Below are 138558 nucleotides of genomic sequence, written 5' to 3'. Positions count from 1 at the left end.
AAATCCAATTCTAGTGAAGTTTCACAGGCTGTAACTATGTGGCAGGAAAAGTTCAGGGGTTTGCATCTCTTAAACAACATCTCCTACATTAGGGCCATTCAACAGAGGGAGCGTGGGATCAAATACTCCTCTGTGGGAAGATGGAGTCCCTGTTCATTGCAGGGAGGTGGACTAGATGAGCTGTAAGGGTCCCTTCCTTCCAACTCAAACGATTCTGTGATTTCCAGGAAAGGTTTAGACCTGGGGGCTTGTAACCAGCAAAGACTGAGAATGAATGGCACCACGAGTTGGAAAATAAAAGATTGAACCCTCAGAGTCATGAGCACGGGAATAACGTCCACAATTAAAGATATGAATGGGAATTCACAAGAAAGAGGCCCAGTCTGAACGGGGAAGAAAAGAGACTGTCCGAGGAGATGTCCTTTGGGCCTGCATCAGACAGAACACAGAAAATTAGCAGCGGGCACTTAAAAGCAAGAATCAAACGGAGCTCTTTTGTTTTGTTGCTGTGAACTGAAGCGATGAAGCATTTTGCTTTACTAATATCTCCTATCAAAGCTGATGAGGTGAAGTGGCTCTTTGGAACGATTTGGGAGCCCATTAATCCCCGCCTGTGGCTACGGGTGAGCAGCACGCACCGCGCTGCGGGCTCACACGCATTTTTCCGCTCTCCCACAACGACGGGCAAACGATCCCAACCAGGAGAACCCGCACCAAGCAAACGCCTGCCTGGCTTCGAAGAGGAAAACTTCCTCAGAAGCAGTCACCAATTTGGAAGTTAATGTAAAGCTCGGAACGACGAGGGAAATAACTCGTCGTTTGGAGGTGTAAACAAAACCCACTTTTCAGATGCAAAGGCTACGCTGGGTGTCAGCAGCGGTGCTCGCGGTGCACGCGGCCGGGACGCTGAGCCGCAGGCTCGCACCCAGCTGATCACCGCTGTTCTCCGAAGGAATCCCTCGCACGATTTGCATTGCAAATGCCCCGCGCTGCAGACGGAACACGGGATGTTGTTCGCCGCCGACGGGCGCTGCGCGGGCACCGCTCCCCAATACCCGCCCCGCGGTCTCCATCGCGGTGCTGTGCGCGCCGGGAAGGGCGGGAGGGGAAACGGGGGGAGGGGGGGGAATGAAGGTGTGTGAGGGGAAAGGAGGGAGGCTGAGGGGGCGTGGAGGTGGGAGAGAGGGGCGCTGAGGGAAAGAGGAGGTGTGTGAGGAGAAATGGGGGAGGAAGAGGGGAAAGGCTGAGGGAAAATGGGGGAGAAAGAAGAAGGTGTGCGAGGGGAAAATGGGGGAGAGGCTGAGGGAAAAATGGAAGAGACTGAGGGGAAATAGAGAAACTGAGGGGAAAACGGGGGAGAAAGGAGAGGGACAGGGAAAATGAGAGAAATTGAGAGGAAGATGGAGGATTCTGAGGGAAAATAGAGAAACTGAGGGAAAATGGGGGAAAGAGAGTAAGGTGTGTGAGGGGAAAATGGGGAAAGGGAGGCGCTGAGGGAAAGTTAGAGAAACGGGGAAGTGGGGGAGAAAGGAGAGGGACGTGGAAGGAAAATGGGAGGCGTTGAGGGAAAATAAGAGAAATTGAAGGGGAAACTGGGAGAAAGAGAAGGATAAGGTGTGTGAGGGGAAAATGGGGGAGAGAGGGGAACACTGAGGGAAAAAGAGAGAAACTGAGGGGAAAATGGTGGAGAAAGATGTGCGAGAGGAGAATGGGGGAGGATGCTGAGGAGAAAATGAGAGAAATGGGGGAAACTGAGGGAAAATGGAGAGAAAGAAGGATAAGAATCAAGGGGAAAATAAAGGAGAAAGAGAAATGTTGAGGGAAAATAGGAGATACTGAGGGAAAATTAGAAACTGAGAGGAAAATGGGGGAGAAAGAGGAGGAGTGTGAGAGGAAAATGGGGAGGATGTCGAGGTGGAAATGAGAGAAGATGGGGGGAAAAGGAGAAGGATAAGGTGTGTGAGGGGAAATGAGGGAGAAAGGGAGGGGAAAATGGGGGATGCTGAAGGAAAATAGGGAAAGGGAAATGGGAGATGCAGGAGAAATAGAGAAACTGGGGAAAATGAGAGGAAGGAGAAGGTGTGTGAGGGGAAAATGGAGAAAAACAGAAGGTGGGGGGGAAATGAGGGAGGAAAATGAGGGGCATTGAGGGAAAATGGGGGAGAACAAGGGCAAAAAAAGATGAAAGAAACCAAGGAGAAATTGAGGGAGAAAGAGGTAAAGTGCAGGTGTGTGATGGGAAAATGAGGGAGAAAGGGAAGGTGGGGGGAATGCAGGGGGGACACTGAGGGGAAATGAGTTGAGAAGGGGAATGTGAGAGAAAGGGGAGGAAATGAGGGATATTGAGGTGAAATGAAAGAAACTGAGAGGAAGCCAAAGAAAATGAGGGAAAATGGGGGGATAACCAGGAAAATCAATGGTGTATGAGGAGAAGGAGAGCCTGAGAGAAAAATAAGGGACATTGAGGGGAACGGAGAGAAACCTGAACGAAAATGAGGGAGAAGGGGTGGAAAATAAGGGACACTGCAGGAAAATTGGGGTATTGAGGGGAGAAGTGGAAGAACAAGGGGAAACGAGGGAGAAGGCAGAAAAATTGAGAATACTGGGGGGGCAAAGGGGAGAATGCAGAAGATCAAGGGAAAATTGGGGATAAAGAGGGAAAATGAGGGAAAACCAGAGAAAAGAAGGGTGAGGGAAAATTGGGAACAATGAGGGTATACAGGGGAGAGAAAGGGGAAGAAAATGGAGGGGGAAATAAGAAAGAGGATAAGTGAAGGTTTGCGAAAGGAAAATGAAAGGAAATGAGGGCCAGCAAGGCAAGAAAAAGGCAAACTGAGATAAAAGGGAGGAAAACGAGACAGGATTAAATTAGGGAGATTGGGGGAAAAGTGAGGGAGATGTGGCAATTGAGAAGAAATGAGAGAAAAAGAAGAGGGAGCAAGGGAAATGAGCAAGAAAGAGGGAAATGAAGGCACATGAGGGGAAAAATGGAGGAAATGGAGAAAAGGGGAGATTGAAGGTTGTATGGGAGTATGAAGGGTGACAAAGAGGGAAACTGAAGAGCAGTGAGGAAAAAATGATGGAGACTGAGGGAGAATATAGGAGTGTGAAGGTGCCGCTGGGAAAAATAATGGAGATGGAGGAAAAAAGAGGGAGACTAAAGGAGCACAGTGCCGCTTCCTCCCAGCCACGGCTTAGCCCTGCCCAACCATTCTGAACAGCGGCATCCGCTGTACTGGGAACTGTGGTTTCCCTTGTTCTCAGCTCATTTGTGTGTGAAATTAACAAACGGGTGAAATTCGCAGCCACCGATGGCGGCGGGAAAGCGTAGGCCGAGGGAGAGAAAGGGGCAGCGCGCAATGAACCCCAAACTCTGGTCTCGGTGCCAAGCTACGCGATACTGTGTGACTGCGAGGGGCTTCAACGGGGCGCGGGGCCGACCACGCCGCAACACCGGAGCGCGCTTCAGCGCAGCACCGCGCCCACTGCTAAGTGGGGGAGGGGAGGGAAGGGGGCACGGGAGGCGGTGAAGCCCCGCCCACTTCTCGTCCCGCCCACCACTCCCCGCTTGACCCACTGGAGGCTCCGCCCCTTCCCCCGCCCACTCGGCGTACCGCCCGCCTTCCGTTGGACAGAACAGCCGCCCGTTATGCGGAGGCGGGGAATACCGGCGGAGCTAAGGCGGAAGCCCCGCCTCCCGGCATGAAGCCGAGCTGCTGTTGGTGGAGAGTGTGTGCCTCTCTGGTGGCGTCGGTTTCCGGTTCCGTGGGGCGGGCGTCGGGGGGTGGCGGGGCTGCTGCCTGTGAGTGACACACAATGAGGCGAGCGGCGGCGGCGGGGCCGTGAGGGGCCGCGACCGTGCAGGCGGCGGCGGCGGCCGAGGCGGCGGCAGTTGGGGAGGGGGGTGGGGGGAAACGGAGCGGAGAGCGGCTTCGCTTGTAAGGCGGGGGAGAAAGTGGGGGCGGAAAAAGAGGACCCCCCCCCCCCCCGCCCCCCGCCCGGCCGCCCCCCCCCCGCGGCGGCCGGGGGGGGGGCGGGGGGGGGGGGGCCCCGGGGGGGGGAAAAAAAACCGCCCCCCCCCCCCCCCCGTCGACCGTCCAGAAGAACCGCCGCGGCGGCAGCGAGCGAGCGAGCGAGTGAGCGGGGCCCGCGGCGCTGCACTCAGCCATGGACAATCAGGTGAGGGGAGCGGGACCCCACGCCGCCCTCAGTGCCGCCACCCCGCATGACCCCCCTCCCCCAATAGAATAGGGGGGCGGGGCCCCTTTAATGAGGAGAGACTGAGATCCCCCCTCCCCTGGCTGAGGTAGCTCCCCCATTTCCCCTCCATCTTCTTTTGTGGGTGGGGGGGCCGAGCTCTCGCCCCTTCCTGGGCGGCCGCGCCGCAGCCTCGCCCTCGGCGGGGGGTGGCAGCCGCGCTTCCCGCACATTCCTGCCCGGGCTCACTGGGGGGGTGGTGCCGGCCCTGCTCCCCTCACCCTTTCCCAATGCCGTGAAGGCATTTGGGAGGGGGGTTCACGCCGCCCCAGTAGCTCTGCAGGGCCTCAGCGGTAGGAGCGGGGGCTGGAAGTTCACCTGGGCGCCCTGCAAAGGCCTTTTGTGTGCGAGGCTGCAGGCAGGTCGGCCCGGCCCGAGGTAGGGCCCGCTATACTGCGAATAATAACCCCGAGGAGGCCGGATGGAGCCTGGTCATGGCTTTCAGGCAATTAGCGCATCAAACAAATAGCAGAGCGCGCTACAGAGCGTTTATTAAGTGGAAAAGCAGACTCCTTTTGTATTATTACAAATCGTTTAATGGGATCCTGGTTTCCCTTTGTCGAGAGACATGCTTGGGGGGAAAAGAAAAAATAAAAGATATGCGCTGTTTTTAGCAGAGAGACTTCGGGTGTTTGTTATGAGAGGTGTTATTTTCAAATGTGTTTCAACTTCTGGCTTAATTCAGAAGGGTTGTTAATTGGACCGATATGTGAGGAGTATCGCGAGTACAACTTTCACTCTCTGCTAAGCAGTTCTTTCATGTTTAATTTTTTTCTCTTCCACATAGTCCCATCTGTTTCTCAGCTAAAATTTCTCAGCCGTTTCAGCTAGGAAGGCAAATAGTGTGGAGTGACAGCCATTTGCACTGCGCTGGAGGGGGGTAGGAACTGGCAGCAGTCACAGAATTTAAAGGGGAATTACAGATTCCATAAGGTGAAGCTGCAAAACAGAGTAGATCACTTGATGCCCGAACAGCGCGACGTGCCCCAGGTATAGGGCGTGCCTGTGGGCACCTTCCCCAGTGGGCCAGGGCTTTAGGGCACCTCTCCATATAGTGCTCATCCATGAGGGGAAAGATCACCGTGGTTTGAGTGAAGCACCTTGCCTTCATCTCATTCCTTAACATGGCACAGGGGAGCAGACAGCCACGCAGCATCATTTTAGCGCGGGAGTGAGATGGAGCCAGCGTAGATAAGCCCTAAAGCACAAAAGAGGAAAATGGCTTGCCAGGAGAGCTTGCAGAGGACAGCAATCTGAAGGAATGTGTTAGTAAAGCAGGTGAAGCAATTAATTACATGAGTTTGCCTCTGAGTCTTTGGATTGATGGCAGCCGAAGCTGTTTTACTGTGAGGATAATTGCCTGAAAGACTGTGTTAAGGTTTATAGTTGAAATTAGAACTGAACTGTGATTTGGGAGATGGAGCTTTGATGCCCGGTGCTCTGTAGGCTTCCCGTGTGATCTTTGTACAAAGGAACAGAAAACACTGAGATGAAGTGACTGAAAGGCTTTTTCAGAAAGTATTAACGATGCTCTGAAAATTACTTTCTGATAAAATGTCAGGTTAGGTTGGACACGCAAAATGGTCTTTGAGCATTTATCATGGTTGTGTTTTCTGCTGCAGTTCCTCGGTAGGAAAACGTGGGTAATACTTTTGCCGAGCGTTTGTCTGGAGCTCGGGAAGCTTTTCCTTTTTGCTGCTCAGCATTTGACATCATGCCCTCAGGTTGGGTCTGTGTTTGCTTGTAGTGACAAATTTGGTTGCCTTTCCTCACTGAGAGCTGGCAGTGCATTTATTTTCAAGTCTTAGGTGAAGAATGGCATAAGGACTGAAAAGCAGCCCGCTTATTTTTCATAAACTTCCAGTTGTTGAATATGGTAGTGGTTAATTTGAGATGGCTGTGCTGCTGGTTTGGTTTGGATAACATACACATAAAATTAGCCTAATAAGCAGTCAGGTACCGTGGGTGTGATTCCATCTCTAGCAATCGTGCCCTAAGATGTGCTTCCTTTAACTTGTGTCTGAATCACATTGGCTTTTCCCTATTATATCTTTTTAATTCATTGCTTTCTTCTGACCACGAGGTCTGAAAGAAGATGTGGATCTTTGTAATGTCTAAATCTGTTTTTTAGGATGTTTAAGGAGATTTTTAATTTTTATTTATTTTGTTACTTTGTGATACTGAATACACCTCTGTTATTCTATGATTAGAATTCAGGACTACACATCAGAATTAGGTCATTTTAGCGTTGGGTATTGTGCAGGCATGGTACATGTTGACTTTGAAAGTCAGTTAATACAATTATTTAAAAGAACCCAGGATCATAGCTGTGTTCCAATGAATTACAGAGTCTTGAAAATACCATCAGGCACCAATTTGTGACCTGATTTTTCCCATTATGGCTTTGTTAGTGCTGTGAACATCAGTTTCTATCTCTGACTTTCTAGAAATAAACGCAGTTCTGCAGTGAGGACTTTGCTGACACTGTAGTTGATAAGTGAGGCAGATAAACCTACCCCTCCTCTAAAGCCCTTTTCTCTGCAATGCTAATATTAGGGAAAAAATTAGGTACAAAGAGATGCTTGGAGCTATTTTTATAAAACCTTTTCTGGTTGATAACTGTAGTTGTCAGAATGAGACTAATCTCCCTGTGGAGGCTGTTGTGCAGTTGTTATCCAGCATCTTCAGTCTGGGGGCTCAGCATTGATGTGTGGTTTGCTTACGTTCTGACCTCTGTCCTCAAACAGTGCACGGTTCAAGTCAAATTGGAGCTGGGGCACCGAGCCCAGCTGCGGAAGAAGCCCACAACGGAGGGGTTCACCCATGACTGGATGGTGTTTGTGCGCGGCCCGGAGCAGTGTGACATCCAGCACTTCGTGGAGAAGGTGGTCTTCAGGCTGCATGAGAGCTTCCCGAAACCCAAGCGAGGTGAGTCGCGTTTTGAAGATGGGATTTCAGGTCTTCTGTGTGAAATAGCACTGTGCAGTTTAGACTGTCCTGTACTGTCATATTGCTGTAAAATCTCCTCTTGAAGAGGAACAAAGTATGTCTTCCTTGCACTTGAGTCTTAACTTCACCTTAACCATCTTTATTTGAGGAAGGTGAGGGAGAAAGAATGAGACCTTTCTCATGATGGAAGGTTTGGAGGTGAGGTGCTTTCTCCTCCCAGGCAGCAGTGTGTGACAGCAGAAGGTGATCCGTGTTACCAAATGGGAAAGGCGGGTTTGGTTTGTTAATATCAGCCAACAAAAGCTGGAAGTGTGTGATGGGTGAGAGGCCCTCAGATAGGGGACTGGTGTATGTGCTGCAGCAGGGAGACTTCTGTGCTGGTCCCAGGGTTTGTTCAGCCCAGAGCAGAGAGGGGAGGGGAAGCACTGATCTCCGTGACAGCAACAGGGCATGAGGGAACGGCATGGAGCTGTGTTGGGTGGGAGGGGGTTCCAGTGGGGGTTAGGGAAAGGTTCTGCACCAGAGGATGGTGGTGATGGAACAGGCTGCCCAGGGGCAGTGGGCATGGCCCCAAGCTGCCAGAGCCTGGGTGGTGGTTGTGCAGCACTGCGTCAGTCATAGAGGATGGATTTGGGTTGGTCCTGTGTGGAGCCAGGGGTTGGATTTACCTGGGGATCCTTTCCAGCTCAGGATATTCAGTAATGTATTTTCTGTAAGCGCTGGTGCAGTCTGCAAGGTTGGGAAGCTGCACGACGGAATAACACTACAAAAATTGCAGTGCTGTTTTCTGCTGGATCATTTCTTTGCTCTGAGTGTGCAGCAACATGAACCTTATTGTCGTGGGGCAGCTGGAATGCGTGGTGGAGGAGCAGGAATTGCCCTTCTTGGCAGCAGCAGGGCCTTAGATCTATTTGAGATTGTGTAACTGCATGCTGTTATTATGTAGTGTTACCAGGAGTGCTGACTGCTTAGCAGTACTGCTATAAATTACTTTGTAATGCACATTCTCTCAGATACTTTTTTGGAAGACTGCTGGTCATGCAGGATGTGTTGGGGCTGCCCCCTGCACCATTTATTTGTGAGAGTCCACAACAGAAAGCAACCGCGAGGTTTTCAGCTCCCAGGGATGTGAATTTAGTGTGGATGTTAATAATATCTCCTTCAAACTGACGTAGTAAAACTGATGTATGATAAGGCAGTGCAATACTGAGCTGGGAGCTAATTTGTAGAACAGAAATTACAATCTGCTGTGCTACAGTTCTTGTCATCCAGTGTAATTACATTATTACAAACAACTGTACTGGGATGGCACATTGTCTTTGCTCAGCGGGTTGCTGTGTCATCTACCTTTAAAGAGAGTTTTTCTCTTCTCTTAGGGTTTAAGTGCTTTCTTAAGCTTGCTTACGTAGATTGGAGAGGTTTCTTCTGGTGGCTCTCCCTTACTTGAAGCAAAATCTGGTGGTGAGGGTGGGCTTGTGCTAGGGGCAGATTGCTGCTGTGTCAGGTTTAATTTCTTAGGATAGGGTGGAAAAGGAACGAAGGCTGCTTGGTAAATGGTCTTAAGATTCCTGACTCCGTGCTGACACTGTGTTTGGATTTTGTGCTTTTTTTCCACGAGTGGTAGGGCTCCTATGCAGAAATTCAAGTGGTTCTAGGTTGAGTATTTCTAGATAGGTTCTATTTTCCCTGCAGTTGAATTTTCAGTACTGCTTACTGGCACCTTTATGATGGTTCTTAGAGCTGGGAATAACGTATCTGTGCTACAAGAAAATTGCTGTGCTTTTTAGGTTTGAGGTACTGCTTCCTAATCATACTACTTGCAGTTCTTTAGAGAAAGTCAGAAGACTCACACCAAACTCCCCTAATTACTTTATTGACTTGATTTACACGTATTGTAGTGCATGAATTGTGTGCAAGTGCATCCGGTTCCTGAGAGGGAGAATTTCTGTGTCGGTCTCATGTTTCTGCTGGCAGTTGCTATGTATAGCTGTGCCGTGGCCAAGTGATCCTAGAAGCCTTTAAGCTGCCTCTCACTAAGCACAAATACAGCAGTAGGTGATAGGGAGGATTTAGTGACATGAAAACACAACAGGTAGTGGAACGAGGAGCAGGAAGCACCTAGATTAATTTCTTAAAGTGATTAACTTCTGCCATCTGTATTCCTGCAGCAGGCAGCAGCAAACTGTTTCACCTCCCTCTGTTTCCACACATACGAAATTACACAGCAGTGTTTGTGTGCCCTTCAGGTTTGTTACAGGGCTTGGATGAAGCAGCTCCAAGTGTGGCTGTTACGTAATTATGAAGATGAAGCACTGCAGGAGAGCACTCCAAAGGGAAGAACCAGCAACCCTGGTTGCACGTTATCCTGTCTTGAGGAATAAATGTTGGCATCCAAGTAAATTTTCCTTTCTGTGCTGTTCACCTTTTGAAGCACTGCACTTTTTTCACGGTGGCTCTGATGGAGCAGCACAGGGATGTAATTGTATCACGGCAAAGAGGAGGGGGGAGAGCCTTACTGAGACTCTGGCACAGTGTGTTTTATATTTCCTTTCTATGGGGGGAGCTAATCACAGATTTTCATGCCCTTCACTGAGCCCGTGGGCAGCATCTCATTGCGGTGGTGCTTTTTCCTCCACAAAGATCACTGTTTTAACGAAGCCATCGGTTGTCAGAGCCACGTTTCTCATCTTACAACTTGTTTTTGGCTCAGATGAAGAGGCATTGTATTCCGAGTTAACGTTTGTGTATTCTCTTTTCAGTGTGCAAGGAGCCCCCGTACAAAGTGGAGGAGTCTGGCTACGCAGGCTTCATTATGCCCATTGAAGTGTACTTCAGAAATAAGGTAGAATCTGATTTCTGGTCTTGTAATTGTTTTGAGCTGTGCCAGAGACTGAAACTGCCTGACAGAAAGACTCTAAATTATGTGACTGTTTTATGTGTGTGTTTTTTATTACTCTAATAAATAGAATTTAACTGGGAGTTGGAACCTCCTGCCAGACTTCAAAAGAAAGCTTTTGGCAGAAATGGGATTGTATAGAAAGGTGATATCAGGACAGCGTGATGGCCCAGGAGATTCTGCACAGATATTGTGGCACTTGTGGCAGCCTTCTCTCCCATGGATAACATTAAACTCATTTAAAATATGTTTTGCAAATGTGTAAGTAAATCAGTGTAAAACACTGACTCTTAAACGTTTGGAATTGCTGTGTTGGCTGGCAGTATATTTCAAAATTAATTAATTTTTTGCAGGGTTTATTTTAATAGCTGCATAGGTATAAAATTTACGTGGGCTTGAGTCAAAGACTTGCATTTGTGGAACAGGTATTTAAAGCTGTGTTAAAAATGCTGTCATTTTGATCCAGTGCTCTTCCAAAAAAGAAAACACAAAACGGTTTAAATCTTAAGATGCGCTGCCAACAAATGAGTGTTAAAATTTGGGATTTATTACTTGCTTTAAGTCTTACCACAGAGGTCACGTGCGACATGACTTGAAGAAGGTTATGAAAACAGAGATTTGGACACTTGCATTTGTATTAACTCAGTTTCAGTTGAATTGTTTTGTTAAGCAGGGATACAGAATCTTTCTGGTTTTGATTACTACTTCAAAAAAAGAAAAGGGGGGAGGGAAAACGTTCTGCTTATTATTCCTGGGAGGGCACTTCGATAAGTGAAACGTTAAAGCTTGAAGGTACCTCAGTAATGTGTGCTGTCCCCCCACCCCTTCAGCACTAAGCACATGACCCCAGGTTGGCTGTGCAGAGGACCATTTGTTATGACCTAATTCTATTGAGCTTCAGCATCTTTTCCACTGCACCTCCCACAAACGTGGCTGTTTTTCCCTTCTTACCCTAACTGAGCACACTGTTCTCCTGGTGGTATCATTTTTGAATCATCAGCAGTTTAGGGTTGGTTTTTTTTTTTTTTTCACTTGCCACATTGATTTGCCTTACTTTCAATGTGATTTTAGTAATATGCCAAATAATGAGACTGAGGAACTGGGACAAGAATTCTTTGCTTACAGCTTGGTTTTGGGTGGGTGGATGGGGCAGTGCAAGGATAGGGGATGAAAGCTGTTGGTAGAACAGCTCTATTGCTAAGCACTGAAAACTGACTTGAATGCTCAAAACCAAAAAGCAAACAAAAAAGAACACCAAAAAAACGCCCTCACCTGGAAAGCTTAGAAGCAGTTTGATTTCTGTTGGCATCTCTGAGGTTTTGGTTGGCAATCAGGAAACTCTTTGCCTCTCTGTGTTTGACTTTGCCTCACTTCAGGTTCAAAATCTGCCTTTACATTCCTGACCAAAACATCTGAGCTTCCCTGTGCTAATTGCTGTACCCATTGCATTGTAATCCCTGTTACCCATTGCTATGGGTGAGATATTTTGTTCTGCCTTTTTCTCTTCCTTTCTTCACCCAGTCTGTTCTCATGCCTGTCTCCTGTGGCTTTCTTTCACTTCTCAGATCCTCCTCTCTCATTTCTGCCTCTCCTGTATCTCCTTGTAGCTGCCCTTGTTTGCATTGTCTCCATCTGTATGCTTTCTTTCTCTCCATTCCTTACATGCTCCTCACAGAACACAGAGCTGGCAGCTTATTTGAGCATAGCTTGGTTTTGCACCCACCAGGATCATCACTTCTCATTGCTCCTGTTAACACATCACCTCATAGTTGTTCTTTGTAGCATCAGGGACGTGATGGCTTTTATACATAAGGGTAAGAGCAGCGTCTGTCCTTGGTGGAAACAATGGAAGTAGCATTTAATTTGGGAGAAGGTGGTTGGCTTTTGGCAGTTCAGTCTTCAGAAGCACGAGAAATAAGTAGAAAAACTGTTAGTTGTGAAATGCTCATCAGAAACACTGCGAAGGTGCGTGTGTTGTGGAGAAGTTCTTGTTCACTGTAAGTTGTTTCATTGACTGATGGAGGGTTCTGTCAGCAGTGTTTGAGGAAGAACGTGGGAGCTGCAGTCTTCCAGTGCTTTATTTGAGCAGAGACCTGTTTCCAGGCTCAGCTGCAAGCTTGAGACGTGTGAGCTATGCTGAAGTCATTTTAAATTTGCTTTTATTGCTTAGCAGTGATTTTTCCATCTTTATGTTGTATTTTCTGCCCATTTGGAGGCCAAGTTTGGCCCGTATGGGTGCTGGAAATTCAGAAGCTGCCCACTGAGGAGATTCGGGCTTGTTGGGTGTTCAGTGCTGAGACTGTCCCAAATATGAAGAGTTCTGTGGTTATTTCCAAGGAAATGTAAGAGGTGAAAGACAGAAATGCAAAGGCTGGGATGCAGTAGAAGTTGAAACATGTGGGTAAGAAGAGAAGGATGAATGGTGAAGGCTTAGAACGCAGTCTGATTTTCTCCTTCGTTGAAGAATGTGACATTCAAGCACCAAACAAATAAGTATTTATACTGAACGACCATATGTTCACTCTGATCTCTGTAAACCTGTTGACACTGGCGGGGATCAGCTGTTACGTGGGGAGCACATATTGTTCTGAATTGATGGCAGCACTTTGCAGCGTTTGGGACTCATCCTTGAGTCAGTCTCTGCACGGGGGTATTATGGATTAATTTGGGGATGGGATAAAAGGGGAGTTTTGGAGCTGGCTGCCCGGGATGAGCGGGGTGGCTCTTTGTGGCCATATGCTCCCTACATTCTAGCACTTGTTGATTGAAGTGTATCCTCTCTGTTGAAACAAGAGCTGTTAAAGGCTTTGGGATTTGTTTATCGATGCATGTTTTGGCTTTGTAAAGGTGAGAGGGAAAAGGATTTGAAGCGGGAGTGGAGTAATCTTGGAAGGCTGATCTCTGCCATGGTTGGCTGGAACTTTTTTCCCCAGTTGAAGCCTCCTTTCTTAGCAGTTTCCTTTCTGCGTTCTAATTTGTTACTGGGATGATAAATAGTGGCTGTCAGAGCCAGCGTGCTCTTTGCTTTGGCTGATGAAAATGGGCCTGCTCACTGCTAAGGAGCTGGTTTACGAAGAATGGCTTCAGTGTGTTTTTAATGAATCTCATCAGGGATTTTTCTAGGCATGGCTGCATGAAGCTGCCCACCAGTTCCTCTGGGCAGAGACCTTTCTGTGCCTGCCCGGAGTTCTTTGGAGCTCAGTGGTGCTCTTGGTCCCACTGGGGCTTTTGATTCCTCCCCATCAGACAGAGAAGTGCCAACAGAGCATTAAGAAATCCTCGGGAGCCAGCTCTTGTCCTGCATAAACACAGTTATGCCTTTGCCTTGTTGGCGTGCCCTTGTTCTGTGCTGTCATGTAGCTCTTCATGAGGAGTTCTCTCAGTCGTGTCCTCCGAATCACAGAATATGCATATTTTGAATATTGCTATAAACATGAAGGGCTCGTGTTGGCTTTTGGAGAGCCCAGGAGCCGATGCTGGGAGCTCTGCAGTCCCACTCGGTGCTGCTGGCAGCTGAAGCCCCGCAGCTGAACCTGAACAATAAATGTCAGGAGCTCAGCAGGTTAAATAATAAAGCTTCTGGAAATGCTGTTGACTAATGATACTGGATCATCTGGGAACTTTGGGACTGAAACTGTTAGTGTGTTATTTCTATTTTTAAGTCCTTTGTGTTCCTTCCTGTAACGAGGGCTGCTGCAAGTGGCTTCTGGTGCTTGAATCAATACAAACTGGGTACAACGAATGTGGGCTGTTTTTCTAATAATCTTCCCCTCCCCGTTTCAGCAGTGATTCTTCTTTCTTGGCATCTTTGTCTCCAGATCCGTGTCTTGCAGTGGCACACACTTTAATCTGGAGGCTGTAGTAGTGCAGGTATGACTTCAGCTTCAGTTACATTTTTGATCCTAATGAAATAGGTCAGTTCTGTACCTTCATGTTATTCTGATGTAAGGCAGGCTGTCCTAATGCAGCGTGGACATGGTGTTGTATTAAGACAGTGCCTCCCAATTTCATTATAAGAGATAAAAGGCTTCCAGTATTTACAGAGCGCAGTACACATGATGTAGGTGAAAAGGGAGGGATGTGAAGAAGGCATCAGTTTGAATCTTCCAGTGAGGTTCAAAATAAAAACGTACGTTTTGCCCCTTTCTGCAGTAGTTATAGAAGTGTTACATAAATGATGCACTAATGATCCTGTCTTTCAAGTTGGAACTCAGTGAGGACGCTGTGTGTGGGTACGTGTGGCAGGAGGGGTGAAACCAAAGAGCAGCTGAGCTAAGGATGAGCTGTGTTAGCTGGAGAAGTGCTCCTAAGGAAGGTGTGTATTGATGCAGGGCATTTGTTTTACCCAGCAGATGGCTGTGTTCGTGGGCCATTCTGGTTCCAGGATCTGTGCAGGTGTGCGAAGGCTGCGTTTCACCTCTCGCTGTTTGCTTGCTGTTCTGAAAGTTGTGCAGGGAGTAAAACTGAATGTTGTCTGTGCTGTAAGTGCAAGCATTTGTTGATCACATTTTTGAGGTCTGTTCTGTATGACCTGACTACCAAACCCGCAGTGCTCAGTGTGCTGCTGAGCAGTGAATCTTTTTTTGCTTGTTTCTGTCCTAAATCCATACACGTTATCCATAGCTGTCCTTCCCTCTGCCCTGGATGGAAGACCTGTGCTGTGGCTGTGTCTGATGGAGAGGTGGCAGGCAGTGCCTGGCAAGGGAGCGTTGTCGAGCAGCAGCCAGCATCGTGTTGTGGGTTTGGGAGAGATGATGGAATGCTTCTATTTGAGCAGAGACCGTTTATTTCACATTCAAAGAAAGCAAAAGACTTTGAACAGAAGCTGCTGCAAAATGCTGTTCAGTTATTTTACTAAACCCTGGAGAGTCTCAGCAAAGATCAGGGCGCCGTGTGAGCAGGGTGTAACATAAGGCTGCTTGCTTTAGAAGTGTATATTGCCCTGTTCACTGCAAGTCTGCAGCAGGATGCAGGGCAGTCCTGAGGTTGGGTGGGGGGCGAGGAAGCAGGGCTCGTTTAGATGGCATTACCAACCAGGTCCAGCTGAATGGCCCCCGTTGGGCTGGATGTGTGGCAGAAGGGAAGTGCTGCTGGATGTTATGGTTACTGAATAACCATTGAGGCTGCTTCCTTGGTGTGCTAGATTTCGGTAGATAATTTTGTTTTATGGCTTTCTAAAAGTGATTTATGAACTGTATGCGCACGCTACCAGCGAAATCCTTTCGATTTGTGTTTGGTGGCAAAGGGCACACCCTGCCTGCAAAACAGGAGGAGGAAATTTTAACAAAAGACTTTGAAAAATTCCTGCTCTTACCAACAGTGCCAGAAGAACTTTAACCCATTGCTTCAGAACTCGAAAGGAAAACAAAGCGACTCCACCGGTCAGAACTGCAGCAGCTGTCAGTGCAGGCAGGAAGCTGGAAGTAGTGAAAATAAAGCCTAACAGGCTCAGGTTTGGGGGTCGGTGGTGGGGCAGGCAGTGCTCACATGTGCAGTTTGGCACTGGCTGGGCCCTAATGCGATGGCACACCTGTCTGCTTTGCCTCTCCCAGCTGAGGTTTAAGGGTAGACGTGAACTGGATGTAAGGCTTATGGTTTTTCTCAGAGGGAAGGAGAATGCCCACAGAAAGCCTCTCTCTTTGGTTTTGCTCAGCAGCCGCAAGGCTCAAATATGGGAAGGTGGAATCCTCTCAGAGCAAAGCTTGTCTCTGCTCTATGGGTGCTACTCAGTCAGTCGGGAGTAGATAAGTGGTGCTGCTGTGTGAAAACTGCCTGCAGAATGTGTGAATCCCAACATCTTATTCGGAAAGATTCCAAAGCGTGGCTTTCTGTTAGAGGATATGTAGGTCCAGATCAATCGGCTTTCTTCTTTCTTTCTTCCCCCCCAGCTCCTGCTCTTAATGGTTATTTAGAAGGGAAAACCTTTTAGGGAAGACCGGATGGGTTAAGCTTTGGAGTGCTGTGAGCTGTAATCATTAGCAGCCAGTGAAGGCAGTAAAGGGTGTTTATTTGCAGCTTTTAGCTTTGAGACTTTTGTACTCCTCCTTTTAGGAGTGCTGTAAGCTCAACCATTCACTTGGATGAGCTCTTCTGATGTCCTGAGCTGATACAAAGGATATTTTAATGGCAGTGGCATTTGTCTGGGATTTGGTTCCCAGATGGGTCATCAGCTGAGAGCTGGAGAAAGAAGTGTTTAAAAGGTGTCTGAATTTAGAAAAAAATCAGGGGAAAACAAACCAAACAGCTCATCACAGAGATCTGGTAAATATTTGGGAGGTTCTGTGAGAGCCTGTATGAAAAAAAAAAGAAAGAAATGAAATACCTGAGACAAAAGGGAAGTGGATCTTCCCTTTTTTTCTCCTGCTCTGCAAGCAAAGGGGCAAAATGACAAAGCAGAGCTCTGTGTGCCATAAGGGCCTTTGACCAAAGCCTGCTTCTGCTAATGCATCCGAGATCAATTGATTCCATGTTGTAAAGCAGGAAAAGCGTTTTAGAAACAATTCCTAGGCCACATTTGGATTACTGTTCATCCTTCATTTAAGTTTATTAGACTTTGAGGGACCCTTTACAGCTGCTGTTTTAACTCCAGCATAGGCACACACACGCCGAGCTCGCTAATGATTTGGTTAATGAGGACAGGTTTTGTAGCAAAGAAGAAAAGGACGAGGGGGGTTTTCTTCCCATTCGTGTGTTGTGGCAGACACTGAATGCTTTCAGGTGGCACTGGGTTCCTCAGGACCTTCCCAGGAGATGTTCTGCAGACCCTTGTGTCGGTAGCATGCTCTTATTTGTTAATTTGAGACTCTTTTATTGCGTGTGGCTGCTTAGATGTCTGCCTTCCCCTGTCTGGGGAGACCTTAACTCCCAGGTGGGCTTACAGTGCTGACTTTGATGTAAACCAGGTGTGGTAACAGCGCTTTTCATTATTAGGAGAATAGTTTGTACAAGCAGTGGCTTATTTAGGGATGCTGGCATCCCGTAGGCAAGCAGCAGGAATCAGTGTGGTCTGAAGCTGTTTGTTGCTTCAACCTATTTTCAGCAAATCTAATGGCTCGGGCTGGAAGCCTGCGGCATCTGTTCCCATCCAACAATGCAGCTACACCAGGAAATCGAGCTGCTGGATATGAATTGTGGAAAAGACTGCTGTGCAGCTGCTTGATGTTGCGCATTGAATGGGGCATATGGGATGCATTCATGTAAATACTGAATGTACTGTAGCAGGAGAGTCGATTTTGCCACCGTGGAGTTTTCATCTTGAAATGCAGAATGCAGGGTAAGGCCAGGAAATGGCATATCGACGTTCTGCAGTGCAGAAACAGCACGAAGTGTTTGCCACTGGAGGAGTGGGAGCGAAGGGGTTTCCAGTTCGTGTGCGGCCAGTGCACAGCTTGTGCTTCTGCAGCAGGTGGAGCAGAACCAGCGAGGCACAGAGGATCCCCACAGAGGATCCCCAGCGTGCACACAGCTCGGGATTGCTTCAGTGGAAGTGCTCTTGGAAAGTTCAAAAGGCCCGGATAGCTCCCATTCAACCCCTGCTGTATGCACAGTGAGTGGGGTTTTACCACATGAGTCATCCCTTTGCCATTGTGTTTCATCTTTCCTCCGTAGCCGCGGAGATCCTGCAAGTTCAGAAGTTCTAAATAAAGGGTTATGGGTTTTTTCATGCTGATAGTTGTAGTTCAATTGCTTCCTGGAGGAGCTGCATTTGATTAAAAGCAGAGCAGCAGATAAAAGTTGTGAAGTTGCTTTCCTAGAATGACTTAATGCCTTCAAACAGCACGTTGCAGTCGCTGTCCTTCTCTGTGAGTTTCTTTTGCAGCAGAAGCAGTGCCCGAGCTTCTGGTGGAAGGTATGTGAGCTCAAGCTGGAGGTGCAAGCTGTTTATTTTCCAGCCTTGGAAAGTGCTCTGATCTCATGATGCAAAACGATGAATGCAGCACTTATTCGGTGGTTTATTTGGGATTCTCTGGAGTGACTGTCTGCATCCTCTGACTCAGGGTGCTTGCCAAACGTCTTCCTTTTTCCCAAAGTCTGTCTTGTTTTTAGGAGGAGCCGAAAAAGGTTTGTTTCACATACGACCTGTTTTTAAACTTGGAGGGAAATCCACCAGTGAACCACCTGCGTTGTGAGAAACTGACTTTCAACAACCCCACCAAGGAATTCAGACGCAAACTTATTAAGGCTGGAGGGGTAAGTGCCAGAGGGATCAGAGAGCTGAGGAGGTGCTGCTCGGATGTGTGGGGATTTAGTTTTGTTCCGAGGTTTCTTTCTCCTTGTGTGCAGCCCAGTAAGCTGCAGCTCTCTATGTTTGTTGAAAGGACCCTGCCAGCTTTCACTGCTGGTGATGTGAGCGCAGCGCTAGGAGCAAAACGAAGCCGTTGCTTGTGTGATTAGTGGTGCTTTATTTTCAATTAAAATGTGGCTGTTAACATCAAAGCAATGAGACCCCCTCTGGAAATGCAGATCTGTGGATGCTGCGTGCTGTCTGGTGGGCAGTCAGGGTTATCTGTGACCTTCAGTGTCGCGAGATGCATCTGGATAGAGGAGCTCGAGGAAGAGAGAGGCTTCCAGTGTAGTTTTTACTCCTCTTGGCCACGGGGAAGCTTAATAGGTAGCATTTCTTGGTCAGTGAATGTCCTCTAAAGCTGGGTTTGGCTGCTTGTGACTTAGCTAATAAAAAATTAATGGAAAATACTGGAACTTAGAGGAAAAATGGGTGTGGGAAGGAGGGGAAAAAAAAAAGCTGTACTCTTGAAGGCACAATAAGGATGTGAGTTCCAACATACAGTCGTTGGATAAACTGTTACTTCTGGGAAATTAATATGCAGTGATAGACTGAAGAAATTATCCTGAAATAGGCAAATGAGTACAAGCCAGCCATGCAGTACACGAAGTCTTAAAACACAGACATTGTCATGGCTGTCCTGAGACACCCCCATATTTAATAACGTATAATTCTGGTTTCTTTAAGGACTTTATTCAGGATGGTCCCCGTGGCTGGCCGAGTTTTCTTTGGAAAAGCATCTTTCCAGCCTGAAGAATAAAATGTGTATATATAAGTTTCAGTAATAAATCTCAGGAGTAGTAAGTACTCCAAGCTATCTGTCCTGATCTTCCCCATAGAGGAGATAAGGAGGGATGCTGTTTCGTGCAGGTCAGCACTTGGTCTTAAGGTCCTGTCAAGGGAAGTGCCCAAAGTCTGCTGGTGTCTGTTTGTTTTCTAATGAGGGAAGTTTTGCTCCTTCCTTCCATATTTCCCTCGATCCCTGTTTGCAAAGTAAGAGCGTTTGCTGCAGATTACAGTTTCTGCCTTTATGCTCAGAATATAGGGGTTTCCTTTAGGAAAGGTGTTGATATTGCATGCTGTCTTTTATTCATGGTATTTCAAGAGTTGCCTTGAGACTGAGCATCTGGAACTGTCCAGACAACCTCTGCAGTCTCTATGGTAGAAAAAATAAGCGTATAAAGGATGAGCAGCATTGTGCTCACTGGGCAGGTGACTGGCTATAATCACGTGTTAATGGTCTGCTCAGCTTCACTCAGCTCTGTTTATCCTCTTCTTCACTGCCAGGTGATGGTAATGCCAGAGGGAGCAGAAACTGTTTCAAGGCCCAGTCCCGATTATCCCATGTTGCCCACAATACCGCTCTCTGCCTTCTCCGATCCCAAGAAGACCAAACCATCCCATGGGTCAAAGGTCAGTGAAACCTGCTTTTGTTGCCTTGAGCTGAAGAGTTCTTTCACAACGAGCTAACAAGAGTTGTTCAGTAGCTGCTTCTACTGGTTCTGCCTCTGAAAAGCTTTCCCTTGTGCTCTGAAGTTCAGTCCTGGGGTGATCTATATTGTCCCCATTTCACTGCAGCTTTTTCCTAGTAGGAGCTCGTCCTGGTTTCCCTGGGACAGGGGTGATTTTCTCCATAGTACCTGGTATGATGCTGTTTTCCCAGTAATTAAAAGGAGGTGGAGTCATCGATGACAGAGGCTGTCACCCTGTGTAAGCCTGAAATAAGAACGTCCATCAAAGAGTCCAGAACTTCTTTTCTTAGTATTATTTAATACCAGAGTAATGCAGCGAAGACAGCTTTGGAAATCTGTACATAAATGTGTCACTCAGTTCCAAACCAGTTAATGGACTGGAACTTACAGTGTCAGCTGCATCAGTCCTTTATTTGCCCTCTGAACTGAAGGAAACCTTTTTATGATTTGGTAGGTTTATCTAAAGAGAAATTTAGGGGAAAAAAAAACCAAAATACATAATTTAATTGGGAGGTCTTGGTGAGCTGTGTCTTCCTACTGAAGTGCAGTAGCAGATTGAGTTGTACTGAATGTTTTCTGGTTGTTTAGAGTTGTCCTTAATGCTGAAGATGAGCTGTGTGGCTCTTCTGCTTTCAGTTCTGTAGGTCTGGGGCTTTCAGTCTCACAGCAGGCTGATCAGACGCTCAGCTCTTCCTCTGTCATTAGAACTGCTTGGCATCGTGGTGTAAAAAGCATCAAGTATGTTTGGCCCAGCTGGTGATTTCAGGATTCTGTGTTTGCCTCAGCAGTTTGTAGCTCCTGAGAGGTTCAGGAGAAGCTTAAGCTTTCTTTGTCACTTGTGTAATAAGGCTGCTTTTGTGTAATTCTATGCAGGGGTGTGAATCCACGGGCAGTGTGCTCTGAAGCTGATTACATAGCCTTTATCAGTCCCAAATGTTAGCAGCAAAGTGTTTTTTGGTGTAATACCACCCTGATGCCCGCTTTCTTCAAGGCTGTGAGCACTCCTGGCACTTGGAGCACGCCTTCTGACATGCTGAAGCAGAATAAAGATGACTTACCTGGTAGTGCCTGATTTAATTTTGGTCAGGAATTACCCATTAGAAAATGGAGAAGACGAAAGAGAAGTGAAGGGCTCTGATGCTGTCAGTGTTTTACAGGCTGGTCCCGATTCTGTGACTAATGGGGGGGGGGGGGGGACCCATGGACCCACAGCCTAGGGAAGGGGGCAGGAGGAAAAGGGGAAAGGGCAGGGAGATGGGAGATGGGCCCAAAACAGCAGCAACGATCTGAGGAGGAAAGAGAATTTACTAAATAAGATGTGGGGATGCAGGTTGACACAATAATGCAATATAGTAAGTATTGAGGCTAATAAATAGAATGAGAGCATCCAGAACCAAAGGCCTTCCTGTAATGCTGAAGGCAGACAGGAGGGAGGAGCACGACTGCAGAGATGAGCAGAAAGGGAAAAAGGAGATGGCTTGTGAGTGCAGTTTTATCTTTCCCTCTGGACAGAAAACGGAAACAGAAGAGTGCAGAGTCCTCTGGGCTGTGTAGTCGTTCTCTTTGAGACAGGTATGCCCAGAACTACCAACAATCCTGGAGCTGGAGCATCAACTCGTTAACTCCCAGTGCTCTACGTGATGTTATGATGTGGAATATCAATAACAAAAACCGTAAAACCTTGACAGGCAGAAGCTCTGCTGAGAATTGCCAGTAGTTACAGCCTGTGAGTCTGCTCCTCCAGGCTGCCCTCTGAGCTGCCCTCAGATGTTAACCCTGCACATTAACTCTGTGTCGTCCTTCTGAAGGCCGTGGGGAGGAGCAGGTGGTGGTGAAATGTTTCGCCCTGTGCTGAGGCTGATGTTTGTCTGCTGTCATTTTTTGCCCAAAAACTTGAGGGAAGCCTGAATGTCTGCCCAGATGTTTATGAGTACATTTGCAATCAGTGGGTGTATGTCTACATGAAACAAAGGCTTTAGTGTGATACATGAGAATGAAATTCTGCACAGAATAAAAAACCAATGTCATACTAAGCTTGCATATTTCTGTTGCTAAATCTTAGGATGCCAACAAGGAAAGCAGCAAGGCATCCAAGCCACACAAAGTAACCAAGGAGCACAGAGAGAGGCCAAGGAAAGACTCTGAGAGCAAAAACTCCTCCAAAGACCTTGAAAGAGAACAAAACAAACCTTTGAAGGACTCCTCCAGAAAACCAACAGAGAACAAACTGCCTAAGGAGGAGAAGGCGCCTCCGAAAGCTGCTTTCAAGGAACCAAAACTGGCTGTGAAGGAGACCAAACTGGAGAACACCTCTCCAAAGGGTGGGCCGCAGCCGGAGCTGAAGTCTTCCAGCAAGAGGCCTTCCAACGTGGAGTCACCAAAGCCCAGTGCCAAAAAACAAAAGAAGAGCAGCTCCAAAGGGGTAAAGAACATCCTGGGGACGTCTCCCAGAACCTCGTCTTCCTCGTATCCAGAGAAGAAACAAACCAAGGAGAAGATGAATGCCAAAGTGGAGAAGGTAAAATCTGAAAGCGAGGCCAAGGAGATCAAAAAGGCGGTGGAAATGGAGGAGTCGAATTCGGAGGATGAGAATTCTTTCAAGTCAGAGGTGAGTGCAGATTGGTGCCTTACGATAATGTAATGTTCTTGAATCTGATCCGAGTCCATCAATGGGGCAAATAATTTCACTTCTGCTTTCTTCTTTTCAGAAACAGCCTAAAAAATGTAAAGAACTCTTCCTGCCATAGCCTGTGAGCAGTGTTACTGGCTAACGCTCAAATTACAACCACGTGCCATTAAATCTAAATAACTTGTGTTGTAAAACAAACCAAATTATGTTATTCTACTACTATTTTAAAAAGCTGTCTAAATATTTTTTTCCTCTTTACAACGAAGAACATTCCTCACCCTCTGTCTTCAGAAAATTGTTTTCCCAAAGAAGGCAAAAAATAGGAGGGGAAAGACACGACCCAGGTCCAGACAGACTGCTTCTCTTGTGTGCTTTTATTTACTATAAAGAGGCTGTATATCTTCTAATGGGATTCCTGGGTTTGTATCGCATGGGTTTTTGGACTGCTTGCTTCTTTGAGAAAGGTTGGTTTGACTCGAGTGAATCTGCTGGGGATGATTTGCATTGTGGTTTAATCAGCGCTGTGGGGCTGTGAGCACGGATGTGTTTATTTGAGAAAGGGTTTTCACAGAAAATTTCCAGTCGAGGAGTTTGTTAGGGAAGTGCTAATTAAAGATAATCTGCAAAGATTTTTCCAGATCAAAGTGTGAATTTAGGGGATTAGAGAGAAACTGCTTCTCTCCGTTTAGAGCTTTGCGACCAGAGCGCAGCAGTGTGTGCTGAGCCCCTTGTCTGTGCACAAGGTGCATGGTGCTCTGTGCAAGGTTCAGTTCTCTGCCGACCTCTGAGCCCTGGAAGTTTTGTACTTGGTTATTTCTCAGGTCTCCTCCCTTGGGGCTCAGCCCACAGCTGTGAGCTGGTAGTGGTGGTAAGGCTCTGTGAAACCACGGCCCCTGTTTGTGTCTGCTGCAGCCCTGCCCTGTGCCCTCCACGCTGCGCGTGCCTCCGTCCTCCCCTGCACCAGCTCTGCTGTCTGTTGGATGCTTTGCAGAGCCCTTGGTGTGAGCCCAGGAGGAGAGGAATGCTCAGGGAGTTGGAGGGCAAAGCGTGGCAGCTGCCAGTCGGACCAGCTTGGGTTTCTGTGGAACGTGAAGCATGGGGATCTGACTGCATAATGCATTGGCACCGGCAGCAGAGAAAGCTGCAGGAGTTCTTTTTCCATCCTGGGGGGCTCTTTTTGCTCCCAAGGCTGCAGTTTGCTGCTCCGTGGTTTGTGCTGGTACAGCTGTTTGTGGATCTGTGTGGTAAGCCACATCACTAAAGTGAGTGAGCAGCTGGAGGTGGACCGGGGCCCGGAAACTCTTAAATCAGCTTTGCTGCTGAAGCCAACACATTGTGCAACGTGCTCTGGGGCTGCAGCTCCTCACTGCTCTGAGCTGACATCCTCGCAGGCTGCTGCTGAAAGGAAGGGCCTTGCTCTCATTTGTGCTGCTGGCATGCGAGCTCGTGTGACTGCAGAGGGCTGGAGGAGTTCCTCCTTCCATTTCAGCCCCGCTGAAAGTTGGTTGTGCCTTTCTGTGTATTTGATTTTTTTCCATCGAGACCAGTTCCCTGATGTGGCCTCGTGTTTGGCTGCCTAAATGCTGGTGCTGACAAAAGGGAGAGGCTGAGACGTGGGAGCAGGATTGCTTCTTCCCTTTGTTGGTGGGAGCTTCGTGCCGTCGTGGTGAGCTGGATGGGCTGGGTGCCTTGGATGGCTGCAGCAGCACAAGGGGGGTAAAGCAGAAGGAGGAAGGGGCTGCCCAGTCCCTGCCTGCTGCTTCTCCAGTCCTGGTGGGTCATTGCAGGGGAACACCTGCCAGGTTAGCAGGAATGAAGGTGATGGGATGGAATCTGAGGGCAGGACACGAGCACTGTGTTCTCTGATCTTAAAAATAGTGCTCTTCACTTTGTGGTAATTTTTCTCAGCAAATAAGGCTGCTGTGTGCCACTATGTCAGAAACTGGCATTAAATCCTTCTGCTTTGCTGCCAGACAGTTGACAAGGGTGACGCCCATTTTTATGTCCCCCATCCACTCCTTTTCCTTTCTTAAAGCTGAGCAAATGCAGCTCGAATCTTTGGGTGAAAAACTGTAGGGAAGGACACTGAGTGCTGAGATGGAAATCCTTCTGCTGCTTGGACTTCTTAGTGCCTGAAGCTGCTGATGTGCCTCTGCCTGCTGATGGATCATTCTGAGAGCATGAATGTGTGCTGTGACAAATCTCATCCACCAGCGAGGATGTGAGGGTTATCTGTGGCAGGATTTGGTAGCAGAAATGATAGCTGGGTTCCCAAGAACGAAATGGAAACGTTAAATTTCCAGGGAGTTACTCCTAAAAAAGCCCCAAACCAGCGGGGTGGCACTGCAGGAAGTCAAGAATCTTTATCCTCGATTGCAGAGAGGCAAAAACCCCCCGGTTATTGCAGCAGTCACTGCTGCTGGGGAGGAAATGGTTATTTGCCTGCACTGCCACCTCGTGGCCCTCACGTTGCAGCACCCGAAGGCTCTGCTGCTCCTGGTCTTGTTTAGAAACTTGGTGTAGCATTAAACCTTTGTTCCTGGATGCTGTCAGTAGTGCTGGTGCTTCGAGCTCTTTATTCACACGCGGTGCAGTGTGGTGGGCATCAGTGCTGCCTGCTGGGCCAGGTTCACAGGAGTTAGCTGATCTGTGCTGTCAGAACGAACTGGCAGCAATGCAGTGCATCACTCAGGTCAACACAGAAACAACTGTTTGGAGGACGTGGTGACACTGGAATAACTTTTAAATCTTGGAACTGTGTGGGTTGGGTCCCTTTCTGTGCTCAGTGGGTTAAAATCTGTGCAAATCCTGGGGGAAAACTGGCGCTGTGATGGGGGGGCGTCCATCTGCCACCTTCTGCCACCCCTCTGAGTTGAGCAGCACGGAGGGTTTTGTCGGGAGCTGTTGGTGCCACAGATGTTGTTTTTGTGTACCTTGCACTTTGTGTGTGCTCTGTAATTTCAGTGATGTACGACGCTGTGTTTGTGCTCTGTGATTCTCCAGATTAGAAGGATTAAGATTCTTTTTCTTTTTTCCTTTTATGGGGGGTTAAGTCTGTCCAGTCCAGCCCTTCCAACTCCAGCTCCAGCTCCGACTCCAGCTCCGACTCCGACTTTGAGCCATCTCAGAACCACAGTCAAGGTGTGTTGCCAGAACTGAAGTGCGTTACAGTCGTCTTTGTGTAAAGCTGAAAGGCTTTTGAAAATTAGACCTGCTCCCCAGCATCGTACAGCAGGTTCACGTGGTTTCTTCTATGGAAGTGTGCGTTGAAGCTGTGATGCTTCAGCAGAAGGCAGTAAGGTTGTAGTGTAAATACAAACAAGCATGTTCCTTGTTTTGGCAGTTATTAACCATCAGGACTGGGCTCTTTCCCCCCCAGACTTCGCTTTCTGCCTCAGTGGGTGTTGCAAAATTGAAACAGCAGTGTTGTCTCCTCGAGAAACCTCGTTTGACGTTAATGATAACGAATCCAATCCGTGTCAGAGTTTGGCTGCAGTTCTGCTGTGTGTCTCACAGACAGGTGCTGCAGCTCTCTCTCCCCTCTGCTCGCAGGGCCGCTGCGCTCCATGGTGGAGGATCTGCAGTCGGAGGAGTCCGATGATGACGACAGCTCCTCAGGGGAAGAGGCAGCAGTCAAAGCAAACCCCGTCAGCAGGGATTCCAGGTGGTACCGAATCACGATGGGTGTCTGCTGTCCCTTTGCCCTCTGTGTTTGGTATTTTTGCTCGGAAGAATCGAAGCCATAGGGTTCTGTGTGATGGGAGAGTGAGGGAAAGAGGCAACGCAGGTGTGGCGGTGAAAGCAGCGGGGTGAGAACAGCAGTGGGTAAGGAGAGATGAGTGGAGCTCAAAGAGGAAGCTGCTGCGAGGTGCTGTGTGGAGCTGGCGGGTGTGAGTGACTGAGCTCCTCAAAATAGTCACCTAATTGCCATCCTCAGATCTGTGCTGCACGGAATGGTGCGTGACAGCTTTCATCTGCAGAGATTAGAGGAGTGATGTGGGCGCTGTCAGCGTGTGCCGCTCACATTTGTGCTGCTGCTTCAGAACTGAGAGGTCTTCATCTCCACTGATGGTGCAGGCTGACAGTTGGTTGCTTGGCTCCCACGGGACTTGTTTAACAGCTGCTTCCTGCTTTAGTCAGTGAAAATAGTTGAATTTTGTCCTTCTGCCCTCAGGAAGAGCTGCTGTAGCCAAAACCTGGAGTCTTAGACTGAATGTTTGAAGCCACGTGCTTGGACAAGATAGCAGCTGCAGATTGCAAGTGGTGTTTGTGTTCCACAACAACCAAAAAATCCTTTGTATTTTGCCATTATCAGCTAAATTATTATCAGGAAAGGAGATTTCTTCTAAAGCACAATTTTTATACTGTTGAGGGGATGAGCGGTGGCTTTACAAACTCATCAAAAGTAGGATGCAGCTGTTGGGCAGGAGAAGAACGGGATTAAAGAGGAAATCTCAAAGGTCATAGCAGAAACACTAAGGTGATGTGTTGTTTTTACCCTTCATCTGGGCAGTGTAGGGTTCAGTGATGAGGAACAGAATTAGTGGGAATTAGTTTCCCTTAGCTGTCACCCAAACCACGTGCACTTCCTGAAGCTTCCTGTTGATGCTAATTCTGTGCTGCTTGTTTTTCAGACTGAGCCTCAGCGACAGTGACAGCGACAACAGCGCAGACTCCTGCCTGCCCAGTCGAGAGCCTCCCTCTGCTCAGAAGCTGCCCCCAGCAAACAATAAGGTATGGCAGCTGTGTGCCCACACAGCACTGCTTCCTGCTCTGTGAGCTGTGGGTAGCAGCAGTGCTCCTCTGTTCTGCTGTGAGGTAATTTCAGTGCTGTGCACGCAGGCTGTTGAAGCAGCGCGTTGTCTGAACTCACGTTTGTCCCTGCTGTTGATTTGTGTTGCCCTCAGGCATCTGGAAGAAAAAGCCCGGAGTCTTGTAACAAACCAGAGAAGATCCTGAAGAAGGGAACCTACGACAAGGTGTGTGTGAGGATTTGCACATTGTGGTACTGCTGTGTAGAAAACAGCTGGAGGTGGCCAAGCTGGTTCACATTGCTCTGTGCTGGCAGGTTAACAGCTCGAGTGTAATGATAAACAGATGTTGAAAGGACAGACGTGGGAGAGGGACACCATAGGAACTGTGTGCATTAGACTGGGACACCCCCGTGTCTTTGCCATGTGCAAGATGTTAAAATGGTTTTATTTGCCCTTTGTGTGACCCACTGGTGTGGCTGCTGCTGCAGTAGTGAGCACCTATTCATTACAAGGCAGTTTTCATCTGCCTTTGATCTTACAAACTAAAGATTGGACTTTCTTTGGAGCTCTGCTTTGCTGTTTTAGTTGAATTCTTTGTTTGCTGAGTGAAACTCCCTTCTTTCTTCCCTCCAGGGAAAGTCAAGCAGTGTGTATGCGTGCTGCTTTTAAGCAAATACTCAAATCTCGAGTTGTCCAGGACGTTCTCCCCACGGTGGTTTATTTTTGTCCCATAAATCAAGCAGGAGCTTTAATGCTTTTCTTGAGTCTAATCATGGAGATCCTTAAACTAATCAGTCTGTAGCTCTTCCCCTTTTTTAACACGCTTCCAGCAGGAGAATAGATCACAGGATAAATGTTTGATGTTGGTTTAAGTGTGGTATTGGAGGTGCTAATCTCCTGCTGGCTGCACAGCCTTTACCACTGATACTGTTAATGTAGCTGAGATAGCTTATCTGAGCAGAGCTCTGTAGGTAATGGTGTCTTTTATTAGACTACTTAATGCAGATAGAAGGGGACACCCTCGAGACCCATTGAAGGGAGAGGGCCTGAAATATCATCAGCTTTTACAGCTGCCAGTGTTTTTGTGAAGATATTAACCCTCCCAGAAAGTGAAGCATTCCGTAGAGCTGCAGTGTTCTGGGAGAAATGCTTTTCTGTGCATAGCTGTGTTGGGGGGAAGCCATGTCTCACAGCTTTTTTGTTTTCCTCCTGCCTTGGTACAATTACTTACATGGGTTCAATTTTGCTGATACAGACATGAACAACTCTGAGAGTGCTTTAGAAATTAAGAACCCATCCCCTGTGAGCAGCAGGGGCTGCAGTGTTGAGATTAAAAATGAAAAAACAAAACCAGCCGAACAGCCCCTTATATAAGAGCAGCAAAAATGATGCTGAGCTCATAAACAATCCTGGGCTCCCCATTGTGTTGCACACAGGCTAACGAGGAGCACAGCACTGCAGCTGAACACTGCTCATCTCTGTGCGTTGGTGCAGCTTTCCTCAGCAGTGAGTTACTGGCGTGCCCTGCTGATGGAGAGCTGCACTGAGCTTCACCACGATGCATTTCACTGCGTTGAGCTGCTCTGAGCTCAGAGGTTCTGAACAGAGGCTTTTTTTAACGAAGCAGCTGAGCTGGTGGTGTTCAGACATCTGCATTGGTGTGAGGTCTGTGGTCTCCCAGCACTTGATAGAGTAGAGGAGGCAGCACAAAGTGTAGGGTGAAATGGGTTAGGAGCGCGTCTGAAAGAGCCTGGAGCTGCTCCGATCGCTTTGGCAGTCACACAAACATGCCACATGTGTCACTATTTCTGTTCCTGCCTCCTTTACAGGCCTACACTGATGAATTAGTGGAGCTTCACAGGCGACTCATGGCACTACGAGAGCGCAATGTGCTGCAGCAGGTAGAGATCATTGGTCAGCTTTCTGTACTCTGGTAAACTCCGTGTCCAAGGGTCTCAGGCAGACCCCTGTGATGCTTGGCTTTTCGCTGCCTCTCCTTCTTGAGATGGTCTGGTTCACTTTAAATGCAGATCTGTAGAAAAAAAAAATCAGATGTGCATGCGTTGCTTTTGTTGAAAAAGGCACAGAAGTGTGGTTTGTGCATCTCTCTGTCGTTCTGGTAGCTGTCCCAAAGCTGGGCTGTCTGATGGCAGAGGAAACGTGCCCAGGTTGCTTCCCAGACTGAGTTAGAGCAGGAGGAGCTGCTTTGCTTTTCTGGGAGATTTTCTGGTTGTGAGAGGCACGTGACTCTGAGGCTTTTCTAAAGGGATACAGAAAGGAGAGGAGGGTTGCTTTGTATCTGCCAGTCCTTCTGGGGTGCTTAATCTTTACGGGCTCTATCGATATTGCTGCTCATCTCCGTTACAGATTGTGAACCTCATTGAGGAAACGGGGCATTTTAACGTTACCAACACAACCTTTGACTTTGACCTCTTCTCCCTGGATGAAACAACTGTTCGTAAGCTGCAGAGCTACCTGGAAGCAGTAGCAACATGACCTCGGCCTTGGAAGCAGGCTGCTTTTGAAACCAGAAATCCCCTTTATTGGTACCAGGAAACGAACCCATGGAACTAGGCCTTCTTATTCTCTCGATTCACCCGAAGCACTGCCTTAGAGAACAGCCATGCTCTATGAATGCACAGCCAGCTGCACTTTCTTGTAGGCTTCAAACAAGCACCCATATTGCTGAGTCTGTCCTCCCCAGCTTCCTAAGTCCGCTTGGGCGCAGGTCCTGAGCAGAGCAGAAGAACGGCTGCGCCCGACCGCAGCGCGGCCCTTCTGGTTTTACTTCAAGAAACTGTTTGAAGGACGTTTGCAGGCAACTCTGAGACCTGAAGAAGCGCGGGCGATGTTTTCCTCCCCAGGTCTTTGGGACCAGCCTGCAGAGAGCTCCGGTCAGTCCGGTTTCCTTCAGCTCCGTGGAGAAGCATCCGTGCCGCGTTGGCTTTTACAAAGCTCGCCGAGAGGCTGCTGGTGACAGAGGAGCTCTGGGAGTCTCGTTGGTCCGCCGTGGAGGAAAGCAGACAGATGCTGGTTTGGCTCGCTCTGTGAGTTGTGTTGCAGTTGGGCACGGAGTGCTGCTGCCGTTCGGTGGCTGCAGGGCTGTGCTCTGTTCCGGCTGCCTGCAGGGTGGTTTGTGCTCCCTAAGAGGCCCTCTCCAATCTGCTGTGTCCCATTGGGGTCTGGAGACGTCTTTGTTTGTTGACCTGAGCTCCTAAACAAAGTCTCACTCCTTTCAGTCTGCTTTAACTGTAATAGGACTACAAAACTGTAAGCTGTATATTTTATATATATATTATATATATGTATGTACTGTATGTATAAGAAGGGCCTAGTTGGGTCTTATGATTTTAAGGGTGTGTTTTTCTGTTGTTTTTTAATGGCTATGGCAGGGGAAGGGCGCTTAGTAAGATTGACTTGTTTGTTAAAATGCCTCTTGTGGACAATTTTTAGTGTATGAAAGCTGAACAGCGATCTTCAAAGCGTTTTGTGCTCTGGAAGGGACTCACCTGTTGTCTTTTTCATTTGTCAGTGTTGAAAAACTTTGCCAAAATACGTGATTGGTTTTGTTCTATGTTCTCAAAGAGGAATCTCCTACAGTGGCCCCTATAGTAGTGGCTGTACTTTGGGAAAACCAAAACAAGGGAGAATTTTATCTCGGGACACACCTGGAAAACACTGATGTAACACCGAGTGAGACCAGGTTCCTTTCCTCCTCCCTCCTCCCCCTCACAGCCGTGCAAGAAGTGGCCGTGAACACTAACCCAGAACCATTTGTGTATTTCTAGTTAAACTAGACCTCCAGGTGTCGTCTGTGTGCCGTGTGGGTATGGGGAAAGCCCTGTAGCTCTTATCAAAGCTGTGTTACACTCCTGTTCCCTACATTCAGTATTTTTGGGGGAAGAATTGCTCCTTTTTTTCCAATCAGCGTTGTAAGCTTTTGCCAAATGCTGGGTGGGCTGCTGGCAGTGAGGAGAGCAGCTCCTGAGGAGCCTCTGCTCTGTGCAGAGCCGTGGGGGGCTGCGTGGCTCCAGGGTTTGCTGTCCCTTCTCAGTGATGAAATTGCAGTCCCTTGTTTTGGGTTCCCCCTTTCTTTATCATGGAAATGTTGCAACTAATCAACTGAAGTGGCAATATGATGATAAGCTTGTTTGAGTTGGGTCATGTTGACCCGATTCCCATTAATTTTGTCTTTGTACCATCTTTCATGTGTCTCGTGCGTGTGTATATACCTATATATATAAAAAGAAAAATAATCCAGCTCATGCCAGGTGCGTTCCCTATCACAGCAGTGATCTCAGCTGCTTTCTTTCCTGATGGACGATGCCAAGCCTGGATAGAAACCCTGTGTGCACAGTGAGAAGGTGGAGGAGAGCAGGAAGAGGAGCTCAGCTGCTGATGGGATGTGCTGCGCTGGAGATGGCAGATGTGGCTCACGAGCGTCCACGGCTTTGCTCTGGGTGTGGTGGGTATTTGGAGCTGCTCCGGTCCCCGTCGGCTCTGTGGCACACAGGAAGCTGCCCCAGCCCTCACGCAGGGTGGGTTTGTGACCCTGCCGTCCCCAAAGCAGTGGAGCGGTGGTGACGGGCAGCCCAAGCCACAGTGCTGATGTTCTCCCAAGGCCTTTGCCTGCTCTCCCCACGAGGTCTCCTCCTCCTGCAGCTGTTCCAGCCGCGCTCTCTGTCCTGGCAGCAGTTTCTCCTGGCGCTGTCAGGATCTGAGTCGCCGTCCTGCCTCCATCACACACGGATCTGTCGTCACTGCCGCTGCCCGTGGGGCCGAGCGCTGCGATGGCGTTCCTGAGCCTGGCTGGAAGCACGCGGGGCTTTTGCCCACAGCTGTGGCATCGTCCTGCCCTGGAACCGACTTTATTTGTGAAGTCTGACGAGCGTCGATGGGAATTTTGTTCGGTTTTTATAAGAAGTATTTTACACATGGATTTTTTTAGACTCTTTATAATCTCCTTGAAAACCCAAAATAGGATTGTTCCCCCAGCAATAGTTCTCCTCCATTGTGTGCACATGCTGATTTGTTACTAAAAGGTTTCTTGCAAGTACTTAGTTGTTCTACAGAGTTGTTGTTTTTTGGGGTATGTGGTAGCGTTGGGGACCGCAGGAGGAACGACTCTGCAAACAAAGGATGGTCGAATTTGGGCCTCATCTGGTGTCCCCTCCTAGTTGCATATGGACGAGTTCCCTGTGTAGATTCTCTATAGGCTGGCTGAATGCTGTTCTGGACATGCCGTGTACAGGTATTTGTGGATAACGTGTTTGTTCTTGTGTCACTCTTGAGAGCATGGATGGATTATTGTTCAATAGGAAGGAGGTGGCGGTGCTGCTGTCAGCATTGCTTCAGGTCTTCGAGGATGTGTAGTAGCATTTGCATTGTTTAAAAAAGGAAAAATATATATATATCCAAAATTGACTTCTAGCCATAACGGTTTTTCCATGGAAAGTGGACAGAACTCGGTTACTTTCGTGTCCTTCACCTCGACCCTGAAGGCACGGATCAGTGCTGGTCGGTCTGAAGGCTGTCAGAGTTGCTTTGAATGGCGCTGGAGGTTAAGATCAGGACGCAGCTTTTCCTTTGTCCTTGGCCTTCGTATTAAAGGGCAAAAGAAGGGTCAGGAGAATTTTCCTGTTGTCTCGGTCTGGCATGTATTAAGCCTTGAGGCTTTGATTACTGACATTTACTACTAAAAAAGAAAGAAAACAAAAGGCAGTAACGCTGGCTGGCTCCCGGAGCGCCGGCTGAGGAGTCGCGGACGCGTTGGTGACAAGACTGGCTGCGCTGTGGTCAGGCTGGATACGTGGAAGTGCAATGGCTGCCACCAGTTCTCAGTGCTGTGTGCTGCGCCAGCATCAGAACTGGCAGAGAAATGGATGCAACCATCCAGGAGCGGTTTGTCAGATCTCGGTGGTGTTTGGTGGGAGGTTCAGACTCAAGATGAGCTCGGCCCATCTGCTCTGCCCGCGTGGCACCTCCAGAGCGCTGGAGCGCGGTTGGAGCTCCTCTGTCCCACCCCAGGTTCACCTCAATGCTACAGCCATCCCACGTGGTGCTTCTGAAAGATGAGAACTGCTCGGCGTTGCCGTCATGGGGGCACGAAATAGCCATCAAAAACGGAAGAGATGAGTTTGCACTCCTAAAGAAAAATGTAAGTACTTCAACTAGGTAATTTTTAATTGTATTTCTGCCTAGAGGTATTAAATACCTTCTCACTTGAGGATTTTCAGAGTTGTGTTGGGAAATGAATTCTGCTCTCAGCTGTAAGAAGTTCAGCTGGCCCAAGACTAACTTCAAGATGACAAAAATAATCATGTTTGTAATACGTTACAGGATTGTTTGTCCTGAATTTTAAACCTTTTTGTTAAATTTGTGGAACTACGGAGGAATTTTCTAGAAAAAGTGAAATAAAGTAAGATGGAAAAGTACGACTTCCAGGGTTTTCTGTTCATTGCATTGCTTCTGCACAGCCGCATCCGTGGTCACCTCCCTGTGTTGAGTCGAAGCACTGCAGCTGTGGCCTCAACCTCAGACCCAGCCCTGTGCTTTTTGCAGCTCCTGAGCTGCCTGCAAAGCTCCCAGGTGCTGCTGCTCCTGCTGGGGGCTGAGGGTCCAACTGAACCCGGGGGGGGCAGAGCCTTCCTCCCCTGGAGGCTGCGAGCAGAGGCTGTTACAGAGCTTAAATCCTGTGCCGGGTGCTCAGGGCTGGGAGCACGTCTGCACCCTTGGTGCTTACTGAGAACAGTTCCCATGCAGTGGCGATACGGAAAGGTTGGTTTGGACCTTTGTACCTCAGAGCTGAGCACTGTTGTACAAAAATTACCAAAGCATGAAGACACAAAGCACAGGGCATTTATTAGGCATTGCTCTGAAAGTTGAGACACTTCCAACTCACACAGCTGAGAAATGGTTGCACAAGAAGAGCAGCTGTTCCCATGATGCAGAACCACACTCCATGCAGGCACTGTGGGCACCTCACTGAGCTGTTTGCTGTGGTGCTGAGCCCAAATTAAATACAATTAAATACAATCTTTAACCCCCCCAAGGTTCCTGGTTCTGAGGACTGCAAACGCTCCCTGACCCCTGCAGGATTTGACAGAGGCACAGAACCAACAACGTGCAGGCAGGGGCTTGCTGGAGCTCTGCATTATTTAAAGGGGTCGTTGCTTTTTCCCTGTCTGCCATTTCCACTCAAAGCACCCAACAGCTCTGGGTGCTCCTGTTTTGTCCAGGGAAAAACAAGAGTCAGGACCAGCACACAACTTCTTCTGCTCTCTTTTCAGATCAAACATTTCTAGTTTGAAAAAAAAGCCATTTTACAAACAGTCCTTCATTTGCTGAGGGGATCTGAAGGCCCTCCAGGCAGGGACAGACAGGAACGAGCCTCACAGAACCACCGAGGAGCTCAGGAGCTGCTGTTCCCTGTGCTGTCTCCTCTAAACTTCTCTGTACATCAGCCAACAGCCCCACAGCTCCAGAGTGCCACCTAAACGTTTCTATGATTGTAAGACTGCAGGCAGAGGTTACACACATGAACACAGCCTTTTAAAACAATCTAGTCCATGTATGCTACTTAAACAATATAATTTATGGTTTCATTGTGACTCAGGAAGCTGAAACAGACTCCAAGTATTGCACAAACCCACCTGGTGAACTCCAGGTTCCACGCAGACTTGCCAGGGTGTGCAGTCCCACAGCATTGGCCTCACTTAACAGATGATGGGTTGTGGATAAAGCCATACAAAATAACTCCCATGTCATCAGCATGCAATTGAACATGCATCGAGGAAAACAAAACAGACTGCTCTAAAAGGAGCTCTGCCTTCCCTACACAGCAGGAAAAGGGCAGATCCTGGTTGTTTTACATTGAGCATGGGAAAAGAAAACTTTGGTAAAGACACACCATACACTGTGAATTAACACGGTAAATGCATTGCCCTTATAAAAAAAAGAAAAAGGAAAAATACAAATCAGGGACACACAGCAACCTCTCTGCATGTGAAGAGACACAGGAAAACGGGGTGTGAGCACCCTGCAGTCATAGGGCCCATAGATGTACGGCTAAGCACCTCAGGAAGGCTGCGTGGTTGCTGAGTGTCATTTATTTCTGCAGAACCCTCTGAATCGGTTGCAGGGAGCCCAGGCTGACAGAATGCTGTGCACCAGGGGAAGTTTCCTACCGCGCCCCCTCACTGCCGCAGCGCGTTCTCCGACGCCGTCGGTGTGTTTGCATCCACATAGAACTCGTCAATCAGCTCTTTGTATTTCTGTGCCACTGCCGGTCTCTTCAGTTTCATTGTTGGGCCTGTGAAGAACGCACAGCACGGGGATCTAACAGTGCCAGCACTACAGACAGCATCATTTTGGGACACAAATCAATGTCAGAGCTGAAGGAAGCCTGGAGGATCCAGAGCACCGACTTCTAAATGCTGTTTGTGATTAACGACACCTCCGCTGCCCCCGAACACAACCAGCACAACCCCCTGCAGCAGACAGCACAGCACCGAGGGCCGCTCAGCTCAGTGCTGTCAGGCAGAGCTGGAAGTCCAGGAAAACCCAACCTGCCCTCCCAAAGGCTGACACAGCACAGCCACAGGGCTGCATGTTCCAGGCTCTGTTTGTGCTGCCTGTCCAACACCCACAGGTGGGACCCACCTCCCCGTTCCCCCCCACCACTCACCCAGCTCTCCACCACCGACAGAAAAGTCCTTCTCCAGAATGATCCACTTCTGGATTTTCTGGGCATTTGAGACAGCTCTCTTGTTGACTTCTGAAACTGCTGCCTGGATGGCTGCATAGACGGCCTTGTCTTTGCTGCTTATGATTTCAGAGGCTTTAGTAGCCTTGCTGCCCAGTTTTTGACAATATTCAACAGCTTCTGCAGTGAGCTCATCTCCCGGCTCCCCACTTTCCATATTTACAGTGCACTGCAACACAAGTCAGGAGAGGTCACTTGTTGAAAATCCCTCCAGCCCAAAAAGCCTTATGCCCACAGAAGCTGCTGTGTCCCTTCCCCACCTCAGCACCGACTGTCAGTTGGCCACTTTTTATATGCTTCATACAAACTGCTGCTTGTTAAAACACCTTCATGTCTCCACAAATTCAACAGCTACGTCCAACACCCAGAAGCAAGCAGAGCTCAGAACTCATGCTCCAAATCCTTACTTGCCATACAGACTTAAGCAAGACACCGTCTTCCCCTCTTCTCAGGGCCAGAGCTTTACTCGCCCACATCCCACAGCAGCACTGCATCCTGCTGGAAGTCAGCACTGCCCCTCACCCCAACAGCAGCACCAGAGCCTGGCTCAGCATCTCCTGCACAAGGGCAAGAAAGCTGGCAGCTAAAGCCTCACTAATGAGCAATTAACACTGTCCTGGAAAAACACTGGCCTACCAGGTCCCTCCAGCCATAGACAGAGGCAGCAGTAGAGTCCACCCCCACAGCACTGTGGAGTTTAAAGCCACTGTCTTTAAAAATAAATGGCTGACATCTCATTACTGTCTGAACTGCTCTGGGAGATCCTGAAATTTAGGTAAGGAAAGCAAGTTTCTTTTTTCAGCTTGTCTTAGTACTGTTTCTGCTCTCTGAAGTGGTACAGAGATAAAGTTGCCCTGAACAGTGGAACGTTGTTGGCTGATCAGATGGCAAGTGCTCATTTTCCTCTACAGTACAAGCAGTGTTTGCAACTCAGCTACAAACCATGCACTGCATCACCCCCGGGCTCCAGCAGCTGTAGAACATTAAAAAGTTCACCTCACTGTATTACAATAATCTGCGTCCTTTCAGCCCATCCCATTTTCCACTCAGCAGACACAATCAATCCCACCTTGAGCGTCAGAAGCATGGCAAGGAATTTTGCTTTGTCTCCAACCAACATGGCGTTGCTAATGATGGGACAGGCCTCTTTTACAGCATCCTCAATTGGAACAGGAGGAACGTTCTCACCTCCTGCCGTGATGATGAGCTCTGGAAAACAATCAGATCTTGATTATTGCTTATGGCTTCCTTTTTCCTTCCTTCACAACCTGAAATGACTTCATAGCACCTCTGTGGCAACACGGACCCAATCAGGAGAGTGTCCCAACATCTGGAGAAGGCAGCAAACCAGAAAGACTCCAGCCAGGCTACAAGAGCTGGGACTGAGGTGTGCAAATGAGCAGCCATGCAGGAGCTTCTCAAATGCTCCACAGATGTTTGCAGCTCGGGATCACGGGCTGTGCAGTACAACCACCTCAGCACATGACCACAGTCACCCCAGGCTGCAGGGAATCCAACCAACTTGTTCAGAAACTGAAGCCAAAAATTTACTGAGGCAGAGCAGAGCTGAGCCCCTTTCCTATTGTCTTTTATAGATTGCTGAAAGCACAACCATTTATCTCTTGCTCATGATTAGAGCCTTTCATGAAATTAGATTTGTTCGGTGTTGGCCAAGAGCTGTTGTTGCTGCAAGCCATTTTCACAACAGCATTAAGCCTTGATTTCTCTTACAGGTTAACCAGCAAAGCCAGGTGGAACTGGAGGGAGGCAGCAGGGCACACAAGGCAGCAAAGCTGCTGAAGAAATCAGGATTTCTGCCTTACTCTGCTGACACACGCTGGTTTCAGAGGTCATCCTTCTCCCTTCCCAAGCTGCATCACGTGTTTGCTGGCAGCAAACCCTGCAGCCATATTCAGATTAAAATCTTCACGAGGAGAAGTATCTCAATATTCTGTGCAATCCACAGCCAAAATCTATCAGGCCTTGATGCTTCCGACCCCAGCACTGCGTGACTCCAAGACAGAAGAGTGACAAGGTGCAGCATTACCTTTAATTCTGCCAGTGATGTAAATGAATCCATCTTTATCACACTTGCCAAGATCTCCTGAATGCAGCCAGCCATCTTCATCAATTGCCTCTTTGGTTTTCTCCTCCATGTTCAAATAGCCCATAAAGATGTGCCTTCCTGCAAAGCAGATCTCCCCAATGCCGTCTGCATCTGGTTTATGGATCAGAGTCCGACAGCCTGCCATTTCCTTCCCACAGCTTCAACAAAGAGAACACAAACACAAACCCAAGGCTTTTTTCATCATTACTATTTTTATATCCAGTCGCTGAACAGCAGAGCGAAACAACAGCAGCACCCACTCACCCTGAAGTGTCTGAACCAAGCCAGGCAGCCTTTTATTACAACTACTCCAATGGGGAACTTAAAGATTTAAAAGGCATCTGCTTATGCAAAGGGAAGTACAGAAAGCTGTTACTGCAGAGATCAGTGCTCACACACCTGGCGCTTCCACCCACTGCCCTCAGACACCTGAGCTTTGAGTTAGGAGACTTATGATCTTGGTGGCAAACTTCTACCAGCAGTGGTGTTACCCTGCAGCCCAAACCCCCGGGGACTGAAGGAGCCATTCAAAGCTGCAGAAGAGTCCGACTGTATTTATTCATTTGACATTAAGGTGAACTGTGGGTTGAAGTCACTAATTTGCTCCTCCCACAAATCCTGTGCTTTCCACTCAGTTCCCAGGGAATCCAGGCCAAGTCTAAGTAATGCTGCCTTTGCCCTCGGCAGATCTCTTCATCTGCATAACTGGCTCCCCAGAGATGTTCCACTGGCTGCGAGCGTGGGGCTGAGCTGCAGTGGCCGAGACAAAGAAGCCAGGCACAGGAGAAACTCAGGATCTCTGCTCCTCCCAGCAGAGATGTGCTTACAGCAGTTATTTACCTGGTAAGCCTGAACGCTTGAGCTATGGAGACCGTGTGAGGCCCTGAGCTCTCACTCATGCCATACAGCTCAAACACAGGGATGTTCAGACTTAAGAAAAACTCCAGAGTCTCTCTGCTAATGGGAGCAGCTCCTGTGAAGCACCTGGTGCACCGATCCAGGCCGATGGCCTTCCGAACCTTCTTGTACACCAACTGCCTGGCCAGGCGGAAGTTCACCGGGACCTCAGAATACCTGTGGAAGGGAAATTACAACAGGATCTCAGGTTAGAAAGTAAAACTTCTCCTCACCCTCCTTTCATCCATCTCCTAATTTGCCTTCTTCAGTAAAAACCAACAATAGAAATCACTCCCGCCTCCAACCACTGCTGCCCACCCTCTCGACCAACCATTACATCTGGTTTTTAATTGAAGCCCACGAGTCTGGCCTGCTCCACGCAACGTAATTCCTCCCTGGGAGCTAAAGTTCTCTTAATATTCATAACCCCCCCCTAAGTTAGCTTGTAATTACCCATTCATCCATTTCAGGTTTGTCTGCAGCCCGACCCCCTTGGCCCACGATGCCACTTTTCTTCGCAGCGTCGATGATTTCGCACCGATTGATTTCATTTTTTCCTCTATTTTTTCCCAGACACGAGGAACTCCTAAGAAGGCAGTCGGCCTCACCTCACGCAGGGTGTCTACCAGGGTGCCCTGAGAGGAAGAGAATTGAACACAGCTTTCACAGGTGCTTTAGTACAGATTCAGGTCAGTGCTGCTCACCTGCCAAGGCCCAAACTGCCATCAGCTCTTGAGGAATCGTTTTCAGATGAAGTGCCACTGCTGCCGAGTGCAAACAGAGCAGCACTGAACAACACCACTTTTCTTCTTGTCACGTTCCACCAAAGAGCCTCAGAAGCATTCCTATTCTGCACTGGTTTTGACAAGACAGCAAGGCTCAACACTCTTGATCCCGTGCTGGCACAGCGTAGGGACAAAATTCTCTTCACATGACACAGATGTAAAGGTGGGGGCATTTTGCAATATGGACAGAGCAAATCCAGCAAACATGGAGCTCAACCAAAACGTCAGGGCATGGAAGCGGTGCCAGATGAGATATTGAGGAGCTCCCAGTTGTGAAGCCCTTGGTCAGCTCATCCTGGCATGTCATACAGACCCAAAAGGCAAAGGTCAGGCTGCCCATGCTCTTCAAACCAACAGACCCTTAAACAGGAGCACTCTGTCCCTACACAAACAAACATCTCGTGATTCTGAAAGCTTTGTTAAGCCACCCAGGTTTGTATTCAAGCGCCCCCTCCCAGCTACACACGCAGGTAGAGGAGCACAAGTTCTTTTGTCATCTAATATTTTTACCTTTAAAGCATCTGGCTGAGCAAAGAAAACCTGTCCTCCAAATGTTATCGATAGCCAAATATCCAGAATCTGTGCAGCAACATGACTGAGGGGCAGATAGCTGACCACCAGCTCTTGCTTTTCAGTAGCTTCCAACAGCATTAAGGAATGGCCAGCTGCTATCGGTGTCCACGTCAGCTGCAACAAGAACACAACCCAGCATGAAGCAGCAGCTCAGCAGGCACAACGCACAACAAGCAGCTCACAAACGAAGGCTGTAAATTGCTGTGACTCTTCAGCTGACCTCTGCCAGCCCTCAGCACCCACCCAGGGCCACAGCTCTCAGAATGGATGTCCATACAGAGATACTTACGTTGTCGTGACTGAGCATTACTCCCTTTGGCTGCCCGGTTGTCCCTGAGGTATAAATTAAGGTACAGCACTGGTTAGGCTTCTGTGAGTCAATGATTTCACGGAGCTGGGAATCTGGAACATCTTCACCAAGGTCCAAAAACTCCTTCCACTGTACACAGAAGTGAAGAACTTCATCACTTTATATATAGGCTATGATTCACAAACAAAATTAAGCCCAAGATGAAGAGTAAGAAACTGTGTTCAATCCTGCAGCAGAATCTCAGCCCCACGATGTTTCCTGGCTGCCACGGGAGGTGTGGAAAGAAACAGAAAAGGAGACAGATCGACCTTGAAGCTTCCCAGTTCTGCAGCAGCCCTGGGAGTGCTAAGTAGGAGTAAAGCTGGGACCCAGAGCCATCTAGCAGAGGTCAGTGTGTTGCACCTTTCCCTTACAACGTGGATTATCAAGGTTTGAACAACAGTAGACATCTACCACTTCATCTAGGCAAGTGCTGAACCCAGTGCACACTTGCCATGACAGTGGAAGGTGATGGTTGCTCCCAAGCCACCACTAAGCACAGCCAATATTTACAATCCAGTAAGATGCCAGTACTTACAGAATACAGATTTGGTCTCTTCTCTTTTATCTCTTCTCCATACTGGATGATAGCTTTCAGGTGAGGTAGTTTATGCTCAATCTGCGTTAGAAAGGGAGATTCATGAGAATGAGCAAACCCTGCTTGTTCCTTTCAATCCCAAGCAAACCACCACTCAGTGTGGCTACTTCCATTTGAAGTAAAGCTTAGAGAATTTCATCTGTGGTATTGAAAAAGAAGAGGGAAGCCTCAGTAAACACAGTAATCATCAGGACTGAGATGTTCCAGTCAATATAGGGGATCCCCAATTGTTTATTCTAGATTATCATACTTGAAGCTCAAGGCTTTGCCATGCTGCAGAACCACCATCATCTTACAGTAAGATTTAGCACCAGTGATCACTCATCCGGATCAAACATGGAACACATCAAGTTGGCTTAGTCAGTTCACATCTGCTTCCATATCCAGCACATCCCACAGGCAGATTTACCCTCCCACACCCACCAGCAGGACGCACAGCCTCCTCTCATCCAACGACTCCACTTACTTGTAAGATTTTCTGCAGCTGTGTGTGGTTTTCCACAACCAGAATGTTGGCACTACAGTTCTCTGCCACATAATGACAGGCTTCAGGAGAGTTGGTAGTGTAGATTCCGACAGCAAGTCCACTGCAGTAGGAAAGGGGGAAAAAATGGAAAAGAAGAAAAGAGAAAATTACAGTGCTGGGGGATAAGCAGAGTTGTTGGCAAATAATCAGATTATTTTAAACTTGAGCAGAGGAATGCTCTCAGGAGGAACGTTCCACAAGGCAACAAGAAAAAGCAGAAAGCTTAGTTCTGAGGACAGAGGCTTTGTTCTGTGCGTGGGTAACGTCAGAACTGACCAAAGTGTCTCACACAGAAGGGTGCTGTGCTGCTCTGACCTTTCCCACCACCACATTTTTAATCCAAATGTAACCAATTGTGATTCTGGATTAACCCACTGTTCATCTCATTTTAAAAAAGAAGTACCTTGCTAAAATACGATTTTTTGGTCTCATTAATTCGTAATGAAGTAAAGAGAGTTTAGGTTGTAGCTACCCTCATTAAGTTCAAATATAAGCAGAGCTTGCTTTGTTTTAAATCAGAAGCAGGATTAATATCTAAAGGCTAAAACAAAATGCAGTGAGAGCCAAAACTCATCTTACCCTGCAAAGATGGCTCCAACGTCAGCAATGAACCACTCTGGGGAATTAAATCCCAAGATGCACACTCCATGGAAACGCTCCAGTCCCAGCTTGAAACAGAAGATGAGATTACAGCAATCTTGTTTTCCTTCTAAAAACACCTCATTCACAGATCTTTGCTGTGAGCACAGCGTCAGGCTAAAAGCTCCTACTATTATGTGCAGGAATTCACACACACTTCCCAAGCACACTTTCTCAGCATGGAACCAATCAAAGTTTCATATCATCACACTGTCCAACTACATCAGTAGGTGGAAGGGGAGAAATTAAAGGAAAAAGGGGTTTTCTGGATTTGCTCAGGTCTGCATTCAATGATTAGCTCACTGACACACACAGGGCTACAGAACTACAGGCTGTCAGCTCCCTTGGGCTTGGAAGGTAAGAAGGTGAAGTTAAACAACTGCAGCTGAGACATTTAGTCATTTAGTACAGGTTAGAGAAGTCAGATGTGAGTAATGACCAGAAGAAGCTCTGCTGCCAATTGGAGACACTTAGCTAGGAAATTCCAGCTGCTGAAGTTCAGGTCTTTAAATCTGCTTCAGCCATTCTTTGGTTTTGCACCAGGGTGGAAGTGCATGCACTGGAAGATACCACAGCAGGGGTGGAGAGAAAAAAAACTGGCTTTAACTTCAGGAAATAAGACTTTCTAAAGATAAGACAGGGAGAACATGTAACACTGCTTTCTCTCTTGGAATGCCTTAATATCCAACAGCACAAGCAAACGGCTCAGAACATTTCAGCTGGACTCACAGGCAGCTTCCTTCATGCTTTCTCCTGGAAAGGTGACTGGTGAGGGGCTCTGCCCAGGTCTGGCACATGCCTCAAGTCCCTCTCTCTCAATATAATGTGGAAACATTTTGTATGCATGTACAAAACCCCTGCAGCAACCACCAGGGTGTTCATGGCACATTTAAATATCTTCCTGTCACCTGAAGTCTCATCAGCTTTCAGAGAATTTGCAGCTCAAGACACAGCTGACTGCAGCTGCTTCAGCAGCCACACCGGCTGGACACACACATGGAGTAGAATTCAACAAAAGCTCACCTTCAGAAAGCTTTTGGCTGCTTTCCAGCACTTGTCATAGTACATCTTGTACGTCAGCTTTACCCACTGGCCATTCTTCTTGAATGCAAGAGCATGATAATCACTGTATTTGCTAACAGCTTCTTGGAACAGGTCATGAACAGTCTTCGGTGTCCTGCTGCCTACGCCCTCCTCATCCATCCTCAGTTTCACTTCTCCATCTCGTTCTGTTGTCCACATGCTGGAGGCAGGAGGTAAAGGGGCTGGAGATAAAGATCAACGTCTCGTATTTAGAAACTCCCTGCTGCCATAACAGAAATATAAACAGGAGCAAATACCAACAGTCCCCCCCTTTTTTTTGAATTATTACTAACTAAAAAGAAGGACTGGAATACATGAATACCTGGTAGGTTTGCATTAGTCAGTGACATGAGCCATCTTACTCCTTGGAGCACAGACATAAGCCTATGCTTAGAGGTTTCTGGACAGACCATCCTACACTTCTACCACTTCTTATGGCTTTGCAAATCACTCCCTCATTTAAACAATAATTTTATGCACACAACAGTAAATAAAAGCACTTTCCACTTACATGTTAAGCCAATCTTGTTCACCTGAGATCTCTCTGTCTTAGCATCTTCAGCTGGCTCCATGCTGCAGACCTCAACAGCTCTGCAAGGCAAAAGCAATCAGTGCTGGACAAGCACAGAAGAGGCTGAAGAATGCCTGAGGCATGCTTGCTCCATCACTTAACTGCATTAATCCTCGTGTGCCAAACAAAGATCAGTGGTTCCTGATGTTCTGTACTTGGCTTTATTAATTTCACTAGCTCAGGCTGCATGGATATCGGAACAAAACAGGCCCACCTAAGCAAGTGTGCCATCTTTGCCTGCCCTGCTTTTGTGTGCTGCTCTATTTGGAAGATACACTGCAGAAGAACACTGCATCCAGAAAGCCTGATAATTTACCAGCACCTGAACGCTCTGTGTGCCTGAAACAGCAGTGAGGAGGGTGAGAACAAAAACAGGCGTGCAGAGCTGGTGCATGATACAGGTAGGAGAAAAGCAAGTCGAAGCGAGGGCAGCAGCCCCCGAGGCCTTCCTGCTGTGCAGTGCAGAACCACCCAGTGACCCTTTGGAAAACCCAGAGATTTCCTGCAGAAGGTAAGGCCAGCTCAGAGCAGGAAATTGATTTAGCAGGAAATCCTGTTCTTAGGTACTCCTACTAAAGTTCATCCATCAGGCTCCAGCAGATGTTTGTGAAGTAACTGAAAAGGCACTCAGATGTGCCTCTACTTCAGCCGTGCTCCTCAAGCAGTTTGCACTGTGGTTCCATATGAAAGTGGCCCTCTTTATGTTCAGTCTTGCAAGATTTGGTAAAAGCCTCCTGTCTGCATTGGTAGAACAGTGCTCTTACTCTGACCTTTTCCAAAACTGACTTTCATAAAGCTTTAACCAATGAGAACATGGAACAACTAAGTCACAAATCCCACTTCAGGTGACAAATTGGAAGGCAGCCCCCATGAGATTTGGTATTGGAGTCTCTGTGTTCTGCCCCCAAAACAACACCTCCCACTTCCAAACTACAGGCAGGTGATATTTGTTCCCTACCCTGCACGGACCCCACTTGTACCACCTCAGCACCAAGGCCCAAGCTTTGCTCCACCCAAGATTACATCCCAGAGAAACTACAGTTCCACCTTGCCTTGCCAAGCAGCCTTCCTGGGGGATCTCTGCTCAAGGGTGTCATGACAGAGTTTGCTCCTTCAAACCATCACTCTTCCCCACTGCAACACTGAGCATGGGTTTCTTGCAAGCACTCAGTGATGTTCCAGAAGGGTCCCCCCATGACATCACAGACAGGGCTCACCCAGCTCTTCTGTCTGTAGGCACAGCAAAAACACGGCTCACTAACTGTCACTAACCAGGAAGCACTCAGTCCCATGCAAACCCTTCAGCCTAACCCCAGCAGGCTGCCAGCCAAGCCTCACGTTTGCTTCTCTTTCTGCTGGATCAAAGCAGAGATAAATCAGCCACAAAGCCCCACGTGATCTCAGTCTAAGCTGTAAATTACTTCTCTCCAGTTTATGTTTTGTTTGAATTTCTAAGGGATATTAAACAATTATGGCTTTGGACATACGATATGATTTAAGGCACACAGCTTTGACAGCTACTCCTATGCACTGCCCAAAAGCAGAACCACTTCTACCTGATCTGCAGGGTAGAAACCAGAGAAACATCCATCAGTTTCCTCTATTTCTCCCGAAGGGATCACGAGATCTTCCTCAGTACACATTTCTTCATCAGCACTGAGAACAGTTTGCAGCACAGATTACCCCCCTGTTGCAGAAGGTCTGCATCATTTCTGCACCTGCTTTCGCGGGCAAAGCATGGAAGTGACTCAGTTATACGAGAAGAAAAACCCCGCAGTCACTTCCCTTACAGCGAATCAAAAGCCATCTTTCCCTCCTCCACAATATATGTAATTTTTACACAGCCCCTCTCAAAATAGGTAAAGAGCACCTCGGAAGCCTGCTAGCTCTACCCCATTACACTTGATTAGCAATTAATTATTAATCTGCTCTTCAGCATGAGCTACATAGATTAACAGAGGGACTACAAGGCTGCCTAGCTTGGTAAAAATCAGCACAGGTGCTGTACACAAGCTGTGCCTAAAGAGGCTCATCTCTGGTTTACAATACAGCAATGCTTCACAAGTGCACACAGTGCTTACTAAGAATTTCATCAGCGTCCTCCCAGTTAGGTCAAATTAACAGTTATATGGAGTTCCTCTGTAAGAAGTTCATCTTTCTGAAGCTGCAGAACATTCTACCATTTCTATGCCTTGGGTCTCTATCAAACACACACTACCCCAAGCTCTGCACTCTGTAGCTACACACAGTAAAAATAATTCTGTTCCTTCTTTGCAGGGGATGAGAGCACAGATTCAACTTCTGGATTTTATAAGTAGCAAGAAATGTTTGAAATTGACTCTAAAACTCAGATTGTCCCGATTAATCCAAGTCTGTTTGAATCCAAGCTATGTGCTGTGCACGCAGGTAATGACAGGAAAAAAAAAACCAGTAAGATCTCAGATTAGACAAACCTAGCTGAGGAGCTGATGGTGATATCATCCAGCGACACCTCACTGCTCCCTTGAGCATCCACACTGAGATAAGCCATGGGGACCGGATCTGCAAGTGTCGAACGCGCCTCTGCCTCACACAGCATCGTCCCTGTAAAAGTAGGTTTTAAATTAGGATTTAGGAATCGAACAGTACAGTGAAATCAGCTTCAACTGATGGGACCTTCTGACCACGACAAACCCAAAGCTGATGTGATCCGAGATTGCTACGTCTGCATTAAATATGGTAAATTCTATCACCAGACAAAGTGCTCTGCACATCACGCCTGCTGCATTTGGCAAGCCTGATGAGAATGAGATTACACACCCACTCTCACACTTAAGAACAAGTACGACGATCACAGCTTACAAAAAGCACAGCGAGGTTAACCTTTACATTCTGCACTCTCCTGCCCCAGATGTTAAGGCTCAGCTCTCAGCCCTCCCCACGTTCACCCACCGCAGTGCTCCGGCTCGGCCTTACAACGCATCGTCTGCTCCTTTGTGCAGCCTCTCCTCCCGCAGCCTCTCTGAACCAGCACCGATGCAAAATACCCTTTATTTTTAAACTAGCGCCCATGAGGCAGATCTGGAGCATCTTATGTCATGTGCTCCCTGCCTTGCAATTGGAAGCAGCCCGTCACCCCACACCGCCGCCTAATGAGGAAGCTCTGGCCCCACGCCTGCTTGCCGTGCTCAGCTCTCGGGGCGTGGGAGGTTCGGGGCTCCTCTGTGCACGCCTGGGGCAGCTGGGGGGGCTCAGCCCCCTGCATTTCTGCTCCCTGGGGATTTAAAACCTCATCTCGTAAGAATCGGTGCTTGGCAGCTGCTGTGTTTTCAGCACTGCCTTCAGTCCTTTGTCATTAAGGGGTTTCATCATCTAAACGAAGGATTTTCTTATACTGAAAGCAACGCTGCCTTTATTTAGAGGTTTACAGTCATCGAAAGCTTTTGATGCTCACAACCTGACAGGCTGAGCTTTAATTGCTTCCGTGAATTTGTAACTGATTCAAAAGTGAATCTGATCCTTCATCCTTATAAAATTGGATTTTAGCATGCCGTGTTAATGATTTCTCCATTAGGGCAACAGAAAGCAGGCAATGCGAGGAGCACGTCTGCCGGAACGATGACAGATACCAGCAAGAGGAAAGAGACGTTTCTCTAATGAATCAGATGTGGCCTGGAGGTCTGGAGGAAGAAGTGACTGTGCAGCATCCTGCTTCTGCCAGCAGTGGAGAAAGGCACGGCCAGCTGCAATTCAAGCATGCAGACCTGCTCTCTTGGCTAGAAGCACACCCCCCTTCCAACTCCTCGTCTGCACAACGGCACAATGCTACGAGCTACAATTCCCAATTAAAAAAACTGCAATTCATGAGCAGCAGAGAGAGGGGCGTCTCCAAAATCCCATCTCAGAAGCATTGGACTAAGTGGCAAACGCTGCCCAATACCCCACTCTAGACTGAAACACCACAGTGGTTTATTCTGTTCTTTGTATAAGTCAGCTGGGAGAAACCCAGGCGTTACCTCTGCAGAGTAGCCCAGTGCTTGCAGAATGGTGGAGCACGGGTAAAGCTGCCTGCCCAGCCTGGAGGAACTCAAACCCAGGTCTATAAGAGCACGCCAGCTTCTGCATGGCACAGTGCCTGCCCTGGGAGCCCCCAACAGCCCTCCTGCAGTGCCTCACCGTGTTACCTGCTGAGAGCCACAGACCCTGCGGGCAACCAGGGCAACGTGAGATTGCACAGCCTGGAAGCCCAGGGAGAAGCACCACTACTCCAGGTGGGCCTGGGATCTCCCAGGAGAATCAAGGTGTTAATGCCACATGGCCCTCAGCATCTAGAGAAGAACAGCACAAGCAGCAGAGTTTTTGGAGTACCCAAATATACTTGGATCATGAAACATCAGCACAAAAGCAGACGGCCAAAGTGCAACCTAGCTGTGTGACTTCCCTTGTGAACGCAGGGCTGAGGGAGCCCAAGCCAGCCATGCATTTCATACAGCAAATGTATGAAACTTGTACTCTCCTCACCAGCTCTGTCAAGCAATCTAGCTATGGCCCTATACTTTGTGTTGCTTTGCCACAACCACAGCTGTGCTGCACAAAGCACCCAGTGACGCACACACTTCATTCCCACAGCAGCTTGATGGGTGGGGGAACAGGATCAGGAATGAGCACATACAGTCTGTGGGGGAATTAACCCTCTGCAACGTGCCACAGCTGTTAGAAACACGAACACACACCCAGAGAAAAGCCTGGTGAGAGAAAGCTCCCTTTTAATTACATCTGTGTGAAAGCAGAAGTCGTTTAACTACAAACTGCCCCCTGCTTTGAGCGCTGTATCCTGGAGACCTGCAAGTTTATGAACTATTTTGTGGAAACAGCTCTGCTTCCAGAACAAACTAACAGTGCAGCTGTGTGCACACACAACAGGCAGAGCTACAGAGCTAGAGGTTTCACTGATGATAGGATCTCAATATGCCCTACTCAAAACACGTGTAAAGCTTCAAAAACACCCATCCAAATTAAGGTTATGTTCATCAGTCATCCCAACGCTCGCTACCACAAGCCTGCTCTGCTCCCTGCTGTTTTCTTTTCCTTTTCCTCACATGCTCAGCACTCCTGAGCCTGCCCAGTCCTTACTGTGACTGTCACCTCACCGGGTATCCAGAACAGAATTCCACCAAAAGCAAAAGCTGGACTTCTAGTTCTCTGCAGATTTACAAAGTGAGGAAACAGATCCTTCGCAACCCACTTTTCTTAAACGTCACCCGTACAGCGATAGCAGCTTTCTGAGCACTGTAACCGCTCCCTGGGACGGCCCCGCTGAGCACAGCGAGCCCAAGGCACCAAACCCAGCCTGGAGACGGCTGAGCCCACAGCAAGCGGGGCACACGAGATGTGACAGCAGCTCCGAGCCTCGGGTCAACGAAGGCACCCACAGAGCGGCTCCGGGCGCAGCGCCTCTCTACAGGCGACGCAGAGCAGGGCTGTGGATCTCAGTTACGTGGCTGTTCTCTCTGCCACGTAAACCATCACGGCCGGCCGCTCAGCTCCGCGCAGCTCGGGCTGAACCCCGCCGCGCCTCACGGGCTGCCGCCGGTTCCTCTTTCCTAAAGGACCGCTGGCTTCATCACGGGGCAACGCGCATCTGTCTGCAGAAGGGAAATTCCCTCACACGCGCTCAGAAAGCACGGAAATACACTTTTGGAGACGCACTGCCAGCTTCTATCGAACCCAGGGCGGATTTTCTCTCTGTTTTTCCCTCAGACTCGGAGCCGACCGGCACCAAACGCCACATCCCCGCACGGCATTAAGGCGTGGGCAGCGGCTCCGTCCCGCACCCGCAGCCCTTCAGCCGGGATTTTCTCTCGTTCCCGTCCAGCCTGCAGTCAGCTCTCACTTCCCACCCCGCTCACCGACACTTCAGTTCCATTTAAAAGCACCTCGTTCCTAAACGAAGGCTTCAAGGAGCGCAGCCCTTCACAACCCGATCCCCGCACACTCGTGATTTTCACGCAGCCGAAGCTTTTTCCACGCGGCAGCCCTTCAGCGGCGCCCACCGCCCCACCCGCTCGCTTCCCTCAGCCCCGCCGCGCACGCGCGCACGCGCCGTTACCTCAGGAGCGGGCGGGCGCGCGCAACCCCCAGCGCGACGCGGGAACAGCGGCCGCGCGCCGCCACGCGGGGCCCCTTTAGCGCGCGCGGGAGAAGGGGGCGGGGCCTCCGCTGCCGCGCGCTGCTCGAAAGACCGTGTGGCCACGCCCACCTCCCCGGCTGAGGTCACCCGCGGTTATTGACCCCGCTCTGCAGCGACACGCCGAGCGCACGCGGCCCATTCCCGGCTGCAGGGGAGGGGTGAGTCGGCCCCGAACAGAAGCAGAGAGCAAGGGAACGCGATGGAAACGGCCGCATGTCTATTTCCTATCCGTGTTACGAGGGCTTTGCCCTAGCAAGCAGAGGAAGTGGTGCGATGATTGCTCACAGGACACGGGCTCGTGGGCAGCGCTGCAGCTCAGAGCACTGAGCGCCAACCGACAGCGCCGAGCAGCCTGGCTGCAGCAGCCTGTGCTTCCGTGCGTGCCCCCTTTGCTTCTTTTATTTGTATAAAAGCAGTCAAATAGGTCTTCTGTTCTCAGTTGGGAAGTTGCACAACAGCCAAGATAGTGTTTATCCTGATGGCCAAGCAGCTGCATCCTCAAATGAGTTACTGCTGCTACCCTGCCAACACAGACCAAGAATTCCCCAGCCTTGTTTTTCCTGCATATTCCTCTCCCCAGCGCCTCCATTTCCCAGACACATTCCTCTCTCCCTTGTGGTGTGCAGGCACGGGCCAGGTCCTGCCAGCAGCTCAGGAACACAGCTGGAGCAGCAGCAGGTGCAGAGGAGAGGACAGCGCTGAGAACATCGCAGCTGCAGAACAGCCACAACACAGGGCTGGGGCTGCCAAACCGGCCCCAGGAACCTCACAAGGCGAGCTCTGCAGATTCACAAACCCAGGAGCTGTTGCTGTTATGGCTGCCTGCCATCATCTCATGCAGAATTTCCACCCTGCTACCTCACCTGCTCCTGAATAGCTCGTCCATTTCCATATGGTGAATTAACTCTGGAGAGCGAGGATACAAACAGCACTGAATAATAACAGGTTGGATTGGAAGGGACCTTAAAGCCAAGTCAGTTCCAAGCCCCCTGTCTGGGCTGGGTGCCTCCCAGCAGCTGAGGCTGCGCAGGGCCCCATCCGTGGCCTTGAGCACCTCCAGGGATGGGGCACCCACAGCTCTGGACAGCAGTGCTGGGACCTCACCACCCTCTGAGTAACAAATTTCATCCTCACATCCAACCTCAATCTCCCCTCTTTCAGTTTAAACCCATTCCCTCTTGTCCTATCACTGTCTGCCCCTTCCTGCTTAGTACTTAAAGCTCCCTTTAAGTACTGGAAAACTGCAGTCCAGAGCTGTGGATAGATCTGTGAAGTTAGCAGCCCACTAACCTTCTTACTTCAGACGTGCCTTAATTGTTAATCAGTACCTGCTGTGCTGACAAAGGGCAGAGAATTCTTGGAGACCCAAAAAAAGATTCAGTGGCACAGCCCAAAGGTTAACTGATGTGGCAGAAGCAACCAGTTCTATTTTGGATAATGGCCTGAGCCAGCAAATGACCTGGGGCAAGCTGCACTTTTTTTTTTTTTTTTTTCCCTGTTTGGGGGTGAGGTTGCAACACTACAGAGGCAGATGTGGATGTGTCTGCAAAATTCAGAGTGAAGGGGACCACCAGCAAAGGAGCACATGAGAGCACAGCGTGTGATCCTGAGCTGCTCTGGCTGCCTGCAGGAGTTCAGCTTCCACCACCTCCTAACAACGGGCTGTTGCTATTGACAGGCCTAACCCTTTGCAAACAGAAATGGAGTGGCCAAGCTTGAAGTCCTGGGGTGGCAAATGCACCACAGTGACTGCACCCTTTGTCAAGGATCACATTCGTGGACTCTACATTTATCAACAATTGACTCAAGTGGAGTCCCAGGGTTCTCACTTTCCAAGGCAACAAAAGCAGGTTGGCTCAAGCACCTCCAGGTAATAGGTAATATTACCTCCAGTTAATGGAAGTGCTGTACAGAAAAGCTCACATGGGCTGAGCTGCAGCTCTGACTGCTGGGCCAGCTGACACCGAAAGCTCTTTGCAAGCAACAGCTGTTCAGATCACCAGCTTGAGCCTGATCTCACTAAATTCTCATGCCATCGAAATTACAGCCAGTGTGAATTATATGTACTGACACGTTGGGGCAAGGAGGAAGCATGAAATGCATGTCTTAGTCTTGCACTTGTATCTGCTGCCTGCACAGACACTTGCAGTCGCTGGGACTTGAAAGGATTTTATTCCAGTTTCTCATCTGATGCCAGTCAGCTCTGCAGAAGCCATGTGCTGCAGCACATCTCCTGCCAAGAGCAGCAGCCAAAGCAAAGCTGTGAATGTTATAGTAAAGGCCCAGATAGGTAAGCGCAGAACCTTGCTGCTTGCCTCTGTAAAGCACGCCTAACAATTGAAGCCAGTTGTCTAAATGATCGATCCAAATCAGGGCATTATTGCAGATTTTCCAAATTAACGAAGCTGTGAAACCCTTGTATGGAGTCCTACTTTTAGGTTGACACAGATCTGAAGAACGGTCACATCTGCTGTCCTGACCAAAAAGGATCCCAAAGCAGCAGGGATTTGCTGGGGGAGAACAGGAAAAGTTCTTGGTTACAGTCTGGCTATGGAACAAGCTCCAAGAAAACACCACCAGCCAAATCCAAGTATTCAAGAAACCCAAAGAAAGGGTTAAAAATCCACCACCACCGCACACCTTTCCCCTTCGAAGAAGCCTTTTCATTTTTCTGTTGCTCTTAATAGTGACACAAGAAGAGATTGTGGGAGAGGGGGAGCTGGCTACAAGTTAAGCAGCCTCAACTTGTGCTGATAGTGCAGGCTCAGCTGAGGTGCTGTGCAATGCCATCAAGGGCAGAGATGGGAGAGATGTAGGATAAGAGCCTTAATATGATCCAGGATAAATGCAGATTGGGCCCCTGTACTTCATGCTTGTGCATGCCAAATCACCTGACTCCTGTTACAAAACCATTTCCTGTGACTACAAAATTCACTCCACGTTCTGGAAAAAAAAAAAAGAAAAAAGATAACAAATTCCATTTGCAAATTCTTTCCTACCTTAAGCAAAGAATCAGCTCTTAATACAGCTGTGGACACGCAGAGAAAGTGGAAATAAGTTCCTGGTTTAGGTAACTCATTCCCCATATGGAACAACTCATTTCTGCCCACTTGTGTGACCCAAGGCAGTTTACACAATGCACCACTTGCATCACCCTTCCAGTTCATCCCTGGCATTGGATCTGTAAGCTATTCTGAGCTAGCAATCCTCCAATAAAGTTCACAAATTCCCAGCTCCAGAGTTACTGGTAACAAGAAACTCAACCCAAAGCATGGTTGCACCTCAGGTCAATGACCTGAAAGATAACAGAAGGGTGGGGGGCAGCCAATGCACCATTTCATCAATTTCTACATGAAGGAGAATGAATGCACTGAGAAAACAGCACAGGAAATAAGTGGTCACAAGGAAGGATGGGAGACACAGGAGTTTGTTTACCACACAGGCATTTCTCAACTTGAGCAGCACGGCTTATCTTTCCCACCAAGGACTTGTCCCATCTTTCTGGTCACATGAAAGAGTCTATAGCAAATAGATGTAGGTATCTCTGGAGTACAAAAGAAAAACAACTGGCTAAAATCCCTAATTAAGGTCTAGATTCATATCAGCTGCACAAATCAGTGTAGCCTTAGCAAAGCCACAGTCTGCAACAGGACACAGCAGTTGATAAGGTGACCTTTAGCTGACTCAGTAAAGCCAGTTTGCAATAACACGACCCTCCTACAGTTTGGCCCTCGTAAATGAAGTTGTAGGGAGCAGTATGTTTGTCCTGGCTGTCATAGGCACCTGTGTAAAACACAGTGCATTACAAAGACATTCATAACGAGTGAAGGGGATTAGGATTAGAATTTCTTGTCTGTATAGTCATTTAGTTTGATGCCAGCTATCACTTCTCTTTAAGGAACTTATCTGTGTTTCCTGAACACTGAAGCTAAAAGCCACGCTAGGATGTTATTTTTACCCACAGGTGATTTCACTCTTTCAAAAGAATTTGATCCAAATTTGGATGCATACAGAAGTTGCACACAGAAAAGTGAAGTTGCTCCCAGCAGCTCAGAAAGAAAAACACAGCTGCGTCTCAGGAACTTCTGTAAAGCATTACATCTTCCTCGCTACTGTAGGATGGAAACGGCAGGCTTGCTTTCCTGATTACCAAGTCAGTTGTTGCAATGGTGTCACAAGGTTTACCAGGCGTGCCTTGCCCAAAGCAGAACAAAGTCACGTCCTAGCTGTCCTCAGGATTTAAACTGTGTTGTAACAAAAAAGAAAAAGAGGATGAGCATGTAATTACAGCAAGACACAGAACATGCAGCCTCACTTAATTACAGCAGTCCAGATATCAGCCTGTGTCCTTTAAGGCAGCGTAAGCAGTACATCTGCTGATAGTGAGCTGGCTATACTTGGACTGCAATGCAATACCTATGCCCTAATAATTCAATGTTAAACGTTAATAATCCATAGGGCTACTTATTTTTGTGTGTTTTTATGAGAAATCTCACTAGAAAAAAAAAAATGCTTTGTCATAAATACCTTTAACTTACCCATACAAACAACCCAAAAACCTTTCTCTTTAATAGTTCCAAACTTCCACACTTTGTCACAGTTCAGGAGGGAAGAAGTGACCTGAAGCACTGAAAGTATTCACAGGACAGGCAGATGGAAGGCAGCTGATCTGGATTTCAGAATAATTCAAACCCTACAGGTAGGTCATTCTGCATCAGGTGAGAACATCTACTCAGTCTTTGTCCTTCTTACAGGATAGCCAGCAATGCCTACAAAGCTGCAGCAATGCATTCCAAGCATTTTTTGTTGAAGAAAACTACCCCTCAACAGCCAAATCTGATGGCTTAAAGAAGTCATTCTATAGCAGCTGCAATAGTTATCACCTCTTGTTGCCCGCACTTACCTTAGCTGCTGCAGTTTATGGCATAGGTCAGCCTCACTTTGCTGCCTCTATGGGCTACAAAGCCAAGCTTTGCATGGAGATGGACAAAGCAAAAAGCATGTGTACCTTTCTCCTGCACAGATGACAGATTTTGGCAGTAAGCTGGAGTGCAAAGATGAGACAGGTGTACCAAAGTTCACTACAGCTTGTCTGTCAAAGCCTTACAGACCCAGCTATACCTCACTTACATACAACCAAGGTTGTGTGCTGCTATCCTTCCAGCAGGCCATCAAGAGAAACCCAACCCAACACATCCTTCCTACATACGTGTGAGCAGAGTGAGCCACTCAAACCAGCAGATCACAGCTTTTTAAGATCTAGAAGGACAAGGAGCAAAGTGCTCATCCCAAGCTGCTACCTCACAGCTGGTGGCTGTCAGCCCTGCAAATATTTGCTAAGTCATTTCAGACAATTGAAATGTCTTACGTAATGTAAATAGCTTTCCTAAATTAGGGCACCCGATTTCACCTGATACTAATTTTGGTCATTTCTCATTTGCACTTCTTTTAATACTCACCACCAAGATGCATGAGAAGGTACTGCAAATTTAGGGCAGTAATCTTACCAACTGCATATCTATATCTGGAAGGCACGTAACTTTATGCAAAGCACTCCAGTAGCTGGCTTGTTCTAAGGACTGATTTCACACAGCTGCAGACTGGGCAGCAGTCACACATACTGCTGTGTCAGAAGAGAAATGGAGAAAATAACTCTACCTGTAAGGAAATAAAAAGCTGATGAAAGTGTAACATCTTCAGCCAGAAGCTGTCTGTTATTAATATTAAGCTAGAAAAAAAATAATGTAAAAAACAGATCCTTTTTTTATTTTGCTAGCATAGCTGCCTTCACACAAGACCTTTTTAGAAGTGCCAGTAACAGCTTAGGGGTAGGGATTTTTCAGTTTCGTTTTGGGCGTTTCTTTTCTGCAGTCCCAGTGCATGCTGCTGCACTGACTGAACAGCAACATGAGCTAGATGCTCACTGACCTCACCCTCTAACAAAGCACCTCTCCTTAGTGGCTCCTCCATCCTTTGGGTGAGGAAGCTGTTGTTGACGCTCCAGGAACCACCTGGGTTTCTTATGACCTGCTTCCTGACTGTCCCTTCTAAAAGGCTTGTCTCTGCCCACTGCAGCACTCCAGCTGTGGGAGCCATGCCACCGTATCTGTGTGACCCCAACAGGACTGTGGCCCTGCAGCTGCACACCTGTCTCTAACTCACCATGTTTATTTCCCTTATTTCCTGTATCAACATGCAGGCTTCAGAAATGTACCCTGGTGCATAGACTTTCTAGCAAGGGTCTGTGGGGTTTCTTCTTTCCTTACATGCACGTGTCTGAGGTGACCCCACTTAAGCCCTGCTTTGTTGATCTTGTGTTCCATTCCTGCCATATCACCCCACTGACCCCGTCTGTCTCTCCCTTCCTGCTTTGCTGGTTTCTCTCTTCTAACCTGTCTGTAGTTGTACGGAAAAGTGAGACAGTCATTTTTGCTCCTTGCAACAGAAAGGAATTTCCATGTTTTACAGAAGGGAATTTCCCTGCTCTACTAGAATCTTATGCCAGAACTATTCAGTCACTGAGAGTTTAATTACTTCAGTGTTGCCTCCATACAGAAGCTGGGTTGACACACTATACTGATTCAGTTACATCAACATGACAGCCTTTGGCCACATCCAAGCTTTGGACGCATGCTCTCCCAGTTCCTGTGGGTCTTGGAGGCACCTCTCCATGCTGGGTGTGACACACAGACCCCTATCAGCCAGGCGGCAGAACTGCTTTTTCCATGGCAATACACAACACCCAGGATTTCCAGGCAGCCCTGGCCAAACCAAGCAGCTAAAACTCCAGATAAATACTGAGAAAGGAAATTTCTGGGGTCAGAGAACATTTGGACATCTGCCTATGCTAAAAAAAAAACCAGTAATGGCTGGGGGAAGACACAAGGTTGAGACCAGCGACCTGTTCAGAGTATGGCTCAAATCCACTGGACTTCTGGGCTCACTCAGACCAGCAGCCACCTCTAAGCAGAGCACGGTGCACACCAGGTATTGCATGCTGCCTCCAGCCTTACTGCGCCGTGCATTTTGCTGCAAACTGTTGTGAAACTTGCTGCCACTCAGTGGAAATCCATACAGGGCAAAGGGAAGGGCTGGATGCCCTTTCTTTCTCTCATCTTCAGGCTCACCTGTTTTCCCTCAGTTTAGATAAGGCTGAAAGGAAAGCAGCAGTGCTGTGGTGTGCTTGCATGACAGGACAGTGCCTGTAACATTAGAGTAAGTGCAGGCCTGAATTCACTTTCTTGCTGAAGAAACACATAGTCAGTGTGTTGGCAGACAACGATGTGCATTCTGGTGCCATTGGGAAATTCCAGTATGGCATTGGAAAATCAACTCTGAACAGATTTGTTTTTTTAAGTCCAGCCAAAAGCACAGAAGAGAGCCTTTATTTGACCAGCAGCAAATTGAGAAGTTGATGATGCAGAAGACAGCATACCTGGGGCTATGATTTGAGCAGGCACTCACCCAGCAGAATCAGCATGCAGCACTGCTCCAGATGTGGCAGCTCTGTGCAGGGAAGGCCATAGTTCCACTTTGCTGTCAGTCACTTGAAGGGGTTTCCCCAGGAGTATCTGCATGGAGATTTACTCTGCTCTCAAGCTGAGCAGCCACCTGCCCACAAAAATAGAACTCATCCATTTTGCATCACTGGTTAAAATCACTAAGTTAAATTTTTCACTGATATTATATCTATATATATTTTAAAAATGGATTGGCTTGGGCGATCTTCTTAGCTTGCATTGGATGATGCTACCTATGCTTTGGTAAAACAGACAGATGGAGCCACCAGTTCAGGCTCCTCATATTCTACATCAGGTGTGCAGAGATTACTCAGCAGTAAAGTCTGACACTGATGGGTGAACTTGACACTGAAAGCTTTCTGATAGCAAAGTGCTGCGTGGGTTTGATGTCTGATGGGTAATGATGAGGATTCTCCCCCCTTTAGAACTGCCTGAACACGAGCAAACAATTTTTTTTCTTTTTTTTTTTTTTAAAGAAAAAAAGACAGAAGACTTTTTGTTGTTGTTGTTCTTGATCTTCTGAGAAAGTTTTCATTTTCTCAGTAAAACAAGGCAATGATTTCATTTGTATTTCATTATCAGCTACCAAAACTATTTTTCACAGATGAGGAAGGATCACATGACATTTGCAGGGCTTTTACCATCATAAAGAGACTATTTTTGGTCAGAATTTCCTTTCAGTCAAACTAATTCAAACAGTCCTTTGTGCAGCGATTATGAGACAGGATTTAACTGCGTTCCAGCTGCCCTCCTGTGGGTAGGAGATAACTGCAGCAAACGTGATACCTCACCACCAGGCCTTGTTTCTTCTCTTTCTTCACCCACAGCTTTCTTACAACAAGACTCATTCAGCAGATCAAACTATCCAAGTTTGAAAGGGATGAGATCTGGTGCATGCAACAGGAGCAAGAAAGAAGGGAAAATTAATTCCAGGGACCAGTTTGGCACAACAAATGACAGACAGGCCCTAATTAAAAATAGCAACCCTATGATTATTATCCAGCCTCCCAGGATGGAGCTGGCTAACTTCCAGAAGGTGCTTTATCAAAGGTTGTGTGCTGGGCATTATTAAGCATGTTAGGCTACTGCTGGCAGGGTGAGACAGAGATCTGCTTTGGATTTCACATAATAATTGTCACTTCTGAAAGCATAAGGACCTTTCAAAATGTTTTGCACGTGTGTTGCAGAGGTGCAGATTCCACACAAGGCGTAAAACAGAAGAGAAACCTGCCCTAAAAGCTGAAGTGATAACAGATCTGCAGCAACACATTGCAGGCAGAATTGAGCTGGGAAGGCCTGCAGGTGCCTCTTAAGGATTTCATTAAGCTCTTCATAAATTTGAGCAGTGATCCAAAGTAAACAGAATGCAATTCAATACCACCAAATGCAAAGCACCCTGCTTAGGCAGGAATAAGCGACCATGTTGCTGCAGGAAGAGAAACAACTACCTACATAGCATCTCTGTAGGACAGACCTAGATTTTTCTTAGCAAAAAATGCAGAAAGCAGGAGAACTGGGGAGGAGAGAGAGAGCAATCCTCAAACACATCAGGTGCTGTAAAGAAGAAGATGTAAATCTGGTTCCCATTTCCCACATGAACAGAACAACAGGGAGGAACTCACTGCAACAAGTGAGAATTAGGATGGAAATGGGGAGGGGGGAAATTGCCCAGCTTGCACACTCTGAATAAGGAGAGGCTGGGACATCACTGGTTAAGATGCAAGACTTTAAGAGAAGGTAAGAGTGAAACCTGTCAGGTAAAACATAGGTAAAAGAGGTCCTGCTTTTTGTTGATTTATAAGTGTATCAGATGATTTCTCACAAACTGTTCTTTTCTATTTTACTGCTCATTAATCAATGACACCTTCATGTAAAAGTTGCCATTTAAATAACCTTGCTTTAAGGACTACAGTCCTGTGAAAGAAAAGTGAAATGCTTTCCTTTTAACTTCTGAACATTGCAACCAGGATGGCTTTGAGGCTCACACACACAATGCTGTCCTGTGAATTTTTCCAAGGTAATGCTCACAGAAACCCACTGAAAACCAACCTCAACCCTGTGATCAGATGCAGACCCAAAAGCCTTCCATGGTCCTGCAACATTCAACCTCTTTGATTTCTATTCTCACTCACTTTCAATCTCTTTCTCCCCTTTTTCCAGTAACTCTGTTCCTGATACGTTAGGTAACAACACCAATAATCCTGTGGGTTTGGAGCTGGCTGTGTTATTGGAGTCTCCATGGGTACAAATTCCACGCACTTCCTTGGCTTCGGCTCTGACATACTTTTCAGAAAACGCTACAGAAAAAATCATCATGAAACCCTTTATTCCACGTCAGTGTGAGGCTTCTCCTTGCTCCTGTTAACATGCCTCATGGAGATTTTTCCCAGCCATTGAGAAGAGCATGCAGAGATTTCACTGTGTTTCTCCGAGAGAAAAAGAAAGAAAGCAAAACTCAGAAGTTTTCTATCGAGTCTTATAAAGATGCTGTTTTCCTTGGCAGCACCTGCTTCCAAAAACTGTTCAAAGACTGAGCATGTCTCAGTTTTCATTAAGCAGGGCTTACTGCTGGAACTGAAATAAGTGGGATAGGAAGCAGGGAGCAGAGTGCTTCCCTATCTACTCCAAAGCTCTTATAAGCTCGGGTCTGTGCTGCACTCCTTGGTGATTTTAACCTTGAGAGAAGGATGCAGAACTGGGTGAGCAGGGCATGACAGCTCTGAAGGCAGGCAGGTTAACACACACTCCTGCTCCACTTGCCTGCAGTTAGAGGCAGGACATATCCCTGCTCCTTTTTAAAGTTGTACTTCTGTTAATAATTTCTTATTTAGGAGTAAAACTGCACCGGACCTTAAGCACAAAGCCAGGACTGGGGTCATCACCATCATCATCATGACCCTTTTGTTGCAAACATAAACCTTTTAGAATATAAACTTGTCACCTATTACTAATGCAAGGTGACAACGATTAAAAGCTTCACATTCCTAGCAATGTGTTACTTTCACCATCTCTTTCTTAGGGACAGACACAAAACAGCCTGCATGTCATGACAGGAAACAAGAGAATTTGTCTCTTCTTTGCAGAATGTCTGGCACAAGATGGGTCAGCAGGAGCTGGGGTACTTGCTGCTAGTCCATATTCATTTCCGAGGGAATTGCTTTAACTACCTGGAAAGGTTTGTACACACTGATTTGTTTTTATAGGAATCTGTATCCAGGCTACCATCACCACCCAGCAGAGGAAGAATGTGAGGTGCAGTACCAAATGTTCTTTCTTTCCCAGTATGGCAGAATAAAGCTCACAGTCATGGGCACATTTCAGTCTGCGTGCATTCAGGACACCTGCCGTTGTGGCAGAGGCAAGGACTTCATGTCAAGACTTAAAAATGTACACCTGAGGCTACAAATACCCTTCTTCATAGAGCAAACTCTTTCAGGTCTCTCCTGGTCACTTTCCTCTTCTGGGAAGGGATTTCAAGGAAACAACACCTGATGAGTTTTGCTGAATTTCCAGCCTGAGTTGTTTCCAGGAGGGCACAGAGGCTTGCAAACATTTATTAGCATACGTGTAGAGGAGACATTCATCTACAGGCAGAAACAAGAGTTGCTGCATCTTTTGCAATGCTCATCCAGGAACCATAGGTTTTGTATCTGTCACTGCCAACAACGTAAAAATACCAGTTACATCTTCCAACCACGGACAGACAGTGATGTGGTACGCGGTTTTCTCCAGTATAGTATGCCAAAGCCCTGCAGTGCCAATCACGTGCAGATGGCTATCTGAGCAGTGACAGGACTGCAAATTTACCTGCTCAAGGCGGGCACTGCTAGCTGTTCTCAGTTATCGCAGCCAGTAGATGGCTCCTCAGTACACTCTTTAGCTCCGTGCTCAGCAGAGACTTCCAGCTATGCAGCAGCTCAGCCCGAGCCAAGCGTTCTGTATACTGCTCTATAGCTGGTTCTTTAAAACTTGCGACAAACGCTACATCAAGAAACATTTGTTGTTAAATAGATAACTTGGTGTGGCGTGACAAATTATGCTGTTCCTAGCCTTATCCAACACATCCCCCAGGTCTAACTTCAAGCACTCCAATCATATTATTCCACCCACAAAAGAAATGCAGCCCTTTCTGGGGTGAGAAATGGAAGCTGTGCAACTGCATGGGGCGATGCTGCACAACAATTTGCTTTTATTTCTAAAGAATTTGCATTAAAACAGGATTCCTGCTCCCTGTCTGCATCAGCTGCCTGTATTCCACTCCAATCCATAATCCTCTGTTTGTTATTTGTGACTTCACAATTGGTCTCTATGGGAACGATTTTGATGTCATGGAGAATTATTAGTTCAGGTAGGGAGAAATCAGCAGCAGAAGCAAACGAACTCTTAGGAAACAAAGAACCTGTTTACATGCAAATGTTGCTGCGCGGAAGGGCGAGGGAACAGAAATGCAGCTAATTCAAGGAGTCTGCTTCCAGCTTTTTGCCAGTTACCCATGAGCCAATAGGAACTTTTCAATATTTAATATAGGAAAAAAAAAACTTAAAAAACAAAAATAACAGAGCTTGCTGGATCACCAGTTTGACTGGGGCCTCCAGATGCATCCACAGTATAAACTGAAGGCTCACCTTGTGCCGTGCCAAGGGTAGATGACAGTCTGTGCTTTGGGGGAGAATGGGGATGCCCCTCCTCACCACTTACTTTCCCATGGTCCCCACTGCAGGGCTGGTGCTGCTGTCTTTACATGGCAGAGATGGGTCTGTGCCCTCCCTGCACCCATCATCCCATTCCACCAGGCAGTCCCTCAGTCACCTCAGTGCCAGTCTCATCCCAGTCACTTCATCCCCATCTTGCCCCCATCACCACAATGTCCCAATTCTTACCCCACTGCCTCAGCCCCAGTTCACCCCCACTCACCTCATCTCCCCATTACCTCAGCCCCACTTTGTCCCTTCATTCCGCCAGCATTTCACCCCAGTGGTCCATAACCACCTCAGTGCCCATTTTGTCTGTCAGCTCAGCTCTGCATTGTCCCCATCACCTCATTTATCCCATCAGCCCCATGTTGTCATCATTATCCCAACCCCATCTCACCCTGTCACCTCAGCCCCACACAGCCCCTGTTCCCACTCCCTCACCCCCATTCATCCCCGCTCACCTCAACCCCACACTGCCCTCACTCCCTCAGCTCCATCTTGTCACCTCAGTCTCCCCACTCAGTTTATCCCCACATCAGCCCCTCTATCTCAGCTCTATCACCTCATCTCCTCAGTCCCGTCACTTTGTCGCCCTCTTTCACCCTCATTACCCACAATCACCTTAACACCCATCCTGGCCTCACCACATCTCCCCCCATCCAGTCCCCATCACCCCGGCCCCACATCGCGCCCTTTTCCCGCCCGCCTCACAGCGCCTCTCACTCACTCACTCTCTCCGCCCCCCAACCCCCCTCCTCCCGCCTCCCGCCGAAGCGCCAAAGCGCCCGCCAACTCTCAGCCCCGCCCATCCCTCTTCACCATTGGCTGATCCTCAGAACATCCCGCCTTCCTTTTGATCGACAGCCTCTAAGCCAACCAGCGGCGGCACCGAACCGGCCACGCCCTTCCCCCCCCTCAGAGGAGCGGGCGGGGCCGGGCGGTGACGCGCAGGGAGAGGGTAGCAACAGTTGCCTCGAGACCCGGCGCGAGGCGCCATAGTGACCGTAGCCCTGGAGACTGTTCCTTGCCAACGGGAGCGGCGCGCAGCCCCGGCGACCGGAGCGCAGCGCGACCCGCTGAACCCGGCGGGGAGGGCAGGTGAGAGGAGCCGGTCGGATCTCAGAGCCGTTTGGAGTTTTTTTTTTAAACTCTCAGGGAGAGGCGGCGGAACGGAACGGGACGGGACGGGCCAGGCTGGGCTGTGGGGCGTCCCGCTGCTGAGGGGACGCGGAGCGGGACGGCTGAGCGGGGCGAGGCCTCGGCCGGGCGCTGTGAGGTGAGGGCGCAGCTCGAGCCGCCCGCCGGGCCCCGCTGCCCTCAGGGAAAGTTCCGGGGCGGAGTGGGGGTTTGGGGTTTGAGGGGGGTGGTTGTGCGGTGCTCCGGAGGTGACAACTTTTCCCCGCTTGGTTTTGGGAGTTATTGATGGATTTGTTGGTTTGGTTTTTAGTTTATCGGGTTCTTTGGTTATAAGGTCGTGTTGTAAGCGTTAGAGCTCCGTGAAACGGAGCAAACGTCCCGGAACCGCAGGAGTTTTTTTGTAGGAATCTAGCGAACGTGAGGAGAAACGGAACGCTGTGAGGGTGAGGTGGAAACCGAGGCGGGGAGGGAGCAGCGCCGGACCCGGCTGAGCCGCTCCTCCCGCCCTGCCGGCAGCGCCCGGCTCGTCCCGCCGTGTGAATAAAGCACGTTGTGCCATCGGAGCCGCTTCCCCCCCCCCCCCCCCCCCGAGCGGGGCTGTGTGTCTGTGCGCCTGTTTCCAGCGTGAGTTCCTGGTTGGGATTCGATCTTTCTTTGACTTAGGGATGAAAGTGATTGTTTTCTTGGGTTTGTTTTTGGAGGAAGCAAACCGTACTTATGGAAGCGGGGTAAAGTATGACTTGGAAAAATGCTTTTTTTGTTCCTTAAAGTGGCCACGCGCAGCTTCAGAGCCATTGGTTGGTCAAGGTTTTCTCATCTGCTCCAACCCAAACTTTTTGACTCTCAGCTACAAACCCGTGGAGAACGCACAGCCATTGCTGACATGGGGCGGGGGAAGAAAGAAAACAGAAATCAATCAAAATGTAAAGCTGGCTCGTTCTGCTGTGAGGCTCGTTCTATGAGCGAGAGGCAAATTCTTTACTATGAGAGTGGTGAGGTGCTGGAACAGCTGCCCAGAGAGGTTGTGGATGCCCCGTCCATCCCTGGAGGTGTTCAGGGCCAGGTTGGATGATAATACCAGCCTGGGCTGGTATTAAATGAGAAGATTGGTGACCCTGTATGCAGCAGGGGGGTTGGAGATTTGTAATCCTTCCAACCCGGGCCATTCTGTGATCCTGCGCTATTTTACTTCCTGCAACGGTTTGCTTGAGTTCAAGATGAACCCCTCTCCTCGTAGGACTGAGCTGTGGTGTCTGATGCTGACATCAGTGCTGGGATAGGGGGCTTCCACGGAGGCTTTGCTGTTTCATTTTGAAAATCATATTTAAAAAAAGTAAAAAAAACTGTCATCTTAGCACTCGATATTGCTGTCCCAAAGGGTGTGACGTTAGTTTGAATCTTGCTGGGCACCTTACATTTTGCCTTGAGGTGCATGGGGTTGTGCATATGCTCTGCTTCTTGTTTTAAGCCTTGAGAGTTTGGGTTCTCAAAGCTGTTCCTGTACAGCAGGGCTTGGGAATGCCAGTCTTTCCAGAAGGAACTTGGGATCCTTGTGTAAGTGCAGGATTTTGGCCTGAAGGGCAAAAACACATGCAAAAGTGAGGGTTGACAGCTGGAATTTCTTTGTCCCTACTTGCCTTCTGCATAATGGGAAAAATACCAGTGAATGCAAGGGGGATGATAAGGAGCATCTAGTGCTACAGAGGAACGCCAGGTCTGTCAAACTTCCCAGTGGTTCCCATGGGCAGTCCCTGCTTTGCATTTCCTGCTGTGTCATTTACATCTCATGAATTCTTCTTGTGGCACCATGTCCCTGTCCTGCAGCCCTGTTTGCTGTGGAAGAGCCCCAGAGCACAAAATCCCTGAGGCTGGGCAGCAGCAGGGCCACAGACTGCTGGAGAGGAGGAAACAAACAGCCCAGGGCAGCAAATCCATCCTCACCCTACAGTCTGCCCTCTCTAAGGACGTTTGGTATGTTTGTCACACAGGTTTACAAGGCTGGCGTGCAGGTCAAGGTGCAGCCTCACAGAGTGACCTGGGTCAGTGCAGCAAGGTGGGAGGGAAGGGGCTCCCACACTAGGACTTGAACTGAGTGAGGTCTGGAGAGTCAGCATTAATTTGTGTTTTAGGTAGATATCTATGTGCGTGTGTAATTGCAGGATGGGACAGCAGAAATACACTTCTTATATCCTTTTGCTTGTGTGAGTGTGAAATGTAATTTAAGGGTGTAATTTATGAAGACATGAGCAGCTATTGCCTCCAATGGCCCTGAAGATGCTGTGTGTCCTTGCTGTCTACTGGGGTAAATTAGAATCATGGCATGGGTTGTGTGGGAAGAGACCCTAAAGCACCCCCTCATCCCCAACCCCTGCTGTGGCTGCTTGCCCCCCACCAGATCAGGCTGCCCAGGGCCCCATCCAACCTGGCCTTGGGCGTCCCATTCCTGGAGGTGCCCGGAGCTTCTCTGGACAGCCTCACTACCCTCATGATGAGGAATTTCTTCCTAATATCTTGTCTAAACATATTTTCTTGTGATTCAAAGCCATTATCTTGTCCTGTCACAGCACCCCCTGATAAAGAATTGTCGTAGCCCCTTTTAGGCCATAGAAGGCTGCAGTGAGGCCCCCCTGGAGCCTTCTCTTCTCCACCTTGAAGGCCCTCAGCCTGGATCCACAGCAGAGATGCTGCAGCCTCTGAGCATCCTCCTGCACCCACTCCATCAGCTCCACATCCTTCTTATGCTTCCTCTGTGGAGAGCATTCAACATTTAGGTGCCACTAAAAGTCAGTGCTGCACTTGTTGCCATTCCTACACCTTTTGTGACAGAGTGTCTTCAGAGCTGACATCAATTTAAAGCCTCAGTCAGCACAGCTTTTCCTGGCTCCATCAAAGTGAAATAGATGGCGCCAGTCATTGTCTTTAAATAGTCTCATACCTGTAACACCTCGGAGCATTGACAGCTGTTAAGTTGAATCAGAACACGGTTTTGCTTTTAATACAGGCCTATAAACAAAGCTGATTTAACGCATCTTAGCATATTTCCCCCGTTCTGTTTTAATGCTCTAAATCTATGTGCATCCTGCAGCGTGCGCAGTCACAGAACAGGGAGGGCAGTGCTGATTCAACAGGCTTATCTTACAGCCGCCTGCTCAGCCCAAGTTGTTGTCGGAGGAGGCCGAGTTATATTTAAACCAGTTTCCCCCTTTCCCTCCCGTGAAACAAATGCCAGCACTGCTACCGCCAGACACCGGGCAGCTGCAGCCTGAGCTGTGGGCCTGAGCACCGTGCGTGCAGCCCGAGGTGTGGGGTTGTGTTTCTTCTGTTTGAAACGCACATGGGCTTTCATTCTGTGATCCCTGCTCTGAGAGGAGGTGGTTTGTTTTGTTTGTGCTGGCAGTGCTTTATTCCTGTGTTCAAACATTCACAAATCCACCTTATTGTCTAAGAATGTGCTGGCTTGCTTGTGGTGGGCTGTCTCTGTCTAAGTAATGTGTGAACTAATTATGCCATAAATATATAAATAGATGAAAATGTATTCGGCACAAGCCATGTACCTCTTAATACACTGAGCAAAGAGGAATCCTTCTGTGAGGGTACTACCTACAAACAATCACTTTCCATAGCATGGGTAGCATGGAGATACGTCAGTACGCATTGTTAGGCAAACTGTTTCCAAATACAAAGAAGAAAACAACCAGCAACCTTCAGCTTTGGGCCATGTATTTATGAACAATAGCCGTGTTTGTGATGCAACGTGCATCATTCAGCTGACTTGTTAAAACAGCCTTTGGTGCAGACGTGTAACTTCATGTCAATAACTGAAAGTCTTCCTCACCCAATGAGATCCAGCCTGCTTATCAGACCAGGTGTGGGCAGCATCCATACAGCACTGCATTTACAGGGAGAATTCTGAAGCACATGAGAAGCAAAGCCTCTTCCCAAAGAAAGCTCTATGAACTGTTTTGGTTTTATTAGTCTGATGTTACACAGGACTTAAGAGCTGTAGTAAGTGCCAGATGAAGGCATTTGAAAAGCAGTTCAAAGGCAGTTGTTGAGTGTGCTTTTCCTCTAAGTGAGATTTCTATTAGAAAATTAATAATTTCTTTTTCAGAGTTTAACAAACGCCAAAGAAGTCTCAGTGCAGTACAAATGTGTCCTAGTGGCAAAGCTGTGAAAGCAATTGGCAACTGCCAGTTTGTTGCAGTTGCTTTCAAAGAAAACAGTGGTCACAGGATGCTGTGCCAGTGATGACTGTACAAAGCAAATACAAAATAGAGTCAGCTTCTTTGTGTTCTTGTCACAAATCAATGCTCTGCTGGAGGAAGCCCTCAACAAGAAGGAAAGTTGCACTGACTGGACCTGCGCCCTGTGCTGATGCTCCGCTTTGTCCACCAGTGTGTGTTGTAACAGTCCAGGCTGCACAGATGGCTTCGTCTCTGAGGTGGTTCTTCTCTGGCTTCACATGCAGGACAAACGACGGCACGTGGCTGTGTGCGCTGGGAAGCCTGGTGTTTGCCTGTGCTCTGCGGCTCAGCAACTTCTCATCCTATCTTTGCGGTGTTTAGACTTTCCAAAGCTTCTAGTCATCACAAAGAAAATACTGGTTGGCAGGAATGCCTGGAGGGGAGGATGTCTGAATTCTTCACCCCTTTTAGGGAGGACTCCTGAGTAGTCAAAACCTGAATCACAGTGAGTGCAGGAGGCATGGGTGCTGCTGTGCGTGCTGCCAACCCTGAGGTGCGTCCAGCAGTGGCTCTGTGTGGGCTCAGCTCTCCTGCTTGGGGGCAGTTCTGCTGAAGGAACATCGGGGCAGGAGAGAAAAACGAAAAACAAGTGCAAGTGGAGTGATTACAAGCAAACAGCCTTCCAGCTGCCAGCTGGTTAGTTGTTTTTAGACTATTCTTTAGTATTAGCCTAAGATCCCATTGCCACCATGACAACCTTGCAACAATTCTGAATAATTTCTAGCTCACCACATAACGCTGGTCAAACGTGCAACTTGTTTGGGGGAATGTGTTAGTTATCTGACTTCTTGTAATCTGTACTGAGTGTGGGATGCTGGCAGTTCAGCAGGCTTTAGAAGCAGCCTTCTGCTGAACATAGCATCCTTCATGTGCTGGGAAGGGCAGCGTTTTAGTAACACTCTGTAAGTACTGTAACCTCAGTGCTCTGTGCATGGGTATTTTTCTTTGTCTTTCCCCCATCCCAAGCTGTCTTGGAAGGCACAGTCAGAAACCAATCTGAAATCCTTCTCTGGGATGTGATACGTGGGGGTAGATGTGAGTGCATATGGACTGGTTCTACTTTATAGGCAGTCTGTGCATTTAAATAAAATATTTAAATACACACCCTCTTCCTCCTGAAGAAGATGAAATGTGGATCTTCTCAAATATTCATTACTTTAAATGACCAATTGTGGGAGGAAATATTTCTTTAACAGGTACAGATCATGAGAGAAATAATGGCTTTTGGTCACCAAGCTGATCTTCACAGCTTCTCTCTTCCCAGCAGGTATTCATTCTCTACAACATGAGCTCTTCTCACCTGATGAGAGGAGCAGCCCCTGACCTGAGCTGGGTGCTGTAAAGCAGCACTGCTCCTGCTCATGGTCTGGCCTTGAGGTCTGGTGCTGCAGATGTTAGATGCTGTAGAAACACCTCCTACAATAGTTTATGCCCTGACCAGAAGATGTCTACCAGATGGGAGCCTCAGCAGGCAGTTAGAGGACCAGGACTTCTGTTTGCTGTGCTGATAAGTTTACATATTTACATTTCAGAGCGTTGTCTTGTGTGCTGTGACCATTAGATAATGACTGCTTCAAATTACACTGGAGCACCAAAAATGCTTTTTGATATCTGGTTGGACGTTTTCGTTCTTCCCCATCTAGACACTGGTTAGAATGCTTTTTTAAAATAAAACAAAACATACTCAACACTGCTGTAGCATTTAATAAATTATGTGCTCCTAAAGGTTGGCCTGGGCTCTGAAATTTTGTGTCAGTCTCGTATTTAACCTGGCTTGAGGTAGATGGAACTGAGTAGCAGTGACTTCTTTCAGACTTATTCTCCACAGTCAGTTAAAAACCATTCATGTTTGAGCTGTTACAATCTGAGAACACGTTACCCAAGCTCTGTGCAGAGGTACAGCAGGGCTGGTGTCTGCCCCAAGGAGTTTCCATTGGAAGGCAGAGCAAGGATTGCCTTCTAACCAGGATGGGGGTTAATGATTTCCTGCTGGCAGCATGCTTTGCCGTCCCAGCAACCTCCCTGCAGTCCCTGTCCAAGACATTCCAGTGCTGTGCCTCATCCACTGCCTGCTGCGTAATCCTCGGGATTGTTGGGGGAACGGCTGTAGCCACAGCCTTTGGTTACCAGGGAAAAGCTTGATGTGTCTTCAAGGGCCTCCAGAACGTGAACATCTTTGGGCTGGCTCAGCTACAGAGCCCTGCTGGATGGAGATCAGCATCCCTGAGAGCAAACCTCTCCTTACCTTCAGGGAGGAATGAGCTGTTGTGTTACAGTCACAGGCTCTGTTATTGGTGCTTAATATATAAACTGCAAATCCACGTTTTGGAGGTGATTTGTAGGAGACAGTGTTGTGGTTCGTTGTGGCCCACAAGGTCGGAGGATGCTTGTTGGTAGCCAGGCATTGCCCTTTTTTTGGTGCCTCGTGGCTGATTGCAGCAAAGCAGGGGACGTCTTTCATACAGAAGCTGTGGACCAGGCTCATTTCTGCATTGGCTTCATGGATGCAATCACCTGTGAAATCTAATGCGATGTATTGCAATGTAATGCAACATGCTCAGGAGTTCTTAAGTCCCTTGCTGTTGCTCTGCAGGGAAACGTGTTTTGTCTTTAGCTCCATAGGTAGCATGCCTTCATAGCTCATTAGTAAAAAGTTGTAATCATCACTACTTTAATGAGGACTGAAAGGAGAAATTTTAGTATCAAAACAGCTGAGGATGTCTGTCAACAGAATGTATGTGTTAATTCAGACCCGGGGCTGTATCTGTAGCTCTCTGAGGAGATGTATGCATATGTTTGTATCCATATTTATACATATATATGTTGTGATGCAGTGTGGTTGCAGAGTACAGCACACCAAAGGATGCTTCCTCCACATTTGTCCCCACCCTCAGTCCTTGCTGGGTCTCCTGGGGAGCTGTGCCACCTCGAGCTCCCCTGCAGGACCACGGCACGAGGCACGGCTTCGTCTCTGATCTACAGCTCCCATCTTCTGCTCCAGGCTCTGCATCTAGCAGTACTTCTGAGCCTGTTTGGGAAACCTTGCTTTGATTGCTCTGTGCTTTCATTTCCACGTTTCAGAAGGGAAAAACTCAACACTTGTCTTTTTCTGGCTGGTAAAGATGCTGAAAGGATGCTCAGAGACGTGTTCTGGGCACGAGGACCTGGAGGACTGGACGGGGCTTAGAAATTCTTTACTTTGAGAGATGCTTGTGGGGGAAAAGAGTGATTGGACAAGGTTTTGCTGAAGTGCCTCAAGCATAGTGATTCTTCAGCCTGCTTTACAATCCAGCTGAACACAAGTTGTCAAAAAGTGAACATTTCAACAGTAACATTCAGTAGCTCAAACTACAGGAGAGGTAGAACCGTTGTTCCGTGTCGATTTGTTTGCAGCATCTGATGAGCAACACCAAATAGTTTCAGTGACACTCCCTCTGATTGCACATTTAAAGAGACTGTTTATGCTGTGGATTGAATTTTTCCAGCTGTATTCTAACCTCTTGTCCTTAACACTCGAGTCCTATTCTTAAGTGCCACAAAATTACTGAATTAATACATCATGCATTGCATTTCTTATTCATGTTCCCTGAAGAATTACTTAATACTTTGGTGAAGAGTCTCCTGTTATTCTATTATTAAGGAATTTTTGTCATAGCTTTCCTTTTGGCAGCTGTTTGGTTGAACTTGCATTCTGAACGTTACACACTGTGAATGCATCTTCTGATTCCTCACTGCTTTCTTTATATACGAGGACTGAATTACACAGCCTGAACATTATGCAATGCTTTTGTTGGAGACAAGGGAATTGGGTATGGATATATATTTACTTTACACTTCTGGCTTATTGCCATCCTGGATTAATAGTGAACTGAAAGTTGGGAAGAAATGACAGCTGGTGGCCTCTGTGAAATTTTTATACCTATTTAATTTTTTTTAAAATATTTTTTTAATATTTAATTTTTTCCTTTTTTATGAAAAAGGTATTTATAAAAAAGGGTTTATGGAAGTTAGTAGCTTGTACCAGAAAGTTGAGATAAGGCTTGAACCTGCTCTCTCTTCTCTGGAAGCGTCCGTCTCCCCCAAATCAGCAGTAGCATGTGCTGATGAATGGAAAATGCAGGATCACTTACAGGAGGTATGCAATAATGGGGTCCCATAACAGCTTAGCGGGGCAGGATTTCATTCTGCAGTCTGCCCTGCCCTCCAGCCCCCAGCAGTCTTACTCAGGGCACAGGGAGTTGGCTCGGCAATTCCTCTGGGACAAAGTGTGCTGAAAACCTGCTTTGGAAGGTAAAGCAATCTCTGTACTGATGCCATTTCATGGGTTTATATCAACGGTGAGTGTTTTATCACTGCAGAAGCACAAACAAAACTCTTGCTGGGACGCACGTGTGCACGCTTGCAGGAGATCAAGGCTGCAAACATGATTTGGTTTTTTGTTCTCTGCAAGGGGATACAAGCATCGCTGCTGTAGCTTTAAGAAAGATGCAGTGTTTTTTGGTGAAAATAATACAGACTGCTTGCAGTGTTCTTTGAGTCTGTTTTTTGAATTGTCTCTCTGAACATCATGTGAAATGAGAAAAACTGAGCATTCTCTCTTGGAAGATTGAACCTGGAAATTCAGGCTGAACAAAATCTACTTTTTGCCTTTGAAATTGGCAGATGGGATCACATAACAAATCACTTGCTGGTGTTTATTTTGACTGAAGTCTGATGTCAAGTAGCATCCCAAGCAAATATTTAAGAATAAAATACCATATTGCTGACTTACAACTCTGTTGCTGTTAGTTTAAACTAACTATGGTTATAAAATCCCTCGTATTGGCATGGGTTCTGTAACAGAACAGTCACTGTTTGTATATAGTATTTCAAGCCCGTTGTGTTTTCTGCTATTACGTTAATGGAAAGCATGTTTTGACATCTTCCCCTTAGCTCATTGACTAAGCTGCCTAGATTTGGAATTCCATCTGGCTTCAGTGAGGGAATTCTTCCCTCTATTCCCCACCCGAATCCCAGTACACAACTGAGCCAGAAAAGGTTAACTGCTTTTTAAGGCAACAAATCATTCTGCTTTTATGACTGGCTTGGTGGTGCAAGGGCCCTTGCTGGCTACCTGCTGCACTGAGGCTCTGGAGGTACTGCAAGCTTTTTTAAAGCCCTTCAACTTGTTTGAAGCACGTTTGTCTTGTAAATACCTTCAGATCATGGCCCGGGAGAGACCTATGAGTCAGGGAGTACGAAAGGGTCAAGTATGGATGCTGTAGAAACCCCAGCCTGATACTCTGAGTAACAGAATGAACTGGTGTTTCATTTGACAGTGCCAAAGCCCACCTGTAATTAATGCTTCCCAACCTGTCCTCTCCCCTCCCACCTCTTTTTTTTTCTCTTCTTTGTTTTTGATGAATGCTGCAAATAGGAAGACTATGGTGAGATCAGTGTTAGCACGTATTTTCTGATTTTCTTTTTAAAGAGTGGTTTATGGAATTCAGTTAATGAAGGGAAAATCGATGGAGAGCTGAAATGGGTCAATAGCCAAACAATCCCTAATTTGGAAAGGAAAAAAAAAAAGACACTGCTCAATACTACTGAAAGCTGTGAGTGCTGACTGCCTCCTCTGATGCCTTTTAAGCTGCACAGCTCAGACAGGAGAATGAGGTTGAGGTGATTTAATCAAGCCACCTGTGCAATCTTTCCTATTGAAAAACTCCACTGAAAGCTTAATAGCCCCCACAGAGGAGCAGGATCTTGGCTCTTAATGCTTCAGCCCGAGCTCCCTCTTCTTCACTTAATGACAAACCTTCATTGTTCTTTTCAGCAGAATACAGGAAAAGTTGCTGAAGACTCGATGGAATTCACTATTTTTTAGCCATGTGATTTTTGAAAAAAAAAAAAAAAAAAAAAGGCTGGATGTGTTACTGGGTGGCTCTGGAGCGCTTCAATCTGTAGGACTGAACTTGGGCTTCTGCATGCTTTGTCTTCCAGGCAACATCCCTGCACCCTCTTGATTGCTCCAGGCACAAAGCAGCTGCTCCTGCTTTATCCAGCTCTGATACAGAAGTCTCTTAAGTCAGTTGTGGTGTCTGTGAGGGAGGTTGGCCTTGCTTGGAACAATAACAAGTTTTGTTGATCCTTGAACTGTTAACTGGGCTCTGTGTGACTTAGGAAACGTCTGGCCAGCCCAGGCAGCTCTGCATTCCTTCAGGACCAGCAGAAGAGCCCCACTTTCTCTCCCCGTGGCAATCGCATTCGGTTTGAAGAACTGAGATCTGCATAGGTTGCTGACAGGGGACAGAGGGCGTGCGGGCAAGGGCTCAGGTGGGCACAGGCAAGGGCTGCTGCCTGGGTTTGGTGACGGTGGCACAGCACAGACCCTCAGCCCCAGCTGAGCATCTCTCCCTGTGGAACAGAGCCTCAACAAGATGTTGCCATTTGAGACATGGACGAGAATAAGAAGGTGTCCCAGCTGCGGTGCTTATGGTCAGTAACTTCCATTTGTCAGCTCAATCCAGCACCACCTGCAGTCTCCCAGGAGAAGGCGGTGATGTTTGGGGTATTGCTTCTCACTCTGCCTCTCGTGCTCCTTCTTCAAATGCTGCACTGTGTACAATATGCTCCTCTGTGAGATGCTGTTGGTGTTTTTAACTGAGGAAGTACTCCTAGAAAACATTTTTCTTTGCTAATGTCACTGCACCTTTTTTGCTGGTGTTTGCTGTGCTGATTATTTGGCCTTGGGAGGGTTGTTACTCTCTTCTTGGCTGCTGACAGCTCTCCTTTTCAGAGCAGATGGATTTGTTTCTTCACCTCTGTGTAATTTAGATACTATTGACAGTTTAAGGAATACTATTTTGCAGAGTAACTGTCCTTGCATTGGACTGCAAATGAATAAACTTCCATATTTCCATCTGCAAATTACGAAGCCGTTGCTTGAAGTTTACTATTAAAAAGCTGTAGGATCTGCAATTTAGTTTTCATTTAACCAGTTCATTTTGTGGAAGAAAATTTGTATCGCATCTGGCAGTCCTTTCAGTAGGTGTGTTCCAGAAATGAAATGATGGCTGATTCTGGCTTCAAATGTGCTGTGACATTAGCTTACTTTCTTTAAATAAGGGGAAAAAAAAAAGCAATTATTGCTTCTCTTAATTCTGAAATAAGGCAAAGCCATGTATATAGAAATTTGTTTTAATATTTGAAAGGTTTTATCATCCTCAGCTGTAGGCCACTGTTGTTGCTTGCGAGTGCATCCCCAGCTCAGGAAATGTCTCATAATTTGAAAAACAAACATTTTCTGTCTGGCCTCTATTAAAGGAAAGATTTAACTTGAAAGCTTCAGTCAAAATAGTGACACAAATCAATAGGGTGCTCTCAGTTGTGGCAGCTGCTACTTTCCCTGTTTGGAACGAGGGAATTTGAAGTAGGACACCGAGAGGTACCCCTGTATCAATCCTGCCTTGGGGCGAGAGTGTAGGGGTGCTCACCTAACGACAGCCCACGGCTCAGCCTCGTGCACTGCTCACCAGCTCTACTTGTGCTGCAGTGAGGCCTTCGTGCCCCAGAGGAGGATCACAGAGCAGCCCTGCTCCATGCATGGCTTCCTTTCGCAGCCTGGTGGTGCATGGATGTGTCAGCTCTGTGCCGGCTCTGTGCCGGCTCTGCACCATCCCGTGAGGCTCCGCTCCAGCAGTGCCCAGTCCCTAAGCAGTGGCATTCCTTGCATTCCTTCCTGTTTGTATCTCAGCTACACAACATCTAATTACGCTGCTACACAACAGCCAGCCAGCAAATTAACATTATAATGGATCTTAAGGTTTAGTAATTACTCAGAAATGTCACTGGGCTCAGAGTGCTGTGCATCCAGCTCAGCAGCTGTGTGCAGTTAGCTCTGGCTTGCCTTGCCCTTGTCTTGCAGGTGAGAACTGCTGGACATCCATTCTTCTTGAGATGTTGCTGTTACAGAATCACAGAATGGCCAGGGTTGGAAAGGACCCCAAGGATCACGAATCTCCAACCCCCTGCCACATGCAGGGCCACCAACCTCCACATTTAATACTAGACCAGGTTGCCCAGGGCCCCATCCAACCTGGCCTTGAACACCTCTAGGATGGGGCATCCACAGCCTCTCTGGGCAGCTGTTCCAGCACCTCTCCACACCTTCCTTTGCTATAAGGGATCCTGGTTATTACCATGCAGGAGTATCACCTAAGTTTTAAACCAAGCTCTTGAGCAGTTGGTGTATCAGCACTGATGTGTCGTAAGGACCTCAGAGGTGCAGGACCTTGGGCTGTCCTGTGTGCACCGAGGCTTCAAACATTGCTGTGAGAGGGCCTTACTGCACTGCTCAGGCTGGCCATACACTTGCAGTACTTTAAATATTTGTCATAGCTAGGGAGAAGGCAGTGAAAGTAACACTTCTTTTGGTTCAGGACCAGTTCCACTGTTTTGTACTGCTGCATTTCTCCTGTGTGTGCACAGGAGGAGGCAGGGAGGAGCTGCTATGGTGATTGTGGATGGAGGCAGAAGCTGGTTTTTGTGCATGGACTTGGGAGATGTCCTAGGCAGGGATGAAAGAAACTTGTGCAAAGAAGAACAGGAGTTTTTATCTCCCATTGCTTGGTTTTTACTAGCTCACTTATTAACATAGCATATTCCTACAATAAATCTGTTCAGTCACAGTTTACTGCTTTTCAAATATGAGCCACTTACATCTAAATTACCGTGTAGTATGGAAAGTGACTCCCATGGTACCAGTGTTCTCCAGGAGCAGTTACCCTGTTTTGTTACATCAGTGCTTACTGTTTACTATGAAGTTATATGGTTGACTTGTAGGAATATGTTGCCAAATTTTTTTGCAGACCTGAAGTATCTCTGCAGCTTCTACACACTTGGCAACTGCTGCTTTCTTTTGACCTGACTGGCAGTGTTGCATCGCTTCCTTGTGGGCACTAACCTGAACTTTGGACTCCTGGTGCGGGCAGCACAGAGCAGCATCTCCTCCCCAGACTGCCTGCATCTCCTTGCACAGCAAACTGAGCACTGAGCTCCCAGGGAGGGCACTTGGGGTAGGTGGTTAATGCCAGGTGCTGGAAATCCTATGCATCCAAAGCAGCTGTGTTTGGGAGCATCCTGCAGGGTTGAGAAACCTGGGGGTGTTCAATTCTTATGTGGCTTTGACCCCACTTCCAGCTGTGTCCAGTCAGCATTTGCTTTGCGGAGAGAACAGCTTGGGAACTGAGGTTTGCTGCCTTTTTATCAAAAGGGGGAAGGAATGAAATAATAGTTAATACTTAATGCATATGAGCAGCACGGCTGCTCGGGTTGCCTAGCAGCCTGGAGCCAAGCAGCACAATGAAAAGGCCTCACTGGGTGAGCCTGCAGCCCCGTGGCTCTGTTTGCGGGTGGAATCTGACCCTCACAGCTTTGGGAGAGGGGGAGGAGATGATGGAATTTGCCACTAATGGATATTTTAGCTCTGGATCATCACTATCTGCTCCCCCCCCCCCCCTCCCACCCTCATCTGGTTTTCCTTTTCAGTTTTTCAAGTGTAACTCAGAAAGCTTTAGCCAAAGGGAGGTGTTAAAGTTTTGTGCGGTTTCTGGAGATGAAATGGGCAAAAATCTCCCAAAGCTGTTTTCCTTCTATTTGAGACTGTATCTCCAGCAGTCTGTAGAACATTACCATTTCATGGTCTCTTCAATATACTGCTCAGCACAGGCAGTAAATGCTATATAGACTAGAAATAGCTCCTGCCATCACACTTAACTCTCCTAGCATTGCTCTCATTCTTGCAAGAAGAGGATGTGGGTTTCATTTTCTGGAAAGCAAAAAGTAGAAGGATTCTTAGGGAGGGTAAAGAAAAAAAAGGAAGGAGAGGGTTCAGATGGTATTTGATTGTGAATACACTCAGGTCTGAAATGCTTTAAAATAAGGGTGTGTTAAAAAGCACTAGGACATACAAATGAGGAAGGCTGACTGTTCAAACAGTGGCTTACTGAAATTGGGTTCTTTGTGCTTTTTCAGTAAAAGTCAGAAAGCTGGAAGCTTCTTCCTGTATGGTGCAGCTCTGTGGGAGTAACAGGACTCCAGCAACTGAGCTGCGAACCCCCACCAGCATCCTTGCTTGTGATAAGAGGTGTCAGCTCTCAGTGTTAATGCATTTTCCTCATCCCAGCGGTAACTTTTTAGCATATTAAAGGCAGGAATGAGGGCACTTAGCAGAAAGAAATGGAAAGAGAAAAGTCTTGGGCTTAATTTGCCCATCTTAATAAGGAGTAAGAACAGTGGCTCTTTCATGGCTGCAGGTCTTGCATCTGAGCTGATAGGTCTTGGGCTGATGCCAGCAATGGCATTGCTTGGGCAGCTTTGGTAGAAGGATTCTTGGCATTGAGTGAGACCAGAACTATCAGGAGGCTGGGGGCAGAGCTGTTCCACTGAGCCAGGAGCATCTGTGGAAGCCCTTTCCTTGGCCAAATGTTGCAGTGGTAAAGCATCTTTTGACCATATTTCATTTTAAACTGTATTTCACACAGTGCTGAGGTCTACCATAAATTAGGATAGCAGTAAGGAGTTTGAGGTTACTTTTTTGTGCAATGAGCACAAACGCTCCCACTTCACCTCAGATAGCTGCAAACTGTGTGCTTTTTATTCCTCATGTTCTGGCATTTCTTAGTTTTCAGTTGTCATTTTGAAGGTGCCAGGCTATGCTCAGCTCCTGGCTCTCACACAAGTCTTTCTTCTCACCACCAGAAATATTCCAAAATGTTCCCAGGGTTCCCGTTTGGAGGACAGGAGGCCTGTGAGATGGAGGTGCAAGCAATCAAGTGCTAGAAGGCCGGGTGCTTGGGAGACTGAAGTCAGCAGTAGTTTGAAAAGCAAATCTTTAAATAAAGAACAGAGCTGTTGAAACACCTCATGTAAAACGTACCCTATACTGTGACTTTTTGAGATCTAGTGGTTGAGTGATTTCAGATTTTCATGGCATCTGCCTTGGCGAGGTGAGTGCCATAGTGCAGTGCTGTTGCGGTGCCCTGGAAGGCCGTGCCAGGAGCAGACAAATGAACGTGCTCCAGAAGGAATGCTGAGAGCACCCTGCGCTTGGAAGCCACCAGCTGCAGTGATGAGCCTTGCTGGTAGGTGCTGTGAAGGTGAGCTGATGGGATGTCAGTGCCTAAGCTGAGATTTGAAGGTTAAAGGGATACATTCTGCCCAAACTCTGTTCCTATTGAATTAGCAAGCTTGTGACAGCAGCGTATGGCCTTAGTGATGATTAGCAAGCACAGCAGAACTTTTATGTTTTGGATTGTACCGCTGTGCCCAGGACAATGGCCCGTTTCCACCAGCCCAATAGAAGCCAGCCTCTATTCTTCACTTCCATAGAGAGACAGCTCTCCCTTAAAATCCTGTGAGATTTTGTAAATCTTTGCTTATGGTTCATTGCCTCAAAAAGAAGGGAAATAGTTAATTTACTTATTATTTAGTTAATTTATTTAATCAACTTCCCCTGTTCATGAATTTAGAAGAAAACATCTTGCTGGTGAGTTTTTCCTCTCCATCAAGCAGAGGACACCCAAAAAGCACACTGCTTCCTGAACACCGATGTCCCACCTGCAGCCTGGGCTCCCCAGGTACCACAAGGAAAAGCAAACCTGCTCTAAAGGGACTGAAACCTCTGCTGGGAAATGTTCAGGTATCTACAAATAAGTGAAAAGAAGTTGGAGAAGGGGCTGCGGTTGGGGGTGGTGTCTGTGCAGTGCTGTGCAGGGCTTCACCGGGCAGAGAGCAGGAGTCACGGCGTGGTGACCGAGCGGTGATCACTCTCTTTAAAAGAACTTAATAATATTTGAGAAAACAAATCAAAAAAGGTTTTCAAAAAAGCTCCTTTTCCGTGCGTTTCCACTGCAGGGCTCTCAATCCATTTATTCTGTAATAACAATTTAAAAAAAAAAAAAAAAAAAGAAGAAAAGAAAAGAAATGAAAGAAAAACCCACAACACCCCACACCCTGCAGCCCCCCCGCTCAGTTACTATAGCAAAGACATTATTTGTCGATCCTCCCCGGGCTGCTGAAAATACCCGCTGACATATTTAGTGCGCTGGCGGCGCGCGCTGGGGCCGGTGGGGCTGGCACTGTTTGGTTTGGGAAGTGTTCCCTGCGTCGCACAGCAACGCGGCCCGGCCGCCGCTGCGGGCTCCGTCTCCTCTAGCAACCCGTGTTGCTCCCCAAACATCGCCCTGCCCGCTTCGTCACCCAACATCTGCCGGCTGCTCCTCCCATGCAAGCCGTGCATCCCGTACTTTTGCTGCAGCCGTGCAGCCCCTGCGTTTTCTCCTGTTTTGTGGAGCTGAAGTGGGGCTGCAGCTCCCCCCATAGCACCCAGAAGTGTTCTCAGGACTTGAGTGAAATCTAACCGTCTTGCTTCCCCCCTCATAGGGTTTCGCAGGGCCTCAAATCTCTCAGCTTGATCTACAGTGCAGCGCTCGGGGTGTGCTTTTAAAACCGAAGCTTTATGCTGCAGATGGGCAGAACAGAGCAGGACCGGTGCTATCTGAGCCCCTCTCGGGGCAGGCAGAGGCAGCTGGGGGCTGGGGAGGCTGTTGGGAAGCCACCCACTCAAATCTCCCGGCCAAAAGCACTGCCTGCTGGGATTCCTCAGTTGGATCAAGTTATAACTCAGTTATTCCTCATTTGGTAACAGACAGTGGTTTTTTGCTTTGTGGACATGATTGCTGCATAGTACAAACTGCTAGGCCAGCATGCACTGAAGACTTTATCTTCTCCCTTTCAACTTGAATGCATTCTGTCCTATTCTTGTCCTCACCAAAAATACAGCCGTGCCATTCTCCAAGTGCACTGTATTCCAGTACGTATTCCTAAATGTTTTCTTTAGGGAATCTGAAGCAGCCTCCCCTTTTCTTAGCTTTTCCAAGAATTGTGGTTTTAGACAGCTTGTGGCTTCAATCTTGGGGGGTCATGTTTAGTCTGCAGAACACTTGTCAATAGCTGTATGGACAGTAAATGTCTATAGGACAAAGCCCAGCTCTTTCTCCCTCTCACTGCTAGCAGCGCACTGCTGTGGAACGCAGCTGTTTGTCCCTGAGCTGCAATAACATGCACAGAATGCTGCAGTGAATGAGCTGGCAGAAGCTGGGGGTTCAGGACCCCTCTGCCATAAGAGCCTGTGCCTCCCAAATGCACATGGCCAATGTGGGTTTTGAACATGCAGCTATTTTACTGTATGTGCATGAGGAGAATTAACGACAAGCAAACCCCATCTCCCAAGAAGAGCTTGCCCCAGAGGCTCATTGGCAGCCTTGTGTCCTCCTTGTTCCATGTGAGGTTTCACCCTGGCACAGGGCACTGCACAGAGGGTGAGACCTCTTTTCTGCAGGGCAGGAGCAGAGCTCAGCCCACTGCAGTGCTCTGCCCCAGTAACACCAGCCCCCAGCACAGCGTGTCAAAGCATCTTGTGCATGGATGGAGAGATGCTGCAGTCAGAGCTGGGTCAGGATGAAGTCTTGACTGCTTTTGTTTCCTCTCCTTGCCCAACTTCTTTCTGGCTTCTTAAACTACTTCCTTGTGCCATGTTTTTGTGCACCACATGGTGAAAGCTCTCCCCTAAGTTCAGCTGCTTTAAAATCTGATTTCAAGTCGTCTCTTTTCTGAATGGCCACAGTTTATGTTTGTGGCTTGTTCTGCTTAACTTTGTTAAGCATCGTAACGCTCGAGAGTGGTGCTATGTAAATAAATAGCAATATTGGGCTGCGTTGGCAGTGGTCACTCCTGCTTACCAGATGGGCATGATGGGAACAGCTGCTGCTGCCCCATTTCTAAACAAAGTACTGCAGCACATCTCCTACTTCAGCCTTGATGTGTCAGAAGGGTGGCCAGCCTTGAGACCTTCTGAAGGATTCTGTAGGCTAAGCAAGTGAACGAAGGACATGTAGGTTCAGATTCACTTGGAGTTCATTTAAAATAAGGGACGTCTTCCATAGTTTTCTGCCACAGCTATAAAAGTGGATCCTACAGAAGCACATCCTGTGAGACACATCGCAATATCCAGTCCTCAAAGGGACTAATGGACAGCACGAATGCATCCAGGTACTGAGGGCAGCCTGGGAGCAGCTGGGATGGGGTTATGGTCCAAAACAGCACTTGGAAGGTTTGTCCTAGAGAGCAGCCTTCACAATGTTGTGCCAGAGTATTGCCTGATAGGCTGCACTTCCCCTGTTGAACTACAGCTCTGGGAAATCCTTCAGTGCACATATTAAAAATGTGGGAAGATGATGAATTGGGGCCCAGAACTTGTGCTTGCTTTACCACGTGTTCACTGCACATGTTGCAGGTGGTACCCAAAAGGCCACGGTGTGGAACAGAGTTCAGTGTGTGACCTTTTTTTCCTCCTTCCAGATGTGAAAGCCTCCTGACTGCCCAGCAATCTCCACAATTCTCTTGGGTAGCACTGTTTTCCATGGCTATAGCAAAACTTTTCTGAAGTCAAGATTTAGCTAGCTCATAGAAAAGATGCAAGAACTTTCAAGCACTTCTTGTCAGGGCTTTGCCAGTCTGATAACCTGGAGCTGTGGAACTTTTCCTTAAGAACAAGCATCTGGGGCTGTCACAGGTAAGGTTCTGGGGGGTGGAATGCAGCACAGCAGTGAATGGGATGGTGCTGGCCTCCCTGTTCCTACACATCAGAAGGGATGCGTTCAGGCCTGGGGGATTCCAATCCCACTTTTGACACCCAGAGAGTGTTAAAGTCATTGGGCTAAAACGAAAAAGGGACAGTCTTATGGATGGGGGGGGAACCACTGAGTTCTTTTGCAGGTGCTCAGGTCTGAGCTCTGAGCACACGAGATTTGTAATCAGGCTGTTCCCAGCAGCATTAACCCATCACAGCTCTGCTGCTCCATCTCAGCTGGCTCTTAAGGAAACTCCACTCGAGCAGCCAGCACTGAGATGTTCCCAGCTCTCTCCTGCCACTGAAAGTCACTTTTAAAGAAACAGCAAAGGTTACTGAGCTGCTGTTATGCAACAGTTATGTATATATGTCTGTATATATATATGACATGACTGATTCCATGAAATCCAATTGAAGACTGTGTTTATATTTATATAACAGTATATTATTAACTACTGCTAATAAAAGCTGTTTCCAAATTTGTATTTTTCCATGAGGACCGTGTTTCTGAAAAAACAGCCATACTGCTGCTGCCCTCAAAACTCGTGTTTTGGATTTATCTGGGTTTCCAGGTAACTAGAGCTCTTAGACAAGCAGCGGTTGCTTCTGTTTTAAATTAATTTAACCTAATCAGTGGAAGGCTCTGGTGCCTTCTCTGTTCATATCATTTTGAAGCAATTTAATAACCAGCCTTTCCAGAATCGGCTTATTATCAAGTTCCTTGTCATATTTGCCTTCCCTTTTCCATCCCCTCCACTTAGCACTGCTTATTAAAAGGCTAAAGGTTATGACACGCAGTTCAGATGAGGCTGCTCAAGTGCCAGCTCCTGTTTATCTGGAATACTCACTGTGTTACTCGAGGTGACAAGGGCACATTCGTGCTCAGAGCCAGGGATGCCCCAAGCTTTGCCCCATTTTACTGCTGAGTTTGGCAGGGCTCTCCCATCCTGTGGAACACAAATGGAAGAAGGAGAACATCATTGCTCGTGGCAATCTCACTGCCCTTCTCTGTGCAGCCCTAACTGCTCCTCTGAACGCTGAGCAGAAAGGATCTTCCACAGCTCCCAGAGCAGCTAAAAGGGAGGAAGGAAATACTGTGGCTCTCCAAAGTGGAGCTGGTATACATTTTCTGGTTATATAATATTTTGGATAAGGAACGGCCTTCCTTTGGATATAATGTCTGGAGGTCTTAGAGGGAACTTATGAAAAGAAGAGAGACCAACTTTTTACAGGGTCTGATAGCAGTAGGATGAGGGGAATGGCTTTAAACCAAAAAAAGGGGAGATTTAGGTTGGATGTGAGGAGGAAACTCGGAGGGTGGTGAGGACCTGGCACTGCTGCTGAGAGCCATGGGTGCCCCATCCCTGGAGGCCCAAGGCCATGGATTGGGCCCTGGGCAGCTTGAGCTGGGAGGATTAACTGGCTCATGGCAGGGAGTGGGATTGGGGGGGAGGGTGCTGGGGGGTCCCTTCCAGCCCAAACGAGGGGTACTCAATACTAACAACTGTGCTGGGAGCTTCACCCCTGAGTGTTTGCTGTAGTGCGTGAAGGTGATAGCTTTAATCCCAACCATGGGCACAACCACCCCTTGGTGATCTGTTTCGGTTGGTTTCACAGCCTTGGAACTCCACTTTCCTGAAGCAGAATGCTGGGTGCAGGCATTGAGACATGCCTGTCCACGTCCTCAGAGCCGCGTGGCAGCAGCCCACAGTTCCTCCAGCCCTGAGTTTAATGGGCAATGGGAAAATAAAATATTTTCCTGATAGGGATTTTGGGGAAACGCCTGTTATTTCTTGGAGATATCATCCTTTGGAGGCAAGCACTGCAGGAATAAAGGATGCGTGGGGGCAGGAAGCGAGCTGGGTTTGGTACAAGGATTTGCCTTGATTCTGCTCTGTGCTGGTATCATTCATGGGGTCACGTTTTTATTCATGTGGTATAAAAATGTTGTTTTCCAAATAAAGACAGTTCCTTTCTGTGCTGTAGTTAAAACACAGCTAATGGCTTTTCAGAGCAAATTATTAAACAGAGACTAAGCAAAAAATGCTGAGAGAAATGGAAAATCCTGAAGAAAACCTCAAATAAAGTAAATGTAACATAGAAGGTGGTAGATAAAATCAAGAGTTGGTGTTCATCTGCTAGAACAGAAAGTGAAGATCTGCTCTTTTCTGTGTTCCTTTTATCATTTTTGAATGCTTCTGAGTTTATTGAGGGTCCTCAGTAGTGAATCTGTAAAAGCAGAAACCCTACATCCTTTGTCTAGAGACAAGTTGGTAGGTAAACGGGGGAGTAAATACCTTTAGAGCTTGTGTAGAGCTTGGTGGTTAAATAATGTTTTTATTTCTTCTGAATCCAGTTATTGCCATTCTGTTTTTCCTATTTATTCAAGCTCCATGCCAGCTAAACCTGAAAAAAGTTCCAGAAAGCAAATAACTCTTTTAAATTGTAATCCTTCCCTTCAAAGTATGCAGAAAATGTACAAAATCAACCAAACAGAAAAAAACCCAGAAACCTGGACTTGAATTTTGATCCAGCAAGTCAATGCTATGGGTAAGAAACTGTTCATTTCTTCTAATTAAACTACAACTTTCCTGTTGCTAAGTGTTTCCCATGTTGGGATTTTTGCTAAAGCACCAACTATTATGGGATTTCCATAAAAATCTCAGAGCTGTATCACCATCCTGTACATGGAAAAGTGACTGCTTCTGATTCCCTGGTTGTTTTACCCCTTGGTCAGCCTGAAGTCCAGCAAACCAAAAGAAATCTTGGAGCAGAAACTGGGCTCAGTTCAGCATCCTGGCTGTTGGGTACTGCAGATCTCATTAACTAATGGTAATATTAAGGAAGCACAAAGATTACCCAGTGCATTCATTTTGGGTGAAGTTTACTATAAATTCCTGTAGCAATCACATCTGGCTCTTCAGGCTTCCCACCGTTCTGTTGCCTCTACCTGCACTTCATTTTAGTTGTGTGTTTCGATGCAGCCAAGCTCATCTCTGTTCCCATGGCTGCCTGCCTTCTGATTTCGGTTTTTATCTTCAGTCCCTGCTATAGGATGTGTCTGACAACATGGGCAGGTGGCGGCTGAGAACGCAGGATCCCTTCTTTAGCTGGAGAGCTAATGCACTTGGCATTTGCTTCCTGTTTAATGAGCGTGGCATCAGAAATAAAGAAGACATGATGATAGCAGGTTTGCCTGGAAAAATGAACTTTTCTCTTTCTGCCTTCATTTGAAATGTAAGACATGAAGGATGTCCTTCAGTCTTAGGTTTACTAGTGATTCCTGTGCTTTGAGGCAGTTATTTTCCTGGTGGATTTTTATGCCCCATATTTAAAGTCCAGAAATCTCCATGGAGGGGCAGTGCTAAGCCCATTCTCTAATGGTGATTGCAGTCAGTAGAACCACCCAACAGAGGCATTGGCATCTGCTGAGGTTCACTGTAAAACTTAACAATAAATGGCTGAGAATTTGTCCCAGAGGTAGAACTGGTGACTGTTTTTATTAAAGACAACAAACAAGAACAACCTCATCCGAGACATTTTGCTTCCCCTCCTTTCTGCCCTGGTATTGTATTCCATTTCAAAAATTCTGCCAGGAAAAAAATATAATAAAGATGTAATAAAAGAATGTAAAGAGTTTAAATAAGATCAAAGGATGACCAAGTAAGCTTTGAAAAGCAAATTCAATTTTTCCCCACTGTAAAATGGTTCACAATATGTTTTGCCTTCCACTGAGCATGTAAATCACTGAAACAAGCCATGTTAGTATTCTCAAAGCAACACTGGGATGCTTGAACCATTATTCTGGATTAAAAAAAGGCACTCACTGTGTGCTGGTGTAGGGTAGGTAGCTCCTGTGTTTTACATTATCACCTTAAAAATGTAGCTGTGTAAATGCAAGACCTAGATGCCATCCGTGCACCTCACACACTGCTTGCACCCGTGAGAATCACACCAGTGTGCCAGTCCCACTCCAGGACTTCCTGCCTTCAGTAAGGCTGCTCTTACATGCAGTGAAAGTAAGGGAGGGGTGGCCAGGAGGAGCAGCACTTGCACCCTGTCCTATTAAATGTGGGCAGCTGTAGGGCTGTAGCCCTGAATGAGGAGCAGAGCAGCAAAGGGAAACAATCCGAATACTTTCTCTGGGGCAGGCTCCCTGCTCTGGCTCTAATCAGCAGCGGTTATTAAGACAATTGAGGTCTCAGCATTTAGCAGTGAAGCTCTTTTGTTTGAGCGTCCAGGAGCTGATAGTTTATATTAAAGTGTTCCGTGGAAAAATACTTGGAGCTCTTCTTCACCTCTGTGTTCTGTTGAACCCTGGCTGCTGGGACCCCGCAGTGCTGGGTGCTGGGCTCCCATCCTGTGGCTCCTTCTGGGAGGTGGCTTCCACCCCAGCTGCAGGACAAAGCTTCTGGATGCCCCTCACTACAAACCAGAATGTGGAAAACATTGCAAAGTGCTCCCTTATCTCTGTTTTCCCAGCGTTTTGGAGCTGGTTTGGGCAGGACAGATTAACAAAGGCAAGGCTATTTACATGAAGGCCATGAGATTTATGAATGAAGCAGCAACAATTGGAGTTTTATCGAGCCCCAGGCTTGCAGCATGACTACTTGTCTTTCTCAAACACATTCAGTCTTTGACAGCTCTCTGAGGCCAGTGCTTGAAAAACACCTTACAGAGGGGAGCAGGATCGCTTTTTTAGGAGTGGGAAAACTGAAGCATAGGAAAGGGGAAGCATCCTGCTCAAGGTCACAGAGCGAGTTGGTGGCAGGACCAGAAATAGCACCCAGAAGTTATTAGCTTTTTCTGTATTTCCTTTCCTGTCACTGCTGTTTGCTTGGATACCGAGATAGCTGGGGTGTAAACAGAAGGTTTCCAGAGCCCAGCAGCCCTGCAGCCTGATTCATTCAGCGATGATGCAACGTAGAATCCAGATTTCTGCACCGCCTCCTGCAGCCGCTGCTGTGATGCCATGCGTGATGTCACCGTCAGGTTGAGCAGCTTTGAGACTTGTCTGAACCTGAAATGCACAGTTTCACGGGGCCTCTCTCACTGCACTTTTATTCCTTCTGCAGGGTCAGATTCCGTCTGCTAACTGGAGAAATAACTAAGTTGTGGTTTTGCTCTTAGCTCTGGAGCTCTGGAGCATTGGGAGTTGGCTGTGGTTGCCGTTCTTCTCTGTGACCCACTGGTGGCTTTGTTCAGTGCTGATTTGTTTCTCCATCTGTACAGACTCACTGGCCCAAGGGGCTGCCAGGCTGCTATGCTGCCATCAGCTGTTGGGAGGCACCAGACACCTTTTCCAGCTCTGTTGGTTACTTTTGCTGGGACAGCTGCAGCCAACAGGGACCAAATCTCGAGCTGTGGGGAAATGACAGGGCAGCTTCTGAGCTACCAAGACTGTCAGGAGCAGGTCTGCAAAACTTCCTGCAAGGATCCTTTCCCAGGCACAGGCTTCAGACAGGTGGCAGAACTGGCTTCTAATTGGGGCTGTGCCCCAACACCGAGCACCCATCACGAGTGTGTTCCATGCTGTGCATGTCCAACTTCCAGGAAGGAGGGTGAAAAGGCCTGGGACATGCTTCCCTTCCTGTTAGAAAGCTGTTCCCATTGCTCCTTTGGTAGCTGTCTTTGGGATGTGGATGGAGATGTGGGGTATCGTGCAGTGGTTGCTTGGAGTGCAGGAATTCTGTTGATACTGTCAGCATCTCAGCAGCAGAAATTACTGCTAGCAGATGGCATACACGGTTCTGTCTCTGCAGTTCTCAGGAAGTACAGGATGGCTTCAGTAGGAAATGAATTATTCTCTATGCAGGATGTTTTACTAATGAACAAAATAAGAGTAAGTTCTGCACATGTGTTTTGGGGTCCAGCACTCCTGTGTCTGTCCACCTTGTCTGGGAGTACAGCTGCAGATGCCATTGGATTCTTTGTGTCTGGCTTTGTTGTCATCAGTAACAGAGCCTGTGTTTTGTAACAAATCTGAAACTAATGGTGATGATTTCTTTTGGCAGCAGACAGTTCGTCTTCTGCCTCTCTCTGCTCTCGTTTGGTCACTGGGGGAAGCCAGAAGACAAAGTATCAGCAGGGCTGAGGCGCTGGTAATTCTGAGCTATCAGAAAAGTGCACACAAGTGTGATTCTTGCAGCCATACTTGAGACCTTTCTGCAGACCTGAAATGCCAACATCTGCCCCTGTCAGAACCATTCTTAAATTTCTTTTTGCTACCAACAGCAATGTCCAGAGTGCCCCTAAACTTCTCGTTGTCCCTTTCGCTTATTCAATTGCACAAAGCTGAAGGAGAAGTTCAAATACTGAGAGGAGCAGGAAAATAAAACTGAAAGGATTCCACCCCGTTGTTCGGAGGCTGTGCAGCACACAGCAGCAAGACTGAGGAAGGAGAAACGACTGCTCAAAATGTGGATGTTTCTGAATTTGTTGGTTCAGAAGTGATGGCAGAAACATCTCGAAAGCATTTTAAATGGGAACTTTCACAGCGGTTCCCTTACGGTGGGCAGCACACAGGGCAGGAGGGTGATGGTCCTGCTTTGGGGGATGTGGAGAGGATGAAGTGATGTGGGACATGGCTGAGGGCAGAGGTGTTCCTTGGAGGTTTGGAATGGCACCCAGCCTCTGCTTGTTCTCTGCATCCGTGTTTGATCACTGGCTGTGACTGAACGCCCCAATTGGACACCCCACTTTCAGAATGCAACCCCAGGCAGATACTGCAATACAGATTTTACAGTAACCATGATCAAGCAGAAGGGAAGAATAAATGGCTTTAAAAATATACTCTTACTCTTACAGATCTGTAGTTATCCCTCGCTATGACACAATAATTTTCCAATGCCACTTTTTTGTTATATTTAGAAGTGCATTTTCTGTTCTTTCCCTCCCCTTTCTGCGGAACAATTGTGCAACTTTCTTTTTTCTTAATATAATACCGCATTAAAATTAGATCCAAGACTAAAAAGAGCCCTGTGTGTAGGAAGGTAGCTACCTTCCTTCCTATCACTCCCCCTGGGTCTTCCACTGGGATTTTGCTCCATTTAGATGCCGGTTCCTGAATCTTCTGGCTATGGTGAGTGAGTGTAACAGTGCTTCCTATGCTGATGTCCCTTCTGCTCTCTCCAGCAGTGAGCATGCAGAGTTCAGAGGGTGGATCAGACTCGGCAGCTTCCGTGACACTTCATCCTTCTGCATCAGCCCAAGCTCCAGTGGTGCAGCCAGTGCCAGCCTCACAGCAGGTAATGTGTGCACAGCTGGAACGCCGTTTCCATGGAGAAGGGACCAATTCTACCAGTAGATGTATTTTAATCCAGGATCTTATTTGGGGAAAGAGTTTGTTGATCACTTTGTTGAGGCAGTGGTGAGAAACTGCTTGGAGATTGTGTTGATGGAGACCAGAGATACTTAGCTGTGTTAGCACTGCTTTTAAACCCCGGAATTTAGATTTTTATCTTAGCTACCTAAGGAACTCACTTTGTGGCAGTTTGATGTTTTCTCAGTATAATATCTTGCTGTCATTTGTTGTGTCAGTAAAAGCAGCAGAAAATGAAACTATCCTTAAAGACATCTCTAGCAGAAAAGTTACCAAGATCAAGAGAAAAAGAGAGGGGGAATGCTAAGCAGGTGTGGGTGGAGGAGTCAGAAGGAAGCCTCTTCCTTTTGTGGGTGGATCCTAACATGTTGAATTAGGGAGAGGGGAGATATTCGTGATGTATTTGCATGAATACAATGCTCTTGGAAGGTCTCCTGATAGGAGAGATGAATTAATTGATGAATGAAACCTACCTAGTACAAAACGGGAAGTGTTAAGTATCACTGTAGTTCCTTTTTGTGCCATTTGGGGAACTGTCAGAAGAACTTTCCATCACACTTAAGGAAGCTGAAGGGATAAGAGAATGGGTGGGTGTAGCTGAGCTACACCCTTCTCTCCAACTCCCAAGTGAGCAGAAGTAGCTGCCATTGGATGCTGATGGGAAGTGACAATTAAAAATAGTGAATTGTTAGGAGCACTTTGTCCATTAGGACGTGGGCATCCACATCGTGCAACTCGGCATTTGGCCAGCCCTCTGTCTTCCTGCAGCCTTCCCAGCATTTATCCAGATGTTGTTTCTCATTTGTATGATAATGGTGTGAATGCTGGACAGTAGCATCAAGTATCTTAGGGATTATCAGTCCGTAGTGTGAATTTGACTGTGACAACGTTAACGAAGTTTAGAAAACCTGCTGGCTTTGGATCATGAAATTACCCATCCAGCCTTTCCTAGTGCTGTTGTAATGACACGGCATATTGAGTGGAACTCCATGGATTAAGGAAAACCCAGAGGAACTTGGAAGAAAGCTTGGAGCAAGAACATCCGGAGAGCCTCCCCCTCCCACCTGCAGGACAAAGGAAACACTAGGAATGAACTACTGGCAGCAGGAGTGGTGTGAGGCTGAAGCCTGTGGTTTTGTTGATCAATGGTCTAACTTTCAGTGTGAGAGAAGGCTCTACGAACAGGATGGCCTCATCTTACAGGTTGGGGATGATTAATTATTTTGGTTGGAAGCTGATAGGGGTAACGGGCAGATGGTGCTGAATTACAGAAGTAGCTGAGTTGGGCAGCTGTGCCAAAGGAGAAGAGATGTGTCATTTGGTAAAAGCAAAGACAGAGAATGAATGAGAAGTAGGAGAAAGGAACAATTCTCAGTGAGAGTTGGAGGCAGTTGGCATTGCCAAGGTCTGACTTGAAAAAGGGCTTTTAATGTTCCTTTGGTCACAGCCTCTTTTGGAAATAAAATAGGCAAACTGATGGCAGGCGTAATTGTCAGTGTCCTTATCACTGTCTCAGCTGCAGGATCTCAAATGTATCCAGACTTGTGAAGGTCTCCATGGGGGGCTGGTGATGTAGGGACGGTGTAATTATCACATTCCTGGTAATTGTGCAGGAACAGAATTTCTGGCTGATTACTAAGGCCATGTCTGGGAGGGTATTAGAGGACTAAAATTCATAAATAGAGATATGACAGCCAGTAATTGTCAGGGTCTCTTCTAGGACTCATGCGGGATTGTTTTGCAGCTGTTTATTCTGTTGGCCCAGTTTGCTGGGTATTTTTAAAGCTTCGAGCTGCAGAGGATGACTGTCTCCTTGGAGAAGGTCCTCATCATTTTAAAATGCCATACAGATATTTGGCTCAAATGTTTCCTTTCTTACTTTCATGCCAGTATCCAAGGCTCCGTTCCCATGGGCCTCACTGAATCATTTCTTTCCATCCACATTTGTTTTTCTGGATCTGCAAGGTGCTCAGCACTCTTCAAGACATGCCCAGCCTCCAACTGAGTGTGGAGTGTAATGCAAGGGGGCAAGGGAAAGGTAGAGGACAGTGTTCTGGAGTGAGCACTGCAGGGCAGCACAAGTCAGATTTGTGCCCTTGGTGGCACTAAAGCCACTAAAGGTGCAGAGCCATCCTAGATTTGGAAGCCATAACATCTGTGCTTTGTTGGAGAGTGTAGTTTCATATCACAGGAGGCAGAAAGTGGCTTGGTGTAGCAGGAATAAAAGAAGTAGCTTTGCAATCTTAGGAGGAAGATGTGAACACGTGAGAAACAGTTCTTGTTGTGCTGCGCCTGAACCTCCTGCCGAACTCCTCCTGTTGAATGCCTCCTGTTGAACTTTTCCTGTCAATCAGCTGCTTTCTGTTATTCTTTTATTTTCCATGGAGAAATTCAGAAATTGTGGATGTAGGTCTCCACTTCTCCCCAGTTCTGGGTGCTGAGTTCAGTCTGGTGTCACTGCAGATTACATTGGAGGGATGGGGGACCACAGGGATGCCAAGTAAGGAGTTATCCTGCCTCCCAGAAATTCTGAAAGGGAATAGCTGACATACCTGTGTTACAGAGTGACAACAAGCTGAAATAAGTGTGTGTTAATATATCTTCTTTTTGCAGAGGGTTCTGGTGCAAGCAGCAGGCTCTGCTCCCAAAGGAGCGCAGATGCAGCAAATCTCTGTTCCCAGAGTTCAGCAGGTTCCACAACAGGTAATGTCCCCACAGGGAGACCCCACACAGGGGCTCTGTGTCAGCAGGACTGGACACTCCCCATCTCTCATGTCCCACTCTGTATTAGATTCTGTGACAAACATCTCCTTTGAAAGATCCACAGTGTTAATTAAAGAGCTGTGTGCAACCGGAGACCTGGTGAGACAGCTTTCTCCATCTCTCCCCCTCCTTCTTAGACTGGTAATACAATAAACTCTAAAGATATTTAAGGTGTAGAAAAAACCTTTAGTGTAGCAGGTGTCTTGCATACGTTTGAAGATTTGATGTTTGATTTTAATTGCCATTCAGTAAGCAGGACTTCTCTGTAAAAAATTTTTTAGAGGGAAAGTGTTTGGGATTATTTTTTAAGTTACACAGACAAATATTCTGGCTGCATGTGGCTTCGTAGGAAGTTTGGGTGACTGAGAATCATGCAAGTGTTTTTATTTATCTGAACCTTGCCTTTTGCAGCCCTTGTTTCCTAAGAAACCAAGCATATGTGGTGCTGCCTCACGTGGACAGTGTGTCTGACTCCTTTGACTTTTTCCTCTAGCAGTTTTTTATTTGGTTGCTCAGTTCCAGAAAAACTTGACAGAGGGCAACCACATATCTCCCAGACCAACAAGAAAGTGGGCTGGGATGCAGATGGACACTGCCAACCTCTCTGAAGGAAAGGCTGCAGTGTGATCTCACCCTTATTAGTCAGCAGAGAAGCAGCCCTCAGACGTGTGTGGAGGAAACCCAGCTCCATTGTTTCCACTGCTCATGGAACAACTACTTATTTACTAATTTTAATTTGAACTTTTAAAATAAATATGTCCCTTGGGATTCCCAAGCGTGGTAATTGGGGGTTTTATTTTTGTTGTGATTTTCTTTTTTTGTTGAAGAAAGCCTAGATGTCAAGGTAAGGTTGAAAGTTAAGGATGCAGTATGTAATTTGTCTCGCTGTTCCTAGGCAGGGACATGTCTCTAACTCAGGCTTATGATGCTTGTTTCAGGTGCAATCCGTGCAGCACGTCTATCCATCCCAGGTCCAGTATGTGGAAGGAGAAGCTGTTTATACCAATGGAACCATGTAAGAGTCTTTTACTCTGTTCACCACTCCACGCTGGGTCTAAGCAGTTTGGTCCTGCCAGGTTTCTCCTAGTCCAGCACTGCTCCTGGCACTGCCTGCCATTCAAAGGTGGAAGGGAAAGAACTTTTCTGCATGCTGCATTGTGTGTGTGGGTGCTAGGCTTTAGGCAGAGATGTTGTCCTCATGGAAGGAGTGTTCTCCAGCGATTCCTGCTCTCCCTGATATGAAATGATCCGGTATTTTCCTCTCCCCAGTCCTCTGCAGTGGAGAGCTGGGGCAGGCTTAGGAACCAAAGAATGATTTCTATAGGGAGAAAGGGGCTTTGTAAGATTTCCTCTTGCCTCTCTGTACTGGGACCCTCTTTGTGCCCCTGCTTGGGTCTTGCTGCCCACTCTCTCAGCTCTCAGCCTCCACATTTAGGCTGAGACAGCTGCAAAGTGGTCGCAGGGCTCTGTGTGCAGGCATACTGCTTGGATGGGCTGTGGGTCTTTGCTTCAGGGCTTCGCAGGACAGATTAATGATGTCAGAGGTGACTTTTATGGCAGAGTTCAATTTCACTGAAGCAAATCCCTCTGACAATGGAGTCGAGGCCTTTTTTACAACACGGCGCACGGTGCAGAAGCCATTGTCTGACAGATTAGCTCTGTAAGCTCCTCTCCATGGGCGCGTGCTCCACATCCTAACCCTGTTGTTCCTTTGACAGACGAGCCGCCTACTCCTACAACACCGAAGCTCAGATTTACGCCCCTAGCAGCGCAGCTTCCTATTTCGAACCGCAGGGAGGTGGAGCTCAGGTGACTACAGCGGCATCCTCTCCTACAGCCATTCCCTCTCACAACATGGTGGGCATCACCATGGACATTGGGGGAAGTCCGATCCTCTCCAGCTCGGGAGCCTATCTCATTCATGGGGGGATGGAAAACACTAGACATTCTCTGTCACATACTTCACGCTCCTCTCCAGCAACGGTATGTAGCCCTGCAGATGTTGTAGCTCAGGGGCCCGGAATTGTTCCAAGGGAACTGAAAAGCCTGCAGAAAATAAATTCTCCTATCATTATCACCGTGTATATGTCTGTATAACGTGTCATGCAAGTGCAAGGAAGAGAATAGACACTGGTGTACTGCACGGATACGTACCCCAGAGATTGGGATGTCTCTTACTGGCAGGCAGAAGCTTGTCAAATGTTTTGAGCAGATCATTCATACACTGAAATTACGCAGCACGGAGATAAGAGTTATGTTCCCAGAGTTTGGGGTTTTTTCTTTCCCCAAGCAAAATGTTTTGGTTTTCCAATTCAAAAGAATTGTCTATGTTAACATTTTTTAATAACATCTGAACACGAGGCTTATCCCAAAGTAAAGCAGTACATATTTTTAATTATAAAGAGACCTGAAAAGTCCATTATTAACACAGTGAATAATTACTGCAAACGATATGTCAAGCTGATTTCTCCAAATCCTCAATGACTGAAAAGCTTTCATATATCTCCTACACCACTGTGTATTCTGCCTTTGCCATATGTTACAGAAAATGTATTTTAGGGATAATGCTGCTCTTACCCAAACGTGTAAAGCTCTAATATTGTTTAATTGTGTCTTTCCAACAGAGGTGCCAGGTTTAGAAGCATAACTGTACAACTATGTGGGACTATGAGAGATAGCTTAACCTAAAGCAGCCTTCCTGTGGCTACAAGCTGTCAAAGTTTTATCTGAGAATCCACAAAGTCTTAGTAGCAACTGTTGCCAGGAGTTGGTTGGAGTTTGTGTTCTGGGACAGTATTCACCTTCCTTTTCACCTGACCTTGGTGTGTGTATGTGTGTATACATTTCTGTGTAAGTGTGATTATAAACATAGGTGCAATTGAGTATATGTGGCTGGATTTTAAAACGTTAAAGGCACTCAGGGTGAAAAATGGGAGCTGCTGGCTACTGAGTTCTCTTGAATCTCTGGCCAACAAGGCTCCACTTTCTTGTCCCACAGCATTTTAAAACACAGACTTAAAAGATTTTGGATTGTTGTGCCTTGATTTGTTGCCTTTATCCCACAGTGAATGTGTTCTGTCTTAGGTAGAAATACCTGTCAGTGGGGAACAGTCTTTAGCTCAGGGTAAAGGAGAACTGTGAAGTGACAACTGTAGGAATAAGGGGCAGATTCACTGGATGAGCAGATTTCTTTTGTGAGAGTTATCTATGTGTTTTAATTACTCAGAGTTAAGAACCAGCACTGGAACTTCCTCTGATTTTGCTCATGCTTGTTATTTTGAGGGAAGTAGCAGCTGATCGTGTCACCTGCGTGGGACTGCATCTTGCAGAGCTGCACAACATTGCTTTTTTTTCTTTATTTCCATGGCGATGGACACAGTGTAAAAAGCCCAAGTGTGATGTGTCAGTACAAACGTCCCATGAGCAGATTCATTTTGTAGCTGTCTATCACGTGAGATAAACTGTTCAGAAAAAGAAAAATAAAAAGAATTTAGGAAGTGACCTTTATGAAAATGCATCTGAAAGAAAAGTCACTCTGTTGCATGTAGGAATGAACTTTCAGAAGTGTTTGTGGCTCCTGTGAATAAGCTTAAGAGTGCTAACTAATGAATGATGCTTGTGTGGAAGGTGCTGTAGAGATGTGTCCATCTGTGGCTTTCAGTTCTTTCAGCACAGACCAGAGCTGCAGGGAGATAAGGTAGATCTCCCAGGGCCATTCAGAGCCATGACAGATGCTTTTAATTTCACACAGTAATGGGCGGACAAATAGTGGAAGGCAAGGGCAGTATCAAGATAATGTCACTGGGTAATAACATTTTTATTTGCAGTGTTTTGCTTAAACAGAGAATAGGGAAGCCTGGTATTGCAAGCCTGCAGACCCAACAAATGCAGTTGGGGCAGTATTAAGAACTTAACTGTGGAGAGAACACGATTACAGCTCGTGCAAATGTAGGCAAGGAAGAAATGTTTGCATGTGGTCTCAGGTGTGCAGTGTGAAAAGTTTGAGTGTCAACACAGCCAAGGAACAGGGAATCGTGAGGGCTTGGAGGATGCTGACTGCTTGTGGCAGAGCCAAAACAGACCTCAGAGGGAAAACCAAGGAGAGTATCTTCAAATGGGAGTGAGATGGGAACAAGGGATCACAATTAGCGATGAAAGAAGAGCAGAGCTGCCTCGGGAGGTTGAGAGATGTTTGGCAAAGGGTGTATGCACACTAAAATAAACTCTTCAAATATTAAAAAGAAAAAACCCAGCATCCTCCAAATCTGCTGGAATGAAGATGATCTTCTCCCAGTGGGCTGAATCAAAGCATCGCATAGTTCTGTTTGGTGTCTGTACTGCCAGAGCACTATTAATCTTCATCTAAATTAAACTGGGCCAAGTGGGGAAATCCCTGAGATCTCCTGTATGTAGGTCCTCAGAACTGTCTTCCTTCTGGTCCCAGTAACTCAATCTTTACCCAATGCACTCCAGTCCTTTCTTGGGCAGGTTTTGCTTGTCCAGCAGTTAGCGAGCATTAGCTGAGAGGTGCTGCTGGTCTGTACAGCCATGGTTGCAAAATGAATGACTGACTGTAAGGCAGCTTGTCTTCTACTGCTGCACCACTCCAGGCAGCTCCCTTTTTTTTTCCAAACAATTGCAGTTTTTTTCCTGTATCCTGGTTTGGTATAGAGAGCAGAACAGCTCTCCTTTAATGAGCTGATGACATTTCATCAGGGCACATGGTGCTTTTTAACTTCACAGTCAAGAAATTTAGCACCTATTCTCATAGAGCAGCTATTGAACTGTTCTTTTTATCAAAAAGCTCTCCTTCATAAAGGACTGCTTAAAAATTTTCAGTCTTTTTTTTTGTTTTTTTTTTTTCTGCACATGTCAGGTGGCTGTTTGGATTGGACACTTACCAAAATGCCAAAAGGACAAGTGGTGCTTCTGTGCTTGCATAAGAGACATTGCTCAACAGGCACTGCCCTGCTCAGCTGGCTCTGCCCCTGAACAGAGGAAGGAAATGGTGTCTCCCTCTCACACTTTGACTCATTTCCTGAAGGCTGCATCAGCAATCAATCTGTGCTGATGGGTTTTGGTTCCTCATGGTGCCTCAGGGCGTGCAAGTTCTCTCAAAATCCAGTGGACCATATGCTTGGGCTGACCCTTTTCTGAATTCAGTGCTAACTTACTGAGAGGTGCCACAGTGATGTTTCTTTGGGGCAGAAACCGAGGAATTTATGCTGGAGGTTTTTGGACAGTGTCGCATTCAGACGTGGATATGGCAAAGCCTGGACATTTTTTTACTGAATTGAGCTTCAGATGTTAGATCTCACTTCTCTGATAGAGCCTGGTTTTGTACCTGGCTGGTTTGTTCTCCACCCTTGTCTTTGCAATGCTAGGAATCAGTGCAAACTTGAGTATAGGGAGCTAGCTGTATGTAAATGAGGCCATAAGCTGACTGATCATCATGCAGATGTGATGCTTTTTGGATGCACCTCCAGATACATGCATGACCATGCATGTTAGATGGTGATAGATGCCAAACTTGATAAGAGAGAGGTGCTGGTTGCAAGTTCTACAGCATGCTGCCTTATCCTGCCTGCTTTAATAGGTCACAGGTAAAGGGTTTGGAAAGCGTTTACTGGAAACAGAAGGAACGGACAGAAAACTGCCAGTCCCTCAACCTGAGGTGCTTCTTCATCCTTCCACATTTGCAGAAACCTTGTGCTCAGGAGCAGAGAGCTCTGGACCAGCAGCATTCTGCTAAGTAGTTTGTCAGAGATTGCCAAGGGAGCCCCAGCAGCAACACAAGGAGGGTCTGGAAGGGGGTCTCAGCACAGGGCAGCAGCAAGAGCTGGGCTGGGAGCAGAAGAGAAGGTAGGAGCGGGTAGAGGAAAGCAAGGGGTCTGTTCAGAAGCCAGGATGTATTGCTGTTCTCTCAGTTGCAGAAGCTCTGAGATCAGAGGAAATGAGTACAATAGCAGTCTGCATAATAGCAAAGATGCATTCCATTTCAGCTTGCACACTCCTTGTATCAGCCCTCCTGGTGCCTCTGTTTTATTTCAGTGCTTTTAGTTCTTTGTCAAAATTTTAAGAAGTAATAAGTTCATTAATCCCTGTTTTCCATGCAAGATCTGAGTACAATGCACCTCCTCTGTACCAGTGTCCTTTGATTTGCTGCAGTACATCTGTATGGTGGTGTTTTGGTCAAGGCATGAAAGGGAGAGAAGGAAAACTGCTTCCCCTTTATAACGGGCAGTGCATGTGGTGGAAGAGCAAATATCCCCATGTCTCACTCTATCAGCCTAACAGGGACTCTTGCTGTGTTGTTAGTTTGCATGCCATACAATAACGTCTTTGCAGCTTCATCCCATAAGGACTGTGCCTCATCTACTTGCTCTTTTCACAAGCCTGTTGATATAAAGCATAAATCATTCAATTATTAATAAGGGTAAATTCCTGGCTGTTGCTAACTATCTGATTTCCTTTCTTTTTCTTTTTTCCTTTTTTTTTTTTCCCTGTGCACATTTTCTTTAGCTTGAAATGGCGATTGAAAACCTACAAAAAAATGAAGGGATTACATCACACAAAAGCAGTTTGCTCAACAGCCATGTAAGTTGCAATCGGAATTTACAACCTCTTTCCTGCTTTGGTAGAAGCATTATTTGTAGCTGTTTGGTGTATTCAAGAGCACAAAGCACTCAAAGCAGCCCATGATTCAGCTCTGCTACCCAAAGCAGCCCATTCCCAAGAAACAAGAATTGATGCAAAAACTGCCATGATGTTAATGTTTGTTTATGAGAAGCTCTGGATTGTGTTAACTGCCTCTACCCTGTATTTATTTATTTCTTCTACCTTGTGATGGAAATTGCTGGCAATTAGATAAACACATTTGAGGAAGTTCTTTCCTTTTGGTGAAATTGGAAGATGGCTGCAAAATAACTTGCAATTCTACAGCAATAACTTGGAGTGAATCACGACAAATATCCCCTAGATTCCAAATACCAAAAGCCTACTCCTATTAATACTTCACTGCCTCTTTCTGTGCCTCAGGAAGACCATTGCTGTTACAATGCTACTCTAAATCCATTTGCTAGGCCTCTCTGTTCTTGCTATGCCAATAACTTCCCTGCTTTGTGTGAAGTTCCTGCTGTCCTACTGGGCCTACTCAGGGTCTTCTGCATCATGGTTTATGGCTTCCATGCAGTAATGCTTAACAGCAAGCACATGCTTGTGTCAGATTTGAGGAGTCTAATTCAAGTCCTGCTGAAGTCTCTGGATTTGCCTTGACTTCATTGTGGTTTGGGTTAGGCTGAAGCATGTTCTGCTCTGATAACTCACAGTGCACTGAGTGGTACTTCCTTATTCTAACAAATTTAGTCTTGCTTTGTATTTGGAGGCAGAAATGTTGTCATTCTTGAGTAGGTTTGACCTTTTCACCCTACCGAAATAGGCAGAGAAAATTAGAGGAACTTTCAAATGAATGTTCTGATATCTTAAGCTGATTCCAAACTTCAAGCCTGGGCTCCTGGGTGAGTTCAGTTCTTATTTCAGGTGCTAGAAATAGAAGGGTCCTTGCTGTAGCTGGGAAAATGCACAGCTGTGGAATCAGGCTTTGATCAGAACATCATTGCACATCCTTCTTGCTCCAGGTTGCAGCCACACTTCTGCACCTCAGCCACAGAGGTTTGACGAAGGGTAATGTCCTGCAGAATTGTTCTTGTTCATTGCAGCACAGACAGGGCAGAGTGGAGAGGGGTGGGGGATGGAGGAGAGTTCTGAAGGAGGTTTGGAAAAAGCAGAAAAAGAACAGAGCAAGGAAAGTGAAGATAGAAAAGAGATTTCATCTGACTGCAGGTCATGTGGAATGGAGGTGGGGCCAGACCCAGGCTCCCAGCAGTGCCACCTCATGACGGAGACCAGCTCACTTCTTTCTTGCAGGACAAGACATAGCATAAGGTCTGTGCCCACATCACTGCTCAGTGTTTGAGTCTCCTGGCTCAGTCCCAACCATTCTGCACTGTGAGGCTGTGTCCATGTACACGTAGAAGCAATGAGGACGCAGCAGTGCTGCAGTGCCTGCAGGAAATGCAATGTGCTGCAGGACCAGGTTGGGTCATTTCCTCTCAGAGCTCCAGGAAGCTCAGTGAAGCTGCCTTGAAAAACCTCTGCCTGTTGTGGAGGTCTTCAGGACCTTCCTGTGCAGTTGGCCCCAGGCTGTGGCTGAGTGCATGCGTCCCCTGGTCCATGCTGGGTTATAATGTTTTCTGTTACGTGAGATATTTCAATTCCTACCTTCTATGCTTACTGTGAAGACAGGCAATCTCAGCTGCCTGCCTGAATATTGTCAGGCTCGCCAGTGGGAATCAGAAAGCAAAACAGAAGGGAACTGTGATTTGTCAGGGCTGAAAGGAAAATAGGAGCTTGACATGGGGGACAGAAATCAAAACAGAGCTCACAGCCCCGAGCAGTGGTAGCATCACAAGCCAAGGTGGTAGCAAAATGCAATCCTTTAACCTGACAAATGTTCCTCTGCTGGAAAACCTGGTACCCACGGGAAGCTTTGAGGTGATGCTAATTGCACCATTAGTTCTGGTTTAATTGCATTTGTTCTTAAGGTTGAAGAGTTTTTCATCGAGTGTTCTGCCCCTCCTTTTAAAATGCACTTTTTGCAAATTTGTAATTTGCAAAAATTTGCAAAAATTTGCAAATTTGTAAATTCTTAGGATAATGGTTTATTTTATGGCCATCAGCAGATTTTTCATGTCATGGTTTTTTTTTTTTTAAAGGAAAACAAAATATATTTCAATCAAGAGGGTTTTTTTTTTACATATCTCAATTCATACAAAGTCCACACCATAAGGAGCCACTCCTGATAACTGAAATTATCCTTGAAAACTCTGAGAAGTTACTTAAGTGCACTTGAAATATCGAGTGTAGAAGCCAAAGCGAATGGTCACACCAGTGAGAGGTGATGCTTTATTGAAATTATGTCCATCAAATACGTTCCTCAAAAGCTCTGCTCACAAGTGCGCTCCGCAGGCTCTGGATCAGAGCATTTTATTCTCTGACAGTGAGGAGCTTGCAGATGATGCAGAGGGAGGAAAGTGATGGTTTTTCAAGAAAACTTTTGAAGAAAAAGTGTAGATTTTGCTGACATCTAATTGTGGAAGGCTGTGGGGATGCCCCAGCTTCGAGTGAAGCTCCCACGTGTGCCCCACAGCTGTGTGTCCTCATGGCTTTGTTCAGTTCCACAACTGGTTGTATAACAAAACCTTCAAACCTGGAGTTCTCCTTTTTACACAGCGTCTCTTCTCCCACCCTCAGATCCCTCCTTGAATCAAGGGCTGTGTTAAAGGGTTGTTTTTTTACATCAAAGCAGACCCTCGATAGAAATAAAGTGGAAGTCAAAATTAAATGGAAATGTTCCTCTGCGGTGCTTGTAGCACAAACAGCAGCATGCAGCTGCCCTGAGATTTTATTGGAGCCTGATCAGAACACAAACAGAAGTGAAACCCTGGTGTATTTGGTCATTGTCACACCAGAGCCCAGTGTCAAAAAGTAAACAGAATAGAGAATGCAAACAGGGAGAATCTTAAATATTCTTATTTTCAGTGCCCAATGCGTTGTTGGTAATGCAGGAAGAGCACAAATCATCCTTTGGAAATTATTTATATCCTCAACATTCCTTTTTGGAGTTCTTTTGTGCATTTTGCATCAAATTCCAATTCAGCAGTGGGAGTTTGTCTTGTGAAATCCACAGTGTTTGAAGGAATGTTAAAAAACACTGCAAGTGTTGGAAGATGGAGGGGATGTTGTAGGATTGGAGTGAAAATCTCCAGAGTCAAGTTGAAGTGACTGCTTTTTTAAGGCATGGAATTAGGGCAGGTTTAGAAGAGTAGAAATAACCAATCCATGGTCATTATCTTCCACTGGATAAATAAAAGGTAAAGAAAACAAAACAACAAAAAAAGCAGGACATATTAATCATTAACTGTAGGGGATGGGCCAAAATAAGCACAGGTGTGGACTGAAGAGAGACAGAAGTGCTGCTGGTTCTTCATGTCCTGAGTGCTGGGGAGTGCTTTTGTTAGAGGCAGCTGTAAGGGATGGGTTGATCGCAGCCTCGGGGTCTGCAGTGGCCTTTTGGGGACTGCCCACCACATCTGCTGCAGACAGGGGCAGGGAGGCCAGCAGCAGTCACTGCCTCGTAGGTTTGTAGGGTTTGGACTCCAGAAAGTTCATTTTCTGTGCAATGCAGTGCGAGTGGAAGGAGGTTTGAAGGGGGCAGGCACGTGGCTCTTGAAAAGCAGGCTGGGGAGCTGAGCAGCAGGTTTGTCTTCTTCCTGCTGTGGCATTCTGTGCCCTGCTCCAAAGCCCACCGCTGCTGATGGGACCTGATGATCCGTATGGGTTCCAACTCAGAGTATTCTGTGATTCTATGATCTGAACGTCTGCGTGGGTTGGGTCAAACCCAATAACAGAACTCATTTTAACTGTGTTTCTTCATTGGATTCAGCTTTGTTGGCATAGCAGAAGTTGAAATTTCAGTATGTGGATGATAACCACACAGCGTGCATCTGTAGGTGCTGGTAGCTTATGGCTCAGAAGCATTTGTATGAGAGCAGAGTTGGGTGGGAAATGCAGAAACTGAATTGAGTGAGGTGTCAGAAATGTCACTGCACAATGCAGGTTGTGTTCTCCCAGTTATTGACATAAAACTCAAGCAGTGTAGTGGTGAATTGGGACCCTCAAGTTTCACCAAGGGAAAATGACAGAAGAAAGGCAGTTATTGAAGTCTGAGTGGGGAGGGTTGAAGCGTAGGCCAGCTTGTACCTCCATGTATGTGGTTGAATCCCACTGGTTTCTAAGGTTGTGCTGAAGTACAGTATGTTCTTGACTTCTTTGTTGTAAGGAGGTAATGGGGTGAACATTTTAACCTCCAGAAGTTGACTTTGTTTAGCCACTAATGAGCTGCAAATGCAGCTGCATCTGGTGGAGCTGTGCCACCTTTATATGGATGTATGTGCAGAGGTCTGGACGTAGAAAGCGTTGATCCCAGATAGCCCCAATGTCAGTGAAAGGACTCCTGCCAACGCTATTGATTTTAATCCATTTGTACATTTAGTTCCTTCAAAAATCCCCTTACTATAACACAACACTTGCTGATACTGAATTTGTCATTTAGCCAATTAAAGGAGATTAGATTTTTGACTTTTTTGTGTTTTAATTCCCATGCTGCCATTTTCACCCTTTCGGATATAAATACTTTCTATTTAACTGCAAACTCTAATCAACACAAATTTCAGAAGAAGATCAAACAACAAGTTTTGGAAAATAATGGGCGAAACACCTCAGATTTCCAAGGTTGGGTGGTGAACTATTTATTGTTAGGGGAACAGCTGCAGACATGCCAATCTTCAAATGAATGAAGTCTTTGCTTCTCTGAAATTTATTCATCCAAGGCAGTTTTTAATGTCTTCATTCTTGGCAGACAGCTCTATCTTGGTCCCACAGGAATTTATCCAAGTGCAAGATGGACACTGAGATGGCAGGATCAGCAAAACCTGATGGGGCTTTTGTTTTGTTGTTAGCTTTGGACCGGGGATCCTTCTACTCTTATAACGATGTTGCTGGCATAATTATCACTTATACAAATTAACCACACAGTATTAAGTTCTCTTGAATGTCAGATATTGCTGCTGACATGAAGCGCTGCCATTGGCTTTTGTAGCCCATCCCAGCCCTCTTTAGACTTTCACGTGTTCTTTATGTCTCCATGCCTAAAGCTCCAGTGGTTGTTGGACAACTACGAGACAGCGGAAGGTGTGAGCCTGCCCCGGAGTTCTCTCTACAACCACTACCTGAGGCACTGCCAGGAGCACAAGCTGGACCCAGTGAACGCTGCTTCCTTTGGAAAACTGATCCGGTCGGTGTTCATGGGGCTGAGGACTCGCCGCCTGGGAACCAGGTTGGTGGGGAGCTGGGGCTGGAGGTGGTGGGGAGAAGCTTCCCAGATCCGGATGGTTTTCAAAGTCCTTTCCAATCTAAACTGAGACAGGGGAGGTTTAGGTTGGATATCAGGAGGAAGTTTTTCCCCCGGAGGGTGGTGAGGCTCTGGCACAGGTTGCCCAAGGAGGCTGTGGATGCCCCATCCCTGCAGGCATTCAAGGCCAGGCTGGATGTGGCTCTGGGCAGCCTGGGCTGCTGGTTGGTGACCTGCACACAGCAGGGGTTGGAACTGGATAGGCATTGTGGGCCTTTTCAACCCAGGCCATTCCATGATGCTAAGCCATGCCACGATTCTGTGGCACACTGTCCTGTGGGTGAGCTGGGGATGCTCTCAGTGTACACTCAGAGGCAAGATGCAGGCAAGCAAGAGATAGATGCTGGCTGGGCCATCAAAGTGCAAAGTGACAGCTCCCAAGCTCAGCTGCATCTCGCCTCCCCCCACCACTGTGCATGGCTGTGGGTGCTGTACAGCTCCTTGCATCGGGGATTAATTAAAAGCAAATATTTTGTATAGCCACTAATGTCAGGGGCTGTAGTTTGTTCTCAAGAGCAAAGCATGTGGCCTCATTTTGCAGGAAAAAGGAGCATTGCACTGTTCTTGTGGGATCTGCAACTCCTCTCACACACGTAGGAAATCTACCAAATGTAACTTGGCAGGCACGGGTCTTTCTTCTGAGATGTATAGAAACTACCAAGCATTATGCTGTAGGAAAAAAAATCGCTGTGCTAAATCACAGGACTAATTTCCACGTGTTGTGAGACAAAGCTCTTTCTGAACGGGAATCAGCAGGGTGAGAATGTTGATTTCAGACATGTTCTGGGTTTCTGGTGACAGCACCTCATCCTGAATTCAATCTAAGCCCGTTTCTCAAGGAATCTAAGGACATTTTATTTAAACCCAGGCTGCTTATCATCCCATTGTTTTCTCTTGATCACCATTGCTGCTGCCAGCTGCAGGATCCAGCATTCTGCTGCAGAGTTCCTTCTGGATCCAGGAAGGCTCTCCGTCAGCAGTGGGAACAGATCCCAGACCCCTGATGCAGACAAGGTGTTCAGACATCCCTGTAGATATGGAGATGCCTTATTTCTGAAATTCACAAAGAAGGAGGCTGAATCTTCTTAACAAATTTTTGTTTTAAAATATCACAGACCCATGTGATGTAACAAGAAAGGTGAAACTTAAGGGAGAACACTTGCAGTAATGGCATGTGTGTCCTTCAGGAGAGCATCCATGCACAGCCTGTTCAGCTGACATTGCACTTTACTTCAGCTTCTAATTTTAAAAAAGCAGTGAATACACTGGAGAAGCAGTGACTGCTCTGGTTGTATAACTTTCTATAATAAAATACAAGCTTGGATATTCCAGAGTAGAACAAAACCAGATGTGCCTGCAGCATTCACACAGCTGGAATGGGGAGGTAGCATTTGCAGGAAGAGCGGGGGAGAGTTTGGATTTCTGAAGATGGGTTCCAATGTAAGAACTCTGAAGTCATTTCTTCAGAGGACAAAAATTCTTTAATCCTACCAAGGGAGGAAAAATTCAAAGTCCCAGCAGCTGCTCTAGAATCCTTCTGCTTTGTGACCCGAAAGAAGATTGGACTTGAAAATAGAAAGGCTCAGAAAATGGAATTTCTGATTGATGGCAGTGTTCTGATATTTCAGGATTTATTTTCACCATGGAAGACTGAAATTAAAAAAATCAGAATATTTTATTTCAATGTATGATAATGCTACTTGGTTGACATGCCATTGTGTATGAAGGTTTAAAATTATCTAATAGCTCTTATATTCTTTTGTAAAAAGAAGGAAATAGATGTAATGAGGGAACTGATGTCCAGTTCTTAAACTTATTTTTATATCTATCTCCTGTGATATAAATGCTGAGTATTCACCAGGTGTTCTTTTGGTCTGTGATGTTCTGAATTCCATCACCAAAAGGTTTCGGTTAACCTTGAAAACTTTGTAATTAAGACGGAAATGAAAAAAGCAGCAAACTTGATATTCAAGATGTGCAAGCTTGAAAGGCTACAGTACACCTCCATACATATGGAAATAGCTGTCTACCACCTTACTCATTCATTTGCATTATCAATGCATTTATTATTTAATTTGCAGGCACTTAGAATCACTTAAGGTTTGATTGGAGCATGCTTCACACCTGAGCACATATAAACCCTACATTACAGTGACAAAGACTGAACAGTTCTGCTGTCTCCCTTAAATAAAAGCAGCCGAAAATGGAAAAGAGAGAATTCCCACAAGATAAAAAGCATTCTGGATAGCAGCTTAATTCTTCAACAGATACTTCTCTTAAATTTCTCTGTGGGAGACATCACTGGATTTAAGGTGCCTTCAGACACTGCCATACTGAAGCACTAAGCTGTAATTTTAAGCAATGAGAGCACATTGGAGACCCCACTGCAGAGGAAAAATCCTGGGTTGGCAGGAAAACTTGAATGGAGACATTTGTCCAATGTGATGGGTGGGAAGGCCTCTTCCTGAGGAGCATCACAGCAGCTTTGCAAAGGAGAAGGAAATTCAGCCTCTTTTTCTTGCAGTAAGCTTTCAGATCTTACAAAACGGCAAAAATGAGCAATTCCCAAGGCCAGAAGCAGATCAAAGTCTCTTAACTGTTGCTGTTAAAGTGCAGACACCAGAGAGGTGGCTTTCTTATCATAGCTGGCCATTCAGTCGGGCTTGTTTTCATCCAACTCTAGATGAAGATAAAAGTTTAGTTTCAATATAAAAGCAAATTCTTTAGCTCTAATCAAAGTGCAAAGCGTCCCTTGAGGTCTCTGTCATTGTTTAACAATGCTTTGTACTTTAACACTTGTCAGTTCTCCCCCGTTGCTGTTGGCTGCTTGGAACAAACCTTGCCAGATTTCACATGTGGACGTCGCTGAACTTTGTGACATGTGGTCATGAATTTTAGAGGAGCTGATGGCATTCATTAGGTCAGCGTTCAGACAGCGTTGGCAACAAACACGTGTGCACTGTAAGGGCTGGTGTGGATTGTCAAAACAAGCCTGAGAGTCAATAGCAGGGCTGTGAGGTTGCTCCCATTGACTAGCTGGCACTGAGCAATTTTAATGCTGCTACTTGCAGGGGAAACTCCAAATACCATTACTATGGGATCCGGCTGAAGCCAGAGTCTCCGCTGAACCGCCTGCAGGAGGACACGCAGTACATGGCCATGAGGCAGCAGCCCATCCACCAGAAGCAAAGGTAGGTGCTCCCGGCCCCGTGGCACCCACTGCTGTGCCCCAGAGCTGCTGTGGGGTCCTCCCTGAGAATGGGGCTGCCAGGTTCTGGCTGGTCTGAGCAGCAGAAGGCTCAAGGGGAAATTCTGGCTTGCCAAGCTGCATTTATCCACTGTTCTGTTTGCCAGTGGCTTGAGTTCAGCCTGCTGCTACAGAGCTCACTGCAGAATGTACCACTCCTCCCTGTATCCCCTGGCTCAATAGCTGAGGACCTCAGCTCTGCAGCTGTTTGTCCTGATCACAGGAAGGGGTTGTGGGCTTGCATTGGTTTGTTTCTTGGGTTTGGGTTTTTGGGTTGTTTGGACTTGTGACAATGCGAGTTAAAGTGCTGTGGTTAGTCTTGTGTCTGAGCAGTTTTGAGTGCCGAGGAATTTGGGATTGTCTCCTGGAAGCACTGACACTTCTGGCTCATGCTACAGTAAAGAAAGAGCAGAAGAATTCGTTTCTTGTGCTCCTGAAAAGAAAGCAAATGCAAAAGTCACCTCCAGAGTCTGCAAGTCTGTACCCTGGCATCCACACCAACTCTGCTTCTCATTTTCTTTTTTTTTTATGTCCACCTTGGGCAAATTTCTTAACCCATTTAATCTTCTCCTGGGGAGAAGATTAGGGGAGAAGATCCAAAGGAGATTCTCATTCGCCACCTCGAGCAGGTGATAGAAATAGTCAGCCTTCCAAATGCTGGCTTTGGATGTAACCTCTGTTATTATATGATGTAACTTTTTAATTAAGTGCTCTACAGCATCATGAGTTTGTAGGTGTCCCTATCTCTCACAGCATGACCGTGTTGCATGTGATGTGTTTGCTCGTGCGTATGTAACAGCAGGGCATTCTCTGACCCTAGGTACAGACCAGCTCAGAAGATGGATGGCGTGGCAGAAGCCGGTTCCAACAGCAGCCTGCACACAACCCCTGAGCAATCAGTTGCTGCTCAAAGTCAGCACCATCAGCAGTTCATAGGTGAGCAGACTGCTTTCGTGGATTTGATGTCACACTTCTGGGCTGATCACCTTAGAGGAAGGAAGGCTCTGTCCAGCAAACCCTGCCTGCTCTGGATTTCTTCTTTTCTAAGAAATCTATATTCTGGTACACTCTTGTAATGTCACATTTGCTGTGTTGCTCCTGTACCCACAGGAAACTTCATCCTAGTGGCTCTGTCAGTTCCTAGGTATGCTTTTAACTCAGTCAAGTTGGATGGAAGAGTAGAGCTCTCCAAGCCACACTATTCTGAAGAGCTTTGTAGAACAGGGGGAGTGAAGCCGTTCTGTTTGTTGCCCTACACTGCAGCCTGCAGTGTGGGGCCTCTCCTGATGACACAGGTTCTCTGCTTTTACTGGTCATGGATCTACATGTTTCCATACTCTCCAGTAGATACAAAATCCCAGCCCAGCTCCAAGCATTCTCTGAGATGCAATTAGTCCTGATATGCCTGATATCCAGTTATATTGTCTGTTGTACTCTCAAGATTACAAAAGGATGTTTTTCAGGCCTTGGAGAAAATCTAATGGGAAGCACATTACACGAGGACAATGTATTCTTGTTACTTTTATTACAAAGAGAAGGAAAACATTCTCCTTTACATGCTGGACATATGGACTGCAGTTGTTTACTTTTTGCCCATTATAACAGCAGGAATCAGGGAAGTACTCGTTTATCAGCCTCATTTCAACAGTTTCACCCCCAATTAAAATGTGAAAGATAGCAACCAGAGACAGAAGCATCTTGTGTGTGTCTGTAGTCTGCATAACTGAGTGCTTCTAATTTTTACCAACTTCCCCATCTTCTTTTCCCTAGATGTAACCCACGTCTTTCCTGAGTTCCCAGCCCCTGATCTGGGTAACATCCTCTTACAAGAAGGGGTCACCATGAATGATGTGAAAACTCTTCAGCTTCTTTACAGGAGACACTGCGAGGTGATGACTTTGAATATTTTTAATTGATTAACAGATCAATTAAATGACACGGGACATAATTCATGTACACCTCTTTCATGCTGTCTTCAGGAAAAGCTAAACTGTAATAGGACTTGTTTGTTTCACTAGGTATTGCAACTCAAGTGCAGCCTGCGGTGTGATGTGACCTCTTTTGTATTACATTGATTATTAAAACAATGCACTTCTTGTTGTTTTTCCTGTAAATTATTTAATCTGAACGTCAGCGCATGAAATACGTGCTGACACTGTGTGACAGGATGCTAACAGAGCAGCTAATGAGATGTGTTCTTTGTTGTTAGGCAACTTTGGATGTTGTAATGAACCTTCAGTTTCATTATATTGAGAAACTGTGGCAGTCCTTCTGGAGTCCTAAAACACCACCTAGTGATGGCTCTGCTGCCCTGCCATCCAGGTACACCGTGCTGCTTTGATTATTTCTGAATGATGCTTTTCTTGATGCATTTTGTCTTTTAAAAATGCACGAAGCGATGTCAGCTTCACTGGGCATTTTGAGTGCTTCGTAGGACTTGGAAATACCTACTTCTGATGAGGTACTTCTGATGGATGCCTCCTGTACCCTAATCTGAAATACAGGGAGCATCTGGGTGAATGCAAACAGGATGCTGCTTTTGAAAGCATCTCCAACACCGAGGTTTTGGCTCGACTGGCTCTCCTGTTTGGGTGCCTGACCAAGTCTGTTCGTGCCTCATGTCTTGAGGAAGATAATGACAAACTGAGCTGCTCTGATCCTGGCTTTGTGCTCCTGTCTGGCTCGTTACTGCCTATTCTTCTTCCTTTATGCACTGGTAGTCTGCTGCCAAGAGACAGTATAAGGGAAATAAGTGAAAATAGAGAGAATTGAAAAGGTGATGGTTTCTCGTTAAGATGTGTATTGAAAGTCTGTGTTGTTCACTCGCAGTAATTACATGAGGACTTCAGATACTGATGTTTGATATTCGGAAGAAAAACGATGAAAGTTTGGGTAATAAAGAAATATCCCATAATAATCCCTAGAGTACGGCCCTTTTGTCCTCAGCAGATGTTATCCAGTGAATATTTTGCAGCAGAGAAACACTGTAGCTCTTTGATGGTCTCAGAATCTTTTCGTTAAGGGGACGTCTACAAGGCATTGGCAGCACAGCAGAGAGCTGAGCAAGGTCAGGGCAGACTCAGGCAGCATCTGCACAGGGCCCTGCCTAAACTGGCTCACCTTGGTAGGGCAGTGTGCTCCCATAGCTCTGCACAGCACAGCTATTAATCACGATAGGTAGCACTCTAGCCCCTCTTTTATAAATGTGGATATAAAACCAAGGAGTTCTCTGAGTGCCAAATTGTTTGAAAATGTGATAAAATGAAGAATCTGGTTCAACTCAACAGAAAGTGTAGGTGGTTGACAGCTGATTTTTCCATGTGAGTGTTCTAGGACTACGCCCGTGGATAAAACCTCTCAGGCAGAGGGTATAAGGACCTCTTTATAGTCCATCAAAGGCTTGGCTTTAATGATTTTGATGTAATGCATGGGGAAAGTTCCCTGTAAGTTCCCAGTGCAGTGTCTTAATAGCTCTGACTTGCGACTCTGGCAGTGCAGTAAGGCTTCAGTTTTCTCTGCCTGCTGTTTAAACAAATATCTTATGCCTTAATCATGCAAAAAAAAGTTTCCGTGCATCTATAAAGTGAAGTGAATGCAGGCTCATTTGACCTCATTCAGCTGGAGACAGTTTGTTCTCATCACAACACCAAGATTTCATTTCACAAAATGAGAATGTTGTAGCATTTGTAGGTGCCAGGCACCTCAAAACTGACCGCAGTGTCCATCAGCACTGGCTAACCTGCTCAGACAGCATTTGCTGCAAATATTTGTCAGAGGGGAGAGGATAAAGGTGTGAAGGGTTTGGGAACAGCTGGAGCTGTAAGGAGGAGCCAGCTGTGCTGTGTTGTAGGACAAATCCAGGTACACATGAAGATGAGCGTGTGTGTGTGTGAAGGGAGGCTGAAGGTAGAGAAAGCAAAAGGAGGCCAAGCACAGGAAATGCAGGCTTGAGGTGAAACCACAGTCAGAGCTCTGATCCCATGATGGAGAGGTGCTTGCAGAGTCAGAGATTGGTACAAATGATCAGAGGTTTCCTTTTGAAAGAAATGTGAGTTGCTTTTTCTGCTGAAAACTGAAATTAGAAATCCAGACGAAGTGTGAAACGCCTGGAAAATCAGCTTCTAATGCTGCTTCCCTTCTCGTGCAGTGAAGAAGAACATGAAGGGACCCTCCCAAAAGACAAGCTGATCACTCTGTGTAAATATGAACCCATCCTCAAGTGGATGAGAAGCTGTGACCACATCCTGTACCAGGCCCTGGTGGAGATTCTCATCCCCGATGTGCTGCGACCGGTGCCCAGTGAGTGTCTGCAGTGAGACCAGGAGGGCACAGGCAGTGCTGCCTCCTGCTCCAGCTCCTTGCTGCGCTGCTCCTGAGTCACCAAATGTTTGGAGAACTGCATTTTGTGACTCACGCTGTCTGGCTACCACTTGCCACAAAGATTTCCATTGTAAAAGCAGGCTAATATTTTGGGCAAGGACAATATTCCTTCCACAGCAGTGTTCTCTGTAGGCGTAACTTTGTGGCCTTTGGAATTCTCAGGTCTTTTAAAACAGGCTCCATTTCATATCATCACATCTCCTGACTTTGGCTCTAAGTCAAGGTAAAAGCAAAGGCTTAATGCACAAGCTGTTTTAAGTCCTTGTGTGGTGTTTCCTTGGAGACAGTATCTTGGTTCACACAGGACCATGCTGTCCCCTCCTGCACCTCCTGGAAAAATAGGGTTAACTTTCACTTGGGAGATTATTGATGGGATATGAAGGGTTTTCACTCTGATTTGGCTCCTTACTTTGATGCATCTGTCAGCCTCCCAGGGCTACAACTTAGCCACAAACTGGGCTGAGCAGTGCTGTAAAAACCTGGTCCCACTGATCTGCTTCTGTCTGTCTGTATGCTGGTGCAGACACGTGTCTTTGAAGAGCATGTCTCAGCAATTAGAGAAAGCTAAAATGGGTCACAGAGAAGCTAAGGAGCTGTTTGAGTGCATTTTGGGACCTAGCTGACCCAAGATGCTGAACTGAGATCACAGCTGCCAGATCAGTGGCTGTGCCTTCCACAGCAGATGATCCAGAAAGGTGGTGTGTGTGTAAAGACAGTGTGGAACAGCCTTTCTAACTCTGCAGCTTTCTTTGCAGGCACACTTACACAGGCGATTCGTAATTTTGCCAAGAGTTTGGAAGGGTGGCTGATGAATGCAATGAGTGAATTCCCCCCCCAGATTGTCCAGACAAAGGTAAGTAGAGAAAGCATGATACTGAACAGGGGGTGTGTGCTGTCATTTTCCACGGTGATTGGAAATCACTGCTGGAGTTTGGCTGTGTGTACTCCAGCCTAACACAGCATGAAGAATAATTCTGAACCAAAATCAGCAAGGAGCAGGGCAAGATCAGGCAGTTCATTTGAGCTGATAATGCTCTGCCTGTTGAGCCATTCCCTTGCCTGAATGGAAAGTACAGGACACTTCAGAGGCTGAATGACACCACAGAGACTGAATATAAGGCTCCTACTGTCTTTCTCCTAACGCCATGGATTTGTGAAGCCTGTTCCCAGCTCAGTAGATGCTGCAAAAGTGCTTGAGTGCACATTAGGCAGCAGCTTGAGAGGAGCCATGCAGGTTACCCCAGCTAAAAATGTGTGCAGCATTCTTGAGCTCAGCACTGAGAAGAGTTTGCCCCTGAGCCACGCTGCCCCCTGCTCTCAGTCCCATGCATGCTCTGCTCTGCTGCAGGTCGCAGTAGTGAGTGCCTTTGCACAGACGTTGCGGAGATACACATCCCTTAACCACCTGGCCCAGGCTGCTCGTGCTGTGCTGCAGAACACTTCCCAGATAAACCAGATGCTCAGCGATCTCAATCGGGTCGACTTTGCCAACGTGCAGGTAACTTACTGCATCTTTTCCTGGGCCTTATTGTCTAGAACTGGGGCTGTCTAGTGAGACTGTCTGCTGGTAACCAGCATGTTATTTCCAATACTAAAAAGTGATTCAGTGAACTATTTAACGTGAGGTTTTGGTGTTATTTTTCAAGGTATATCTGTCATCTCATTGTGAATAGTGGAGAAGGCTCTCATGAACTTCTATAAGGAGTACTGCTAGCAATAGTGATTTTGTTCTAATAGTAATATTGTGCTGTGGTCAGGAGAGATCAAAAGAGGTGTGATTCAGAGCTGGTTTGGAGTCCTCGCCTACTAGAAATGAGGTTGAATTCCTGGGCTGGGGTAACCAAAAACTGAAACAGCAGGCTTTGAGTGACTGTCAGCCCTTCCTCCTGGGCAGGAGCAAGCCTCGTGGGTGTGCCAGTGTGAGGAAGGCATGGTGCAAAAGCTGGAGCAGGATTTCAAGCTCACACTGCAGCAGCAGAGCTCCCTGGACCAGTGGGCCAGCTGGCTGGATAATGTTGTTACTCAAGTCCTGAAGCATCACGAGGGCAGTCCCAGCTTCCCCAAGGCAGCTAGGCAGTTCCTGTTGAAATGGTCTTTCTATAGGTATGTTTTCTTCTCATTTCAGTAATATCTCTGCATCTGGCTCAGGGCATGTAAATAACTCCTTGAAAAGGCAAAGCCAACTTCTTTACACCTTTGCACGCACGCAGCTCTGGCTGACTGTTGTTCTGCCCTTGTGCAACAGAGTGTCCCCACCTGTATCCTTTTGGGATGGAGATAGGATGCCCCACTCACTCATTTCTTAAAGCTCTTGGACACTCTTTGGTCAGAGTTAGAAACAAAGCACTCACAGTGGCCTTAGGATCAAGGATTCACAGCAGCCATGATGCCAGTGTAAAACACATCCTAACTGTTTTCTTTCTGGCCGTTCTCCAGCTCCATGGTGATCCGTGACCTCACCTTGCGCAGCGCTGCCAGCTTTGGTTCCTTCCACCTGATTCGCCTGCTGTATGATGAATACATGTTTTATCTGGTAGAGCATCGTGTTGCCCAGGCAACAGGGGAGACGCCAATCGCTGTAATGGGAGAGGTGAGAATTGTTTATTCCCCTAGAAACAAGCCCAAACCAAGCAGTGTGTAAAGGAGAGCTGTTGGTTCACAAACAGCACTCTGCCCTGAACATGTTTGACAACCATCTTTGCTGAGAGATTTACTGACTTGTTTTGAGTGCCTGGCACAAGGATCCAGCTACCTGAGCATCTTCCCTCCTGTCTCACTAATGCTGGGCTGATGGTTTTGGGGCAGTTGGGCATCAGTTGGGCTTCAGAGTCCTGGACGAGGAAGGAAATAGACCTACTAACTTCTCTCCCTAATCTGATTTTGGTATTCCTGCCGTAGCCCCATCCAACACAAAAAGTAAGCCAAAACCAAAATCTCCAGAAGTTATTTTTCCTGCAATTTCCAGTGGTTCTGTGCACATCACTTGTGCAAACTCCAGAGCTGTCTGTACAGTCAGCCACCCTCTCCATTTTTTCTGTGGAGAAATGATGAGAGGTTTGTTCTTCAGTTTTGTGGGCTTTTTAACTACAAATCAGACAGCAAACGTAGTGCCTGGCTTGCAAACAGGACCCGTCCTGCCTAGCTGAAGCCACTTCCAACATTTCATTCTGACATGCCCAAATTTGGAAGGTTCCAGTCAACCTGTGAAAGCAATATAGAAACTGCTGTTAGATTAAAACTGATGCTATTTGCTCCATGAAGCTCATGCTATTTTCCTCCTTCTGTGGAGCTCACGTAGGGCAGTCAGACAAATCAATCATCCATTTTGCTTTCTCTTCCCCTCCCATTAGACCCATGCTGCTGCATCATGACAGCAGTGTTGTGAATGCACACTATTCCCTGAAACCTCTGTATTTATTGATATTAGAAGAACATGAAAGAGAGAGGGGACCTTCCAGCAAAACCTAGCTGTGGGAGGCTTTCATCCTTTAGGTTTTGCTTTTCCTTCGTTACACTCTTGCAATATTTCTTTTCTCCAGGAGGAGGCTGATTCTTCCCAGCCAAAGCCAGTGAATTGTGTCCATCTATTCCCACTGCTCACTTTATAACTCCTGCTGTCTTCAGTTCTTTCTGCTGCCCAACTTTCTATGACCTTTCAGAATTATGATTATAGTTTTTCAGAGTTTCAGACCCTGTCACAGATGGAGACAATACATCTCCAGAACCAAAGTTGTCACCAGCTCACTGGTTACACTTGGCACTGTGGCCTTGAAAGCCAAAGCACTTTCCTGACCTGAACAAAAGGGTGCAGATTGTGCAGAGGTGGAATGTTGGTAGAGCCCAGCAGGGGTGAAAGCATGTCTGTGCTGCCTGACAGAGGCAGAAGGCTGGAGAACAGGAACCTTTTCTGCTGTCCTTCTCCACTGTCTGGATGAGAGGCAGCACCCTGGCCAGGAGTCTGTGGCAGCAATTCAGAGACAGAACATCTTCTCTTGCCCTTCTCCAGAGCTTGATCCTTCCCTGGCTTTTTGTGTTTTGTATTTTTGCAGAGGTTTAGATGGAAGTGACAAACTTTTCCACAAAATGTGGAATGTCAGTTTTGCGTTCTGCTTTTTACCACTGGTGCTGCTGGTGCTCATGGCTTCATCCAACTGCTTGTTAGAATTACTTGGAGACAGATGCTGGCTCGCAGGTGTGATGCTTTGGCTCTCCATAATCCTCACTCACCTCAAGCCTCCTTTCTCTTTCAGTTTGGTGACCTCACATCCATGTCCCCAACACTGCTGGACAAAGGTATGAAAGCTCTGTGGGGCCGGGATTGAATCACTGCGGGTGGGAGAACCTCGTGCCGGCCTTTCCGTTTCACTCTGGTGGAGAAAAGGGCCTCTTATCCCCAGGGACCAGCCTGATGCTGAGCCTTTCCCTTTGCAGACCCCATCAGTGAGCTGGGCAGCGAAGTGGACACGGATTCCCGGAGCGTGGGGGAGCCGCTCGTGAAGCGAGAACGCAGCGACACAGGGCACTCACTGCAGGAGATCTGACAGGGGGATGTGGCTGTTCTCCAGCTGGATGGAGACATCTGGAGCCAGGTTTGGCAGCCTCGAGCCTGAGTCTCCCCACGTCTGTGCTATTAGTGCCTCTTAGTTTCTCTCTCTGTTTACCGCTGTTTGAGGAAGGGCTGCGGGCGGTGAGCCCGGATGGGGGGCAGAAGGAGGCTCTGCCTGCACCCAGCTCTCTGCCAGCAGCTGAGTAGAGGGTGAAGGACAAAGTCTGCTGAAGGGAGGTTGAAGCATCTGACTGACTGTGCCTGGCAGGAGAGGCTGTGCCCCACTGAACGACGGGGCAAAGGAGGCTTTCTCTTTCAGGGAAGGTAATTTGGATTTTTTCCCCACTTCTCAGACTTCACTGTGATACAGACTTGAACCAATCAGTGCCCAAGAGGAAGGAAAAATGCCTGACCCTTCTCCTACAGCCTTTTGAGATGCACTGTCCTGGCTCTGACTTTGCCAAATCATTTGTGCTGGGCTGTGGTACCATGCACCTCTTGAACCTGTCTGGGGCTGTGCTCCGAGCCGGTCCCCCCAAGTGGCACTGATACGTGCCCTGGGACTTGGGATGAGCCCTCCCTGCTGCCCTCACGTCCTGCCAGCCACGTGTTCCATCTGCGAGCGATCCTGGGATGCTGTCAAACCGACCCAAGATACCAAAGGACTCCGAGGACGCAACAGCTGGACACCGAGCTGGCTCTGATGCCCATGTCTGCGGGGTGGGATGTTCCCGTCCTCTCCAGGGTACCCACACAGAGGGCATGATCTCACACCCTGGGTTCCAGCAGGTTCTGTAGAATTCCAGCTCGACGTCCTGCAAAAACACCACCGTGGCCCTACAAGGGTGTATCCAGAGCATGGGGAGGGTGTGCGACCGCAGTGCCTTAGGACAGGCTGGCAGACCTGCTTCTGCGGTGCTCCACTCCTGCTCCAACCCTGGCCCTGCAGCAGCGAGGGGCTCCCTGTGGCCGTGGCTGGCATCACGCTCAGCACTGCGGGGACGTTTCCCTGCTGTGCCATCGCTGTGGGGCTGAGCCAAGGCAGCTCTGCGCGGCTGCAGGCAGTGGGGGGTCTGTTGTCAAGCCAACTGCAAAAAGCAAACCCCGAGGCAAATCTTTCTGTGAATAAAGGCTGTGTCATAAATAGCTTTTATTATAATTATTTCTAATGATGTTTTATATGGTATGTTTGATGTGAGCTTTTCCAGGGGCCTCGTGTACATTTGCATATCAGAGTATATTCTATCCAAATATAATATTTACTCATTCAGAGTGTGGTACTAAGGTAGCTATGACACTTTAAAAGAAATGGAAAGTAAAAAGAAAGCGTGTACAGTGTACATCTTTCCCTCTTACTGTTCCGTGCTGGTGTCTGTCAGAGTGGTGTCTGTCTGTTAATGTCTCCTATCACAGTAGGAAGAGACGAATGAGAAGGCTGGATTTATGTGTAAATAATGACAGTGATTACTCCCTGGGTCAGCATTGCCCCTCACATCCTGCTGATAAGAGATGATGGTCAAAAAACAACTGAGCAACCAAGTCTTAAATTCCCCTGCTCCCACAGAGTGTGATGCTAACTTCATCTGCTGCATTGGCTCTATGGACCAGACCCAACCACCTCCTGCTGAGATGCTCTGGAGCTGTGCAGCACCAAAAGATGAATCTGGATCACCCCCTCAAGTCCACATGCACAAAATTCCCAGCTAAACCCGAATAGCAATAAATGTATATCAAATGCTCAGGCCTGCACCATAGTTGTTGTGGTCCCATTTCTTTAATCGTTGAGAGGAGGTGGCAGATTTGCAGGGCTGGGGGGGAGATGCAAATCTGTTCCTGGGGGGGGGTGGACACCAGACGAAGCAGCCACAGGGAACCCCAGCGACTGGGACGTCCCAGAGGTGGTTTGGCATGGCTGCTCCCCGTGACTCTCGTGGCAGGAGGGCAGGGTTTGGGCTGGCAGTGAGGCACAGTCTGAGCATTCACACTGGCTTCTCCGAGAGCCCATCCCACAGCCATCAGCTGAACCCCACGGGCTGAAGGTCATCTTTTGTCCCCGCAAAAGATGGGCAGCCCCCACCAAGGGCTTAAGCCATAGGATATTTCATCCCCATTCTCCTCCCTTGTCCCTTACTGAGGCCATGGGCCATCTGCCCCCCAGTGTCCCCCCCCGGGGGGTGCCTGCCCTGAGCTTTTCCTCTTTTTTTAGGACTCTTGTTTTCTCCCATCAGGATGTGGGCGTGCAGGATTAAGGGCTTTGCTGTCACCCTGACAGCACGAGGAGATGAAATGCTGCCTGCCACCAAAGCCTCCTGATGTGAATGTCACTGCCCCTGTGCAAGGCAGGGAAACTGAGGCAGAGATGCCCCTGGCAGCAACATCCTGCAGCCTGGCCCAGCCCAGCACCTGCAGCCAGGGCTCAGCTGGGGCTGCTTAACCCACTGATTTGCTCCAGCTGGAGCTGGTGGGGCTTGGGGCAGGGCTCAGCACTGGGCCCCTTCTGGGCTCTTATAAACCAGCAGCCTGAGAGCCCATAAGGCTTTTTCTCCCTTTTTCTTTTCCCCCTTACTTTCAGGAGTCTTAGTTTGGAGGTGGGAGGGTTGGGCTCTGCTCCCTGCAGCTCTAGGATGTAGTGCCAGGATTTCCCACGCTTCCCAGTGCTGCCACACAGGTAAGGGCACAGCCTCTGCTCTCCCATCCCTGTTCTGGGGCTGCTGCTGGGAGCTGGGCTCTGCTCTGGGGCTGCTGGAGCCTCCCAGCACAGCCCTTGTCCCACATGATGTCCCAGATGAAGGATCATGGCATCGCGTAGCTCCGTGGTGGCCCTGGGGCTCAGTTCCCAGCCCAGCTGCAGCACCCCGCTGTCTGTGCAAAGAAATTCCTTCCCTGGGCTGCACCTCCCGTCGCAGAGCTGCCTGTTCAGCCAAGACAGCTTCTTCAGGAGCTCCAATAGGTACGTGGCTGTGCGTGGGGCTGAGCGCTTGTCTTTGCGCCCATCTCTGAGCCCCTATAGCCAGGTCACACCAACCTGGGGTTCGTGGCATCTCTCCCCTCACCCCACTGCTATTGGGGCTGGGCAGCCCTGCACATCCGAAGGCTGCCGACTCATTCCTGCGTCCCTGCTGCTCTCCCAGGAGTTTCTGTGGTATGAGTGATGCTGCGGGTTCAGAACTGTTCGACTGCAGCTACTCCATCCCTGACCCGCAGCTGATCCGCAGGATTGTGTCCCAGGTGGAGTTCTACCTCTCTGATGAGAATCTGGCCAAGGATGCCTTCCTCCTGAAGCACGTCCAGAAGAACAAGTTGGGCTTTGTCAGCATCAAGCTGCTGACATCCTTCAAGAAGGTGGGAGGATTTGGTGCCTGCTGGGCAGAAGGGGGCTTCTATGGGGTGGGTGAAGCAGGGAAGGGAGGGTTGTGTGGGGAGGTGTGGGTCAGAGTCACAGAATGGTTTGAGTTGGAAGAGACTCTTAAAGGTTGCCTGGTTCCACTCTCCTATGGTGAACGGAGGCACCCACAGCTCTGCCAGGTGCTCAGAGCCCCATCCTCTGATCTTGAATATATCTAGGGATAGGACACCCACCCACCTCTCTGCTCTTCCAGCCCTTGGATTGTTTTTGTGACCCTCCTCTGGATGCATCCCAACAGCTCCATCCTTTTGTCCCCCACCTTGCCCTAACAGTGGGGGGGAGGGGTTGAAAACCTTGCACTTAGCTTTGTTGTCTCTCATGTGGTTTCCCTGGCCCCACTGCTCAGCCTGTCCAGGTCTCTCTGGATGCCATCTCATCCCTCAGGGGTGTCACAGCACCACGCAGCTCTGTGCCATCCAATGGTCATCTCCATGGTCTTTAGGGGCTTTCTCCTGCAGACCCTGATGGAGTTCAGGTGAACACTGTGCTGCTGTTGGAGCATCCAGAGGAGGGTCACAAAACTGATCCCCAGGATGGAAGACCAGTGAGGTGGTGGGCGCTGCATCCCTTGGAGACCACCGAGGTGAGGCAACAATGCTCTGAGCACCTGATGGAGCTGGAGGGCCCTAAGGAGGGATGGGAGCCTTGCCCAAGTTGGCTCACTGCAACGAGTTGCACCAGACGGTCTTCAAAGGTCCCTTCCGACTCAATGATCCCATGACTGCCTTGAGGTGAGGCTGTGCCTGCACCATGGCTCTGGGCAGGGGCTCAGTGTCCCTCTCCCCATAGGTGAAGTACCTCACCCGAGACTGGCGCCTCACGCTCTACGCCCTGCGCTTCTCCGAGCTGCTGGAAGTCAACCAGGAGGGCACCAAAGTGCGGCGTCGCATCCCCATCCCTGACTCCATCCTCAACGTCCCTCCCACCAAACTCCTGCTGGCCTGGGACCCGCTGCCCCCAGAGCCGGGCACGCCTCCGCCGCTGCAGAGGAACTTCATCGAAACCATCACGCAGATGTTCAGCCCCTTTGGAGCCATCGCCTCCATCCGAATCCTCCGGCCGGGCCGTAAGCTGCCATCGGACATGAGGAAATACGCAGCGCGTTTCCCTGAGCTGCTGAGCCACTGCTGTGCGCTGGTGGAGTACGAGAGCCTGGAGAGCGCGCGCAGGGCCTGCGAGGAGCTGGGCCAGCCCTGCTCCCGTGGCATCTGTGTGGTGAGGCTCTCGGGGAAGGGATCCAAGAAGAGGAGCGGGGCTGAGCAGGAGGAGCTGGTGGAGGCGCGAGCCGAAGCCTTTCCCTGCGCTGTTGGGGATTCGCTGTTCTGCAGCTCCTCGGAGTCGGATGTGGCCTCACCGCAGCTCCTCTCAGCACACGCTTGGCCCCATGGCCACAGCTTCCAGCCCAGCTCCTTCAGCAGCACCTTCTCTGGGTCGCTCCTGGCCAGCATGGCCTTCCCTCCACTCACTGCAGAGCTGGGTTTCAGCCTCAGTGCCACCCCCAAGAGCCCCGATTTGGGCTGGGGGAGCACGTGGGCCCCATGGCACAGCAGCACTGCCCGCAGCCCCTCTGTGGATGCCACCTCCCCCCCCAGAGCCCCCCTGGCTGTGAAGCCCAAATCCTGCGTGCTGCGCCTGCCCCACGGGCCTGATGGCACCAAAGGCTTCTACAACAGCATTGGGAGAGGGAAATTTGTCCTTGAGCACTAAGGCTCCTTTACGTTTGGGTTATGGGATTATTATTATTTTTTAATTATTTTTTATTTTCTTTTTCTTTTTTTTTCTTGAGCAGAACATCTCTTTGTGGCCCATAGAGGCACCGCCGCCGCGTGTGGTTCTGTTTTGGAGTGAGGATGCTCAGGGAAGGGTGGCACCTGAAGCTTTTCCCAATGCCTGAGCCATCCTCACTGCCCATATTGGGGTCTGTGCTCAGGTGATGGTCACTGGTTCTGCCCCATCGCTCCCCCACGCCCTGGGGCTGCTGATGGGGAAACCCAGAGCTTGAGCGTGGCGGAATGGTGGCACCATGGCCTGAAGGTGCTGTGTTGGCTGCACTGGTATGAAGTTGAGGAGCTCAGATGTGGAATGCTCAATAAAGACAGGTGACATTTCCAGGCACTTTCTGGCTGTGAGAGTGACGTTATTTCTCCTCTAGTATTATGGCTTTATGCTGGGCAGATGAGGGGAGTGGGGGTACTGTCCCACCAGCAGCTTCCTCCCTTACTCCCCTCTGGGTTATTTGGGGTTATTTTGCTGCAGCAGGGAGGGCAAGCCAGGCTCTGGAGTGGGCCCTTAAGATAGGTGTAAATAAGGGCTTCACTACTCAGACCCTGTTGTCATGTCTGTGTGTCCCCCCCCGTGTGTCCCCCCCCCCTTGGAGGACCCTGTGTCCCGTCTGTTCCCCCCCCCCCTCCCTTGGGGCTCCTTGTGCCCGTGCCTTGAAGGCACTGCGAACTCCCTCTGCCCTTGGCCTGGGTTTCACTGCAGGGCTGGGGGTGCGGTGTGTAGGCAATGTGTCTGCCTAAGCCTTGCGCCCGGCACCCCCCACCCAAGGTCTGTTCCAGCCCCCACCAAGACATGGAGATGTTCTGAACAAACAATCTTTAATAGATAACAAGAAAAAAGTTGTATAACATCACCCTTCTCCCTCCCCCCTCCCAATCCCATTACAAGGCCTCTAACCCTGCTCTCCCACCCACTGCTGCAGGTGGAGGCTCTCTATTTGCGGCCCTTTCTCAGCAAGAAGCTGTTTCGTCGCTTTTTCCCCCTCTTTTCCAGCTTGGCTTTGGGCTGCAACTCATCGCCCTGCGGTGGTGACAGCAGTAGAGCTGGTGGTGTCAGATCCTGCTGCATCTCCTGGGTGCTCATCTGGACGCTGTCGAGCTGCTCCACGCTCAGCATTATGCTGGAGGCTTCGGGGATGCTGTAGTCAGAGGAGAGCATCTCTTCGGGCAGTAAGAGCGAGCTCATGTTGTGACTGGAGATGATATCATCGAGGTCAGCGAGATCCCCGAGGTCTTCGAGCATAGGGACGCTGCTGGGGTTGTCTTCGTTGACCACCTCCATCTCAGGGGAGCAGTTGAAGAGCCTCACGGCCTCCTCCAGCAGCACCTCGTCGGGCAGCTCGATGTCTAAGCTCTCCAGGTTGGCCCCCATCTCCTGGGGGTCGGGGGTGGTGGAGGTGCCCATCGGGGTGTCACTATCGAGTGGGACGATGCCATCAGAGGGCACAGCAGGGCTGCCACTCGGAGGTGCCTCTGAGATCCTCAGCTGCTGGATCTGCCCCTCCAGCTGCTGGAAGTCAGGGACCGACGGCAGCGGGGTCACGGCGCCACCCTGCTGTTTGTAGGGCACAAACGGCTGCGGTGGGGCTGGGGGGGTCACCCAGCTCTGCGGAGCCCCGGGGGCGACGTTGGGCAACGAAGCGGAGCCCAGGGGGTTGGCCGGTGGCGGCGCGGTGGTGGTCGCCCACTCAAAGTGAAAGACGCGGGGGTCGAAGTAGCAGCCGCACGGAGCCATCCACAGCCCTGCAGGGGAGAAGGGGAGTTGGGGAGGGGGCTCCTCGGGACCCCCCGAGAGCTCACATGGCGGATGGGGGATGTCTAACCTGGCGGGGGGCCGCGGGGCGCGCCGGGTGCCATCAGAGTCCCTATAGCCGGAGGTGCGAGGAGGGGCTGCTCCATCGCAGGAGGCTGGCAGGGTTTGGCTGAGCCTGGAAGAGGTGAGAAAACGCCATCAGTCCCCTCCCAAACCGACGGGAGGAGCCCGGGGTGGGCGGGCCGGGAAGGGAGCGGGGCGCGTGGAGAGACCGGGGTTGGTCCTCACCTACGAAGCTGAAGAGCTCAGGAAGGATGAGCGGCGGAGCCGGGGGGCCCTGGGGGCCACGAGAGGAGCGCAAGGCGGCAGCCAACTCCATGCGCTGCTGTCCGCTAGCGGGTCCAACCGACTCTGCTGCGTTTGGGGTCTCCCAACGGGAATTGCCAGGGGTCCCAGCGTTCTATCCCCGCCCACCGCCCCCTCCTCATCTCGTCTTAAAGGGAGAGGAAGGGTTAACGGGGGCTGCTGTGACCCCACAGCTGTGGGTCTTTATGAGGTGGCGATGCGGCAGGGCTCGTTGGTCCTATTGCAGCCCAGGGGCCGTTTTGTGGCTGTGGGCTGTCAGCGCTGGGGCATCCCATGCGGCCAGCGCAGGGATGTGGGTGCTCAGGGCTGGATGTGGAGCCCCATAAGGATGAAAGTGGAACCCCGTAGGGCTGTGTGTGTTTAGGGGTGGACGTGGAGCCCCGTTTGGGGGTTCTGTTGTGTTTGGAGATGCTCTCTGCCTGGCACAATGAGGCTCTGGCTCTGGATGCCCGACTGCTGTCACTGACTTCATGATTTACTGCAGTGACTTTTGGCGCAACCCTCAGCATCGCAGCATCGTTCTGCCTTGGCAAACTGTCTGGGGGGCTGCACCGTGGGCCATCCATCCTCTCCTTTTCTCCCTGCCCTTGAACCCACTGCCCTAAAATACATCTGCTCCCAGATCAAGGCACCTCACAAGCAAGCCTGGGCTGAAACTTGCACAGCTTTGAACAGCAATTTTTGGAGATCCCCTTCTGCACCCTGCTCTGCAGGTGGAACCACAGGCAGCAGGGTCTGAGTGCTGCAAACCCCAGCTCAGCCCTGCCTGGACTCCTTGGTGGTGGAATGATGGCAGGCAGCGTGTGAACATGTGAGCATTGCTCAGCTGCACCAAAAGCCCCTGTGCTGCTGGAGGAGCTCATTCAGACAGCAGCTGCTCTTTGAGCAGGGAAGGAACGCCCGCTGCTGCGGTGTGGCTCTACCCAACCTCAGCTGCTGTGGTTGCAAACCCCTTTTGTACCCAATGGAATATTTTGGAGGGGATGAAGCTGATTCAGCTGAGCTGAGTCAGGGATGTGAGCTGTCTGCCTCGTGGCTGCACTCGTGGAGTCTTTGAGATACAGAGCAGCTGCATCTGTGACTGTGCTCAGCAGCCTTCACTGCTGTGCTCGAGTGACACGGGCACAGAAAAAGCCCTCGAGGCAGCCAATGGAAGGTCACTGTGCTGTCACCAGGCCTGCTTTCATTCACCCTTCTCTTTAAGCAGAGCTCGTGATGGAAAAACAGCTGCTTTGCATCCCCCATTCCAGCACAGCCCTTGAAGGGGCCGTGTGACATCCAGCAGATGACAGCAGCCCGTGTCAGCTCCCCAAAAGGGACAGGATTCTGTACAACATCAGATGGTGGGAGGGTGAGGGTGGCTGCGCTCTCCAGGACCCCCAGGGATTGGGTCCATACACCTCACCTTCCCACAGGCAGGATTTGCCCCTAACCCAGGCTATCCCCATAGGAACAGAGTGCCACAATGGGAACAGCAGGGTTGAGCGGTGGTTGTGACAGGTAACGATGCTCAAGGTAAGAAAGCAACCACGCTTCTAAAAACATAGAAGTTTATTTTGCTTCTGCGTGCAGCTGAGCAACGCGCACCATCCTGCTGCCTCCCCTGCACTCGATGCTGCAGGAAAGGGCTGCACTGCTCCTATCTGTAGGAATTGGCCTTGTGCTTGGGCAGGAAGGTGAAGTTGGTGGGTACAGGTCCCAGGAGCAGCTCGCTGAAGGGAAACAGAAGAGGTTTGTGTTCAGTACGGAGCCACTGCCACCCCCACCTGCTGCACGGCACCGGGGCTCTGCTCAGATGGACCCAAAGCTTTCACCTTCCCACATGGCACCCAACTGGCTCTAGAGCTGAGCTTGAGCCCTGAACCACAGCAATGGGAGCACAGACTCTGGCTCTTGGCACAGCCCTCACTGCTGGGAAGTCACTGAGGGTCAATGCCAAAATGGGATTCTAAGTTTGGTGACCTGAATACCAGCTTCACTGCTGGCACCCGCATGCCTAAAATCAGCACAAGCCTCTGAGAGCTCCTCCCAACCTCTTGCTGTGTTTGTGCAGAGCCAAACCCCCATTAGTGCCAAAGAGTATTAAGGCTGGATCCTAAAATGACGTAAGCCAGTGCTATTGCGACTGATCCTCACTTAAGACTTCAACTATTTCACACTTGGGAACCCACACTGGATTTCCAGCACAGAGTAATTTTCTTTACAGTCCAGGAGGCTTCGTGTATTTCCTGGATGCTGGTTCAATACAGCACCACTAAAACTTTCCATAAGACATGTCAGCAGAGTATCCCAGCAGGGCACATTGCTGCGTAATGAGAAGCTGTGATGGTGAAAGCAGAGCAGAGCAGAGCATGCCTGGGAGCCCCCTCAGCTGCTTCACATCTCCTTACAATAAGCTTTAATGAATAAACCCAATTGGACTGGAAATTGAATTTTTATGGCTACGAATCTCTCTTAGAAGGTGCTGCAAAGAGCAGTGGTCACAGAGCTTTGCACAGCCCCACGTGGGCAGGTTCTGCTCGAAAAACCAGCAATTAAAAATCCCAATCAAAACTTGATGTGCTCATAACTTGCTTTCAGGCAGCCGTTCCCAGCACTACGTGGATGAGGATTAGCAAAAAGCAGAGAAGCTCGTGGCTGTGCTCTATTTTTGTTAATCTCCGTTTCCATGACACAAGGAACAGCAGCTGGCTGTGCTGCACCAGTTCTCATTTTAGCTGCCTTGGAAGTGAAGCCGCTTCCCAGCCATTGCCTGTAGGCTTGTAGGAGTGGGGAGAAGCAGTTGTGTCTGCGTTTTGTTGCACAAGCTCAGAATCAGATGCTGAGGAACGGGGGGGTCGCACTCGGTTCCCTCCAGCTGGGGAAGCTGCCCTGCTGCTGGGCTGAGCAGAGCTGTGTGCAAAGTGCTGACAGCCCCAGCGCCCCATCGCTGCGCTGCCTCCTCTCAGTTCCTGCCTGTCCCAGGATGAGCAGTGTGTCATGAGAGAGGTCAGCCAGCCGAGGTCTGCATGGCTGTGCACGACCTCCTGAGGCAGAGGGAGGGAATGAGAGCCCTTCTGTGGCGACTCCAAGCTGGGTTCAAACCTCCAAGTGAAAAACTGCCTGACCCTGTGCTTTGTTACCTGATTTTAATCCAATCATCCACGTTTTGGCTTGCCATCAGTGTCTCCAGATAGTCTCTCCCTATGTAGTAAGGCGGCCGCTCGTTGATCTTCTGAGGCAGGCGCTCCAATAACCCGACTGGAATATACCTGCAGCAAAACACAAACACTATGGGCACTGCGTGCTGCTGCTCAAGGAGGTGGGCCTGTTGTGGGGACAGTCCTCCAACCCGGGCACAATTACCTGCACAGGAACGAGAGCCATTCCAGCAGAAACTTCCTGGTCTTCTCCACACCCTGCATATCTGACCCCCAGTGCTCCAGGCCGTAGTTGGTGAAGTCTTTGAGGATATCAAATCTCTCACTGGAGGAGATGTCCCAGTGTCTCTGCTCCTTGATTTCAGTGAAAAGCCACGGTTTGATGAGTGCTCCCCTGCAGCCCAATAAAACGTGCATCACCACTCCTGCGACTGATGCTTCAGAGAGGACTAAAATGGTTTCCAGCTCTCATCTGCCAGCCCAGCGCTGCTGGAGAAGCTTTCAGCCACTGTAAGCTCTCACAGACACACACTGTCCCAAGTTTCAAAGAGTGATTTCATTCAGAGGAAGCTCTTCTCATATTTAGAGTTGGTTTAGGTATTTCTGTTATTTTTTTCCCCTTTTTTCCTACTTTTTTCCCCTGCACCAATAGGCTCAGAAGCAAAGGGGGAAATGCAGCCACTTGCCTTGCAATCATAATTCCTGAGACGCCGGTCTGCATGGCTTGATCAGCATCTTCGTAAGACAAAATATCACCGTTTCCTGTGCAGAAGGGAGGGAGAAGCCAGAGGTCAAAGTGATGCAGCAGGGCAAGTCAGAATGAGCTAATCCAGGCATGGGATAAAATTCAAGAAGGACACAGGGTCATATCTAGAGATCCTCAGGAATGTTTCTGATTAACGTTCCCATAGCCTTCTCCTCTCTCTCCTTCTCTCAACTCCTACCCTGAAGGTTTAGCTGGGATTCTCTGTGCTGTGCTGCCTACCAACAGAAAGCACCTGCTGCAACCAAGGTGCTCTGCGTGCTGCCCTCCGTCCTGCTCTGCTCCACGCCAGGCCTCGAGCAAGCAGGCAGAACTGAGCTGCACCAGACTTTGTGGAGAAGGGCCAGGGATAATCCAAGCTTTCCCCCAGACTGGATGTATTTTGGAGCTGTATTTTCCCCCACTCTTTTTAACGTTTTTCAAACCGCATCCCGAAACACCTACCAAAAAGAGGCATGGGGCTTGCTATTTTAGCACATTCTGCTATGTAGTCCCAGTCAGCAACTCTTGTGTACCTCTGCTCCCTGGACCGGCCGTGCAGCTGCAGAAAGAAGTCACAGTGAGACCTCACTGAGCACCAGAAAGGAGGCAGAACAGCACAGGAGCACTGCAGGAGTGTGCTTTGACAAGGCAACGCCACCAGGCTGGGGTAAAGGATCCTAATGGGTGCCCAGCTGCTAACAAAGCAGGCTGCAGAGGTGGTTTGCAATGCTGAGAAATGCTGGATGCTTTTCTGAGTAACGTTTGGGCTATTTGCAAGGCAGAGCAGGAAGTGACTGCAGGCAGTGAAAGGGAATATTCACTGTGGGCAGGAACTACTCATCCCCATGCAAATGATTAGCCAGCCCTGATATAATGAAGCCCATCTGAATGAAGCCTCTGTTCCAAGGCCACCTCCTTTTGTAACGGATACAAGCTTCAGGAGCAGCGAGGACAATGTTCTAAATATAAAAGCATCACAATTTGTCTCTCTTTTTAGGAGCAAGCACCAGAAGATAGCACACAGATAGCCAGAGGTGTTTGAAAGAGCTACTCAGCTCTGGGCAGGGGGTGAGGGTCACACTGGGCTGACATGCAAGCAGAGCTCCCTGGACAGCAGCCAACCATTTCAAGCCCCAGCACCATTGCAAGTATCCCAGTACCGTGACCATGGATGCTCCCCACTCCCGGATCTTGGGGATTATTTTATGGGCCACGTTCATCTTTTCTTGCACCCCTGTCCGTATCTTCACAGTCAGTGGGACGTCCAGCACCTGCAGGAAGGGCAGAGTGAGGCTGGAGAAGCAGCTCAGCTCCACCTGCTGCTCTCCTGCTGTCAGCCCGTGGTTGGACTCACCGAGTTCATCCCTCGGACAATCTGCTCAAATTTGTTAGATCGAGTCATCAGAGCACAGCCTCCACCCTGGGGAAAGAAAGGTGGCACAATCAAGACTTTCTGCTCCCTTGCATAGAAAAGAGCAGCCCTCTATTCACAGAAAAGCAGCTAAAACTCCACGACTTCCCAGACTTGGTGTGGTTTTTTTGTGTTAAAACATTCCCTTTCTCCTTTTTCCCTCCCCACTTCAGCCTGCTGTTGAAGTCTAGTGTCCATAAACGACCTGGTAACTCTGGATCAAACTGACAGGGGCAGATCAGGGAGCAGGAAACGATGCAAACGACGAACATCTATGCACAGAAACAAGGCATGCTGCAAACATCTCCTTACCTTCTTGTAGACCAGGTCGATAGGACAGCCAACATTGATGTCTACAAAGTCCACATCAATCGTTTGGTTCAGGAGCTCTGCACATTTGGTCATCGTGTCTGGAAATGCTCCCTCCAGCTACCAAAGGGCGACAGTTTGCATGAGCTCAAGCAGCAGCTTTTTTTGCCTCAGAAGTGAGTTTAATTTGGCTGCACTCACCTGCACCCCAAAAATATCCTCGGTGTGGTGTCGTTTGAGGAGAGCCCACTCGGAGGACTGGCCCTGAAGCAGGTTTGTGCACACAGCCATCTCTCCACAGGTGACATCTGCCCCAAAGCGTTTGCAGATCCTTCTGAAAGGGAGGTTACCACACTGAAAGACAGCAGACAGATCGTTTGTGGGGAGATGAGCTCTGTTCCAAACGTGGCAATGGCAAATTCTGACCAAAGGACAGAACTGCCTACTTACCGTGGTCAGTGGGGCCAAGTAGAGCTTGCCTTGGATTTCCAACTGGAAAACAACCAGGGATGGAGGAGCATGTTAGCAGAGCTGAACCGGCAGCGGTAAAACACGAGGAGATCCCAGTTAGCCACTTTACCACCTGTCTTGAGAAAACTCAGTGGGAAACCCAGGAAATCACTGTTATTTGTTTAAGAACCTCAACAGCTCCCTGACACTGTATCATTTAATTGCTCCATCTGTTTTCACTGCTCAGCTTGGAGAAAACTCAGTTAAAGATGTAGCAGGATGTAAGACTGGCTAAAGAGGTCAGGAGGAGGCAGTGCTCAGCCTCCCCTCAGGAGAGCACTGCACAGTACAGGATATCGACCAGCCCCAGCCTCGTTTCTCCTTGCAGATCATTTCTACCCGCACTGACAGCTCAGCTCCTAATTTCCCTCACGTGCAAAAGGCTGAAGCTCCTCTTAGCTCCCACTCCTTCAATAACACCACTGGCTTCCAACAGCTCACCCGCCTGCATCCTTCCCCTCTCATGACAGTAACGTGGTCCTCATGCAGCTCAGCCCCCTCCCTGCCTGTCACCCAGCTAAGAGGTCTCTTCTGTCTTCCCCAGGGACAGAGGCAGCAGCCCTTGACCAAATTCTCACTGCTCACCTTCTTCTTCTCACATGACCTCAGCTTTACAATGTCTTCATCTGTCACTGGACCTGCTGTTTTGGTGGGGCACCCCCTCCTGCTTTCTGTGGGCTGGGGACTCTGCACAGGAGCTGGTTTGGAGTCTCCTCCCTCAGGTAGCACAGGACATTGTGAGGGGTCTCCCAGGCCATCCTCAGGCATCGTGCAGTTGGACACCTCCTCCTCCTCAGCCTCTGCAGAGCACCCCGGGGCTTTGCCTCCTTTCCTGTCCTCGTGGTGGGGCTTGGCCAGGCTGCAGAGATACTCATCAGCTTTCTTAAAGGTGAATTTCTTCTTGCGCAGCTGGTGCTGGAGGTCCTTGGAGAGGTTGTTCCTCACCAGCAATTTCCCCTCCCATTGCTTGGCCAGCTCCGTGTTGACCACGTTCTGGTATCCATCCCCGAGGTGGGCCTTGGCAAAGCGACAAGTGATGCCATAAGGACACTTGCCAAAGGTTTCAAAGAGCACACAGCTGGGCCCCAGGTCGGCTGGTTTTGCTGCCATGTACTCGCCGACATCGTGAAGGAAGCGGCACCGTGGGCCAAAGTAGCATTTGTCTGCACAGCCCTTCAAAGGAGAAAGGAGAGATTAAAGCTCTGCCCTCTGCTTCCAGTTGTGGGCATATCTGTACAACCGAGGTGAGCCTGAAGAGGGGAAAAAACCACACCGAGCACCCATCACTCCCTAAATGACGTTGGCCATGCCACGAAGCATGAAGCCAAGTGCCAGTGCTGGGGGGCACTGAACACCTGAGGGGCTGTTTTAGCCCTGTGGACTCAGGAAAGCTGATGCTTTCCTTGCCCTGGTCAGCCTCACCCTACTACATGCTCCCTAAGCAGCCAACAGAGGCAGTTCTGCCAGCACAGCCCTCCCTGTGCCCTCAGCTCCCAGAAGGAGGATCTTTGTCTTTAGTCACTCTGGGATGTGCTTCCCTAGCTAAAAAATAAAGAAACCCACCGAGAGCAAAGCAAGGCATCACACCCCACGTCACACCTGTGTGACTGATGGACATAACCGGCTCTTCTCATAGTGGTTGGGCTTCATGCAGGGTCTGCTCTTGTTCTGCCCTCGGGCTCGTTTGCGCTCCACAGACTCCTTCTCTCCATCTTCAGGCTCCTTCTCCCCATCCCTGGACTCCTTCTCCCCGTCCTTGGGCTCCCCTGGGCTTTCTCCATCCTGGCCCTGCACATCCAACCTCCCCCGCTTGGCAGGGGGCTCGTTCTGCTCGCTGCTGGCCTCCTTCTCCTCCTCCCTGTCACCTTCTTGGCCACCAAGCTCTCCGTTGGCCCTCAGGTAGGCATGGAACTGCTCTTTGGAGGTGACAAACCTGCAGAACAACCATGAAGCTGTGAAGAACTGCACTGCCAGCAGCACAGGGCTGTGAAGAGCCCCCACCTCCATCCTCATCCCCATCCTTGACCTCATCCCTGCTCCCAGTCCCATTCCTATCCCTAACTCCATATCACACAGAACGGCAGGGGTTGGAAGGGACCCCAAGGGTCGTGAATCTCCAACCCCCTGCCACATGCAGAGCCACCAACCTCCACATTTCATACCAGCCCAGGCTGCCCAGGGCCCCATCCATCCTGGCCTTGAACACCTCCAGGGATGGACGGGGCATCACAGCCTCTATGGGCAGCTGTTCCAGCACCTCACCACTCTCATAGGAAAGAACTTCCCCTGACATTCAAATGACATTCAACCTAAATCTTCCTTCTTTCAACTTCAAACCATTTCCCCTTGTCCTGCTGTTATCTCCCCTTTCCAAGAGTTGACTCCCCTCCTGTCTGCAGGCTCCCTTTAGGTACTGCAGGCTGCAATGAGGTCACCCCCAGCCTTCTTTTCTCCATGCTGAACGAGCCCAGCTCCCTCAGCCTGTCTTCATAGGGAGGTGCTGCAGCCCCCTGGTCATCTTTATGTCCTCCTCCAGACCCTCTCCAACAGCTCTTTGTCTTTCTTGTGCTGGGGGCTCCAGACCTGGACGCAGTGCTGCAGATGGGGCCTCACAAGAGCAGAGGGGGACGATCGCCTCCCTGTCCCTGCTGCCACCCCTCTGCTGATGGAGCCCAGGATCCCATTTGCTTTCCAAGCTGCAATCACACACTGCTGGCTCATGTTCAGCGTTTCACCCCTCAGGACCCCCAGGTCCTTCCCTGCAGGGCTGCTCTGCACTCTGTACAAACACCTGGGATTCCTTCAGCCCAAAACTCCGTCTACATCCCCACCCCCTTCCCCAACCTCACTCCCATCCCCTTCCCAATCCCAATCCCCACCCCGCAGTACCCCAGGATGAGGCCCTGTTATCCCCACTGCCCTCCTGCAGGCCGCAGCCCCTCAGCGAGCATCGGCAGCTCCCCCAGCCGCACCCCGGGACCATGCCGGCCCCTCAGCCGCTGCAGGGATTGCTCCGTGCGATGGCCGATGTCTCACGGAGTGGACAGGAGCTCACGCTTGGCCTCGAAGCCGGCACTCACCGCTCCCGGACCGGCGCCACTCCCGCCGCCGCCATTGCTGCCGCACGCGGCGATGACGTCACTCACGCGACGGGGGCGGGAGGCGCGTGCTGGGCGGCTATAAAAGGGCGGGCGGAAGGCGGGTAGCGGCAGAGCGGCGGGTGGTGCGGGCGGGGATGGCTGGGGGTTTTACGCACGGCTGTATTGAGGCGCTCGGTTAGGTTCTGTGAGGGGTTGCGGCGTTGCTGGGGGCTGCGAAAGTCGGCGAGACCTCTCAGCTCTGCCCTCTATAACGAGAAGGGCCGCCCCAGCCCTGGATTAGGGAACCCGGCCTGTAGCCTTTAAGCCCTCGCCCTTCCCCCGGCTCCGTGGCGGCCCGGGCTGAGGCAGCAGAGCTGCTCGGAGCCGGGCTGGAGGTGGCCGGGGTTGGGAGGTGCTCCTGTGGCCTCATCGCGTCCTGTGGGGCCCTGCTGTGAGAGGAGCTCCTGGCCGTGGGTTCTGCCTGTTGGTAGAACAGCTGAGGCTCTGCAGAGCCGTGGGGTGCTTGGATGGAGTGGCTGTGGGCCTTTGTTGCTTCTTTGTTTTCCTATGCCAGGCAGCCCAAACAGAGGGTGTGAGTGCTCACGGTGCACAGAGCCGTTGCTGTGCCTTGCTGCTGTGCTGCCCATCCTGTGAGCAGCCTGCTGTAGCTGCTCTGGCAGTTTCCTTGCAGCACTGCCCAGCTCCCAGCCAGCTGACACACGCACAAATGTTTTGTGTGCCCAGTGCTGATGGGGAGAATCAGCCCGTGCTCTGTGCAGCGGGCGGAGGAGTGTGACAGAGCCACCACTGGGGTTATCCACCATGGCACCACAGCCCTGCGGTGCTGCCACGCGTTCCTGCAATTGAGCTGAGGAGGCTGTTCCCAGCTGGTGCTTCTGAGGCTGCCCCGAGTGCATTCCAGGCCTCGTGTTTGGTCTATAGGTTGAATTTAGGGCTGCAAGATAAATCACGGTGTTGAGTTCTTTGGCTGCATGTCTGTGACCTTTCCATCCCGTGTAGCTGCTGAATTTCTTATGTGTTTGCAGCACTCGTTGCAGCCTCCTTCCTGATCTGTGTGTCTGTGTGCCAGAAGCATTGCATAGTGAGACTTAAATGAGAAATACCTTGTGGTAAAGGACTTTGTGCCTCCTGGAGTGGTGAAACCTCTGGAGGATGTTTCCTTTCCATCTCAGGTTCTCATCCCTTCCTTACAGCTACACTGCCACCTGTGCAGTGTATTATTTAAATGATGCTTGATCCTGGCTGCTGAGAAGGCTGGCTAAATGAAGGCAGACCCATTTCCTCTTTCTTTCCTCTCCTCTGGAATGTGCTTTCAGTCTTCTGCTGGAGCGCAGGTACCAATAGAACAGAAAGAGGAGGAAGGTGCCCTGCGGTTTGCCGTTAGGGGCTGCTAGAAGCTGGTGATGAGCAGCTGCTCCTGCAGTGTCAGGGAATCCCTGCAGTGTGTGTGTGTTTATGGGCACAGCAGGGCGGTGTGTGTATGTGGGGGATGGAGGTAGGGTTGCACGTGGGGCTTTAATTTTGGTGCTTTCCTCCTTTCTGCTGCCTTCACGCGGTTCGCTCCAGATGCTCCATCAGAAACGTCTTCTGGGAGGAGCTGGGAGCCTGGCAGGGTGCTTCTGCTCTTGCCAAGGGTGGGCAGGTTGTGTGATTGAGACAAGCTGCTGCGAGAAGAGCTTTTGGCTGATTGGATATTAATTAGTTTTGGAGAGAAATATGAGGAATGTTAAAATACTATTTTAAGCTTCAGCTTGGCTGAGGGAAGGAAGGAAGGAAATGAGGCCGTGGGGATTAATGAAGTGATTTCACTGATGTTTTTGTGGGGCAGTTAGCCTGAAGTCAGAGCGCTTTTGACTTGCAGTACTTGGCTGAGGTCAGGCTTTCATGTCTAATCTCCTCTCAGGACACTGGTGGGTTTATGAGGCTCAGCCTTAGGCAAGCTTTCTGGTGGTGAGAGAGGAGCATGAAGCTTCCATCACTGGGGCTCTGCAGGTGCTGTGGGCTGTGCAGCAGCACTGTTGCTTATGCGCAATGCAATGGGGACTTGGGCTGCAGGTAGGGGTTGCTGGAGGGTCTCTGCTCAGAGCAGGGATGTGCTTCTCCTGCTGGCTGGCTGCTTCGGTTCTTACTGTGACCTGGTTGAGCTGAGGCTGACAGTGGGGTGGGGTGGGGAAAGGGCTGGTTTGGAAGCCTGAGCTGGGCTGCTTCTGTGGGTGAGCAAGTGCTCCGTCTTTCAGAGCCAGGCTTAGCATCCGTCAGCAGCACTAAAGCAGCTTTGGAGAGAGCCAATACCCAACAGCACACTGCAAAAGGCCATGGGGGGAGGTAGGGAGGGGAGGGAAAGGAAAGGTTGATTACAGGAAAGTGTGATACATATACAGGAGCAACCAAGTCAGAAAAAGTTCAGCTCCTTCAACGTCCAAGTAAAACAAGATGCGTGCATTAACAAAAATACACCTTCCATGGGCTGCTGCACAAAAGTCGGATGTGTTGAGCCCCTGGTTCTGGCTACTACACCCAGGCGTGAGCTGAAAAATGAGGTTCTGTGGCTGCCCTGAAAGGTCGCCTCTGCAGCTGCAGCGGGTGAGAGTGGGGATAGAAGTTTGGACTGGTCACATTTGTTTGGATGCCTTTCATAGCAGCACTGTAATATTCTGACAGCCCGCGCTGGTTAATCATGTACGTGGGCAAATGTCACGGAAGGCAGGTGTGAGATTTGCTGCTTGTGTATGAGCCAGGCAGCCAGAGCTGGAAGTGAGCCACTGGGTCCTATCCGTCTTTGGGTTGAGGCAAAACCCATTCCTCATGTCTATTGCCTCCTCTTTTATCCGGCCTTGTTTTCAAAGCTCGGTGCAGTAGAGCTTCCAGCCTTCTGCAAAGGAGCCTATTCCCATTGCTCATAAATCTACTGTCAGGAAGCTGTTTCCAAGATTAAAGCTTAAACGTTTCCCCTCTCTGGTTTCATCCCCCCATCTCCCCTTCTTCCCAATCACCAGCTCTCACTCTCCTCGCAGTGCTGGGCACTTCCCAAGGGCGGACGTGGGGAGATCAATGCCCCCAAGGAGACCTGCATGGGATGCTGTGGAAATGGGGTATGCTCCTCAAGTGGTTGTGATTGGCACAGCCAGGCTTTGGGCAGACAGCTGCCTAATGGCATTTGGCAAAGTCTGTTCTGTCGTGGTTCCCCCTCGGCTGCTTTACGAGCTGCTCGGAGCGCTGACTTAGCGTTTGGCCCACAGATAGGAGTTGTTAAAGGTCGTTGCTTGGGCAAGGCCCGTGTGGTTTTGGGATGGGCTGTCAATCCTCTGGAAGGAGGTTGGAGTTTGGGGTCTGTTGAGGAGGTTGTGCTGCTGTGATAAGGGCTCTCCAGGGGGAGAAAGTGCAGTAATGAACCATAATGGAGAATCTGGGGTTTGCGACGCCTGCTTGGTGCATGGGCAGGGAATTCCAAGAGAGAAGGGAAGGAAATGGGCGAGCAGTGGGAAACAGTGGAATCTCTTGGCTATGGCGCTCAACCCTTCCTTGGTAAAGCTTGGAGGAGATCCCAAATCTTTTCTCAAACCCAAAAATAGCGAGGGGCTGAGTGCTTGGCAGGAGGAGGCAGGATGTGATTGGCACGGCCGTGCTCATCGTGTTCTCCCCAGGGCTGCTATGGGGCAGCTCTGTGGCTTGGGTGGAGGCAACGCTTCTGTCCTCTATCTGTGCAGGTCAGCTCCCCCCAAAGGGCTCTGTGCTCTGCTGTGGGGTCAGGGAGGTGAGGGTTGGGGCAGGAGAGGTGCGTGCTGTCAGCCCTGTCAGTGGCTTCTTCTAATGCCCTCTACCACCAGATAAAACATTTTTACACTTTTAAAGAAAACATATATATATATTTTTTTGCTTGAAAAAGCAACGCTGAGCTTTGTTCCTGACATTTAACTCAGTCAGTGAGTGACAAACCGAATAAAAATCCCTGTTTTTTGGGACAAAGGCTTCCAAGATCCTGCTGCGACTGCAACGTTTCATCATTTCCGAAGTGAAGTGTTTCACTGGGGGGGGCTTAGCGGGTGGGAATTAAAAACAAAAACTAAAAATGATGCATTTCAATGTTTTTCTAATTATTTCCCCCATTTTGGCTGAAGCTACGAGTCCAATTTGGCCCCACTTCACGAATAGCTCTGGAAGCTTCCACGTCTTCTATTTCGGTGACTTTTCCCGTCATTGATGAATAATAGCTCAATCTCTGCCCCGCTGAGTTCCCATTCACCCCTCTGTGCTCTTCCTGCCAGATTTGCAGCTGGATTTTGCTCAGGGTGTTGTGGCTGCTGCTTTCCTGAGCTGGATTTGTGCACCCACAGCACGGTTGGTTCTTCTGCATCTCAAGGAAGGATCCTCATCTGCGCCCTGCTCAGCTGTGGAGGAAGTGCTGGTGCAGTGCTGGTGCAGGAGGGCCGTAGCTTCTATGGGCCAAGCTGGGCTCATCCATGCAGATCCATCCATCCTCCTGGCACAGTGTGTCTGCCGTATCCCAGGTGAGAGATGTCTTCTCTTCCAAACCTATGAGCAGCTTTCCACCCCCAGTTCTCCTGGAGAATCTGAGGTCTTCTGTGTTTCCTGTTTGTCCCCGCAAGTTTTGTACAAGTCAGAGGGGAACGGCACGTGTTGATGTTTAGGGTGGCAGATGGTTTTGTTTAGCTTGTTAATCACAATAGCCTGGCCTGTGGCTGCTCCCAGCAGTGGGTACTGAAGCACTCTGCACGAGCTCTGCTCATTCACTGCTCAGGGAGGATGTTCCTGAGCTTCCAATGTGCTTCAACCCCTGGCAATGTCCCTGGGAAATGCCCTGCTCAGGGGCAGATGTTGCTCTGGGAGCAGCAGTGAGGAAGCACAGCCCTGTCCCTCTGCTTGTGCTCCCCCAGCCCAGGAGGGGCTGTGCACCTCACTTTACCCGAAGCCCCTCCCAGCTTTTGACTCTGCATACTCCATGTGTTTGGTTTTGTTTTTTTTTCTTCCTCCTCCTAAACAGGAGATGGCACCCCTCTGTTGGAGGGGAACCGTTTCATTTCTGTGCCCTTTTAGACTTTGTGTTTTCTCAGGGCGATCTGTGCACTGACTGCAGCCATCCCGTGCCATCTGCTTGCCTGCAGCTCAGTGCAGAGCATGCCCTTGGCTGCTGTGGGTGTAATTTAAAGGCTGGCTTAGCC

The 138558-nt window shown here is 48.4% G+C and overlaps 6 protein-coding genes across 19 annotated transcripts; 3 read left to right on the top strand and 3 right to left on the bottom strand.

Annotated features, from left to right (window-relative positions):
• Positions 1-4088: 4088 nt before the first annotated feature.
• MLLT1 (MLLT1 super elongation complex subunit) lies at positions 4089-33678 on the top strand. Of its 3 annotated transcripts, XR_006181656.1 has the most exons (13): positions 4089-4179; positions 7005-7185; positions 9966-10048; positions 18149-18292; positions 19674-19799; positions 21921-22466; positions 25532-25628; positions 26040-26151; positions 27122-27221; positions 27395-27466; positions 29071-29142; positions 29609-30288; positions 30370-33678. XR_006181656.1 is itself a non-coding variant. In XM_042887543.1 (12 exons), exons 1-12 carry the CDS (start codon positions 4168-4170, stop codon positions 29735-29737), a joined length of 1665 nt encoding a protein of 554 aa, XP_042743477.1. In that variant the 5' UTR covers positions 4089-4167; the 3' UTR covers positions 29738-33678. The 3 variants fall into 3 exon arrangements, 2 of the variants coding, with proteins under 2 accessions (XP_042743477.1, XP_042743476.1); XM_042887543.1 differs by having other exon boundaries at positions 25541-25628; positions 29609-33678; XM_042887542.1 differs by having other exon boundaries at positions 29609-33678.
• Positions 33679-34077: 399 nt separating this feature from the next.
• ACSBG2 (acyl-CoA synthetase bubblegum family member 2) lies at positions 34078-50275 on the bottom strand. 5 transcript variants are annotated; one of them, XM_042887539.1, is made up of 15 exons: positions 50222-50275; positions 46587-46716; positions 44074-44153; positions 43503-43744; positions 42420-42508; positions 41781-41901; positions 41255-41335; positions 40657-40806; positions 40305-40481; positions 39463-39644; positions 38953-39186; positions 38053-38270; positions 37075-37214; positions 35928-36174; positions 34078-35552 (listed from the first exon to the last, which is right to left on the bottom strand). In XM_042887539.1, the coding sequence occupies exons 2-15, from the start codon at positions 46709-46711 to the stop codon at positions 35437-35439; spliced, it is 2202 nt and encodes a 733-aa protein (XP_042743473.1). In that variant the 5' UTR covers positions 46712-46716; positions 50222-50275; the 3' UTR covers positions 34078-35436. The 5 variants fall into 5 exon arrangements, with proteins under 5 accessions (XP_042743473.1, XP_042743474.1, XP_042743470.1 ...); XM_042887540.1 differs by lacking the exon at positions 50222-50275 and adding an exon at positions 50049-50154; XM_042887536.1 differs by lacking the exon at positions 50222-50275 and adding an exon at positions 47065-47160.
• Positions 50276-63560: 13285 nt separating this feature from the next.
• Positions 63561-116976, top strand: RFX2 (regulatory factor X2). Of its 7 annotated transcripts, XM_042887530.1 has the most exons (19): positions 87485-87560; positions 87644-87675; positions 89703-89815; positions 92503-92592; positions 93591-93667; positions 94371-94635; positions 99175-99249; positions 104427-104608; positions 107755-107874; positions 108751-108866; positions 109701-109819; positions 110140-110252; positions 112078-112229; positions 113066-113163; positions 113659-113808; positions 114205-114413; positions 114747-114900; positions 116561-116603; positions 116742-116976. In XM_042887530.1, the coding sequence occupies exons 1-19, from the start codon at positions 87541-87543 to the stop codon at positions 116849-116851; spliced, it is 2238 nt and encodes a 745-aa protein (XP_042743464.1). In that variant the 5' UTR covers positions 87485-87540; the 3' UTR covers positions 116852-116976. The 7 variants fall into 7 exon arrangements, with proteins under 7 accessions (XP_042743466.1, XP_042743467.1, XP_042743464.1 ...); XM_042887532.1 differs by lacking the exons at positions 87485-87560; positions 87644-87675 and adding an exon at positions 63561-63614; XM_042887533.1 differs by lacking the exons at positions 87485-87560; positions 87644-87675 and adding an exon at positions 63575-63614 and having other exon boundaries at positions 89706-89815.
• A 2423-nt stretch (positions 116977-119399) lies between these two features.
• On the top strand, positions 119400-122377 carry LOC122188879 (la-related protein 6-like). Its single transcript, XM_042887547.1, has 4 exons — positions 119400-119524; positions 119642-119806; positions 119988-120198; positions 121052-122377. The coding sequence occupies exons 2-4, from the start codon at positions 119652-119654 to the stop codon at positions 121967-121969; spliced, it is 1284 nt and encodes a 427-aa protein (XP_042743481.1). The 5' UTR covers positions 119400-119524; positions 119642-119651; the 3' UTR covers positions 121970-122377.
• Positions 122378-122929: 552 nt separating this feature from the next.
• PRR22 (proline rich 22) lies at positions 122930-125612 on the bottom strand. Its single transcript, XM_042887555.1, has 3 exons — positions 124085-125612; positions 123867-123971; positions 122930-123786 (listed from the first exon to the last, which is right to left on the bottom strand). Exons 1-3 carry the CDS (start codon positions 124173-124175, stop codon positions 122978-122980), a joined length of 1005 nt encoding a protein of 334 aa, XP_042743489.1. The 5' UTR covers positions 124176-125612; the 3' UTR covers positions 122930-122977.
• An 83-nt stretch (positions 125613-125695) lies between these two features.
• Positions 125696-133418, bottom strand: DUS3L (dihydrouridine synthase 3 like). 2 transcript variants are annotated; one of them, XM_042887553.1, is made up of 13 exons: positions 133358-133418; positions 131877-132210; positions 130863-131450; positions 130218-130259; positions 129969-130121; positions 129771-129887; positions 129402-129467; positions 129208-129318; positions 128510-128606; positions 127989-128064; positions 127508-127696; positions 127285-127413; positions 125696-125874 (listed from the first exon to the last, which is right to left on the bottom strand). In XM_042887553.1, the coding sequence occupies exons 1-13, from the start codon at positions 133390-133392 to the stop codon at positions 125802-125804; spliced, it is 2010 nt and encodes a 669-aa protein (XP_042743487.1). In that variant the 5' UTR covers positions 133393-133418; the 3' UTR covers positions 125696-125801. The 2 variants fall into 2 exon arrangements, with proteins under 2 accessions (XP_042743487.1, XP_042743488.1); XM_042887554.1 differs by having other exon boundaries at positions 125790-125874; positions 127285-127432.
• Between the last annotated feature and the right edge of the window lie 5140 nt (positions 133419-138558).

Source organism: Lagopus leucura, unplaced genomic scaffold (genome assembly GCF_019238085.1).
Source record: "Lagopus leucura isolate 7727_CA_CO unplaced genomic scaffold, USGS_WTPT01 Super-Scaffold_100091, whole genome shotgun sequence".
In the NCBI taxonomy this organism is placed as follows: Eukaryota; Metazoa; Chordata; class Aves; order Galliformes; family Phasianidae; genus Lagopus; species Lagopus leucura.
Note: the sequence above shows the minus strand (reverse complement) of the source record. Positions and strands in the feature narration are given on the sequence as shown.

Excerpts from the sequence above, each read along its gene's own strand:
- MLLT1 (XM_042887542.1), top strand. Across the intron at positions 7,186-9,965 it reads CTTCCCGAAACCCAAGCGAG|TGTGCAAGGAGCCCCCGTAC; the intron begins GTGAGTCGCGTT and ends TTCTCTTTTCAG. Across the intron at positions 19,800-21,920 it reads AACCATCCCATGGGTCAAAG|GATGCCAACAAGGAAAGCAG; the intron begins GTCAGTGAAACC and ends GCTAAATCTTAG.
- ACSBG2 (XM_042887536.1), bottom strand. The coding sequence starts at position 47,095 with ATGCGTTGTAAGGCCGAGCCGGAGCACTGCG. Across the intron at positions 41,336-41,780 it reads AGCTGCAGAAAATCTTACAA|ATTGAGCATAAACTACCTCA; the intron begins GTAAGTGGAGTC and ends TTTCTAACGCAG. Across the intron at positions 40,807-41,254 it reads AGAGACCAAATCTGTATTCT|TGGAAGGAGTTTTTGGACCT; the intron begins GTAAGTACTGGC and ends TTCTGTGTACAG.
- LOC122188879 (XM_042887547.1), top strand. The coding sequence starts at position 119,652 with ATGGCATCGCGTAGCTCCGTGGTGGCCCTGGGGCTCAGTTCCCAGCCC. Across the intron at positions 119,807-119,987 it reads TTCTTCAGGAGCTCCAATAG|GAGTTTCTGTGGTATGAGTG; the intron begins GTACGTGGCTGT and ends CTGCTCTCCCAG. Across the intron at positions 120,199-121,051 it reads TGCTGACATCCTTCAAGAAG|GTGAAGTACCTCACCCGAGA; the intron begins GTGGGAGGATTT and ends CTCTCCCCATAG.
- PRR22 (XM_042887555.1), bottom strand. The coding sequence starts at position 124,175 with ATGGAGTTGGCTGCCGCCTTGCGCTCCTCTCGTGGCCCCCAGGGCCCC. Across the intron at positions 123,972-124,084 it reads TGAGCTCTTCAGCTTCGTAG|GCTCAGCCAAACCCTGCCAG; the intron begins GTGAGGACCAAC and ends CACCTCTTCCAG. Across the intron at positions 123,787-123,866 it reads GCCCCGCGGCCCCCCGCCAG|GGCTGTGGATGGCTCCGTGC; the intron begins GTTAGACATCCC and ends TCTCCCCTGCAG.
- DUS3L (XM_042887553.1), bottom strand. The coding sequence starts at position 133,392 with ATGGCGGCGGCGGGAGTGGCGCCGGTCCGGGAGCG. Across the intron at positions 130,122-130,217 it reads ACTTGGCCCCACTGACCACG|TGTGGTAACCTCCCTTTCAG; the intron begins GTAAGTAGGCAG and ends GCTGTCTTTCAG. Across the intron at positions 128,607-129,207 it reads GGGGAGCATCCATGGTCACG|CTGCACGGCCGGTCCAGGGA; the intron begins GTACTGGGATAC and ends TTCTTTCTGCAG.
- RFX2 (XM_042887529.1), top strand. The coding sequence starts at position 87,594 with ATGCACAGTTTCACGGGGCCTCTCTCACTGCACTTTTATTCCTTCTGC. Across the intron at positions 87,676-89,702 it reads TCTGCTAACTGGAGAAATAA|CAGTGAGCATGCAGAGTTCA; the intron begins CTAAGTTGTGGT and ends TGCTCTCTCCAG. Across the intron at positions 112,230-113,065 it reads TGTGCTGCGACCGGTGCCCA|GCACACTTACACAGGCGATT; the intron begins GTGAGTGTCTGC and ends CTTTCTTTGCAG.